Genomic DNA, 114,099 nt, shown 5'->3' with positions numbered 1-114,099 from the left:
TATTTTTCTTTTTCTTTTTTCCAAACAATTTAAAAATGTAAAAACCATTCTTAGCCCACAGGCCATACAAAAATGTGAAACTGGCCAGATTTGGCCTATGGGCTCTAGTTTACCATCCCTTTATCCACTTCAGCTGCTTAAGAGGTAAAAGCATAGAAGCCAATAAAGGGACTTCCCTGGTGGTCCAGTGGTCAAGACTCCATGCTTCCAATGTAGGGGGCCTGGGTTTGATCCCTGGTCAGGGAAGTAGATCCTGCACGTCACAACTAAAGATCCCATAAGCGGCAACGTAGATCCCTCATGCTGCAACTAAGACCTGGCACAGCCAAATAAATAAATAAATATTTAAAATAAAAATAGATTCTTTAAAAAAAAAAAGAAGAAGCCAATAAAACAAGGTTGCCTGCCTCCTTACTGTAGAATCTTCACTCTTCTGTGCTGATGTGGTATATGTATCAACAGAGACCTTTGAATGTACTTACAAGGTGTGCATTCCAAAAGAATAAAGCTGAATCTCTGGTAAAAAATATCCCCTAAATTCCTCGTGTAAATCTGGATTTTCAAACCAGTAATCAGCAATGATCATATACCCTCTACAGCTAGGGAAAGGTGACAGTTTTCAATATGTTGTATTCATGTCACCATCTAGTGGTAGAATTATGCTTTCAGTAAAATTATACAGTCTACTTTGAAATTTCTAATTCTGGAGTTTGTAGTACATTTGTGGTATATTCCTAGGTACTTGCGTGAAAACCAGTGTATATAAACAACTTTGGAAAATTAATATTGCCATGGAAATTATTTGCTCTTCTTAGCATTCTGATTGCAGCTAATTGAACATAGGATTTTTGTCTCTGGAGTTTGGGGTTAAAGCCTAGTGTACTATTAGAAGCCAGAGTTACTGCAGAATTTACTCTTCTCCCTCACACCTAGGCTCGTCATTGTTTTGTGAAACTTAGGGTCATTATTAGAAGGCAGGTATGCTGTTTTATTCTCTCCATAACACCACATTCATGCTTTGTACATAAACTCAGCAAATTACTGTTTGGTTCTTAAATTGCTATAATAAATTGGATTATATCACTTCCCTGCCTAAATCCCTTCAGCATTTTCTGTTACATTTAGAATACACTCTACTTGGGCCTTCCCCAACCTCTCCTGTTTTTAACATCACTGTTGTTACATTCCAGCCACACTTGTGTGCTTTCTAACAAAAGCTTTTCCTGCTCTGCGTCTTGGTGAATGTTGTTTCTTCCTAGCACATGCTCTCTAATTTTGAAATGGCTAACTTCCTACCCTCCAAGTTTCAACTTAAACATCATCTCAAAAAATAACTCCCAGGACTTCCCTGATGGTGCAGTGGTTGAGACTCTGACCTCCCAATGCAGGGGGCCTGGGTTCAATCCCTGGTCAGAGAACTAGATCCCACATGCATGCTGCAACTAAGAGCATGCCACAACTAAGAGCCAGTGCAACCAAATAAATTTTAAAAAATAAATATTCAAAAAAAGATTTATAAAAAAGAAGTGACTTGCCTTAAAAAAAAACAATCTCCCCTTCCTTCTAATATTTTATCACAGCACTCTATTTCCACTATACGTCTTTCTATAATTATTTATTTCTATGTTTATTTGTATCAGGGATGCAGTGGACTGCAAGTAAAAAATTTTTCAGTAAGAATGGCTTAAACAGGGACTTCCCTGGTGGCTCAGTGGTTAAGAATCCACCTGCCAATGCAGGGGACACAGGTTCGATCCCTGGTCCAGGAAGATTCCACATACCAGAGAGCAACTAAGCCCATGCGCCACAACTACTGAGCCTGCACTCCAGAGCCCAAGAGCCACAACTACTGAAGCCCACGTGCCTAGAGCCTGTGCTCTGCAACAAGAGAATCCACAGCAATGAGAAGCACGTGCACCGCAATGAAGAGTAGCCCCAGCTCACCCCAACTAGAGGAAGCCTGCGCACAGCAATGAAAACCCAACACAGCCAAAAATTAATTAATTAAATTAATTTTTTTGAAAATGGCTTAAACAAATAGGGCTTAATTTTGTCTTGTAACAGACAGACAGTAAACAGTCCAGGGCTGGTACAATGGCTCAAGGATATGAACCCAAGCTATTTGATTCTTTCTAGCCTCCACATATTGGCTTGTCATCTAGTTGTAAGATAGCCACCATAGCACCAACTTTACATGACAGCACCAACTGTCTGTTTCAAAGACAGGAAGAAGAAGGAAAGGTGGTGATGGCCTGTCTTGGGTTGGATTCCCCCCAAAGCAGGCCCTGAGACAAGGACACAAATGGAGATAGTTTATTTTGGTGTCGTCCCAAGAATCAAGGGTAGGATAGTGGAAAAGTGAGATAGGAAATTGGGGGGAGGTGCCAATCAGTAAAGGATTAATTAATCAGTAAATGACCTTTACTCCTGAGGGTAACTGGAGCCTGATCCCACTGGGAAACTACAAACCAGTATAAAACATGTTCCTTAAAATTCTCCTACCTGAGGGACAAAGAAGCTGAGTATTTATATCTTCTCCCTTTAGTCATTGATTGAGTGTTGCTACAGGGGAGGGGTGTAGGCAGCAAAACAGGCTTCGCTATGTTCAGGTAGCCAGAGAAAAGCCTCAGACATAGAAATGCAGGTGCTAGCAGTTGGAAGTTTGGCCACTGTGGATGAAGTGATAAGAACTAGGGAACATGGGCAGATCACTGACAGTATCTTATAAATCCCCACTTCCCTCTTCTGTCTGCCTTGAATACAGAGACGATATGTGGAGAAGCAGCAGCGATTTTGTTTTGGGGTTTTTCTTTTAATAAATTTATTTACTTATTTATTTTTGGCTGCATTGGGTCTTCGTTGTTGCACGTGGGCTTTCTCTAGTTGCAGCGAGCAGGGGCTACTCTTTGTTTCAGTGCGCGGGCTTCTCATTGCGGTGGCTTCTCTTGCTGCAGAGCACGGGCTCTAGGCACGTGGGTTTCAGTAGTTGTGGCACGTGGGCTCAGTAGTTGTGGCACGTGGGCTCAGTAGTTGTGGCACATGGGCTCAGTAGTTGTGGCTCACAGGCTCTAGAGTGCAGGCTCAGTAGTTGTGGTGCACGGGCTTAGTTGCTCTGCGGCATGTGGAATCTTCCCGGACCAGGGCTCGAACCCGTGTCCCCTGCACTGGCAGGTGGATTCTTAACCACTGCGCCACCAGGGAATTCCCACTTATTTTGAAACAATAAGTCTATAGGCAAAAACCAAACGCCAAGGCATTGAAGATGACAGAATAGAAAGAGAAAAGGTCTGGGTTCCTGGTGGCATTGTTGAGCAGCTGAATCAGTGCTAGCAACTGCCTACTTGTTGCTATATAAGATGTTTGGTTATGTAACAAAAAATAAAACCCTAAAGCACTACTGGAGTTTTTGTAGCGCAATGCAGTCATTAAAAATTGTGTGGTTGGACTTCCCTGGTGGCTCAGTGGTTAAGAATCCACCTGCCAATGCAGGGGACACGGGTTTGAGCCCTGGTCTGGGAAGATCCCACATGCCGCCGAGCAACTAAGCCTGTGCACCACAACTACTGAAGCCCATGCACCTAGAGCCCATGCTCCGCAACAAGAGAAGCCACCACAATGAGAAGCCCACGCACCACAACGAAGAGTAGCCCCCACTCGCCACACCTAGAGAAAGCCTGCACACAGCAACAAAGACCCAACGCAGCCAAAAAACAGAAAAAACAAAAAAAAAATGTGTGGTAGGCAGAATAATGTTCCCCACCCCCAAAGATGTCCATGTCCTATTCCTCAGAATGTGGTACCTTACATGGCAAAAGGGACTTTGCAGATAAGGATCTTAAGATGGGGAGATTATTTTAAATTACTCATGTGGGCTCAATTAATTACATGGGGCTTTAAAATTAGAGAATCTTCCCCAGCTTTGTTTAGAGGGAGCTGCGACTACACAAGAATGTCGGAGAGATGCAAACATGCTTGGCTTTGAAGATGGAGGAAGGGGGTGATGTGCCAAAAAAGGTGGGGCCTCCAGAAGCTGAAAAGGACAAGGTGACAGATTCTCTCCTTTAGTCTCCAGAAAGGAACACAGCCCTGCTGACACCTCGATTTAGCCCAATGAGACCCATGTGGGACCTCTGATTTACAGAACTATAAAATAATGTTTGTTTTATTACCAGAAATTTTGTGGTAATTTGTTACAGTAGAAATAGAAAATTAATATAAGCTGCATGCTGATCTAGGGAAAAGCACATGCAAAACCTCTGAGACATAAAATTCCATGGCTATTTCTAGGAACAGAAATAAAGCCAGTATGACTAGAACATGGTTAGGGGAGAAGGCCTGTGCCAGGCAGCAGAGCTCCGCAAATCATGCTAAGATTTTGGCCTAGATCCCAAAAGCAATGGAAAGCTTTTAAGTGTGGAAGCAACACAATCAGATTGTATTTTAAAATACTCTGACTAATCTGTAGAGAATAGAATGGAGATAGGGACAACTGAGGGTCATTAGCATTAATCCAGAGAGATGATGATAGCTTGGACTAGGGTAACAGGAAATAAAGGGAGGAGAGAAACACAAGACTGGTTGCTGGGTTTGGGGAGAGAAGATGGTATTAGAGCTGTCTCCAAATTTGTGATTTGCACAAGTGGGTAAATGGTGGTGCTGTGCCATTCACCAAGATAGGGATCATTTAAAGGAGGGCCAGAGGAAAATGTAGTCAATAGTGACAGGTACTATTTTAGAAATGCTCAGCTTGAGGTACCTGAGAGGTAACCAAAAGGAGTTGTTAATTAGGCAGTTGTTTGAATCTAAAGCACAGAAGAAAGTTCTGGACTGGAAATGTTAATATGAAAACAATCCTTAGTATGCTAGCTCTTTGCCTTATGGGGAAAAGATAACTGCTAAATGTTTAGCATTACAAGTTCCAGGAATGAAGAAGGAGGAAAGAACCAATTCCCTCAGCTGTCCTCTTATCAGGAAAGCAAAGACCTTCCAGAAATCCTAACTTTACATTTGGTCTCATTACCCCAAACTCTGTCACATGGCCTCCTTTAAGCCTCAAAGAAAGCTTGGAAATCCAGTATTTCACTTTACAGCCTCTATGGTGGAAGAAGAAAAAGCTAGCTGGCAGTGACTATTGAGTTTATTTACAGTATCTGCTGCAAATGGTAAATGAAGCCATGAGATCGTACAGGGAGAGGGAATACAGTGAAGAGAAAAGGACCAAAGAGAGAGCCTTGAAGAACTCTTAACATCTAAAATTTGGGTAGAGGAAGAGAGGATGCCCCCGAAGAGTTTAAAGAATATGGTGGCAGAAGGACGAGGGGTTTTGGTACCATTTAAGTCAAGGGAATAGAACTCAAAAAGGATGAAAATTATACTCGTTGAGTGCTGAGAAGTCAACTAAAATAAGATCTATCCAATATTCATTAGATTTAGTGCATGGAGGTCATGGGAGGAGGAATTCTGGATACAGAAGCCTCATTACAGTAGACAGAAGACCCTTTTTGTTTTGGTTTTGGTTTTTTGGTTTTGTTTTTTGTTTTGTTTTGTTTCATTTGGCCACGCCACGTGGCATGCGGGATCTTAGTTCCCTCCCCGAGCAGGGATAGTACCCGTGCCCTCTGCAGTGGAGTCCCAGCCACTGGACCTCCAGGGAAGTCCCCAACAGAAGACCGTTCATAATAGAAGCTTTTAAAATAGAAAACTCTTTTAAAATAGAAAACTATTTTGAGACTTTGGACTGTAAAGAGAAGGTGGGGTAACTAGATGAGGAAGAAGACTAATATATATAAATGCTAATAGAAACATGAAAATAATAGGTAACTTTCCCTGTATATGCTATGTAACAGACACTGTTTTCAGCACTCCTTTAATTCTCACAACCACCTTGTGTGGAATGTTCCATTGTTCTCCCTATTTCCTAAAAGAAAACAATAAGGCACAGGGAGGTTAAGTAACTTGTCCCAGAGACAGACAGTGATGATACTAGGACAGAAAAGTCAGAGTGGTTGCTATAAGTTTTCTAAGACGATGAGAGGAGACGGAATCAATATTATTGCACAGAGGGAAAGATTGACATTTGATAATAGGAAAGAAGGAAACGATGGGTACCCACGTGTGTCTGTCTGATGATCAGGAGTTGAGGGAGTTCCCATGAGATGACTTTTGGGCTTTTCCTGAAATAAAAGGCAAAATCATTTGTTTATTTCTGGAATTTTACACTTAACATTTTTGGACCAGAGTTGAATTCAGGTAACTGAAACTGCAGAAAGCGAAACTGTGGTTAAGGGGAGACTACTGTGTATGTTTGCATGTATCAAATTTTGGTATTGGACTTTGCAGACTATTAAGAATATATGTAAAAACCAGAGTTTTCATGGTCAAACTCTTCCTGTGTATTTAGTGAAACAGAAGTATATATTGCTAAATTCTGATTGACCCAGTAACTAGCAGATAGTTTTATTTTTTTGTTAATGGGAGTAGGAAATAAAGCATTTAACAAGATGAAATAAGACAAGAATTGACTATAATTTGAACAAAGATGTTACATGATTTGACAAATAAGTTGTAATTGCCTTCTTGATTTATTTCTACTTTACCTGAAAGAAATTCTATAAGATACTTTAACCTTGATTTTATTTATTGTATCCAATAATCCCCCCCCCAAATTAAAAGGAAACACCATCACCAGTAAATATACTGCTTCTGCTATTCAAATGTGATTTTCCTTCCAGCAAATGGTATGTCTTAGAAATAACTAATTGAATAGCTGAAAAAAAATTATTTACCTTTAAATATGGGATGGGGAGAAGCCATTTTTATGTGTTTGAGGCTTTCTTTGCTTACAAGGTCACCATCTCAAGAGCTATTCGTTCTTTGACAGTTGTTGGGAATGAAAGACACAAATCACTCTGACCAGCCCAATCGACATACAGGCATGCCTCAGTTCTATTGTGCCTCACAGAAACTGCCTTTTTTACGAATTGAAGGTTTGTGGCAACCCTGCATCAAGCAAGTCTATCGGCACCATTTTCCAATGCCAATTGCTCACTTCATGTCTCCCACACTTTGGTAATTCTAGCAATATTCCAGACTTTTTCGCTAGTATTATTATATTTGTTATGCTGATCTGTGATCAATGATCTTTGATGTTACTATTTTAATTGTTTTGGGGTGACACAAACTGCACCCACATAAGATGGCAGACTTAATTGTTGAAATGACAAAGGATTTAGAGTATTGAGAATACTAGAATATTATGTAAACTTAGTTGATAAAACAGTAGCCAGGTTTGAGAGGACTGACTCCAGTTTTTTTTGTTTTTGTTTTGTCTTTTTTGCGGTATGCGGGCCTCTCACTGTTGTAGCCTCTCCCGCTGCGGAGCACAGGCTCCGGACGCGCAGGCTCAGCGGCCATGGCTCACGGGCCCAGCCGCTCCGCGGCATGTGGGATCCTCGTGGACCGGGGCACGAACCCGTGTCCCCTGCATTGGCAGGCGGACTCCCAACCACTGTGCCACCAGGGAAGCTCCTGACTCCAGTTCTGAAAGAAGTTCTACTGTGGGGAAAATGCTGTCATACAGCATTGCATGCTACAGAGAAATCATTCCTGAAATGAAAAATCCATCCACGTGGCAAACTTCACTGGTGTCTTATATTAAGAAATTGCCACAGGCACCCCAACCTGGAGTAACCACCAGCATGACAGAGCAATCAGCATCCATCAACATCAAGGCAAGACTTTCACCAGAAAAAAGATTACCACTCGGGCTTCCCTGGTGGCGCAGTTTTATTAATTTATTTTATTAAGAACTCCAGGTAATTCTGATGCAGATGGTTCTTGTCTTACCCTATCTATTTGAAACACTATAGTCAGGTTTAATCCCATTTATTCATCATACTCCTGCCTATCTTTGAAAGCAGGAAGTCTGGTTTCCATTGTGACTGACTTTTCTTTGGCCCAGAATATCCAGAGCTCTTTTACCTCTTCCTCATGTAATATGGTTTCAGGTCTGTACATGATTCTGATTAAGAAAGTAAGCCTTGTCTAGAGAATAGAAATGTTTTCATAAAATATCGTATCTAGAAATATAGTCTGACAGCACAGAGTAGCATAAAATTATGATCTCTTTTGTTCTAGACCACATAGTCCAATTAATTTAGCGACAATATTTGGTGGCTCTAAACTACAGTTAATTAAAATATTTAGGTCTTTTTCACATTTCCTGCTGCCAAATCTCTCCCTATATTTGTGCAATTTTTTAAACTTACTTGCAATATTTTGCAATTATTTATTATTGTAACCTTTTTTCTCTTTGTAAAAGTAATATTACTCATTGTAAAAGCTACAGAAAATATGAAGAAACTAAATATTGACCATTATCTAATACCCAATCAGAGGCACTGTCAACATCTTAATACATTGCTTTTCATTCTTTAAATAGGCATGTAAATCTTTTTTATCAAAATGGGACTAAAATGTTTAAATGAGATAAGTATTTTTTTATTAACATGTATAGATACATAATGCTTTTATTGTCCTTAGTATAGCATTTCATTGTATAGATTCACCATAATTTCATTAAACTGGACCCAGCGGACGAACATTTAAATTGTCTCCAAGTTTCTCTTCTTACGCAACACCACAATAAACACCCTAATACATACATCTCTGTGTACTGTTTCTTTTATTTTCTTAGAATAAATTCTCACAAATGGAGTTATTGCGTATGACCATCTTCAAATAGACCCTTTGTGTCCTGGATGTTTGTTTTCTATTTCCTTTATTGGCTTCTTTTCATCTCTGAACACTGGAGTGCCCAGGTCTCGACCTCTTCTCATTTACTTTCTAGGAGATCACACCCAGCCCCATGTTTTTTTTTTCTTCTTATTATTTTTAATTAATTAATTTATATTTATTTATTTATGGCTGAGTTGGGTCTTCGGCTGCCCACAGGCTTTCTCTAGTTGTGGCGAGAAGGGGCTACTCTTCGTTGTGGTGCGTGGGCTTCTCATTGCAGTGACTTCTCTTGTTGCTGATCACCGGCTCTAGGCATGCGAGCTTCCGTAGTTGTGGCTCGCGGGCTCTAGAGCGCAGGCTCAGTAGCTGTGGCTCACCGGCTTAGTTGCTCCACGGCATGTGGGATCTTCCCAGACTAGGGCTCGAACCCGTGTCCCCTGCATTGGCAGGCGGATTCTTAACCCCTGCACCACCAGGAAAGTCCCAATAAAGACTCTAAAAATTGTCCACTTCAAGAAAAATCTTTTAAAAATTTTTTTAAAAATAAAAAGACTGGGAAAAAAATGGGTTAGCAATGGGTTAACAGTTAACATTTATTGGAGGGATTACAGGTAATATTTTCTTTTTGCTTATCTGGATTTGGCACATTTTCTACAGTGAAAGATATCCTACTATTACAATTTTAAAACAATAGAAGTTCTTGTTAATACACAAGTACACTAATAAAGAACATAGCTCTATCTGGGTTCAAGCTGGAATCCTTGTCTCTCATCACCTCTAATCAAGATGGCCTTCAGAGAGCAAGAGCTGTGGCCTCACTTCCACCACCTGAATCTCACCAAATTTTTTGGACATTTCCAACCAATAACCAAACATGTAAGGGTGATGGGCATTTTGAGAGTAAATTTTTGCAGTGTTGTCCTTGTAATATGTCAAAGGAAGATAACTTCTAATACTTATTAGAAATTCCTTAAAAAAGATTTAAAAAGAAAGAAAACTCCCTCTACTATATTCCAAAACAAAATTTTACAGCAAACATATTTTATTAATCTTCTTTGTGTTAATATTGTGAAAATCAGGTGCATACTGTAGGAATTCCATACAGCTCCATCTTTATGATTTGAGGCAAGTTATTCAATTTGTGTCAGTTTCCTTATCTGTAAAACGGGAATAATAATAGAATCCATCTCTTTCAGGAGTTGTGAGAATTAAGTGAGATAATACATGTAAAAAACTTAGCATGATAATTAGCATATTGTAAGTGCTCAACAAATGGCAGTTATTATGTTAGAAAATATACATATAATGAATGTGTGTAAATATAAATCATGGTTATATAGGAGATTTTACTGGATAGCATATTTTTTTTTTTACCACCTGGATAGCATTTTGATATGGAACTTCCTCTGCATTTAGGTCAATGGGATACTGCTAAGATCCCATAGGTGTGTGGAAAGAATGGTGCTTCAGATACCATCTAGGCCAGGATTTTTCATACTTTTTTAAAAATTGCAACCCATAGTAAAGTTACATCAAGACCTAGAACCAGGATGACCATATAATTTATTTTCCTAAACCAGGACATTTTTAGACTTAAAGGGAACACTACTGAAAATCACTCTGGGTTAACAGGCATAAACTGGGACTTTCCTAGACAAACCAGGACATGTGCTTACCCTCCCATACATCACACACAGACACACACACACACACACAAACAAACACGTACAGATTTTCCTCTACTTATGATGGGGTTACATCCCAATAAACCCACTGTAAGTTGAAAATATCATAAGTCAAATATGCATTTAATATACCTAACCTAGTGAACATCATAGCTTAGCTTAGCTCAGCCTACATTAAATGTGCTCAGAACACTTACATTAGCCTACAGTTGGGCGAATTCATCTTAACACAAAGCCTATTTTTTTTCTTTTTTCTTTTGGTTTTTTTTTTTTTTGGCTGCACCACACAGCTTGTGGGATCTTAGTTCCCCAACCAGGGATTGAACCCGTGCCCTCAGCAGTGAAAGCATGGAGTCCTAACCACTGGACCACCAGGGAATTCCCCACAAAGCCTATTTTATAATAAAGTGTTGAATAGCTCATGTAATTTATTTATTTATTTATTTTTTATTTTATTTTTCTTTGCGGTATGTGGGCCTCTCACTGTTGTGGCCTCTCCGGTTGCGGAGCACAGGCTCCAGACGCACAGGCTCAACGGCCATGGCCCACGGGGCCCAGCCGCTCCACGGCCTGCAGGACCCTCCCGGACCGGGGCACGAACCCGTGTCCCCTGCATCGGCAGGCGGACTCTCAACCACTGCGCCACCAGGGAGGCCCTCATGTAATTTATTGAATGCTGTGCTGAAAGTGAAAAACAGAATGGTTGTGTGGGTACAGGATGGTTGTAAATGTATTGATTGTTTACCCTCATGCTCATGTGGCTGACTGGGAGCTGTGGTTCGCTGCTGCTGCCCAGAACCATGAAAGAGAATCATAGCATATATCACTAACCTGAGAAAAGATCAAAATTTAAAATTCAGAGTCTGGTTGCTACTGAATACATATCACTTTCACACCACCACGAAGTTGAAAAATTGTAAATGGAGCCAATCGTAATTTGGGGGTCATCTGTATATAATCTATAAATGTATAAATGTATAAATCCTTACTACATGCAATTCAGCTGATATTTCTATTTTATTTTAAAAATTAGTCATTCATGGGAATAAAGACACAGACCTACTAGAGCATGGACTTGAGGATATGGGGAGGGGGAAGGGTAAGCTGTGACAAAGTGAGAGAGTGGCATGGACATATATATACACTACCAAACGTAAAACAGATAGCTAGTGGGAAGTACACGCATAGCAAAGGGAGATCAGCTAGGTGGTTTGTGACCACCTAGAGGGGTGGGATAGGGAGGGTGGGAGGGAGGGAGACGCAAGAGGGAAGAGATATGGGGACATGTGTATATGTATAACTGATTCACTTTGTTATAAAGCGGAAACTAACACACCATTGTAAAGCAATTATACTCCAATAAAGATGTTAAAAAAATTAGAAAAATAAAAAAAAATTAGTCATTAAAATGACACCAAAAGCGCAAACAACAAAAGAAAAATCAGCAAGTAGGATTACAAACTTAAAAGCTTCTACTCAGCAAGAGAAACAATCAACAAAAGAAAAGGCAACCTACAGAATGTGAGAAAATTTTTGGAAACCATATATTGGATAAGGGATTAATATCCAAAATATATAAAGAACTCATTCAACTCAATAACAAAAACATCCAATTTAAAAAATGGGCAGAGGAACTGAGCAGACATTCTTCCAAAGAAGACATCCAAACAGCCAACAGATAAACGAAGAGATGCTCAACATCACAAATCACCAGGGAAATGCAAATCAAAACCGCAATGAGGTAACGCATCACACCTCTTAGAACAGCTATCGCAAAAAGATAAGTGAGGGACTTCCCTGGTGGCACAGTGGTTAAGAATCCGCCTGCCAATGCAGGGGACACGGGTTTGAGCCCTGGTCTGGGAAGATTCCCACATGCCGTGGAGCAACTAAGCTCACGCGCCACAACTACTGAGCCTGTGCTCTAGAGCCCGCGAGCCACAACTGCTGAGCCCATGTGCACAATTACTGAAGCCCACACACCTAGAGCCTGCACTCTGCCACAAGAAAAGCCACTGCAATGAGAAGCCCGCGCACCACAATGAAGAGTAGCCCCCGCTCGCTGCAACTAGAGGAAAGCCCACGCGCAGCAACAAAGACCCAATGCAACCAAATAAATAAATAAATAAATTTATATATAAAAAAAAGAAGATAAGCGATAGCAAGTGTTGGTGAGGATGTGGAGAAAAAGGAACTTTGTACACTATTGGCGGGGACGTAAATCGGTCCACCCACTATGGAAAACAGATGGGATTCCTCAAAAAATTAAAAATAGATCTACTTATGATACTTCTGGGTATATACCCAAAGGAAATGAAAATAAGATGTCAAGGAGATATATGCACTCCCATATTTATCACAGCATTATTCATATACATGTATACACACACACACACATATACACAATGCTATATTATGGAGCCATGACTAAGAAGGAAATCATGCCATTTACAGCAACATGGACGGACCTTGAGGACATTATGCTACGTGAGATAAGTCAGAGAAAGACAGATACCATATGGTACTGCTTATATGTGTAATCTAAAAAAATCAACCTCATAAAAACAGAGATGGTGGTTATCAGGGCCTGGGAGATTGAGGAACAGGAGAGATTTGTTTAAGGGTACAAACTTGCAACTAGTAGTAAATAAGTCCTGGAGATCTAATGCACAGTATAGTGAACAAAGACAATGATATTGTATTATAATCATCTTGCTAAAAGACCAGATCTTAATTATTCCAACCACAGAAAATTGTGTGATATGATAAAGGTACTAACTATCACTAGAATGGCAATCATATTAAAATATACAAATGTAACAAATCAACATGGTGTACACCTTAAATTAACACTGTTATATGTCATGTAATAAAAAAATAAAAATTAGTCATTTAAAAAGATACTAAATTAGGGCTTCCCTGGTGGCGCAGTGGTTGAGAGTCCGCCTGCCGATGCAGGGGACATGGGTTCGTGCCCCGGTCCGGGAGGATCCCACATGCCGCGGAGCGGCTGGACCCGTGAGCCATGGCCGCTGAGCCTGCGCGTCCGGAGCCTGTGCTCCGCAACAGGAGAGGCCGCAACAGTGAGAGGCGCGCGTACTGCAAACAAACAAACAAACAAACAAAAACTAAATTGATTTAACCTTCTAATGGGTTACAAGCCAGTGTTTTGAAAAACACTAACAAACAACACCCTAACTTTTCAGGTAATTAAACTGCCATTTTCCCTGTTTTTCAAAAAATTTTGTAAAACATTGTGATAGACAATAACACAAACACCCATCTATCAACTATTCTGCTCTATTAAATCCTTTATCCATATTTGCCTTATTTTTCTTAAAGAAATAAAACGTCAACCTCCCTATTCCCAGTAGCCCTTTCATAACCCCCCCCCAAGTAATCATAATCTTTTATCTAAATTCGGCATTTTTCTTCACCTACATGTCTTTATTAATACATAGGACTACATGAACTAAAACATATAACACAACAATTTGGCATATTTTTCAAACTTTAAGTAGATGGTATACTATTTTGCAAATAGGGATTTTCACTCATTTTTGAAATTTATCTTAATACATTCATTATAACTATGCATGGTATCCCAATGTATGACTATATCACAGTTTGCACATTCTCCTGTTGGACATTTAGTTTAATTCCAGTTTTTGGTGTTAGAAACAATGGTGCAATAACCATTCTTGTATATCTCCTTGGATATGTGTGCAAAAGAATCTCAGAAATATATACCTAGAATGAGAATTGCTGGATTGAGGATATATACCTCTTTAACTTTTCTAGATATTGCTAAACTGCTCTCCACAGTGGATGTGCTAATTTATACTCTCAGCAGCAGGCATGAGATTTCCTGTTTCTTCACATCCTCACTAAACTTGGTCTTATCAGACCTTTTTAATCTTTGTGTGAAATGCTGTCTCATTGTTTTAAGTTGTACTTTCAAGATTACTACTGAGATTGAGCAATAAATCATCCTTAAATTCAGACAGAATTCTCCCTCTGACATCAAAGCATTATTTTAACATCGTATTTGTATTCCTGTTTGATGCTTACACATCCCTGTCCTCCTCCACGGGACTGCATTGTGCCTTCCTAACAATGGTAGAAAGAACACATGGAGCCAGGAGGCCTGGATTTGCATCCTAGCTGCTCCGTCATTCCTTAATTCTGTCACCAGGGGCAAGTGAAAACTTGACCTGCCCGGATTCCTTCATCTGGCATCCAACAAGTTTCTTGAGAGGATTAAATGTTACAGCAGCTTATTACAACGTATCCCTAACAGCCCCTATCTTTGTACATAGTAGGATTGCTAATGTGGGAGAGAAGAGCCACTCTCTGCCTCTAACTGTTCACTTAGCAGACACATCACATCACTCTACGCTTTGGGGCCATTCACTCTTGCTGTTTTCTCTGCTTCTTTTGCCCTTCCTGCCTTCTCCACGGAGCTGACTTTAAGGCTACTCAAAACAGTGGTTTTTTAAGGCTACTCAAAACAGTGTCCCTTGTCTTTCCCAACATGCCCAGTCAATTCTGGGTTAGGTACCCCTCTTTCATACCCTATCACAACTTGTGCACACTCCTTTTGTAGCACTCAGTACTTTAAATTTTTTTTCTGCATCTCTGGTGGAAGGTAGGGCCCTAGATATTTTATTCACCATTGCAACCGCAATATCTAACAGGACCTAGCACATGATAAGCAGACTTAGTATTTGTAGAACTGAAAAACATTCACTTGCCAAGCATTTACCTGAACTTTACCTCCAGGGGCTCATAATGTTGCTATGGTGGTCTGGCTACAACCACAAGACCACCAACCCACTTTTGGGTTGTAGAGAATGACAGGAACTTGCAGTCCATTAGAGAAGTTTAGAAGAAACAGCACATTGTGAATTCACTTTTGATGTGTGCACTCTATTTGATATTCAACTGATTAGAAAGACCCTTACCAAACTGAAATAATAGCAAAGAAGCATATGAAAGATGAAAATGCACTATTTGAAAAAAATTTATCTTTGCAACCAAGTCAACTGGAAAACGCTAAATGAAAGAAAAGTAATCTGTATTCTTTATCAGACTTACCTTCTGTCCTCGAAAATTCTCAAAACATTCCGGCCAACAAAACACTTTTTTAAAAAAAGAAACAGGAATTCTCATAAATTGCTTGTGAAGGAAAAAAAAGAAAAAAAAGCGATATTTACGAAAGTCAGGAATGATATTCAAAATTAATAAATTTAATTAAAACGTATTCCTTTTTACTCCCTAAATAAACTAAAACTACATATATTATAGACACTACCAAGTTAGGGCACAATCATGAAATTGTTCTTATAACTACCAAGTCTTTGGTTGATTTTTAGAAATTGTTGGTGTTATCTTTTATTTGATACAACTGTCACTTAGCTAACTAAATGCAGCCCTGCAGTGATTTAACAGAGGAAATCGTCAGACTCTTCCAATGACTTCCCCATTAAACTGAGAGTCAGTAGATGTATTCAAAAAGTTGAGAATTTATATCTCAGCTTCTGCTGAACTACACTAAAAATTACTTTGAAAAATTTCTGACTTTTATAATACTGAAATTTGTGTATGTTTAATATCTCTACTAACAACTAAATCATATATTTATTTATTGGAATCCCATAGTTAATTACCTAGCTTAATAATATTAATTTTTATTCAGCTTCAATCCACAGAACATCATAATTATAATCTGGCCAAGATTTAGGATTCAATGTTGAAAGAACTTGAAAGTTCATTGTATTTTTTAATTTCAGTTTAATGATCAAACAATAAACACATATTCATATATTTTCTTTGATAATTTAATTATTCTTTTAGAATCTAATCTTCATTTTGCCTTTTGCTTTTTTTAAATTTTATTTATTTATTTTTTGGCTGCATTGGGTTTTTGTTGCTGCACACAGGCTTTCTCTAGTTGTGGCGAGCTACACTTCGCTGGGGGTGCATGTGCTTCTTTCTCATTGTGGTGGCTTCTCTTGTGGAGCACGGGCTCTCGGCACATGGGCTTCAACAGTTGTGGCTCGCGGGCTCAAGAACACAGGCTCAGTAGTTGTGATGCACAGGCTTAGTTGCTCTGCAGCATGTGGGATCTTCCCAGACCAGGGCTCGAACCCATGACCCCTGCATTGGCAGGCGGATTCTTAACCATTGTGCCACCAGGGAAGTCCCCTTCATTTTGTTTTGTTTTATATTATATTTCATATTTCTTCATTTCTATATCTGTCACTTGTCTTTCATAGTTTCCTTACTTTAGTTTTATATATTTAATCATTTTAGTCAATTATGAATTAATCTATCATCTTCAATAACTGAAACTGGCTTCTTGTAAAGCCAAAAAATAAATGACATTTATTTTTTTAATAAATGACAAACAGTTAGAATACTGTTTATTAAAACCGAATCTTTAAAGAAAATTTTACTTTCCAAAGGCTTACTCAAGTTTCATAATTCCTTTTTTTGTTTTTTTGGCTGCACCACCCGGCTTGTGGGATTTTAGTTCCTGGACCAGGGATTGAACCAGAGCCCTCAGCAGTGAGAACTTGGAGTCCTAACCACTGGACCACCAGGGAATTCCCCGTAACTTCTGTAAAACTAAATATATGAGGCTTGATTCAATTTCTAACTGCTTTTTCAGCTCTTGCATCACAGGCTGCCCATGGAAATCCAAATATTCTTCCAATTTTTATTATTTTGATTCCCTACCTTTCATCCATATAATTTAGATTTTTTTTGATTTGTGATAGAAAAATCAAACTTACCCAACACCATTTAAAGTGATTTATTTGATTTACATTTTAAAATCACGTCATCCAGAGAGAGTTGAATACAGTCAATTAATGCTGAATTCAAATATCCAGAAAATTGCAAATCAAAACTGTAATGAGGTATCACCTCACACTGGTCAGAATGGCCATCATCAAAAAATCTACTAACTTTAAATGCTGGAGAGGGCGTGGAGAAAAGGGTACCCTCCTACACTGTTGATGGGAATGTAAATTGATTCAGCCACTATGTAGAACAGTATGGAGGTTCCTTAAAATACTAAAAATAGAATTACCATATGACCCAGCAATTCCACTCCTGGGCATATGCCGGAAGAAAACTGTAATTCCAAAAGATACATGCACTCCAATGTTCATTGCAGCACTATTTACAATAGCCAGGACATGGAAACCACCTAAATGTCCATCAACAGATGAATGGATAAAGAAGATGTGGTACATGTATACAATGGAATATTACTCAGCCATAAAAAAGAATGAAATAATGCCATTTGCAGCAACATGGATGGACCTAGAGACTGTCAAACTGAGTGAAGTAAGTCAGACACAGAAAGACAAATATCATACGATATCGCCTATATGTGGAATCTAAAAAAAAGGGTACAAATGAACTTACTTACCAAACAGAAGTAGAGTCATGGATGTAGAAAACAAGCTTATGGTTACCAGGGGATAAGGGGGGAGGGATAAATTGGGAGATTGGGATTGATATATACAGACTACTATACATAAAATAGATAACTAATAAGAACTTACTGTATAGCACAGGGAACTCTACTCAATAGTCTATAATGGCCTATATGGAAAAAGGAACTAAAAAAACAAAAAAGAGTGGATATATGTATAACTGATTCACTTTGCTGTACACCTAAAACATACACAACACTGTAAATCAATTATACTCCAATAAAAATTAAAAAAAATAATTTTAAATAATCTGGAAAATTTTCTAAACTTTTGGCTGAAAGTCCAGATTTTCTTTCTAACCTCACTCAGTCTGTACAAAATTCAATTTGAATTTTATGTAAGATTTCTTATTGAACTAACTTTTAATATACTACTAATAAATTTGATCTATTATTTCAGATGATTCTATCATCTCCATAAGATCAATAAAAACCACTAACTTATCTTTGGAGCTTTGAAGCTCAATAAATAAATAAAATTACTTTTCTCTATTTGTTTTAAGTAAATTATTACAATACTTTTATATAAAACACCTGAAATCTCATCAATAATGATGAAATTTTACCAGTTTCATGTATGTTTTCCTAAAAGTTTTCACATTTCAGTAGATATATGTTTTGCAAAAATCAGAACCATTCATCTAGATCATAATATTATATTATATAATGTGTGCTGCTTTTTGGAAGTCTTTTAAAATATTTTATATCTGAAACTGTTCAGTTTCAATTATTTTAACTATAGAGTTAAAATCAGTTGATGGTTATGTTATATATGTCTAAATATATTTTACATAACATATATGATATAAATATATACAATTTTTCTTGCTTTTATCAACATCTTGATTTTTAAAAACCTTGGGAATCATTTCTAATGGTTTATTGTACATACAGACTGCATGCTCAGAAACATGCTATTATATTTTAACTGCTATCATATTTTTAAATTAAGGTATAATTAACATAAAAAATATACATATTAGGTCTTCATTTTGATGAGTATTGAAAGATGTATAATACCCATATAATCATTTTCTATTATCTCACATTAGTTTTGTTTTTTCATGAATTTTATTAAAATGCAATTGTACGTATATACTCTTTTGTGTCTGGCTTCTTTCATCTACATGATGCTTTTGAGATGCATCCACTTTGTTGCATGTATAACTAGTATTTTTTCTTTTTTTATTGCTGAATAGTAACATGATATTATTTTAATTAAAAAAAATTTCCCCACTGATCATTGCAATTTTTAAAACTCATAAGCTATAAGAGAATTGTGATTTAGATGGAATATGTGGTTATTAGCACTTTCAACCTTTAATAATACTACATTTAACTATTTTAAATTGTATCTACATTTATGTAACCTGCAATAATAGGCCACCCAAATATATTGTTGAAATAATAAAGCTGTTTTTTCATTCTGGAAATATAACTAATTGCTTTATTATTGTATCAATTCTTCTACAGTATCAAAGGACATTCTGGACTGTTCTTATTTTATACAGTGTTTCAAGTTCAGGCTACAATTCATCACTAGAACTACCTCCCTTTTGTCCTCCAGCAGATTCAGCAGATTCAACTTTATATTTTAAAAGACTGTTAGGAAACTTTTCCAACTTTGCTGTCTTTTTATCCTGTGTGTTTGTTTTTAATATTTTGTTATAAAGTATCCAAGTATAAATATCAAAAACTGCAATAAAAATAAAACTAGAGTAAAAACTTTATTTACGAGTAGTAGCAACTACATAAAGGATAAGGATAAACAGAGATCCTTCTAAAGGGCAGGTTTCCTGTTGTGAAATGAACTGAACTGATAGAAATGCTGCAAATGTTTCTCAGATGTCACTATGTCAGGAGACACATTTATCAACGATCATCATGGTATCTTAGAATGACTAGCTTGAACTAATGCATTTTAGTAGAATTTAAATAATTAATTTTTTCACACAGCAGCAACAAAGGTCGTATTTTAGCTCATATCTATATCCATTAAAGTTACAAACAAACACATTGGTCCAGCTATTTTGCTGCTAGAAATTTATCATTTGTATATACTCACACATGTATAAGTTTCTTCAGAGTATTAGCAAGAAATTAGCACTTACTTCTGGATCAAACATTGTTCTGAATGCTTTATATATATTAACTCATTTAATCCTCATAACCTAATGTGGTTGGTATGATTCCCATTTTACAGATGGGTACTTTATGAGTAGGTATTATTCCCATTTTACAGATAAGGAAATTGAGGTTCGGAGAGGTCACACAGCTAGTAAGTGCTGGAGCTGGAATTCAAACCCAGGCAGTACAGCTCCAGACTCCTTTAATTTCTACATGATATTGTACTATGTTCATCATAGTACTATATGGTTAAATTAATTATGGTATATTCATCTAATGGAATATAATGTAGCCATAATAAAGAGGAAGCCCTTTACATACTGATATGGGACAACAGGCAAGATATGTGATTCACTAGGTGAGAAAGTCCAGTGTGCAATAAGCTACTGTTTGTGTAAAAACTATATCTAATTAGAGACCTGAAATTATATATAAAATTTGTAGTATACATGCAATTGTCTGAAATTTCATTACATTTCCCCCCAAAATGGTTAAGACTCTCCAGGTTAAGAAAGAACATTTAGGCTTAAAATAAATTGTATATACACTATGATTATATCTATGTATAAAAACATGAACAAGAAAAGACTGAAATAAATGCAGCAAAATAATAGCATCTTACATGAAAACACTAAAATTCCAGACAGGCCAACGATTTAAATGATTACAAACGTGGAATCTAAAAAGCAAAACAAACAAACAAGCATAAAACAGGAACAGTCTCATAGATACAGAGAACTCTGGGTGGTTGCCAGAGAGGAGGGGTTACTGGTGGGATGAAATAGGTGAAGGGGATTAAGAGATACAATCCTCCTGTTACAAAATAAATAAGCTACTAGGATGTAATATATAGCATAAGGAGTATGGTCAATAATATAATAACTTTGTATGGGGACAGATGGTTACTAGACTTATATGGTAATCATTTCATAATGTATGCAAATGTCAAATCAACATTTTGTGTAATTTATCTTTTTACTCTATTCTGGGGAGATTTCCTCAACTCATCCTTCAACTCAAAGAATAGCAGAAATAAACAACCTAACTTGCAAAAGTTCCTTTTCGTTTTCTAAATTTACCTTTAATATATTATCCTCTTCTTATTTCTTGGTTGCTATAGCTTCTCTTAACTTCTCTGAGGTTACTGGTGATAGTTTACTTTCCTTGCCTATGCATGGTCTGTGTTTTCTTCAAGTTTTTAATTTTTTTCTGTTCATTTTGTTTTTATCTTTCATATTGAGGCTGCCCTCAGATGCCTGATAATCCTTAGTTGTCCATTCATACTTAAAGTGTGAGAATAAAAAAATTAACTGGAAGGCTATGCCCATGAGTGGGGCTCGTCTACTGTGACCTTCATTGTAGAGAGGTCCAACTGGAACTTCTGCCAGTACCTTTGGTTCCTTCCTTCTTAGCTGGACAGATTCCCAGAGGAGATTCTTGCAGTCTCCTGGCAGAAGCCTGAGGGTCTAGCTACTAGTTTTCCTGGGAACCAAGAAGGGAAAGAAGGCTTGAGGAATCACAGCATCTAGGATGCACAGGTTCATTTAATTTTCCTGTTTTCAGAATAGTAACCCCATCCTCAAAGTAACTGTGGGACTAAAGGAAAACAAGTAAGTACAAAATGGTGCAAATAGGGGTGGATCTATCTTCTGTGTTATCCAAAAGCTTACACAATTAGGGGGGTTCGCTTCAAGAAAAATACAAAATTGCAAATATAAAATTATGTACAAAAATGAATACTTACTTAGAATGAGAACAGAAGTCGTAATAATCACAAATTTTAAAAACTGACAAATATTGCAAATGTCACACATAGCTAAAGGCTTTGGAAGGAGCTCTTGCAAGACAGGGGCCCTGAAGTCTAAACTTCACGAACTTCATGTTAAATTATCCTCTAAGTGCGAAGCAAACTTGAAAAGGTAACAGGTATGGCCTGAATCATGCTGGATGTTGAAGACCAGAAATCTTCACATTGGACTACTTGCTTCTTTTATGTACACAAATGTTTGTCAGGGGGTACTCTTTAAGTACCTTTAATGGAATCAACTTCAGTACGAACTTTGTCAACAGTGATTTGCCCCAAAATGTTTCAGCCATTTGCCAGTTTAACTCTTCACTTCCCTTTCAAATATCCTATCTCCCACTTTACAAATAAAAGTCATACCTCTCATTCATTTATTGCCTCACGATGTGCAAATTTCCAAGGGACAATTCCAGAAGGCATAGCTCCTAAGTTCCTTGTGAGCAAAGCAGAGTGTTTTGGAAGAGGGGGTCTGTACCTTTATGAGGCTGGTAACAAGCTCTTGGTAAGATTTTTCATCCTGTCATCTCTGTCTGTCTTTGTCTCTCTCTTCCCCTTCTTAGAACTCAAAAGTGAGAAGCAAGAAAGTTGTCAGAGGAATACATGTTTTTTTGAAATTTGAATGATTATTGGAATTTTTTTAAAAAGCCTTTTTCTAAAAATCAGTGAGGAGAAATAGTATTTTTCAAACATAGCTTTCAGCTTCTATTTTAGAAGTTTCATGAAAAATATGCTTTCACAGAACCACAGCTGGACTATGCTGTGTTTGAATGCATACTTTTCAAGATTATTCTGAAACTCTTATCTCCAAAATTCCATGGATATTCTGAAACGAGTCACCTTAATGGAGTAGATGACCAGCAACCCAGACACATTCTCAAATTTATTTTGCAAAGGCAGCCTGAGGAATTTATAGCATAGTCAGACTTGCCAAAATCTATGAATCTTTCCTGAGGTTGTGACTTTACATCTATTAAGTATCTCTGTAGCTATTCAAAGGTTATGATTCCATTGAAACCAGGAAAATTCATTAGTATTAACCATCTACATATTTTGTGATGACTGAATTCAGAAAAATTCTGGAAGCTTTTTTTTTTTTTTTTGCGGTACGCGGGCCTCTCACTGCTGTGGCCTCTCCCGTTGCGGAGCACAGGCTCCGGACGCGCAGGCTCAGCGGCCATGGCTCACGGGCCCAGCCGCTCCGTGGCATGTGGGATCTTCCCGGACTGGGGCACAAACCCGTGTCTCCTGCATCGGCAGACGGACTCTCAACCACTGCGCCACCAGGGAAGCCCTGGAAGCTCTTTTAACTAATAGAAGCTTCACACAGCTGCTTCATGGAGACAAAATGACAAAACAAAACGGCATTAGAGGTCACCCTGAAGAACTAAGGTCGAAGCAAATATAACAAATTAGTGCATTAGTTTACAACTTAGGTGAATATTAACAGGTACAATTTATGAATTAACAGTATTTCCTACCCTAGATACGTATTATAACTTCATACAGTTATATAAACAAAATTTATTTTAAATTAATACAAATTTTGGAGTTAGAACTTGAATTGCTGAGAGGTAAAAAATGATGCCTGTCTTTTTAAAATTGTTTCTAAAAGAGTCCTCTCTTCTTTACCTTGGCGGTCAGAAAGCACAGAGATTTTAAATTAAGAGACAAGCAGAACCTAGTCCAGCACAAGAAATTTCACTAGTCAGCTAAGACTCTATGGAGCACAAAATGTGTAAATATTATGGGGAAGTGTAATTTATCGCACATCACCTCATGGAACAAAGATTACTGACCAAAAAGGGGGAGCAATCTAGCTTACTAAAATCAGAATGACTTTTTAAAAAAATATTTGGCTGCAGCAGGTCAGCACACAGATCTTCATTGCTGCATGAGGGATCCTCCTTGCAGCATGCAGAATCTTAGTTGCGGCATGTGGGATCTAGTTCCCTGACCAGGGATTGAACCTGGGCCCCCTGCATTGGGAGCATGGAGTCTTAGCAACTGGACCACCAGGGAAGTCCCATACAGGAAGATTTTTTGTGTGTGGCTATGCATGGATGAATCTAAGCAATTGTTATGAGGTCTTTTCTATTTTTAACACTGTAGCCTCCTGACAGCTCACTTGTGAATTAGCTGCAATCACCTTCAGAAGCAGAAAATTTTCTTCCTATAGACTAACTGGTTAATTATTTCTGCCAGTTAACAAACTATTTGTAACGCTTAAGGCAACCTAAAGTGCAAATACATCAACTTCAAAGCTCAGGACATTGGTTCTACCTTTTTATTTATTTTTATTTATTTTTGGCTGTGTTGGGTCTTCGCTGCTGCACGCGGGCTTTCTCTAGTTGTGGTGCGCAGGCTTCTCTTTGCGGTGGCTTCTCTTATCAAGCACTGGCTCTAGGTGCACAGGCATCAGTAGTTGTGGCTCCCGGGCTTAGTTGCTCCGCGGCATGTGGGATATTCCCGGACCAGGGATCCAACCCGTGTCCCCTGCAGTGGCAGGCGGATTCTTAACCATTGCGCCACCAGGGAAGTCCCGGTTCTACCTTTTTAAATGTCTCTGAAGACCCAGATTTGAGGTGGACTCAGGAATAAAAGGATTTCTTGTGGACCATTACCAATAGTCTGAACAAGGTGGAAAGTACATCACTACTTTCTGTGCCTAAGAGTCTGATGAATCATAAAAAAGGTAAAATAAACTTAAGAATAGTTTGCTCTTACCTGATGGGGCATGTTGAATAAGCCTGATCTCATTTTGAATGGCTGATCTCAGGACTCTGAGATCAAAGTGTGGTAGGCCTGGAGTTTCTTTTCTTGTTATAGTTGTAGGAAAAGGACATTCTGGATTAGGAACTTCAGTTAGGGTAGCAAGTACAGAGAATTAATGTTCAGGCTGGATCTCTTACGCATGTCTTGCTGGAGCACAAAAAAGTGTATCCCACCTTGAAACTCTGGTCTTATCCTAACAGACTAAGAGAAGAGAGATGTAAAAAATTAAATGCAAGTTAATCTATAATAGTCTCCAAAGAAATACAGGGTGAGCGGATAAAGGAAGATTTCTGAAAATGGAGAAGGTACTTCCATGTCAGGAAAGAAAAGGTCTAGTCAGCAAACTTTGGGGAAAAGACATAATTTCCTCAGGTGTCTTGACAGTGGGGAGAGCAGTGATAGCTCACTTAGGAGTAGATCAAGAAAAGGACTCTGTAAGTTTAGATACCCATTTGTCCAAAAGACCTTTTTCACAAAGGAAACAGGTTTCCCACACATAAACTTTCCCAGCTCTTAGACATGGCCTTTCCCCCTCAAATTCTGTATGCTTCCTCTCCTTTAGGTTTTAAAGTCTTCCTCTTGTAATGTCAGGATGTTAGTTTCAGTAGTTTCTTTTTATCTTGAAAATTGATACCACACAGCAATTAGTAACAAGACAAGGAGTAAATGGTTTTGTCTGCCACCCTGTACAGATGGGTATTTTTTTGAATTGTGTACAGTGAATGACAAAGACAGCTGCCACTGTAAGAAGAGCAATTTCTTTGGCATTTTCAGTACCTCAATGCTTAGAGAAGATTTTACTTTTCAGAGTCAGCTGCCTTGTCCTTTACTTTCACTTAAATTTTGCTGAACTTGTGGTTAAGACTGCTATTTTCAATTCACTCTCCCCCTTCCTCATTGATCGAATGCCAATTCTACTCAGAGCAGCAACACATCCAGCTTTAAGATTGTATAGATTGTATTTCTCAGCTTCTTATGGGGTGGGGCTATGGAGATCTATTCAAAAGTGTTCTGCAACTTGTTCTGAGTCTTAAAAGGGGAAGCTTTTATCTTCCCTGCTGCCTAGAATGCAGGTATAATAGCTGAAATTCCCACAGCCATATTTGACCTTGGGGTATAATCCAAGTGCTGTGGATAGAAAAAAATTCCTAAATTGCCAGAACCTTATATCATAAAGCAGCACTTCCCAAATTCTGTATTGGTTCTCTGGACGTCGCTGATAAAAGCACAACAAAATAAACTATAATAAGTCACTGTTACTACCTTTCTTGTTACATGAGCAAAAAACAAAAAAAACCTTAAAATGTTCATTTACAAAAATATTCTTAAATACATAACCACTTTGCAAGCTAGTAAGACTTTACTCCCTAGGGCATCTAGAATAAATCTGTAAATAAAATTGTTAAGTGGACTCTAAAGGCAGGGGGTAGGGTACGGAGGAGGGCTTTTGTCAATCGGGACAACAGACAATATAGAATATAAACTATGCTTAGATAAACATGAAAAAAAGAGAATATACTTTAAAAAACAGGTTCGCATAGTAACCAAATATTTTTCAAGTAAACAACGATCACTGAAATTAAAAACTACAAATGCAAAAAGCATGAATCTGAATTGGATACCTATTTGGAAAAACATAAGCTATGAAAAACAATTCTTAGGAACTGCTGGGGAAATCTAAACATGGACTACATATATTATGGAATTACAGTTAATTTTTTAAGTTTACCCAGAATGTATCAGAGACGAAAAGCACAAAAAGCGGTAAGAAACTTTACAACAGTACTTACTGTTAACTTTACAACAGTACTTAAGTTCCAAAGTACTACTTATTAATATACTTTTATGTAACTTAATAATCCATTTTGTTCTTGAGCTTCTAATCACAACACCAGAATCGGTTGACTATGTGACTTACAACTTTTTGAACCTCTTTTCCATAGACCTAAGTCTTCACACGTTACAGACTAATTCTGCTGGAAACTTTCTAGGAGGAAAATCCAATACATACACCAGCAAACCAGACCAATTAATTTCTCAGTATTCTAATACTGTATTTCTTCCAACTCCATCCTTGCATGTCTGTTGGCATCAAATCATGAAACATCTGCACCCGAGTCAGTCTTTCATAGATTTGACTCAATGTGGAGTTGACAGCCTGTGAAGACTGAACTCACACTTTACTTTCTGCTGTATTTCAATTCTAAGATATCAGTTGCAAGATGTACCAGTAATTTTATGTACCATTGAGAACAAGAAAACAATTTCAACTATGACAGTATGATAGTCCTTACTACAAAATACACGAACTGGCTACAGCAGACTTTTTGAAATTTCAAAGTTTCGTATGAATAAAATTGCACTGCTTGGCATTTGGTGGACAATTCTTTGCATTATAACTTATGGGCAGCTCCCTTGCTTAGGCCCCGCAAAAAACCTGGTTGCCACTTTGCAAGATAATATGGAAGTGTGACTATCCTTCCAACAATGAGTATTTCCTCCCTTTATTATCTAGTTTATATCCTGCTTCCTCTGCCATTTTGCATATAAGTAACATTTTATTTTGTTGCTCAGCAATCCTTTGTAACACACTTTTAAATAGCAATTAAATAAATGCTTACAAACCATTATAACTAAGTTCACACAGGGACAAGCAAGGAAATATGCCAGGGGTATTGCCTCGCCACTGTAATTTTCAGGTGCCATGGATTGTAAAATACACCCTGATTTCCAGACATGCTAAAATGTGAAGAAAAAAATGCATCCTACTGTTGAGATATTCTCACAACTGACTCAGGAATTAGCTTTGTGATCCCATCTTCAAAGTTCAAATGACTTGCCCAAGATTCTAACGGGTGCCTAGACCAGGATTCAGACCCACTTATGAGACAATTCTAGTTCTCTTTCACAATTTGTAACTGAGACATTGCCTTGTTCCAAGAGTTAAACAGCACTAAACCAAACATCTCGAATGGCCAGTTTATCAGTGGGCTTTGCTGTCAAATACCTTTGAAGCTGGCCTGATATGATTAACTTTCAATTAAGCAAGAAATGCCCATCCTAGATTTAATTTGCTATAGCTATCAGTCTCATTTTGGCCAAAGCCTGGTTTCTTAAACATCCAGAACATATCAAGGTAGGCAATGGGGCTATAGGATAAGAAAATTACACGGAATGGAAATGGAAATGGTGACAGCTGTTCTAAACCAAACATGAACTTACAGCTGATTTCAAATACAGCAAACGATTTGGACTTGAGGTCTTGACTGATCCAAGAAAACCTCTTATTTTCAGGCCAATACCAGTGATCAAATCAAGCTTTTAACAAAGCTGAAGTTTTAAACAAAGCCCTTCAATATTCCTCTTTGAACACATTTAAAAATCTTACCATCTGTTCTAAAAAATGACTATTTTATGTATGATTACATTCTACTAAAATGATGCTAGTTTTTGCCAAAGACCTATAAAGTTAGGAGTACAGCAATTATACCAAGCTGCTGATTCTCCACGAACATGAGGCACTTCAAATGCTTAGGTTTTAGTCTAGGTTTATAGAAGGCTAATTTAATCCTCTGGAAACAGGTTCACCCAAGTTGGTTTCGTTTTTCTACTCCCTTTTCATATTTCGTAGGCACTCTTACACATTTTTTCCTCTCTTCCCACCTTTCCCAAAGGGACTACACTACTTCCAAGGGTTGTTTTACAAGAGTAGAATTAATCAAGAATATGTGCAGTAGCTTTCTGCCCCTTGGTTCTCATTAAGACTAATTTTAAGCTTTGTTACCCCTAGCCCCTAACCAGAATAAAGAAGATGCTTTTTAACCGCAAGTAAAGGTAAAATGTGCGCCAAGCTGTCACAGGAAGGACTTGTTTCTTGGGAACAGAAGGTATTTCAGGAGCATGTTCATTTTATACAAGTGCTGCCTTTACTTAATAACCTTAGAAATAATATTTAGAAGTCAACAGGTATCAAACTTCATTTAAAAATATTACCTAATACCTAAACACAAATAACCACTCTCATTAATACAGGAATAAGTTTGAGCCAATAAAGGGAAAATAAATGTAAACCAAGTTTATTTTGCTTTTTAAGTAGTGTTCTTAAAGCACTACAGCTTGGTAAACAATGTAAATTAGTATAAGTCATCTCAAAAGCCAGAGTTTTGTTTTGTTTTTTAATGAGTTGTTAAAAAGATGCAGCCTATTCTAACAGGATAAATATTTTTAACCATTTCACTTCGAGTTAATGAAGGCTCACAAATGAGCAACACTCCTCATTGAGGAAAACAAAAAGCTGTTGTCGACAAGCGACAGCACACACACACACAAACAAAAAGAACTGTGTAAAAATAACTAACTGTGTTCCCATATTTTTTGAAGTTGCTTTACAATGGGATGATATGCACATGATCTTGCTGCAAACTTGCCAAACAGACTTGTAATACATGTAGCCTAGACAAACAATTCAGTCCAAGAGGTGCTAATTTCAGACAATGCAGCACTATAATAATCCTTTTAACAACGCAATTTGTCTTACTCATTATCTTTTCTTCTAGACTGAAATACAGGCTAGAAAGAAAATGCTCCCTAATTAAAAATTGGTATTGTTTACAGGAAAAATTGTATAATTTTGCATTAGAATTTACAAGTATATGTTCAAATTGAATTTGCCTCCTCCCCCCATCCCAGCCACAAAATGGGCATGAAGTAAAATTTTAAAAAATGCCTTAATTTCCAACTTCATGCAAACTAAATAAAGATGACCAAAACAAAAGCTTAAACAATGGAAGGATATTTCACAGAAAATTTCTTATACAAAAAACACATAAGAAAAAGGGCCACTAGGTGACATTTTAATTTACAAATTGGCATCATTTTGGTCGACAAATATCCAGATGCTGTTTTCATCTGCTAACAGAGTTGCAGAAAAAAGAAAAAAAAAAAAAAACCAGAAAAAGAAAAAAAAAAAAACAAAAAAAAACAACAACAACCCAGCATGACTTCTGACTTTAATCACACATTTCTTCTGGAATTTCATGTGGATTAAGGATGCCAGGGACAGACATTTGAAGTTTATGTTTCTCTTCCTGAGCCTGTCGAAGGGCTGTTTCTCTTTCTTCCAAAAAGAGATCCGATGTATCTTCACCTGCAAACTCCTGTGGGAACAGATAGTTGAAACGTCAACATACTTTAGTAAACTTCAATTCGCAAAATGACTTGCCTTTGGGAAAAAAGAAGTGTAGATAAGCACCTCCCAGTTTACACAAGCAATATAATTTATCCATCAATTACTGAGTTTAAATTATGGTATATTATTTTTATAATTCTACACAACTGAATTAAAAACCAAAGGTGTTAGTTGGGGGGAAAAAAAGATTTCAAAAGAGGGATAGTGTAATGCCATATACAAAATATACTCCACAAGCAATGATACCAAGAAAGACTAACGATCAAGTTTCTATAATTGTCCTCATAGCTGTGTTTCAGACAATTTTCATCCTTTATACACTCTCAACTTTATGAATTAGTTTTTTTTTTTTTACTAATTTTATATTTACAGTAAAAAAAAAACACAAAAAACAAAACCCAACAACAAAACCTTTGTATTTTGGAGGGGAAAAAACCTGCATATCTTATGTGACCAATTCTTTAATAGACATAGATAACATCAACTACTTATGAGTTTCATGGTACTTTTTGTATTTCTTTAAAGCATGATGATACAAGAAAAATCCCTCTTCCCATAAGTAAATGGAGCATTTTAACAGCAGTAAAAATAGGGTGGTATCTGCTAATTATGTTCCCCCTAAAATGAATTCCTTACTAACAAAATGGAAAATCCCAAAAGGAACTACCAATGTGTTTCTTTCACCCATTCCACTCCTTTAAAAATACCCATGGGATTCAATCACAATGTTGCAACAGATATTCTAAAATGAATTATATTAATAAAAAGTTCCCCCGAACATTTCAAACCATTTCAAACCTATCTCCTCTTCCTGGCCTTGACTTTGAAAGTGTTTCCTTCTGTAATCAGTCTCAAAAGAGTAAGACTACACATATTTTAAAAGCCCACTCATTTTGCATTACAAAAAGTGGTCAATTCTGGATGCAAGAATTCAATCAGTATTTAGTCAATACTTCTGCAACTGCAAATAAAATACATACCTTTATCTGTACCAGGAAATCCCTAAGATGTTCCTTGAATGCAGGAATATCCTGATTTAAGCTGAAAAGTCCTGTCACAAAGAGCTTTACTTGAGCACTGCAAGTCAAAACACAATGATTAATTGCTTAAAAAAAAAAAAAAACTTAAAAATTTAAGTTTATTAAAAAGTCTATTTATACTTACTCCTGAAGATGAGGGAATGCAGACTTAAGAAGATTAGCCACATATTCCTGAATAAACATTTGGTTGTTAACTGGATTTCCAGGATTTAATGGTGTACTTATTTTTCCTTCTTCAACCAAATTAAACATATATGCAAGGATAGATGCATGCATTGTCAAACCTGTTAAGAAGGACATCATTAACTTCAAGATATAAGAGCAACCGGAACACATACTTTTATGGCTTTAAATTCTTACCAGCAGTATGTGAGGTGTCTGTCACGACAGAAAAGATATGCTGAAGAATATCACAAAAATAAGTTTGATAGAAACTCTGAGCTGCAGCTTCTTCTTGTGCAACATTTTGTAAGAGTGTAAAAAGTATCTGTAAGCCTAAAATACATATAATGCCAACAACGTTATTACATACTGACAACATTCATGATGGTGTTTCAGCTATTAAACAATTCATTCGAAGTCCATTCGCCCCTCTTTTTTTGCTAATGACAATTATTTGCCTAAATTATCTTGACTCAGTAATGGAGTTAAACTGGAATCAATGTCTGCTAACTTACAGGCTATAATCTAATCATTACCACCTTTCCAGTATTTCTGAAGGTTTAGTTGATTCTCTCTACCTCCACTCCAAAAGCAGTGCAACTGAGTAGATTTTTCTATTACATAAAACAGTTATTATTTAAAAGGAAAACAAATCCTCCAACTATAAACAGTTTTTTTGTTTTATCCTTAGTTAACCCTCAGTGCCACAGAGGAAAAGCATATGGGGAAAAGGAAACACTGGTGAGGATATGGGTGAGTGATGTTCTCCCTGCCTTGAATCTTATGCCCATCTCCCTCTAACTCAATTCTGTCTATGAACTCACTCTGGATCTGATTAAACTGTTTATAGGACTTACTCAGACCTATCTATGGAATTGATGCATTCAAGCAAAACCATGAGAAGTGAAGTGATACCTACCTGTCTACCACTATACACCTACCTGTAAGTGTCTGTACATGGATTGTGGGTTGGTAAGCAAATGAATAAAGAACATCGTTTCTGTGTATTTACCTGTATCTGCTACATTCCTCATAGTATGTTTGAAAGCCCAAATGATGGAATCCAAAACAAGTTTAAATTGTGCAGGTGGAATAGCCAGGAATGCTGGGAAACAATGAGAATTGACAGCCTGAAGTAGTAAGAAAAAGTTCGTTCTGTGCTCAGGATATTCTTCAAAGTCCTAAAAACAAACAGTGGGAACAAAATAAAGTTTCAATGCCTGAATTATGTTAAATGGAAGGGGGAAAGCAAGCCCTAATTCAGTATAAATGTTTGGAGTTGTTAGTGGACCCCGTTAAGATGTGAAAGTCAAACTCAAAAGCTAATAGAATTCACCTGTCAGGGAAGACAAAATTACTATTTATTAGACAAATGAATTACCAAACTGAAAGAATACAAGTTCACCTTATTATAAAGAGAACTCAACAAAACCCACATAAAGACCGTCATATTTTCTAGTAACTCTGAGACTGTTACTACCACTTTTAAGTGACTTTGAGATCACTAATACAGATTAGAAAAATTGTTGTCTACTGTGTAGATGTGTACACTTACATGTACATTTTTTTTCTTCTTGATTAATACATTTTCCCATTCCTTATAAGCACAGACTACACTTTAAAATGGCAGTGACTAAAATGCAGCAAGTATTCAACAAATGCAAGCTGCTATTTGAATAAACAATCTATCAAATTTACTTCTGTAAATTTAAGAAGTATTTTTCTTTTCTAGAAGTTCAAATATTTAATATCAGAGGCTAAAGTTTATGGTGTACTCATAGACAGCCATTATTTATCCTTTTAAAAGTGATAAGGACATACTGCAGAACCTCTCATTATGTAACTGAAATGCAAATCACATACCTTATTTATCATATTCAATGTGCATTCAAAAACAGCATCAAATATTTGAGGTATTTCAGCTGTTATATGTCCTCCTAACTTGTTGACAATAATAGCCATAGTACTAAGCACTTCTGGTTCTCTAGCAGCTGGGACATTTCTCTGATAATCAATGAGAACTGCATCCAACAGAGGAGGAACAAAATTTTCAGCTACCTGTTTAAAAAAAACAAAACAAAAAAACCCACAACTTTTCAATTTTAGTGTAGGCACTTGCTAACTCTTATTAAGCAGCTAGGTCAATGTCATCTGTAAGATTTAATCTAGGTTGATCATCTGCTGAAAACTGGAAACTCCTGTGCTTTAAAAGTTTTTGTATATTAAAACCTTACCAAGAGAAAGCGAGAAATCACAATAGGCTGAGAAGGGCCATGGACACTGCATAGTTTAAATCTGTAATTATTAAAGGAAACTGGGGCCTGACACTCTAAGTATTGTGGCAGGACCAGGATTCTAGGAATACTGTGTGTATGGGATTGGTAACCTCAAAGTAGAGTCCTCCTCACCAATACTGTACCAAGGTACTCATATCTAACCAAAAGCAGACACCCACTCAATGATTTTTTTAATTTAATGAATGCTAGTTGATATTTTAATAATCAGAAATAATAACCATCACTTACTCTCAAAAAAGGAACTGGACTATGCCAGAAAGACTGTGTGTGAGTTTCCAAGATTCTCAATAAATACAGTCTTAGTAAGGCGTAACTTCTATGCTTTTAACAGGTTCTCCATTAAGATGTGCACAATAAATATAACCATCTTTCATTTAACTGAAGATTACTAGTTAGTACGTCCCACCATACAACAAAACAAGTCTAGTTAAGATTTGAAGGATAAGCACAAAATTATTTTTCCTTTTACCTACTTGGTTCCTCTTAACTAGAACTGATTCTCACTTCTTTTTCTTCAAGTTTTATTGAGACATGATTAATGTATAGCACTAAGTTTACTTACATACATGAAATGATTATAAGTTTAGTGAACATCATCATATAGATACAAATAGAATAAAAAACTGTGATGAAAACGTTTAGGATTTACTCTTAAACTTTCTTATATAACATAAGAGCAGTGTTAATTGCATTTATCATGTTTGTACATTACATTCTTAGTACTTATTTATGTTAAAACTAAACGTTACATCTTTTGACTGCCTTCATCCAATTTCCCCTCCCCTCATTCTCCCACCTCTGATAAACACAAATCTGGTATCTTTTTCTATGAGTTCGTTGTATGTTTGTTGATCTACAACACGATGTAACTTCCTGTTACACAGCATAGTGAGTGATTTGGTATTTTTATACATTTCAAATGATCACCACATTAAGTCTAGTTATGATCTGTCACCATAAAAAGTTATGAGTTATTGACTATATTCCCCACGTTATACATTTCATACCCATGACTCATTTATTCTTTCCTCCCCCACCCTGACATTTCTACTCTTAACACTGAAATAATTTATTTTCCTACATACTGGATCTGAAGTGTTTGACTATCTTTGAATTCACAGCCCCAAACCTCAACATAAACCTTAGTTGTAAAACATAATGAGACCCTTCTTATTATCATCACTGATACTCCTGAAATTATTGCCTAAGTTGTTGTAAATTATGAACTTCTCAATTCCTTCAATTCATCCTACTTTTTACTTTCCAATTTTAAATACAGTTCTGATCTCATACATAAACATGTTTAAAACCTTTTGGTATTTAAGCTTGATACCTTGAGAATTTCCCGAAAAAAATTTCCGTATCAATAGGAACAATACTGAAAGTTTAAAATTATGAAAGTAAGTTGCACGGTTGTCAGTGCTACTTCCACACAATAGTGATAAACAGGATAAGATTTTTGGTAATGTTCCCAGGATCAAGAAAATGAAAGGTATACAATAACTAAACATAAATCTCATTTTCCCCAAGTTGAGGCATATGGAGCTGGTTTAGTTTCTGAAAACCATTTAAAACTAACAGGAATAAGAGCGCAAAAGAGACTTTCAAACCTTCAACTAGGAAAGTGCTTACTCCTCCCCACCCACTGAAAAGGCAAACTAATGACAGCTTTGCAAATTGCTCTCAAAGCCATGAGGAAAACAAAAATTTCATCTGAACTCTATCCAAAGAAAAATAAAAACGACCCAATCATCTCAGCTATCTTGTTACATCACCAACCCCCCCACCACTAACAGCAATTTCTTTCGAAGATGGTATATATCTTATTATTTTAATGTACTCAGGGATTCCACTAAATAGAATGTTATAAAATAATGCCAGATGTAAACATCTAAATTACCTTTAAAATAGCTAAACGCATACAGAATATATGCACGTTCCAGAGAATGCAGCATCAACTTTAGAAACAAAAAGCACATCTCACTTACCATCTGTGGATCATTGGACCGGCTCACCCAACCAGATATTAACTTTAAAGTTTCCCTTTTTACTGTTCGCATACTTCTAATCAATGGTTGCTTTGTAACCATCTCACCTAAAAAATACAATCAGGTGGAATCCAACTTAACAACTAAAATTCTACACTGGCAGTTACAGGTACTTCAGATACTATTAGTTCCCATTTACCATTAGAAAACTTAAAAGACAAGAGTACACAGATGAATTTCCTGAGAAAATAAACTAAGACTAATTTTATAGGGGAAAGGGGCCTGTGAGTGGTTAAAAAAATTGTCTAGGATCGCCTGAAACATGGGACGGATTAATTTAAATCTGTGAGAAGTGCTGAATGCTTACGCCAAGGCAGTGAATGCAGAACTGACTTATTAACACATCATTCCATAAGAATTCAGAATCGCTTACCATTAGCTTGAATAGCTGCAGAAATATTTTCACTGAGGCACTTGTATACATTAAGCATATCTAAATAAATTCTCCCAAGCTGAATCACAAACGGGTGTCCAACCGCTTTGCAGGCTCTCACATTTGTTTTCAATATGCTACCAAGTTGCTTGACTGTTTCAGGATCTTTAAGTATATCCACATTCTGCGAAGGACAAAAAACAACTCCATTTAACATATGAGAATTATTCTTGTAGCTAAAGCAAAAAACATTACCCACACTACTCCAAAGCACCATCACATTTATAATGTTAAATGGTGAAACTAATGCAAAAGTCTTCATTACTAAAAACAGAGCAAAATATTCCCAATTTTGCATCAAAACAGAATAAAAATACTACAATTTTTTCAATGTGCAAAAGTACACATAAAAGCACTTATGGGGCTTCCCTGGTGGCGCAGTGGTTGAGAGTCCGCCTGCCGATGCAGGGGACACGGGTTCGTGCCCCGGTCCGGGAAGATCCCACATGCCACGGAGCAGCTAAGCCCGTAAGCCATGGCCGCTGAGCCTTCGCGTCCGGAGCTTGTGCTCCGCAACAGGAGAGGCCACAACAGTGAGAGGCCCGCGTACCACCAAAAAAAAAAAAAGCACTTATGGATCAGATATACATGTCAAAGGTACTAAATTTATTACTTCTGTAAATATAATTTTCTCAATTTCCATTAGAACTTTTACAAAAAGTAATAAAACTTACTTTGGTTGCTTGCTGGATTATGCTATCCCAAACCTGATTAGGAAGTAGCATGTATTTTTCTATCAAATGTTCCTGTACTGTTTGGTCTGTTTGTGCACCAATCATGTACCCCACAGCTTCATAAAATGTATGGACCTATGTTAAAAGGCAGACATTTTACTTGCATGCATCATAATAAGGAAAACCACACACAAACAATCCACATATACACTTAAAACTAATTTTGTTAAAGTGTCAGAAATAATTTATATTAAGTATGAAAACAGCCTAACAAACTTTTGGTTGAATTTCTGCCTCACTATAAAAACCTAACCACAGAAACACTTGAACTGAATTCAAGAGTGGCTTTCTTTCTATTCCCATTAATAAATTCTCATTAAAACAGTAGTTATTTTCTAAGAAAAATATGCTTGCTGATCCACATACCTGTTGAGGCTGAAGATCACAAATTATAGTGTTAATGTTGTTCAAAATCTCATCAATAAATGGCATTACTTCTCCAACCTGAACCTGAACGAAATGCCTGCGGCACTTTTGAGCTATTTTAATGAAAGTATCACAAGCCATGTCTTGGACTCCATCATGGGTCTCTAACAACACAAAAACAATTATCAAAAAAATTTTCAAAAAAAATTTCCATTTTTTATTCAGCAAAACTAAATAAAATATATTAAGCAAATAGGATTTACCATGCATGAATTCAAAGAGCTTGTTAACTACAGTCTTCAAGAATTTCCAGTGAGCTCTTAAAAACCGTGGATATTGACCTACTATGTACATGATATTTGATGCAATAATAGCTTTATTATCTTTGCCTCTTTTCTGTTCACATAATCCTAGTAGATCCTGTAAAATAAGACAAATTTCAGTCATTTGTAATAAAATACACTTAGCTAAAGTTCCAGTTCATACCTATCTCTTACATACCTTTATAACAGTAACAAGAAATCGTTTTTCATCCTCTTCATGCATTGCTCCACTAATGGAGCCTATCGCCCAACACAATGTATTCAAATTTTTCCATGACCACTCTGTACCATTCACTTGATTGTGAAGCTTCTCAGTCATTATTCTTTCTGTATCTACATAATCCAGATGAGTAAGATAAACTACAAGGAAAAAAATTCCAAATGTTTCAAATTGCAAAACTTAATGAGCAAAAAGATTTTTACTAAGACTAATAGCACATTAATAAGGATGGCTATTAACAGATTGAGAACCTAAGCATGCCATATTTCCTAAAAAAGTATTTCCACCCCAAACTGAATTACAAAGATGAAGATTAAATTAACAGTATTTATTAACTTACCTAATGTTTCTCTCATATTCTTATACAAATTTATGGAATCTGTATCCTTCATGAATTCTCTTACAACTTCTCCCTGATCATTTTCTACAACTAATACTTCCTCTGGTTTAGCCATTCGACTAACCATCAGTAAACGGACCTATTCAACAATAAACAAGAGAAACAAATCTGTTAGATCTTTGAAATCAGTTACATCAAATGTAACCCCCACTCCCACTTAACACCAACATACCAAACAAAATTATTCCCACAATATAAAAGAATAAATAACATGGATAAAAATCAATTGTTGGGCTTCCCTGGTGGCGTAGCGGTTGAGAGTCCGCCTGCTGATGCAGGGGACACGGGTTCGTGCCCCGGTCCGGGAGGATCCCACATGCCGCAGAGCGGCTGGGCCCGTGAGCCTGCGCGCTCCGCAACGGGAGAGGCCCCAACAGTGAGAGGCCCGCATACCGCAAAATAAAATAAAATAAAATAATCAATTGTTAACTTTCTTGCATCTCATTTTCATTCCTAAGAAACTCACAGGTGGTGCTTGGATAGATTTAGCCAAAAAATAAAAGCCAGTATTTGCATCCGGTCCCCCAAATCACAGGAAGCACATTCAATCACCCACTACTGTTACCTTGGACAACACAGGCAAATACAGCTGCCTCCTGGGAGGAACATCAAAATGTTGACTTCCAGATAGCAATGGAGAGGCAGATGTTGAGAATGGGCTCTCTCTATAGAGTTCAGCTGCCAGATGGTTCCAGTACTCAAGACAAATCTTAAAGATTTCGGTTTCCTCTACTTCGGATACCAACAACATATAATGAAGGGCCTACATAGGAGACCAAAACTATTAAAACAATCCTTAGACGTTACTAACCAACCTCAAACTGCTTTCCATTTGCTACGTTAACGGGAAATAAAAACTCATGTTGCATTCTGTACAACTCTGACATTTCATTATTCATCAAACAGACAACAGAAATTCTCTAGGAACAACTGTGCTTTCTTCTGACATGTCCTAGGACGTGTCAAGAAACTTACGTGATTGTAAAAAGGTATGGACATTAAAAGACATTTGGTAATAGCAAAAAGGTAGAAATAATCCAAATGTTCAACAGATGAACGGACACAAAACTTGACGTTTATCCATACAAAGTATTATTCAGCCATGAAAGGGATTAAGTACTAATACATGCTGTAACATAGTAACATGCTAAGTGAAAGAAACCAATGACAAAAATCAGTATGTTATGATTCCATTTATGTGAAAGGTTCAGAATAGTTAAATCCATTGAGATGTAAAGCAAATTACTGGTTGCTAGGGACTGGAGGGTAGAGCGGATTGAGGGAGTGACTGTTTCAATGGGTACATCATCCTTTGTGGGTGATGAAAATGTTTTGGAATAGGTAATGGTCGACAACACTGTGAATGTACTAAATGCCACTGAATCAAACAATTTACAATGGATAGTTTTATGTTATGTAAATTACATCTCAATTTTAAAATAAGGTCTTTAGACTTTTCATCTTAGAAATGACAAATCTGCACACGCTTTAGGAATTTTCATTATAAATTATTGATCTGGTATTGAGTAGAACACAAAAATCGTGACACTTGGCTTTTAACAACTATAATTCAGAATTGGCAACATATATTTATATTACACAGACAAGTAACAGGTAAGATACGTTAAAAGGTACAGGAATTTTTAGGACAAAGTTGTACTTTAAGTTTTTATTATTAATTTCAGAAGCCAAAGGCTCCATAAAGCCTACCTCCATGAGTGTTTCCCTGAGATTTAATCTTTTTTCTATAAGTTGACCATGTTCTTTAAGAAAGGTGCAGAGAAACAAACTGAGATTTTGAATAAAGTTCTGTTCATCATCCTTTCCATTCGAGTATGCAAGTCGAATATTGGTATTTAAAGGAAGCATCTGCGAGGTTAAATATGGATCATAAGCCCTTCATTTTAAAAACAAAGATACTACATTTAAGTTCTAAATTTCCACCACCCTTTTACTAATTTTAAAATATACGGAGTGGGACTTCCCTGGTGGCACAGTGGATAAGACTCCAAGTTCCCAATGCAGGGGGCCCAGGTTCGATCCTTGGTCAGGGAACTAGACATGTATGCCACAATAAAGAGTTCACATGCCACAACTAAGGAGCCCGCCTGCCATAACTAAGACCCAGTGCAACCAAATAAATTTTTTTTAAAATACAACAAAAAAACCATATGGAGTTAAACAGCTTATTCTCCCCTAGAATGCCTTGGTCTATTATATCCATTTTTGTAACTTGCTGTCCTAGCTTTTGATTTTTTTTTTAAAGTTGCAAGTAGTAAAATTTCCTCAAAGATTATGCTTTGACATATTCCCTACATCAGAGTTTTCCCACCTAGGGTCATTAAAAATGTAAAAATAGTTGATTCAGATCACTAACATATATAGTAATATAGTTTTGTGATTAACCTTCTAGATAATTTCATATACACCTAGTCAGACTAACACTTGGCTAATCCCTTCATTTAAGAGATAAAAGGTCAAAGGCAGAACTGATATTAAACCCCAGGTTACTAAGCCTCTAAATTCTGTAGAAATAAATTACCATGACACTCCCAGAGAATTTACTTCAAGGAATTTTCAAAATGTTCATAAAAATTTCTAGCTTACCCTTCATTTTATATAATAAATATACAATCACATTACAGCTCATCTATTTATGGTAAGCTGTGCTGAAATGGTTCAACTCAAACCCAACATTTTCTAAGGCACTAAAATTGTTTAGTCAGTTTTTAAGGGTGTTGTATTACCTGTTTTAGCTGCATCATTGTCAGCGTAAATAGCGTTACAAATTGTTCCTCATACTGGCTTACACTCACACCAGCAATCTCAGTGAGGCACTTCAGAGAGACATTTCGAAACATTGGAACATTCAGGAACTATTTTAATTTAAAAAAAGGGGGTGGGGTGGGGGGGAAGGAAGCATAAAATTAAACGGCCTGAAGCACTTTACTTAAAATTAACAATTAAAAAAATAACAAAGGATTTAAAAATCAGGAACACAGAGGAAAAATATCAGGCAAATAGGTGGTGATAGGGTTTTTTGGCACATATATTTTAAGAAAATTTCATTATCCATCCAATAGACAGTAAATGCTTTAGTAGTATACTGTGCTTTCTTTTGATGTGTCCTCAGACACCTGGAAAACACAAAGTTGCTTAGAAACTTTCCCCACAGTCTATTACATGACTTTTAAAGACATCATGTTTTCTGTATAATCTAAAAAGACTTTAATTGTTTAGGATTCTAAGAGATGGGCAATACACCTAGGATTAATAACGTGTGGAAAAATTGGCTCTTTCATATTTAACTGTTGAGAAGGTATAAAAATAGCCTCCCATTGGGTGTGGCAATTTGGTAAGCGTCAGAAGCCTTAAAAATGGACATACCTATTGATCCAATACTTACATGTATTAAAATTTATACCAAATATTTGGACAAGTGCATAAATGTCCAGTATTTCCTGCACTACTGTTGACAATGGCAAACAATTTAAAATAAACTGTCTATGGATAAAATGGTGGCTCTAACATAGTAAATTCAGATTAGAACATGACCATATCAAGCCCTCAACTACAAAGCCCCAAACGTAAGTTATAATAGTCTGCTTTTATAAGGTCTTAATTAAATACATAATTTATTCATTATATCTGATTAGAAAACATCTGGAAATACAACCAGTTGGTAACTATATCTGGATGAACAATTATAAGACTTTACATAGGTATTACATCCTACTGCAACTAAAAGGAAACCAAATTCATTATTTTTCACATACAATTTGGGAGACTGCCTGGTATGAGTGGCAGAATCATAAAATTCTGACACGGTTTTTAAGAATTAGTAGTTGAAACTACAGAAAAGTTCTTCTGAGCAATTTCCTCATCTTGGAAACAAAGCTGATTATGGCTGTGAATGTGGAATGGTTTTAATATTCAAAAGAGCATTACAAATTAAGAAAATACACACCACTATCCAGTGATAAATATAACTGAAATGTATTCACTATACCTTATAAATTAACGTGCTGATTAACTTGGTCTCAAAAATATATCCAAGTGGAATCCAGTTAAGAAATCTGAGCAACGTTTCCAAAGTTGCATGTACAAGTGGAGCATTTTGGGAATTTTCCTACAACAAAAACATGATTGTAAATTATCTTCCTATATAATTAATTAGTTTTTAAAATGAAATTAAAAGCACTTACCATCACAAACTGACAAAGCTGAAAAATTTGTGAGAATTCATTGCACATGCTAAAAAAATAAAAAATTGATCAGTTTAGAACACACATAGAAATGAACACTGTAATTATTTACATACTAACATTTCAGCAGCCACTGAAAACTTGAGTTACTTCTATTTATAAACACAGATATCAATAACTTCATCGAAAGTTACAAAGCTATTAAAACTATGTGTAAATATCTCTTAAAACTCACCTATAAATAGCACTTAATTTCATTTCTTGAAGGTTTGGTTTTCATGTCATCTTTACTCTATTAGAATAATTTCAATCACATCACATCTTTTATTTATGTTTTTGTTTTTTGTTTTGCAGTACGTGGGCCTCTCACTGTTGTGGCCTCTCCCGTTGCGGAGCACAGGCTCCGGACGCGCAGGCTCAGCAGCCATGGCTCACGGGCCCAGCCGCTCCGCGGCATGTGGGATCTTCCCGGACCGGGGCACGAACCCGTGTCCCCTGCATTGGCAGGCTGACTCTCAGCCACTGCGCCACCAGGGAAGCCCCTTTTGTTTATTTTTTTAAAATTCGGCCACACTGCCTGGCATGTGGGATCTTAGTTCCCCAAGCAGGTATCGAACCCACGCCCCCTGCAGTGGAAGCGCGGTGTCTTAACCACTGGACGGCCAGGGAAGTCCCTCAACCTAGTCTTTTAAATCAAGACAGTCAAAACAGAACTCTCCAAAATGAGAGAAGTGGTGTTCGATATATCCTCAAACCTAAAATGTGCTTATACACCTAAAATGTGCTTATACACCAAACCAGAGAAAAAATCCTAAATTCTGAAGCTAGTCTGAATACATAAAGGTAAAAAACATTTCTGTTCCCTAATGACTAAACACATTTTTATTACTATGTTGAAGAAAATAAAATCTGGCATGTTCCTGGTGTTAACTATAGGGAAACTGATAAAATGTAGGAATATTAAGAATAAAGTAGACATCTGGACACAAGTCATATCCTTGGACCTATGATTAACTAGACATCATATGAATCAGATTCCAAAGAGTTTTTTGGGAATTCTTAACCTATATTCCTTCCACATGACATGCATGAAGTTAATTTTGCTATAACGTCATACATATTTTTCAAGCCTCCATATTTAGATTAGGCCACTTTAGCACTATTTAAATTTGTAGTAGAAAAGAATTAGGTGTATTAACTTTTAATAATCATAGTTCTTAAAAATTTACAATCTATCTCCAAATTCCTTGAAATTGCTAGATAAATTACTTAAAAATTCCAAAACAATTACTTGCCTGTCTTTTAAATGCTTAGCTTTCACTTGGGTTATCTGCCCACTAGAGAAATCAAATACTTCTTCACTCAAGAGTTTCAGAATCACCATATTATTCTGACAGAGACTTTCACTGGTCCTACTTGCTCCAACAATGTCACTGATAAAAGTTGGCCAATGTTTTGGCCATTCTTGTTTCAGTATCTAAAATAAGATAGGAAATGTTAATTTCATTTCACTTGTCAATGGTAAAGAAAACAAACTTCATAGAAATTGCGTGATACCAAAAGCAGGAGCAAATATCAACCACCTTTCATTTTCTTCCCCTTTATTAAGACAGGAAATGTGCTGCTCTCTATAGAATGTACAGAGTAGAAACTACAACACAAAGTTCTGTGTCTCAAATGCCCTGTTCCTCCTCTCAATAATCCTGATTCGTCTAATCTAGCTCTAATGTGTATGCATATCAATATTTGCCAGATATGTGCAAATTATCCTAAGAGACTATAAGATCTAACTCTAAATGATAAAAAGGTGATGGGCAGGGAAAGATATTTTCTTTGGCTGGAATCTGGGCCTTGAAATATAGGTAGGGCTTGGAGATAAGAAATTTGGAAGAAAAGCAGCATTATCGTTGGGGACAGAATCATCTTTGACCAAAAGCCTAATGGACTTATTCAATTTTAAGGTCTGTACTGTTGATTCTGTATGCTAGGGATTTCCCAACAATATTCTGTAATAGCACCTGTTAAGTAAGAGGTAAGTAACTTAACCTCTTTGGACTCCTCCCTCTTCCCATTCAGAGATACGCTAACAACAAGAAGTTCTCAATAAAAGCTAGTTTAACTTAGTGAAAATCCAAGTGTTTAGGAAAACCCAATGTTTCTATAACTTATTAAATTAAAAAAAATCTGTTTTTCCCTCACATACTAATTAATGTTCTCAAGAAATTTTTTGGACATATTATTAAAGGTAGGTAAACTTAAAATTTCTGACTTTAGAAATATAGAAAGATTAAAAAACAGGCTAAGTATAGAGATCAATTAAAGGGATGCTTGAATTCAAAGGCAATTTTTTCAATGAATTAATAAGACTGAGATAGTGGACATGGAAAGGAAACATGCACAGTATGAGACAGATGAGAAAAATTTTTTTTTATTTTAATAGATCTTTATTGGAGTATAATTGCTTCACAATACTGTGTTAGTTTCTGTTGTACAGCAAAGTGAATCGGCCATATGTATACATATGTCCCCATATCCCCTCCCGCTTTAGCCTCCCAATCCCACCCCCTCTAGGTCACTGCAAACCACCGAGCCAATCTCCCTATGCTATGCTGCTGCTTCCCACTAGCTAACTATTTTACATTCGGTAGTGTATATATGTCGATGCTACTCTCACTTCGCCCCAGCTTCCCCCTCCCACCCTGTGCCAAGTCCATTCCCTATGTCTACATCTTTATTCCTGCCCTACAACTAGGTTCATCAGTACCACTTTTTTTTTTAAAGATTCCATATATATTCATTAGCATACAGTATTTGTCTTTCTCTTTCTGACTTAAGTATGACAGACTCTAGGTCTGGCTGGACTCACTGCAAATAACTGAATTTCGTTTCTTTTTATGGCTGAGTAATATTCTATTGTATATATGTGCCACATCTTCTTTATCCATTCATCTGTTGATGGACATTTAGGTTGGTTCCATGTTCTGGCTATTGTAAATAGTGCTGCAATGAACATTGTGGTACATGTATCTTTTTGAGTTATGGTTTTCTCTGGGTATATGCCCAGTAGTGGGATTGCTGGGTCATATGGTAGTTCTATTTCTGGTTTTTTAAGGAACCTCCATACCGTTTTCTATAGTGGTTGTAATAATTTACATTCCCACCAACAGGGTAGGAGGGTTCCCTTTTCACCACACCCTTTCCAGCATGTATTGTTTCTAGATTTTTTGATAATGGCCATTCTGACCAGTGTGAGGTGATACCTCATTGTAGTTTACATTTGCATTAGATGAGAAATTTTTTAATGAGTTCAATCCATATTGGAGCCAAAGAAGTGAAGGTTTTACAGTACCATATCTGATGTTTCCTACCACAGCATATTAACAATTTTAAATGCTAGACAGCAGGCTATTGTAATTACTGTGAAGATTACTATCACTACTCTGCAAGATGTTAGTTTAGTTATTCGATAAAAGTAGGTTAGACTATTTGTTCAACCACTCAGCCTGAAGTGAAGCACTTAATCCTTCTCAGGGAAACAGTGTGTCAACTAAAAACTTACCTGAACAAGAATCATATTTAATTTCCCGATATATACCTTTTCCTTCTAAGAAAAGAAAAAATTTTAGATTAAATGAGGACTTAAAATAGATACATAAATAACAAATGTAGGCAACCCACACCCCCACAGAGAGAAAAAAAAAAGACTGCAGATCTATTGTAAATGATTGTGCATATATGTGTCTGTATGTCTGTGACAGAAGTGGGTTTAAGTTGAAGACCCAATATTTAAATGATTTTATACTCTCACAATAATCTGCAAAAAAGCTCTTACCTCTACACAAGTTGGGTCAGATGACGTCTTGATAATGAGGCCAACAACATATTTTTTTATCCCTATTAAAAAAAAATTATTCAACACTTTCATAGCATGCTAATACATCTTCAGGAACCAAAAAAACCGGGGGTGGGGGAGGGCAGAGTAAAGTCAGATGATACACCTGAATCCCATCTCCAATTATGGCATTTTTGAAAAATGCCAATTAGTTTAGTGTACTATTCCTTTAATTTTTAGTTTTTGTTAAACTTTACAAAATATTGGTTTAACAATTAGGAACTACTGTATTCTAAGATATTCTTTAATGTTAGACAGTCAAGTATACCAAGCTGTGATTTTTAAATTAAAAACAAACCAAAACAAAAAACCCCATAAAGGACTAAGGTATTGTTCATTTAAATAAACACATTATTTTTGTGGGTTAAAACTACAAAAACCTTTAAGACATAACTTTGTGAGCACTATAAATAAGTTTATGTAAAATTTATAAATCAAGGTCAGATGTTAATCTTTTTCAGATTTATTTTAATTATAGCATTAAGCTAATCCTATAAGTAATTTTAACTTGTTTGTCCTACAATGTAGGAAAAAACAGAGTTAAGGAGGAAGTTTGTTTTTGTTTTTTTTGCGATACGCGGGCCTCTCACTGTTGTGGTCTCTCCCGTTGCGGAGCACAGGCTCCGGACGCGCAGGCTCAGCAGCCATGGCTCACGGGCCCAGCCGCTCCGCTGCATGTGGGATCTTCCCGGACTGGGGCACGAACCCGTGTCCCCTGCATCGGCAGGCGGACTCTCAACCACTGCGCCACCAGGGAAGCCCAAGGAGGAAGTTTTTATTTGTAGTAGTCTTTACTTAAGGGTACCTTAATAGTATAATCTGTTCTTAACAGTTAAGACTTCATGCCTTTTATTCTTTCAACAGTTGACTTCATGCCTTTGATTTTAATTTGCATCATTCAGAATTTACTTGGCATCTACTACAGCTCCCCTCAAAATTTAAAGTAATGTGGTACACTTACATTAACATATCCAAAGGGTCTGAAACAGATTCCCTAATCCAACAAATTATTATTTCCCACTACAAAGAATAAAGACTATTCTCACAACTGTTTAATAATTTAGGTTTTGCCACCAAATGACTTATGAAGATTTTCGAATTTTCAAAGCTATCTGAACTTCAAAAATACAGATAAAGGTTTTACTAAACTGTGTGTACCAAGTCTCATCTAACAAATCTACAACACTGGACTCAATATCCACTGAGAAGGAATATGCTAAGAAATTTACCCATAAGGGGTTAGCCAGAAATTTAGTCAACTTGAAGGCAACAAAGTGCTTATTTGATTGTAAAACTACCTTAATATAGTAATCTTCATAAGCTAAAACAACCTTCAAAAAATCATTAATAAATAATTTCCTAATTGCAGAAAAATTTCATAAGTACAATAAAGCCACAAAGTAAGGATTATTCATCAACTGAAAATGTAATGTTAAGTATTAAAAATGTTCACAATATAAGAATCATTTAAAAAACCTGCCTGCCACGTGCCAAAAACTTAACTGTTATATACAAACACATACAATCTGCTGAAAACTACGTTATTGACATTTTAAAAATTTCTACATTAGGCAAAGACCACAGTACTAATTGTTGCAGACAATATCCACCAATGAATGAATGCTAGAACAAATGGGCAACACTTTCAGGAGAAATTCATTATCTGCACACTGTCAAATTATCTTCCCAAGATATTTTTCACTTTCAAAGTGGAAAATAGTAAACCTGTAAATAGAAAACCAGTGGGCACCAACATAACTGATAAAGATTAATAATAAATGAATAATTAAACATATTGACATCATGTACCCCCGGTTTGGTGGACTGAGGACACATCACCTGTGTGGTATTCTTGCTCCAAAATCTTGAACCCCAGTCTAATCATGAGAAAACAACAGACAAAACTAAATTCAAATACACTACAAAATAACTGACCAGAACTCATCAGTGTCAAAGACATATCAAGCAGAAATTAAGAACTGTCACAGATTAAGGAGACTAGAGACACAACTAAATAAATTGTAGACTAGGAAAAGGACAAGAGAGACAACTTGTGAAATTTGAATTAAGGTCCATAATTCAGTTAATAGTACTGAACCAATGTTAAATGTTTGGTTGTGATAATTTTATTATGGTTGTCTAAGTTGTTAAAAGGATAAACTAAGAGGTGTAAGTACATTCTGTACTTTTTGGGTCAATGTTTCTATTGTCTAAAATTATTTTAAAAAAACGAGGCTTTGTGGACACACAAAATAAAATCAGATCTAGATTCAATAAGGTGATTAAAACAAAGAAACAAACCGACTAGGGGAACAAGTTTTATTTTAAAATGAGTGCTAAATCATACCATTTAGTTAGGTTAACCCACACAACAATCTCATGTCCTTAATATCCACTAGATCAAATCAAAACAATTCTGGGGCTTCCCTGGTGGTGTAGTGGTTGGGAATCCGCCTGCCAATGCAGGGGACACGGGTTTGATCCCTGATCCTGGAAGATCCCACATGCTGTGGAGCAACTAAGCCTGAGCTCTAGAGCCTGCGAGCCACAACCACTGAAGCCCGCGTGCCTAGAGCCCATGCTCCGCAGCAAGAGAAGCCACCACAATGAGAAGCCCGCGCACCGCAACGAAGAGTAGCCCCCGCTCACCGCAGCTAGAGAAAGCCCGTGTGTAGCAATGAAGACCCAACACAGCCAAAAAAAAAAAAAAAAGTGAACATTTTGGGCTTCCCTGGTGGCGCAGTGGTTGAGAGTCCACCTGCCAATGCAGGGGACACAGGTTCATGCCCTGGTCCGAGAAGATCCCACATGCCATGGAGCGGCTGGGCCCGTGAGCCATGGCCGCTAAGCCTGCGTGTCTGGAGCCTGTGCTCCGCGACAGCAGGGGCCACAACAGTGAGAGGCCCGCTTACCATCAAAAAAAAACACACAAAAAAAGCAATTCTGATATTGTTGACCCTCCTGTTCTTTACAGATGAATTACTGTCATTAAGACCCCTAAAAAGTTAAGGAACCAAGGGGGGGAAAGTGGCCAGGGGTGGGATGAATTGGGAGATTGGGATTGACATATGTATAAAATAGATAACATTAATAAGAACCTGATGTATAAAAAAATAGAATAAAATTCAAAAAAATTAAGGAAAAGGGCCATTATAAACAAATAAAAAAGCACCCCTCTGAAACCTCTAATATAGGCAAAAACGTGGTTTAAACAAAACCAAAAATACAGCCTACTCTCTTAGATTAAATGACTGACAATACCAAATAAGACATTCAGTAGTTTTCTTCTAAATCTGTCATAAGGAACAAGAGTAGAACTACAATTCCTGCCTCTGGTTGAAACATGTATGAGTTTTGAGGCTTTTCTCAGCCTCGGAGAATAAGAAAACAGGATCAAACTGATCCTTCACTCTTCTGTTATAAATTAAATCAATTAAATACCTTCTCCCCCTTTTTTTAGAGGCTTCTGAAATTCACCCGTAGATGGAGTGAAGAATAAAAGATGAAAGCAGGAAAAATGTGAAATAAGTAATTTAAAAAACCCAAAAAACTACAAGGATCTAAGAGACAATGAAGTCTCTGAGACTTTAAAAAGACTTTAAAGTCTCTTAATTTAACGTCACTCTATAATGATCAGTACTTCCATCCATCCAAAGCATTGAAACTATACGTAAACAACACCTTTTTGATCAAGTACTGCTGCATACAACTGTCTGTTTAGAATCTCCTACTGCTATGTAGCTTATCTGATTAAGTACCATAACTCCTTTCCCCAAATTCCGTCCCATGGTTTACCCAGAATTAAAAAAATAAAAGCAGTTCAATTAAGAAAAAGTTTACAATTGTAAACTGAACCTATATAAAGAAATGGTGGGAGTTCCCTGGTGGCCTAGTGGTTAGGATTCTGGGCTTTCATTGCATGGCGTGGGTTCAATCCCTGGTTGGGGAACTAAGATTCCACAAGTCACACGGCACGGCCAAAAAAAAAAAAAGGTGTCACACATACCAAGGGAGAAAAGTCAAATGTTTACAAGTAGCAGAGAAAGCTCAGCTTCTGAGATTTAACAGAAAATACTTCAATCCCAGTGTCTATTTATTCTTTGTGCCAAAAGAATTAGTCGTCTGCCAGTTGCAAAAGTGACATTTATGTAAAACAAATTTCTTAAAACAAGAACTACCTTTACAAGATTTCATATCCAATAAAAACCATACTAATCAGAAATTATCTGTTTCCAATTAGTCAGAAAGTGTATGTGAAGAGACTAGGATATTCCTTCCAGCAGCCTTCTAAGCTCTTCCTTGGGAATAAGGAAAACTTGAAATATATATATATTAAAAACACAAACTGAAGAACATTTCAGGGAAGAGTTCTCTTACAATAGTTTGTATGCCTTTGACAAACACAATTATGCTCTTATATGGTTACTAAGTTTTTCAAAGGACTCCTACAATGATCTAGCATACTTATATCCATAGCCCCCCATCCCGTTCTTCTAAATATGAACAAAAAAATTCACTTCCAAAGTTATTGAAGTCCTTTGAATTATTTATTGAAAAGGAATACTTTTTTTTAAAAAGGACCAGTCACGTATAATTTCTTCAAAACAAGGTACACTAGTATAAAAATGCCTAACTACTCACCGGAAGGCAGCTTATGGCACATGAATGCTCCTTATCCAAGAGTTTATGCATGCATCTTTTATAATCCAACTCTATTTTCTCAAAGTCAAGAAAAATTTCTTTGACAGTCCCATTTCAAATAAAAACAAAGCAATACCAAATAGCCTACACAATCCTGTAAGTTGATAGTATCAACATTAGCTAGCTAAAAAGCTGAGATTTAAGTAACTCCCATCCTGACTTAGAAGTTATATATCATCTTGCAAGTTAGTTACACAGCAATATTAACAACCTTATCCCTCAGGAACATATTGCAAATATTAGATCTTAATGATAGGGTAAAAGAAATGCATCACAGAATTTGATTCACTAAAACCCTTTAAAATGAGAACCTACTGACTGCAACATACTGATGGTGCAAACTAAAATATGAGTTAAAAAGTTGCAGTCTCCGGGGCTTCCCTGGTGGCGCAGCGGTTGAGAATCCGCCTGTCAATGCAAGGGATACAGGTTCAATCCCTGGTCCAGGAAGATCCCACATGCCACGGAGCAACTAAGCCTGTGCGCCACAACTGCTGAGCCTGCGCTCTGGAGCCTGTGCACCTAGAGCTCGTGCTCCACACAAGAGAAGCCACCGCAATAAGAAGCCCACACACCGCAACAAAGACCCAAAGCAGCCAAAAGAAAAAAAAAAGTTGCAGACTCCTATCTCTTGCTTTCATAGTGGCTAATTTTCATACAACACAGAAAATAGAAAGCCTTGATACACTCTTACAAAAGTAAAGCTACAATCAGACAAAACTGAGTTAAATCCAGTCCCAACCATTGTGCAATACTATCAGATGAAATTCACTTTAAATATTTGTTTACTCTGTAATCACATCCTTCCATCAAAGCCATGTATAACTGAAACTTCTTTTCTTTCACATTTTAAAATATTTTACAATGTTGTGTTAGTTTCAGGTGTACAGCAAGTGATTCGGTTATATACAAATAATATACACATTCTTTTTCAGATTCTTTCCATTATACCTTATTATGAGACACTGATATTCAGTACAGCACAATATATGTGCTATACAGTAGGTCCTTGTTTACTTTGTATATATAGTAGTGTATGTTAATCTCATACTCCCAATTTATCCCTCCCTCCCCTCCTTCGGTAACCATAAACTTGTTTTCTATGTCTGAGTATTTCTGTTTTTTAAATATGTTCATTTGTATCAATCTTAAAGATTCCACATGTGATATCATGATACTTGTCCTTCTCTGACTGACTTCACTATGATAATCTGTAGGTCCATCCATGTTGCTGCAAGTGGCATTACTTCATTCTTTTTATGGCTAAGTGATGTATTTCATTCTGTGTGTGTGCATGTGTGTGTATATACACACACCCACACCCACCCTCCACATCTTCTTTATCCATTCATCTGCTGATGGGTGTTTAGGTTGCTTCTATGTCTTGGCTATTGTAAATACTGCTACTATGATCACTGGGCTTCATGTATCTTTTTGAATTAGAGTTTTCCTCTTTCCTGGATATATGCCCTGGAGTGGAATTGCTGGATCATATGGTTAACTCTATTTTTAGTTTTTTAGGAACCTTCATACTGTTCTCCATAGTGGATTACCAATTCACGTTCCCACCAATAGTGTAGGAGGGTTCCTTTTTTTCCACACCCTCTCCAGCATTTATTATTTGTAGACATTTTTGAGGATGGCCATTTTGACTGGTGTGAAGTAATACCTCATTGTAGCTTTGATTTTCATTTATCTAATAATTAGTGATACTGAGCACCTTTTCACATGCCTGTTGGCAAGAAAGAAAGGCTCTTTTCCCATGTCATACTGTTATTACAAACATCTGTCCATTTAAACCACCAGCAATGATCATCAGAAAGACATCACTAAAATACAGCTCTGTCCTCTTTACTTTATTGTCCAAAGGAATCCAGAATAACGTTCCTACTCCTCACTCAATAAAATACTCATGAGAATAAACAGCAAAACAAGAAATGAATAGCTAAAAAACCCTCAAAAGCAGGGTTTCTTAACCTAGGGTTCCCATAGATAGGCTAGAATTAGACTATAACTTATTGCCTATATGTTTAGTAGTTTAAAGAGGAATGGATATTTATTCTTTACTCTTAAAAGGGTTTACGGCCTCAAACAGATACTAAACTCTAAAATATATACGGCAATTAAAATTTTAGTAAATTCATAGCATCACTATTTACAATAGACAAAATGTGGAAACAACCCACGGATGCATAAACAAAGTGGTATATACGTATAATGGAATATTAATCAGCCTTAAAAAGGAATGAAATTGTTACATACTGCAACATGGATGAACCCTGGGAACATGCTACTGAAATAAACCAGACACAAAATAGTGTATGATTATACGCATATAAGTTACCTAATACAGGCAAATTCATAGAGACAAAAAGCATAAAATAATGGTTAACAGGGCCTGGGGAGAGAGTGTAATGGAGAGTTAATGTTTAATCGGTAGTTTCAACTGGGATGATGAAAAATTTCTGGAGATGAATAGTAATGATGGTTGCACAATACTATGTATTTACTTACTGACAATAAACTATACACTTAAAATGGTAAATATTACGTATATTTAATCACAACAGAACAAGTTTTTATTTTATTAAAAATTCAACAATTTTTCCTATAACAAAAGAACAATCATAATAAAATCCACACCCCTTTAATAAAATCTATAGGTGGTTCCTGTCTCCTGCATGGATGTAAGGTAAGGATTAGGAATTGTTACATCTCAAGTAAAGACCTCTTACGGAAGTTCCACAGAACTAGGAAACTTTGGGGGGATCAAATGGTTACCTTAACTTCAAGTGGTGGGAAAATACTTTGTCAATTATGTATGATGCTGAAATGCAAAAGAACATCTTGAAAAATACTGCCTTGTTTTATTAGATAAAATGTAAATTTAATCATTATCTTTGCTTTATTATCCCATCATGTTATAAAACTGGCAAAAATACACGAATAGGAGTGCCTGTCACATCTGCCATTAGACTGATATTTCAAACATTACATTCTATGAGGGGAAAAAAGGAGTTTCTCATGGTTTTGCTTCAGAGCCAAGGGCTTGAAGAGCCCCAACACTTAAATTTTCTTTTCAAAATGACCAACAAACAACTTTCTCTGTTCAACAGGGAGTATAACACTATCAACTTAAAATAAGTAAACATACACACAGAGATGTTAAGGATGCTCAACAGCAGAAGTCACAGTGAGAAGCAATTATATATGTACCATAGTGGCTACAATTAAAAACACTGACAATATCAAGCTTTGGTGAGGATGGGAAGCATACTGCTACTGAGAATGTAAAGTGATACAACCATTTTGGAAAACAGTTGGGCAGCCAGCTAAAAACATAAACCTACCATATGATCTATCCATTCTACACCTAGCTAATCAAATGAGTGACAGAAAGCAGATTGGGGGCTGGGGAGGTAAAGGAGAGGGCAATCACAAAGAAGAAGGTCTTGATTACAGTGGTGTTTTCACGGGTATATGCATGAGTCAAAACATATCAAATTGTATACTTTAACATGGTCTATTGTATATGTTAAATCTACCTTAACAAAACTTAAAAAAGCAGTTTTTAAAAGCCAGTATTGCTTAAAGGCAACAAGTTAAACATGTGATATTCAGTACAATGAGAGACTTTAAGCATGCGAGTGACCTGACTTAGTTCTGTTTTTTAAAGTAGCATGCTAAATCCTTTGTTGTGAATATATTACAAGGGACACACATAAATGGTTGTTAAGGAGCCCAGTTAGGATGCTATTGCAGAAATCGCAAGGCAACCTGAGACTAGTATATGATTACTTGGTGAAATGGAGAGAAGTGGGAGAATTTTCATGGAAAAAGGCTGGCAACATACACATTGTGTTTATCCATAGTCAGCACCTGGATATGCAGAGGGCTTTACACACATTACCTCTTATATCACATCCCAATAACCATGCAACAAGACAATCAAGATAGTATGGCTTTATCACTTTGAACTTCTTCTTCATAAATTCACCACTCCCCTTTTCAATATCAGCAAGTTTGTATATATTTCATGAAATGTAATGATCTGTAAACCATATGCCTTAACAGATTAAAACATAATCCTTTGGTTTAATTTAAAATAATAGAGATTCCTTAACAAAGATTTTTTTCACGAGAGACAAAGGAGGCCTCCCCCCACTTCTTTATGGTTTGAACCTTCTAAACCAAGCACCAAAATTATTTTTAAAAAGGAACGAAGGTTATAATGAAAGCTGATGTGTATTGCAGACAAGAAAGAACCAACACCACTGACACACCTTCGCTTCAATGACTAGTAACCATTCCCTATTTGGAAATTATTCCACTTTACGTATTAAAATTTCTTCTTTTTCTTGAGTCAAAAATATTGTCTTAAATAAAACCAAACAAATGGAACCTAATTAAACTTCAAAGCTTTTACACAGCAAAGGAAACCATAAACAAAACAAAAAGACAACCTACAGAATGGGAGAAAATACTTGCCGAATGATGCTACTGACAAGGGATCAACCTCCAAAATATACAAACAGTTCACACAGCTTACAAACAAAACGAAACAAAAAAACCCCAAACAACGCAATCAAAAAATAGGCATAAGACCTAAAATGACATTTTCTCCAAAGAAGACATACAGATGGCCAAAAGGCACATGACAAGACACTCAACATCGCTAATTATTACAGAAAAGAAAATCAAAACTACAATAAGGTATCACCTCACACCAGCTAGTATAGCCACCATCAAAAAGTCTACAAATAATAAATTCTGGAGAGCGTGTAGAGAAAAAGCAACCCTCCTGCACTGTTGGTAGGAATGTAAATATGTACAGCCACTATGGAGAACAGTATGGAGGTTGCTTAAAAACTATGGAAGCAACCTAAATGTCCATCGACAGAAGACTGGATAAAGATGTCACACACACAAATATTACTCAGGCATAAAAAAGAATGAAACACTGCCATTTGCAGCAACATGAATGGACCTAGGGATTATCATACTAAGTAAAGCAGACAAAGACGAATATCATATGATATTGCTTATATGTGTAATCTTTAAAAATGATACAAATGAACTTACTTACAAAACAGAAATACAGTCACAGACATAGAAAAAAACCTTATGGTTACCAAAGGGGAAAAGGGATTGGGGGAGGGATAAATTAGGAGTTTGGGATTAAAATATACACACTACTATATACAAAATAAACAACAAAGACCTACTGTATAGCACAGAAACTACACTCAATATCTTAAAATGAAAAATTGTCTTGACTTACTTAAAAATGTAAAAGCAAAAATACTGGGAAAGTCATTAGGGTCTTAAATAGATGAATGAATCCCAAATAGGGAGTGGTGCTAGTCACTGAAGTACTTCAATAATAAGTAATTCATTAATTGAATAATTATATACTGAACACCTACATACCAAGCAGTAAGAATGCAATAAAGACATTCTCTGATCCCTGATACCATTAAGCTTATTTTTGGGAGGGTAAGATAAAGAGTGAGAAAAACAGTGATAGCTAAGTGGGATAAAGGTTATAGTGGGTGAGGATGGGGGTGACCAAAAAAACCATTTTCCTGACCTAAAGCAAAATGATAAAAATCAGAGCAATGTAGTTAGCTTTGTATTACATAAATCTAAATTCATTAAAATGATTATGAAGGTTATATCTCCCTTGCTCTATTTTTATTAAAATATCTTTTAATTAAATGTTTTTTAACATGTCCTTACTCGGCTATTATCTGTCTTTTGCTCATTAAAATTTTACTCATTTGTGATCCGCTGGTACAGGACACACTAAGGGAACACAGAGCAAGAGACATCTAACTTACTCCAGAACTGTCAGGTATTTTCCTGGCAAACTGTTTTAGATAATGCCCTAAACTGAAAATGCCATTCCACTAAACGAACATGTGAAAATTAACGTACGCTTATGGACAAGAACCTGAAAGCTGATAAAATATATGCTGGATTGGAAAAAATGTACAAAACTTATCTTGGGGGCTTCCCTGGTGGTGCAGCCTCGGTCCGAGAAGATCCCACATGCCGTGGAGTGGCTAGGCCCCGTGAGCCATGGCCGCTGAGCCTGCGAGCGTCCCAAGGGCAAGTGAGAGGCCCGCAAACCCAAAACAAACAAACAAACAAACAAACAAAACTTATCTTGGCTTGCTGTTTGATAGGTTTGATAACCAAACCTATCATTCCTTTAAAATACATCAAGCATTGCCATTTTCATGAATGAGCTTGTCCAAAGGGGCCAACCTGATTTTTCCCCTTTTACCATGTGTTAGCACTTATTACATATACGCCTAATTTAATGATATTTTTAAAAAAATGATATCATTTTTAACATGTTTTATCTTCCTACCTGTAATACTCTGACGTAGGGAATATATTTGTATAGTCTTAATACCTAATGGTACTAAAATGGACAAAGACTAGCTAAAGTGGAGACAACAGCTTAAAAGATATGACAATTATAAACAAAAGGAATGTACAATATTTTGGGGGTTATACTAATTTATTTCCAATATCGAAGTTACTTAAGATGAAGGAAAATTCACATTCAGAAATTTAGTATACTTCGCGAGATACAAAATTTTAGGATTGTAAAAGCCTCCTAAGATTGACAAAGTTGGAAAGAATTATAAATGTAGTGAATAAATTTATTTCCCAATGCTTTATAAATGAGATCAATTACCTTAAAAACACACATCATTAAATGCATCATGCAAAGTTGCTGCTGTATATCTAAAGTTAGACAGAGTTCACTAACATTCTCTGGGAGCCATTTTACATGCTCTTCTAATATTGAGCCTCTGAAAGACCCTAAAAATTACATCACACTTTCCCCATGTAATGACTTCACTGACAGTGAAAACCATACATGTGGTGATAGGAACGTCACGTACTTTTAAAGAAGTCTACATCCCACTCAATCTTATCACTAGTGTTAAGGGGAAATGCAAGGGGAAAGGTGATTCTAATTGATGTTTTTTATAAGTACTGCTTGCAGAGAAATGAAGTATCTCACTAATACAGAATAGGAACACATGAATAAAATAGAATTCTCTTGACTCAGGAAGAATAATCACCACCCCGCCTCTACCAGTTTTTGCCAAACAAGATGGTAAGACTTTCAAAATTAAAATTATATACATATTCCAGGGCATATATTAAATATACATATGCCCTGGAATATGTATATATTTTGATACTTACATAGAAATATATGGAAGCTTTTGACTTTATGATAAAAACCAAAAGATGCCACTCCCATTCATGCAGAAAGCAAAAACTGTCAAGTCCTCAGGGAGAACTTTTAGCCTCTAATTTTTTCAGTAACAAATACAACCATGACTGATAAGCTAGTATAATTTTAAATTATTTAATTTTATACCTGGAAAATAATTTGGGAGGATCATCTAGCACAATCCTTATATAATAAGAAGCAGAGGTCTATGTGTTTAGAAATTAAAGAGGAACTTATTACAGTAAAATGGCACTGAAGTAAAATATTACACACTTTTTTGTTGGTATGGTAAGCCATACCCAAAGTTAAATTTGAGGCTCAAACCACAAGTATAAAACAACAGTAGTAAAGGAACCAGGACCGCACCTAAGGTCCCTAAAAGCAGTGATGAAGTACAAAAGATCTATTTGGGCCTGAGTCAAACTGTACTTACTAATTTCTGAGAAAGTCACAGAATGTGATCTAAAATGGTTTCAAACCAAAATAAAAACATTTAAAGAAAGAGGAACCTCTTTGGGGGGGCACTATTTCCTCCCATACTATCATTCTTAATTCAGTTTATGGTGTATTACGGATACTGCCGTTAAAAATTGTCCCAGTGACCTCTAAAAGTGCTAGAAAGGTGTCAAGATTTAAGTCAGACTGAGTAAATCCAGGTCGCTATTCCACCATAAAGATGACATGAGAAAGCAGGTAAAGACAAATCTTAAAGAGCAACAAAGAAAGGGAACATAATTTAATAGGAAAAAATGCCACCAGAAGTAGTATAACCCCATTTTAAAATCCAGACTTCTCTCTTTATTTTTCAGAGATTAAACAAGTAACAAAGTAGATAATAAGGCAGTATGTGAAAACTGGAAGGAACTGCATTAAAGAATTCCAAGAGACTAACTTTGCCCCATGTTTCTTAAACCATGACTACTTTTACTGAGGTAGTGACAAAGGAAAAAGTAAAAATATTAATACCAGGCATCACCACATCTTCATTTTTGATCTTTCCTTATTTTAGAAGCCAACCTCTTATAAGGTATGCCCAGAATGTCAAAAGCTAAAGTCTTGATTTTTAAAACTTGTTTCTTCCTTTGCTGTTATATTTATGTTATTCCTTGTATTACAGTACTCATTACTTGCTACTGTGTGATGAATTTAAAACAATACATAAGAGCGCATATTCAAATTTCATTCATTTCAAACATGGTCTAGATTAACTATATAAGTTGATACAAACTTTTCACCACAATATTTACTGTAGAAAGTTTCACCAGTCTGGTTTCTGCTTTCCCCCAAAAATAACCTATTCTTCCCCTGACCCCAAATATAAACAGAACCTGCCTTGCAACATGATGAAAGCAGTAATCCATTAGAGCATAATAAACTACTAAAGATTCAACACATTCCTCCTCTCCAATACTCAACTATAATAAAAATGCCAGGAATAATAAAATTCTGAATCTACAATTCTTTAAAACACTTTCCTACCTTCACATTGGTTCCTTGGAAGAATCTTCCACCTTGTTTTTATCACATTTTCCAAAATTTGTAGTCCATAATACTGAAAATTGGAGAATAGAAGCATGTGAATATATTGCTGTAAGACTGGCAATTTCCAGGATTCACAAATGGACAGACATTCACACATTTACATCTAAATTTTCAAAAACATTATGCTACCAAGTTTAATTACATATATTAAACAAGGATCTATTTGCCCATATACTGAGTTTTCATGCATTTTCCTCACTTTATTGTTTACTACTCTATTTAACGTCCTGCTGTTTATACATGCTCACACCAGGAGGAAGAACCAAATAAAAAGCCCTTAGCAGCCAAATGGGCTTAGTCTGTAGAAGGAAAAGTAGCAGCCAGATACGAATTCACAGCATAAATGACTGCTTATAGGCTCACGTACTTTAACACGACCAGGCTCCTAAGAATTTAGCAGCTTGGATGCTCTCAAGCTTCCTACCATCTTCTAGGAGTTGTAAGCTCTTGGCCAAGTATTAAAGTATTGTCACAGATACTTTCTACAGAAAGTGTTTACAAACATCACTGGTGTGTTACTTAAGGAGCAGCAAGACAGCCCACGGGTTTAATTTTAAATTTTAACCCCACCCTTAGAGTTGCTATTTCTACTAATTTAAAGATAAACTTTTGTGCACAGTCAAAATAATACACAAATGAATGTTGCAATCTGTATCTACCTTTCAGGTATTCCTTCCAACTATAAAAATGATAACTAAAAATGTAAGAACGTTAATAAATACAAATACCACTTTCAAGCCATTTTGTCCCTCCTGTTGATTACTCACTCTAAATAGTCAACAATATTTATAACAATTTACAAGACTACAGGAGTTACTACCCAAAATCATTACCATGACCAATTAGTGTGGATAGACAGGAGGAAGAAAAGGGTCAAAACTGTTGTGGTATGCTTCAACTGGTTGAATTAGGGAAGAATCAGCCATAATACCTGAAAGGTAAACTCATTCATATATAGACATTTAACCTCAGATTGCAAGTTTTGGCTGAGAATAAGAGTTCATCTTTAAAATGGTTAGTCATCACACAATAAAATAGGAGCATTAGTATTTCAACCAAAGGGATCATGTGAATGCACACTTTATCCAAAGCACAATATAGACTGTCCCAAACTACATTGTGCTCAAACAGTGTTTTTGCTGTTTTCTTTCATTTTTAACATTTCATACTTTTTAGGAAAAATTTGCCATTTCAACCCAAATCCTACATTTGCAGAACATTCCTTAAAAAGACTTCAAAAATAAAAACAAGGCCAAAGCAAAATTCTGAAATTACAAATTATAAATTTGATGCCATGCCAAAAAAGTTTCATAATCAGCAGTAAATGGTGAAGCTTTCTTTCCTGTTCATTTACCTCTCTTTATAGATCTAAGTTTCAGACAAATGTAAATAAACAAAAAAGGTAAGTTTCTCATTGACTAAAATTCTAAATTAACTTTTAAAAACATACTACCCTAAACTTGCTTTAAATTAATTCTAAAGGCATGAAATCAGAGTGTCAAAAGTTTTACTAAGTCAAAACAAATGCACTTCTTACTACATGGAATATATACCCTCTTGCTAATTCTCAACCAATTACAAAGATCTTTAAGAAACTAAGACACAAAACCTGCCATAAATACACCAGTTAAGAAGTACTAATCTTAATGATAACTTAACCATATTTAGCCAATGTATTTTCAGCCTACCTTTTTTAACTGAAGGATATCCCCCCCTTCATTGTTGCATTTATTTACTTCTGCCTTTATATCTGATACTGTTACCTGAATTACCTATTTACTAACCTCTAGTCCTTTCTCCAACTGTAAAAAAGTAGCACAAGCTTGCTGAAGATACAATTCATCTTTTCATCTTTCCGCAAACAGGTCTGAGGCAGGAAGCCCAATAAAAGCTTTTCACTACTTAGTTCAAAGGAATACATAGATCACCAACATAGTACCCTAAAACCCAATCTCTCCTAGACATTAAGACTCTACACATGATGAGAATTCACATTTCTTTGAAAAGGAGTATTTTGATTAAAAAATCTGAAGTGATAGCCAAATCTGAGGGCCAATGATAAATAACTACTTTGGAAATATACATAAATAATCCAAATATCATTCTGAAGTATTAAGTTTCTGCTTTACACCTCAGGACTTGAGAAATCCACTGCTGAGTTATGAAGATGAGGGACAGAGAACAGCAAAGACTAAATGAAAAAAATAAATGCATGAAATGATCCCTATGGTAGAAATTTCTACTGAGCCCTTAGAAATACTTATTTTACGCATTGAATTCCCCTTTCCCCTCCCACCGCCCATGAAACAAAAACAATTGATGAACAGAATTCAGTTAAAGGGAATCAAAAGGGTAGACCTTGTGGAGGCCTGCCGTCAAAGCCTAGCTGTGTCAGTTGCACAGGAAGACACCCCTTTTCTTCCTATTACAAGCAATCAACATAATGGAACATTATGATTAATATCAGGTAGTGTTAACATCTTTAAAGAAAAAAAAATGATTGCATAAAAGCCAAATGTCATAGTGCATAAATTTAGCACCAAATCATTTGTAATTTATGTAAATGGAAGAATTCTTTACCTGTTGCTTTCTTTCTGTTCCTCTAATCATCTCATTTTTCACAAGACAAATTTGAGTTTTTAAAAATACTGTTGATAAATCAACTTAAACATTAGTAATGTCTGTCAGTATAAAAAGCAAAATTTACCAGGCAAGCAAACAGGCAAACACTGTTATGTTACTTAAGGTTAGCACTTTGAGGAAGTTCTGGACTGTATTTTTGCCCTAAAATTTATAAGATGTCAAAACTAGTTAATATTTTAAAACTGTTAATTAACACAGTCTGATTTCAGAAACAGAGGTGAACATGGCTACTTTCTGTTTTAACACAATGTATACCAAGTGGAAACCTTGTGTGTATTTAAACAGAATGCCATGCATGGTATTTTACTACTTTAAGGCAGTTTAAAGAGAAGTGTGAATCATCAAGCCTAAACAGTCAAAACACATTTTGATCAACCCTTCTGTTCAAACTTAAGAAAAAAGGACCCAAATGATAACATTTTCAATTGCAAATAAAAACTGAGTGCTGTCCCATTAAAAGCATTGGTACCATGGAGTAGGGTTTTACGCTGCCCACACAACTTGGTTTTGGAGGTGCCTAGCCTGTGTTATATTGATTACTTGCCCAAAATAATTCCTCTGATGTTATGTTTCATCTCTGAATAACATTCAGAATTTATGCCGAGATCTGTACACATATTCTAAAAAGAAAAAAAAAAAAACCAAACCAAAAAAAACCCCCAAACAACAACAAAAAAAAGCCACCTTGCATACTAGTCCCAATTTCAAAACTCCATTTATAATTCTTAGGACTATTTGCAAGAATTCATTCTATGTTTAAGGCTAAATTTTGAAATAAGTTAACATTATTAAATGATTTGAGATAACAAATCCTAATACTAAAAATGAGATACCTTCCTCAAAGTTTATGACTGGAAGAAAAGAAGAAATAATGGATTTAAAAAACCACCACTTGCTTACTTTCGTGTTCATATTCTGTGAAAATTCCAAAATTGTGTCGACTCTTGTCCATGCATCAGGATGCTCCTTTAAATGTGTCAGTACTTCTTGAGCCATTCTTTGCTAAAATAGTATACAAAAAGAATTTTAAGCTAACTTGTTCTTTCGAATGGTATTGAGCAAGGCACAAATTCTAATAGAACAGTGATTTTATCAACTTTCAGAAATACTCAAGAAACTAGTCCTTATAGAAATAAAAATGTGTCCATTATCAACTTTAATTAAGAATGGGTACAGGGCTTCCCTGGTGGCGCAGTGGTTAAGAATCCGCCTGCCAATGCAGGGGACACGAGTTCGAGCCCTGGTCGGGGAAGATCCCACATGCCGCGGAGCAGCTAAGCCTGTGTGCCACAACTACTGAGCCTGCACACCACAACTACTGAAGCCCATGTGCCTAGAGCCCGTGCTCCACAACAAGAGAAGCCACTGCAATGAGAAGCACACACACCGCAACTAGATAAAGCCTGCGCGCAGCAACGAAGACCCAATGCAGCCAAAAATAAATTAATGAATTTAAAAAATTAATTAAAAAAAAGAATGGGTATATTCTTTTTAAACAGAAAAGTGTTTTCTTCCCCTAATCTGCTTTATTTGGTATTCTCAAAACTGAACTTAAATTCAATCAATTATCTACTCCAACATAAACGGGTTCTCAGCACACAATCAACCAAAAGCAACATATAAAAATTCACATCTACTTAGATATGTAATGGCACACTCTGGTTTATAAGAGTCACCAAGATATCTTTAACAAACTTTATCTGTAAAACTATATTTCAGGGGAGACAGATAAAAGCTAAGTCTAAGTAAGTCTACAACTCTCTAATACCTGTTGATACACATAAAACATTAAGATCCTTTTAAAGCAGTATTTTCAGTTTATTGTAAACACACCTTTGTCTCCGAAAATCCTTTAATTTCACATATTAAATCCTTGCTTATTTTGAAAATTTTCTTTTTTTGCTTTTGTATTTCTAAAATGCAAACCCAGAATATTTAAACCTATGAAACCATCATCTAGAATTAACAAATGTTAAGATTTTGCTGCACTTGTCTGTTTTTCTTTTAAACATAAGATCTAAAACTTATGGAACTTTGTACCTTTCTTCAGCGCCATTTCCTTCCTTTGTTCCTTCTTTAGAGATAATCATTTTCATGACTTTGGTGTCTTTTCCTGTCTGTATTTTCACAGCATGTGTATGAATTTCATATAGTTGTGTGGTTACTAAATTTTATATAAATAGTATATTGTAGAAATCCTTCTGCAGTTCGCTCTTTCCATTTGACATAGTTTCTTTCCCTCGGCTTCACTGAGATATGATTGACAATTGAGAGTTTTAAAGATCTAGCCATGTTGACATTATCCAGTTTCTTCATTTTAACTGTTAGTTTTTCACACAATATGAACACTACATTTTATCAAAGGCTGATAAGTCTACTAATTTTTTTCAGGAAGCAACCGCTTAATCTTTTTCACCTTTATAGGCTGTTTTGTAGCTCAACTGGATCCTCCCTAATTAACTTTTACCTATTTCTATCACATGTTGTAACCAAAGAGTAAACTTTTATGGTTTTAAAATTTGGCAATTATCCTTCTGTTAGATCATTTACTTGATCAAGGGTTTGATTCTATGGGTTAAACAACGAAGCATCAAAAGGAGGGGAGAAAAGCATTCTTATTTAAACCATCTCTGACACAGACACCTCATAATCTTTAAGTTGGCTTTTATTCCAATTTACAAATAAATAATTTTCTCTTGTGGCTTTTTTTTTTTTTTTTGTGGTACGCGGGCCTCTCACTGTTGTGGCCTCTCCCATTGCGGAGCACAGGCTCCGGACACGCAGCCTCAGCGGCCATGGCTCATGGGCCTAGCTGCTCTGCGGCATGTGGGATCTTCCCAGACTGGGGCATGAACCCGCATCCCCTGCATCTGCAGGCAGACTCTCAACCACCGCCACCACGGAAGCCCCTCTTTTGGCTTTTATACACTGCTTATTGTTTAAAACGTTGACAAATACACACCCACTAAATTAGGTAATGGTTCTGTATCCTGACAATAAGACCAGAAATACTTTGGAACTTGAAAGAAAAATAAGGTGCCTGGGTTCCACCCTAAGGGTCTGGGATTAGAGCAAGTGTGTGAAGTCTTGAAATACAACTATACATTTTTTATTTGATTTATTTAAAGGGTTGTAATTGTATCATATAATAAGCAACCAACAAAAGGTAGAAAGAATGGTGATGTGAACTATTTATGGCCAAAGCCCATTTTAGCAGTGTTTTGATTCTCTTCCTGAGAATATCTAACTGGATAGACTTGCATATAAAACAGTAACAAATATTAAGAGGATAAGGTACATCAAAGATCCATGCCTAGTAAGTTATTTGGTCAAGATACAACTTTATCAGATTTTTTGAAGTGATGAGCATTCTACACATAAATGAATAGTTCCCACACTATCACCATTCATTTCCATCTCCCCATAAATCACGTTCCTTCCTTTTCAGTCATCCTTTTTGTTGTAATTTTACTCTCTAAAGTTATTGCTAGTATTTGCATCCTTTTTTTAATTTGTCTTAATCCCACTGTCCTTACATAATATATCCTTTTCTTCTTTTAAAAAATATATTCCTTTATTAACTTAAAACCCCAGGAGGGGTTAAAAAAGGCACAAAGGGAAACGGAGGAGAGAGAAAATCTGGCATCTCCCTGTGTTACTAACTGAATGGTGAAAGTATTTTAGTTGCTAAGCAATAGATAAAAGAGTTCAAGACACTTAACACAGTACTGGAGAAAACACCCAACTCCAACATTTTTGTTTCCCTGGCGTCCTACTTGGCTAAAAATAGAAAAATGTTTATAACAGAAGGTAGTCCTAATATTACAGTGCTAATTATTCTACTATACTACCCATCTAGGCAAAAGTTCTATCTACAGATTAAAGGCCACCCTTCTAATAATTCCTTCCTCTCCAAAGTTACGAAATCCTTTTCAAAAAAGTTAGGCTACATACAGGTGAGTTTAAAGCTTAATTAGCATAATTTCTACTTGCTATTTTAAGTACATATTTTATGACAGACCAAAGCCAAACAAAAACTCCCCACCAAACCATATTTTAAAACAATGAGTTTGGGCTTCCATGGTGGCGCAGTGGTTAAGCGTCCGCCTGCCGATGCAGGGGACACAGGTTCGCCCCGGTCCAGGAGGATCCCACATGCCGCGGAGCGGCTGGGCCCGTGAGCCATGGCCGCTGAGCCTGCGCTCCGCAATGGGGGAGGCCACAACAGTGAGAGGCCCGCGTACCGCCAAAAAAAAAAAAAAAAACCACCCCAAACAATGAGTTTACATCACGTATGTGAAATCATCTTCATTATACTTTCAAAGTCCCCTTTAAACAGAATGGCTCCTAAATAGCAGTCACCGCTAACAGGTGCTTTACAAAACCTCATCACTAATCCTCCAGTCTCTTGCAAGGTAGGTAACTTTGTAGATGAGACTCTAGAGGAATGACTAGAAATCTTACTGGAATAAATTTAAGACATTTAACACTAAAAACATGTTTTCCGGGCTTCCCTGGTGGCGCAGTGGTTGAGAGTCTGCCTGCCGATGCAGGGGACACGGGTTCGTATCCCGGTCCGGGAAGATCCCACATGCCGCGGAGAGGCTGGGCCCGTGAGCCATGGCCGCTGAGCCTGCACGTCCGGAGCCTGTGCTCCGCAACGGGAGAGGCCACAACAGTGAGAGGCCCGCGTACCGCAAAAGAAAAAAACAAAACATGTTTTCCACTGCAACCTTCAACTTTTTATTCAAAATAAAACCCCCAAGAAGTGGTATATAAAAAAATTGAACAAGGAAGTTTAAAGATATCACTTTCAGAAAAGGGGTTCTTAACTGCCTTTAAGCTCTAAGCCTGTTCCCTTATCCACAACAAATACCAACTTACTGATTATTCTTTATGCAACTGACTTGTCCCATGAGAAATCTAACCAGACATAAAATTCTTACTTTTGGTAAAGTTAATTTTGTCTTCATAAATGGAAATATCTGTAAACACTTTTCTAAATCTAGTCTTTATTCAAAAGTCAAATTTAAAACAAATCATTAAATCTCGACACTGTGAAACATTACTAAAGCAGTATTACAACATAGTCTTCATAATTACTTCTGTTATAAGCCTCGAACACTGGTCTATTTAGTCATCATACTTCTAGATGCTGTGAACCAGGTTAAAAAAGAACGAAGACTAAAGAGCAGTGGCAGCTTAATGATGTGATAAAATTAAATGCCTATCTTCCTAATGGCTTATAGACTTATGCTTCTAATATAGTCAAAGTTGAGCCCAACCTTACTTCATGTATTTCAACCTTACTGTCATACTTTCTTCCAAAAGCAGCTGCTTTCCATACATCCATGCTGGGATGAAATGGAGCTTAAAGCTCCATGTTGAATGTATGGTATGTGTAGTAAATACGGATACTTTTTCAGGAATGCTTTTGGAGACAAGAACACTGATCGAAAGCGCCTAGGAGTATAAAACTGCACTAACAAGCTTACAAAATCACTGTAATTTTTTCCACTCATACAACTTTCATGGCCCTTTTTCCCTTTAAATTTTTTCTTTATTATAGTGAAACCAATGTTAGATTTCAGAAGGGAACAGAAATACTTATGCACTTGCTAATATTTATACATCATGTTTTTTGGACTATCTATAAAAGATACTACTATATCCACCTTTCAGAGGTTTCTAAAAAGTATCAAACTAGCCAGGGTTTAACTATGCAAATATAAATTAATGGCTTGACGATACATTATCTACCAGAAATGCACTTTTTGGCAACAAAATTTTACTAATAAGATATCTGTCATGTCACCTTATAAGATTTTTTTAATCCAGGAACAGAAACTTTTACTCGTTTAAAACTTTATTAGGTCCACAGGGTGCAGATTGAAGATTGTCCAGTTTCTTGTACCATAAAAAAATTTTTAAATTTACAAACATGCCTGTTTTTTTTTAAAAAAAAACCCAAACCTTAAACTGATCAAAACATAGATTAAGTGTAAGATAATTTCCTATTTTAACAGTTAGCACTTTTACAAGTGCTAAAATTCAAACAATGTAAAGATACCTGGTATTGTGGGATATTTAAAACAAGTTTTATCTGTGAAGTACTTCTGCAATTTAAATGTTTCAAAAACAGAAGACTCATATTAACTCCAAATACATTAAATATATAAGGGACATACAACCTCTAATATCTACAAAACATTTAATACATTGGGCTATATCTTTTATTAAATGGGGTAAAGGTTGCTGAAGAACAGAACAAGTATAATAAAAATATTCCAAAACTTCCCACTCTAAACCATTTCAAAATGTAATGCAATTTCTTTCTCCAGACCACCTCTCAGAATATATAATTCCAATTTAATACAAACTATGGGATATTTTTAAAAAGGTGGTAATTTAAAATTTTATTCTAAACTCAACAACTTTATTACTCTGCAATAATGTTTTGATCAGCTACTTTACCTGGGCTCCTTCTCCGTGGTATAAGCAATTCACCACGTTGTCTAAAAGGTTGATATCCAGTTTTTGGCTGAAATCAAGCAGCTGGCGAGCTGCATGGTCTGCTAACATTGTCATAATTGCTGGCATAGATTACTGAAAATAAAGAGAAAGAATTTAAGGCGCCTATGAAGTTTTGATATTGTCAAAAAGTTTCTACTCAAGTTATTTTACTTCAACCATGTTCTTACAAATATTTTACTTTGTATTTCAGAGATTTTACCTAAACAACTGACATAGTAAAAGCAGATAAATGCTGAAGTTACTTAGGTACTCCACAACTGCATTCATCATTACGGTTCACTTTATTTTTACACCCCAGAAAAATCATACTGTTCTTTCTACTAACATGTATATAAAGTTACCCTAACCCGTTTTAAAAATGATTATTAAAGAATTTATGGTCCTAAAACCTGATACAATTTAAAATCTTGATCTCGAAAATTTTAAATACAGATGAAGTTCAAATGGATCCCCGCCCCCCGCCCCAAGTAAGGTCTTCTAGTTCAGTAAAAGCTCACTTTCCCTCATTTCATGTTACCTTAATTTTTAAGATATATTGAAGACGCTAAAAATTAAATGTGGTATAAAGATTTTCCTATATATAGCAATGATTAGCTAACAAGTCTAACAAATCTGGTGTCCTTAACCTCTATAGAACTTAAGCTTTTGCACTCAATTAAACCATTTATATTTGTTTCTTTCATCCATGAATTTGTGGAGATTTAAATTACAAGCGTACAAGCTCCTTCAATATATGTTCTAGGAAAAAAAACTATGGTTAATATGTCAAACAAGATTTTTTTTAATTTCCAAGTACTGACTGGCAAAACAAAAAGCTGTAAAATCTTGCTATTTTCTAAATAAGACTAAATTCTACCATAACAGAAAAATGAGCTTCTTCACCTCAAGTAACGTACTGGCTAAAACCTACTGGTTCATATGCAATGGTACCCCTTTAAGAGGATTCTACTCCAAGATGCTGGCACACATGCACATTCTTGTTGCCCAGCCTTATAAAAATCTTTCCTTTTGCTTTTTCTTCAAAGCCAGTGCCACTTAAGTCTGACTGGCTAAATCAGCACTCCTCAAACTTTTTGGGGTTAAGATGCCTCACAATCAGAGGAACAGGATAGCTGTTGCCAAATTTAAAAAATTCACAACTTGTATACAATTACAGACGATTCAGGACACCATGAAAGCCATGCATGAAACCTTGAGCTAAGTACCCCTGGTTTACTGTACTTAGACCCAACAAGGTCAGATGGTCATCTCTACTTCTCCCTCTCTTAACCTTCCAAGATCAGGAAATGGGTGGCTAACTTAATTACATTATGTTTGGACAAAGCAGCTTGTTAGGAAAAAGGCGTTATTTCTTGTCTATTTTATAACAGGTAAAAAAACGTTAACAATGGCAGCAATTTTAAGTCAAATGTTTTATTTAACGATAATATCAGTTACAACAAAGTAGAAGTCTGAAGGATCAGTTAGGTTAGATATAATGTAAAAACTGAGAAATTATGAGTTCGAGGAATTTTATTCCTCTTAAGTCCTTCCATCCACTGTTGACAGTAAAAACTGGTGAGATTTCAAAAATTTCTACAACAGTTATTAAATGTATTTTTAATGCAAAATACCTGACATACACAACCTTTGATCTAAATACTAATAGGAAAAAGAAAATATATATTTCACAAACGGAAGTGTAAATTTACCCCATTGAAGTGCCATACAATTTCAAAGGATCAGACAATCTTAAAAATTGAGGCTGAAAAGCAATGTCCACAAAACCAAGATCTATATACATCAAATGTTTTCGATTGGGGGGGTTAAAAATTGAACGAACTTTTATCCTATTTCATCCTATCATAATTTAATAGCCAAAACGAGAAAGAATAAAGTGACTCTAAAAAGTTTCATTTTCAAGCACATTGTCCTTACAAAAATGAGACAAATTCCTGTGAAAAAAAATCAGGTTTAGAATAGAAGCTTGTGTTAAATACAGCAGGGTATGCCACCCTAAAAACTAGCGGCTATCTTCGAAATGACCTACCTATTCTCGAACCGTACGTAGTACAGAAATGGCGGCTTTCTAGTCAATGCCAAGCACATTTAGTCTCCCAAATCAAACAGCTTCCAAAACATTCTTTCCACTAACAGCAGTGTCCCACGCGCTTAAGATACACAATCAGGCAGACAGCAAACAGCCATAGCGGGAGAGGTGAAAGAAACCACAAAACCTTTTCCTTCTCCCTGGGACACTCAATCCTAAATTCCACTCACTGTATAGCAAATATAAGGTATTATCCAGCCACGTGGTGACTCTACAAGTGACTACCAAAATACCTTCACTGCCACTTCAAACTGAATAGGCAGGCAACTACACACTGCCAGCTCCCATCCAAAACCCAAAAAATCATAACCGTTAATGATAACTACATAGTAGGTCAAAAAACAAGTCGCTGCAAGGAGAAAGACTGCTACTTTAGATTGTGTGGGCAATTGCCTGCTTCATTGAGTAGAAACACACCTCACTAAGGCCCGCCCTCCCCTCTCTTCCCACCCGAACCGATGTGCAGCACTTCTAACTATAGCATACTGGAGCACGCACTCACCCCGCCCATACTCGGGAGAAGGCATTTAGACCAGGCGCCTGAAGTTCACCGCCCCATTCTCTATGCAGCATGGCCTCTGCGTGGTCAGAGGAGGTCCGGACTGGGCAAATCTCTCATGCTTCCCCCAGTACACCACTTTCTCCCACCCACCCCAAACTCAGACACGGGAATGAAAGAGAATCAGGGTATTATCCACTGTACAATGCCAGCAGTAAATGAGTCGATCACTTTACACACGCAAGTCCCCCCAAACAAACTACAGCACAGAACCTCATCTGCACTTCCCTGAAAAATCAACTAACCTTTCCTACTTCTAATTCTACTCCGTAAAAAACCAGAGATTCTGAGTTTCCCTGCAGGAGGAGCAAGGACTTAAGAGCCCCTCCCTCCCGCGATCCCAAGCTCTCCACCGAGGGGCCACGTGATGCAGGCGGACGTTTCAATGCTGCTGCACTAAATATTTCTGGAAACTTCCACTCCTAATAATTTACAGAAATGTTCCTGAAATCACCCCAACTTCTCCCCAACCCAAGGGGCTGGGTAAGCCCTTCCACCCCCGCGCCGGGCCCCACTTCACTACCACGCTCCTTGCCTTCCTCCACCGCTACCCGCACACGCGAATGACCCAGCAAGCGCTCCCCTCCCGCGGCAGCCTCCCCGCCTCCATCCCCCAGCGGCAGAAGCGGCTCCATTCAATCGCAGGCTCTGCTGTGGGCCCGCCGCCGCCTCCCCGGTTCGCCTCCCCGGTTCGCCTCCCGCGGCCGCCGCCGCGCCCCACGCCAGCCTTCTCCCGCCCTGCCGCCCGACCCTCGACCCCGAAGACACAGTCGACTTACCCAGAGATTGAACCAACTGCTTCTTCCTTCCTTGTCGGGGGATTAGGGCGAGGGAGGATGGGGGAGGGAGAGGGGAGGAAATCAAGGTGGGTTTCACAGTTTTCCCACCTTAAAAAAGGAAATTAAAAAAACGAAGAGGATAAGAGCAAAAAAAGCTCAACAATATTTACTATTTCAGGGACACCTCCCCCCGATACACACACCCGCCACCCCCCCAAAAAAGGAGAATTAATCTGTGGAATAAATGCTCCCGCCTGGCTAGGGAGTGAGGGAAGGGGGAGGGGAACGGGGTCAAGTCCCAAAGATTCTGCCCCAGGGAGACCCTCCAGCTACAGGCGGCAGCAGGAGCGGCAGGAGTAGGGGCTGTAGAGTCCACACGGCCGGGGGACGCTCTGCTGCCAGTTGCAGTCCGACTCCCCCCTACCAAAATACGGCTCCCTCACGCGGCTCCGGCGCTGGGCCCCCCCCACCCAGGCTCGCCTAAACTTTCCCCCCTTCTCCTGCTCCTCAGCGACTGGTGGTTCCCCCCTCCCCCTCTGGGTGGTTGCACGGACTGCAGCAGCAAAGACTGGAACAGGCACCACCGCCGGGGCTGTAGCTACTGTTGCTCTTGCTGATGCTGTAGCTCCCGCTGCTCCTGCCGCGGCCGCTGCAGCCGCTTCTCCCCCTCCTCCTAGTGCCTCAAACTCGGAACCGGTTGAAACCGGTTCAGACTGGGAGATTCCATCTCGGTTGAGTTTTCAGCCCATGGCGCCGCGGAGCGTTTGGAACCTGGGCCTCCGCCCCCAGCCCGCCCGCCCATTGGCCGGTTCCAGCCACAGCCGCGCCATCAGCCTACCTCCTACTGGCCAGCTCGCCCGTCAATCCCACCTCAAGGCTCCACACAAGCCCGCCGCTTCGTCCCCCGCCTCTTTCCAGCAGCGATTTGCCCGCAGAGTGGGGGAGGGGAAGAGGGGCGGGTCGCAAAGGAGCTAGGAGGAGGGTGGAGGAGGAGGAGGTGGGACGAAGAGCTGAGCCCTGCAGAGAGGAGAGCGAAGAGAAGCCGCGCGGAGGATTGGTTCGAGCGAGCTGTCAATCAAACGTAGCCCGCCCTCGACTTCCCGCCCCCTCCCGCCGCTCCCCCTCCCAATGCTTAGCCCGCAGGCCCGGCCTTTCCGGCTCGCTCATTGGCTGGGCGCCTTTGGTGACGAAGAGGGTGGGGCGCAGCTCCTGAGCTGGTGGTGGCGCGAGTTTGAGCGCGCCGCGCGGTAGCCCGCTTTCGCTCGGCTTCTCCCGGACCCGCGCTGGCCCGCCCCCGCCGGCTCCCGCCAACATGCGGGGCCTGAGCCTGTCGGGATCGGGACCCGCCCCTCTGATGGGGGCTGCGCTACTAAAAGGGAGGGCACAGCGAATTGTTTTTTTAATCGGGGAAGGGTGGGGTGGAAAAAAGGAGCGAAAAGAACACAACGGAGGCCAACTAATTGTAGGCCCCGGACCTCTAATCCATTTTAAAGGCCTGGGTTTGGGGCCAAGATGTTGAGAGGTTGGGGTGAGGTGTGGGGTGCGCACTCTTGGCGCCTCGTGGTTTTCTCGGAGACATGGGAAAGATACTTAGTTCTTGGGCAAGTCTCCTTCAAATTGTAACTCGGTTTCTCCCTAGGCTGGAATTTGGCTTCTTTAACAACCGATCCTTCCTAAAAATTAAGATGCTGTAATCCCTGTAATTGGTTTAACATCGTCTGTTTTTTCTGGGTGAGCTTACATGCCAACTGCCCTTGATCTTCCCCTACCCTCGGTTTTTCCTTTCAGCATAGCTGCCCTTCGCATACTTCATGATCACCAAATAGTATTTTCTTTGAAAGTCGCACGCATTTGGCCCTTCATATGGTTGCCTCTCTTGTCCCCAAGTGCCCCTCCAAGTAAGCTTTATTGATTGTTCTTTGCTGAAGAAACACCAAGCAGCCCACCAAAGTTTAGAAGGCCCATTGTGCCACCAAGAGGTTGATAAATGATTTATTAAATCAACACTCTTTTCTCCAGCAAATCCTCACTCACAGTGGACAAAGGCTTACACCAAAGCATAACTCCCTCACCCTCCAATAGATTTACCAAAATGATATTGGATTACTTTCAGACCTGAGATTTTTATTCATTGCCTAACCGAACAATATCAAGCCAAAATATATAATATATATTATACATACACTGATCATATGGAATACCTACATTCTATTACCGGAAAAGTGGGGCTGTCCTGTTTTTTAAAAAGTTTTTCCCTCCGCATTTTCAGCTTTTGGAACAGGCCACTGTTTTTTTTAGATGGCAGAATAATACGAATACAAACGGCATAAGACCTGACTCTGCTCAGAATGTGACCTTGGGCAAGTCATTTCACTTCTTTGGGCCTCAGTTTCCTTCTCACCCATTAATGAGGCTGATATCACCCATGCCTGTCTCATCCATGTAAGGGTGAAGCAGATGTGAAGGAGCAGTGCGACTCATAAAGCACTTTGTGGATTGTAAAGTCCGAATTGTCCCAGTTTGCTGACCCCTTCTTTGGTGCTTTTCATGTGATCTTTAAATCATATCCCTTAGGAGGTCTTATCTGTCAGACCATAGTGAATCAGATATAAATATTTAGCCCATTGTTTTTGCCTAGAGTTAGCCAAAAAGGGCAAAAAGAAGTGACAGGAGCAGATAATTATGTTTGATCACTGTATTTTCAGAATCAAATTCAGAACACAGGTTTGACATATTTCTAATCATTTTCTCATTGCCTTCATTTGTTGGAGTCAAACAGACTTCAAACCTTGGAGTGGGATATGAATAAGGAAATGTAAGTAAACTGTATTGAGTGCCTGCCTGCTATCTAGCAGGCTGTTACAGACCTTTCTGTACAGTATTTCACTGAATTCTTATAGCAACCCTGTGAGGTAGTTACTCTTTTCCTGGTCCTACTCTTGCTTCCCCGCACCCTCTATCACACATACTTACACATACGCACAGGTACACACCACCCCACAGGAGCTGAGTCAACTTAGAACCCATGTTTGTGTTCTTTTTACTAGTTCACATTGTCTCACAAAACAACATTCATCAGAAAAAAGAGAAACAAACTCATAAATTCCTTTTTACTACTTGTTACTTATTTCTATTAATTTTTTTAATTTAAAAAGTAATACATGATCATGATTAACAACTCAAACAATAGAGAATGAAGTATCTATGGTAAAAAATAAAAGTCCTCTTCGTATGTCCTCCCCCTCAGTCCCCAGTTCTTTTTTCTGCTCTGGGATAATCATCATTAAGGGTGTGATATGTATATTTTGAGATATCTTCTATGCATTTACAAATATACTTGCTTTATGTTTTGTTCAGCATATATGACATACTATACATATTATTTGGTGGCTTGTTTTTTACTTAACAGGTCAGAATGTATAACTCCACTTCATCCTTATTGACAGCTCCATTGTCTTCCCCATCTTCTCAGTACTATAAATTACTCATCCAGTCCCCTATTGAGGACAGTTAGGCTATTTCTCATTTTCTCTCTTAAAAATAATGCTTCAGTGAATATCCCTGTACATTTATCTTTGAGCACAAATGTGAATATATCTCTAGGTTCATATCCTAAAAGTGGAACTAGTGTGTCAAAGGCCATGTACATTTGTTATTGTGATAGGAACTGCCCAAGTGTCCCCTAAAATGATTGTGTCAATTTTCACACCCACCACAACATGTGAACAGTACCTGTTTATTCCCTATCAAACCATAGATATTTGCTATTAAGGTCACACCAGAGTCAAATCTTTGCATTTTAATTTGATCTTTTGCCTCTGAAGACAGTCTCTACTGACTGTGAGCTCTTCAAGGAATACATAAATTATAAGATTAAATACCCATATAATGTAGTAAAAAATATTTGAAGTAAGATATGAATTGATTATATTATCTTAATAATGGAATTGGTCACTTCACTCTTTTTGAGAAAATTGATATCACTTTGACCTCAGAGATATAACAATGACCTTCCAATATGCACTTCTTCCTACCAGTCATAAGAAACGGGCACTTAGGCTGAAAATACCATGAGTCTGACTCACTGGGTGTATTCATCTATTGGGCACAAATTCACAATTCCATGGGATTGTTCTTCCCATGAATCTTTAGGGCACGTTTGTGACTTTGCAAGACCTGAAAGGAAGCACTGGGAGAAATATTTCTTTGTAAATATCTTATAAGGAAATTGTTTCTCTATTTGCTTTTAAGAATACTTCATAAAACAGTACATCACATCACATCACATCCTTGGATTTCAAAAACATTACTAGTGTAACTTGGACAATAGTACAATTGTGTATGGTGGTGAAGCATGGAGGTGGGAGAGAAGGGATACTCTTTTCAAGAAAAAATTGCCCTGGGGGCATAGTCCAGTTTGCAACCCTATTCCTATCAAACCCAATTTACAGTGTTGAGAATATTTATGGAAAATTATGAATATTCTGTCTGTGGAGCTAAACTCCCTATGTGTCTGAGACCTCAGTGAATAATCTATATGGAGTCTGTGACACCTCATATCATTCAGAAGCAGAATTAGCAGTTGTCTGAAAGTGAGCTGCTGCCTTTTGGGGAACATAGCAAAAAAGCATCTGAGAAGGCTGCTAAGTCTAGGAGTTATAGTTTGACAGTCTGAGAAATTTATACAGTTCTATAAGGTAATTTTCAACAATGGGTCCCAGACTCTCTTACATAGAAGTGAGATATGAAATATCATTTCACTAGGATCATTCTCAGGCAGGACAAGGGAAGCCACAGAGTTGTTTTTGCTGAAGTATTTCTAAGCCAAAAATAAAATAATGAGCTGGTGTTTGGGGTCTGCATAAATAAGAAGTAAAAAAAATAAATAAAGAACCAGGGAAGGTAAGATGCCTTTTCTTTGGAAAGATGTGGGTTGGAAAGATGCCATTTCTTTCACATATAACATACCATTAACTATTAGGCAATTAGAATCAGAACAGGAAGTAAAATAAAGGAAATGAAGAGGTGATGCTGATCCATTCATTCAACAAATATTTTATTGAGAGCCCAGTAATTGTTGGTCACAGATCTAAGTGCTAGGATTTGAGAGGGCGCAAATCCGACAAAAATCTCTACTTTTATTGAGCTTTGAGTCTAATGGAGGACACTGGGAGTAAATAACAAGTGAGAGAAATGGTATGTTGTATAGTGATAAGTGCTAAGGTTAAAAATGAATCTGGATGTTGGAATAGGGAATCGGGATGGTACAATTTTAGATACAGTGGCTGAGGAAGGTAATACCTAGAATGTAATATTCAATAAAAGACCTGAAAGAAATGAAGGAGGGAGTCCTTGCAAGCATTTGGGAGAAGTGCTTTCCAGGCAGATGAAGAAATAAAGGCCCTGAGGCAGGTGCATGTTTGGTGCTCTAACACTGTTAGAGCCAGTTCAACTGACTCCTGGGAGCCAACTGTTAACTTTTCAAGAATTTTGTAAGCTGGTTGTCAAACACAGCCATTGTTAAAAAATTAAATTATATAAACTTACTATTAAGTAAATAAATTATATTAAAACAAAAGTAATAAATACTCAAAATCTATCACTTCCTAATTAAGTTATTTCATTTTACTATTATCTATGCTCTTGAGATTATTTACATCAGTGGTATTTGCATGATGGAAATACCATATAATGATGTGCTACTGCAAATACCTTCACAACTCCACGATTTGTGACATCACATTGGTGGCTTGAAATTGGCCATAAAGGGAGTATTTATACCATGGAAGTCAGTTGAAGCAACAAAGGGGACAGATGATGTAGGGCCTTACTCTAGGCTGTTGTAAATGCTTTGACTTGTTTTCTCAGTGAGACTGGGAGCCAACCAGGTGTTGGAATACAGATGTGATGACTTGACCTGACTTCAAATTTTAACAGGATCAATCTAGATGCTATGATAAGATTAGGCTGGGGAGCAAGAGTAGAAAAAGGGAGATCTATTAGGAGACTCTGCATTCATCCAGGGATAGATTGGGGCTTGGACCAGAGTGGTAGTCATGGAAGTATTCAAAGTCAAAATATATTTTGAAAGTAGTGTCAAAAGAACTTCCGCTGGATGGGATGTGTGAACGAGAGGATTTGAGGATGACTCCATGGATTTTGGCTTCAGTGACTGGAAAGGTGTAGTTTCCATTTTCTGAGGTGGGCTTCAGCAGACACAGATCGAGGGGAATCGGGCTGAATTAGGATCTCAATTTCCTATCATCTATCTTTAAAGGCAGGGGCTTTGTGCCAAATTCTTAGTTGTGCTTAAGAAATATTTGTTGAGGGCTTCCTTGGTGGCGCAGTGGTTGAGAATCTGCCTGCCAATGCAGGGGACATGGGTTCAAACCCTGGTCTGGGAAGATCCCACATGCCGCGGAGCAACTAGGCCCGTGAGCCACAACTACTGAGCCTGCGCGTCTGGAGCTTGTGCTCTGCAACAAGAGAGGCCGCAACAGTGAGAGGCCCGCGCACCGCAATGAAGAGTGGCACCCGCTCGCTGCAACTAGAGATAGCCCTCGTACAGAAACGAACACCCAACACAGCCAAAAAATAATAATAATAAATAGCGTTCCCTTTAAAAAAAAAAAAGAAAAAGAAATATTTGTTGAATTCATGAATTAATCTCTTTTGGCTTTTGTAATCGAAGTCCTGGAAATTAATGTTGATGAGAAGATGTTACCAGACGTGAAATTCTGTGACTCTAAGACTCTGAACAAAAGGAGAAAAGCTACTAGATGCCACTCCAAACTAGGTCCACTTTCCTTCCTTTAATTCTCACCACTTAGTAGGTCTATCTGACACTTTGCTCTGCATCTTTCTGCCTGCCTGGTGCTTTAGTTGTCTGATCAGAAGCAGAAAACTTAAAAAACAGATAAGAATAGTAATATATTATCAAATTTTGATAATATTTTATCAAAAGTAAGTTTAAAAACTTATTGGCCTATAATAAGCTGAAAATAGATTCTAAAAACAGTAAAAAATGATCTATCACATACTCTGACTTTAAAAGGAAAGAAGAACATAGCAAAGTTAGTGGATCTATTTCTATGGTTCTCAATGCGGGCAATTTAATCCCCAAGGAGACATTTAGCAATCAAACATTGACTCACCAGAAAAACATTGTTAGCCAATGTCAGAACCAAACAGAGCATATTATAAGTCCAGGTAGAGCAGAAGGTGTAGGTAATAGTAATAATAATAGCATGAAGGCGTTGTTGCTTGTTGGGGAGCTACTAGCATCTAGTGGGTGGCGGCCAGGGAGGCTGCTAAACATCCTGCAATGCACGGGACAGATCCCCACAACAAAGAATTATTCAGCCCCAAATATCAACAGTCAAGAGGTTGAGAAACTGTGATCTAGTTATAAAATATTTGAAGTTATCCTGGCCTAATAAAGGAAAAAAAAAAAGCTGAACCTCAACTACATCAGTCTTTCTCAAACTTCACTGTATACATGAATCGCCTGCGGTGCCTTTTGAAATACAGATTATGATTCAGTAGGTCTGGGCCAGGTCTGAAACTCCTTTTCTAACAAACTTCCTGGAGATGCTGATGCTGAGTCCCTGGTTTGAGTAACAAGGCACTGGATTATGCCACTGTACTGTCTTTTGGAGTGGGATGGGGACAGGGATTCCTTAAGAATTTGTACTGAGAAGTCCCAAAAAATAATGTCTGGGGCATGGTATTTGCAAGTTTTTACTCAGCTCATAAAAAATACGTTATTTTTGGGTACTCTGTATTTTGCGATTCTTTCCCCCGGTCAAATCTTTAAAGTGTATTTCTAGAGCAGAAGAAATTCTTCTCTGAGGAGATCAAATTAGTCTCATAAATGTTCGTAGAAAAATCTCAGTACCTCAAGTGTGAGGTGGTACTATTTTTAAACCATTTCAAGCTGATTTCTATATACTTGAGAATGTCAGAATTAAACAGCTGAGAGATCATAAACCCAAATAGATCAGAAGGGGAAAGTAATAATAAGAACAGCAAGTATAACCTCATATGGTCAGAATGGCTATCATTGAAAATTCTACAAATAATAAATGCTGGAGAGGGTGTGGAGAAATGGGAACCCTCCTGTAATGTTGATGGGAATGTGACTTGGAGCAGCCCCTATGGAGAACAGTATGGAGGTTCCTTAAAAAACTAAAAATAGAGTTGCCGTATGATCCTGCAATCTCACTCCTGGGCATATATCTGGAAAAGACAAAAACTCTAATTCGAAAAGATATATGCACCCCAATGTTCATAGCAGCACTATTTACAATAACTGCTAATAAGACATGGAAGCAACCTAAGTGTCCATCGACAGATGAATGAATAAAGAAGATGTGGTACATATATACAATGGAATACTACTCAGCCATAAAACGGAATGAAATATTGTCTTTTTCAGCAACATGGATGGACCTAGAGATTATCACACTAAGTGAAGTAAGTCAGACAAAGACAAATATTATATGACCACTTATACATGGAATCTTAAAAAAAGTACAAATGAACTTCTTTACAAAACAGAAACAGACTCACAGACATAGAAAACAAACTCATCGTTACCAAAGGGGAAAAGGGGTGGTGAGAGATAAATTAGGAGTATGGGGTTAACGGATACATACTACTATATATAAAATAGATAAACAGCAAGGATTTACTGTATAGCACAGGGAACTATATTCGATACCTTGTAATAACCTATAATGGAAAAAAGTCTGAAAAATATATATATAACTGAATCCCTTTGCTATACACCTGAAACTAACACAATATTGTAAATCATGGCCTTCCCCTGGCAGTCCAGTGGTTTAAACTTTGTGCTTCCACTGCAGGGGGCATGGGTTTGATCCCTGGTCGGGGAACTAAGATCCAGCATGCCACGTGGTTTGGCCAAAAAAAAAAAAAAAAATTGTAAATCAACTACACATAAAAACAAAACCAAAAAAACAGCAGGTATGATAATGGCTAACATCTATTGAGCACTCACTATGTCCAGGAACTTTACTAAGCACTTCATGATATTTATTCATTTAATTTTCACAATAACCCAGTGAGGTAGGAACTATTACTATTGCCATTTTAAGATGGGAAAGTGAACACAGAAAGTTAAGGTATTTGAAAATAAAGTGAAAAGTATACAAGGATACCCTGATTTTAAAAAAAATGAGTGAAAGAAGTATGAAATGTCTTCTTATTTCCTAGAAGAATAAGAACCAAAAGAGGTTCTTATTCCTTTCCATTTGGATGTAAATTTCAAACCTTGTAAGAAAGAAAAGAAAGAGAAATACTATTACCTGGAAGGACTGGAACATGTAGATGTAATGGGATCTTAAAAAAAACAGGGACTTCCCTGGTGGCGCGGTGGTTAAGAATCCGCCTGCCAATGCAGGGGACACGGGTTCGAGCCCTGGTCCAGGAAGATCCCACATGCCACGGAGCAATTAAGCCTGTGCGCCACAACTACTGAGCCTGCACTCTAGAGCCCGCGAGCAACAACTACTGAGCCCACATGCCACAACTCTTGAAGCCTGCATGCCTAGAGCCTGTGCTCCGCAACAGGAGAAGCCACCTCAATGAGAAACCCGTGCACCACAACGAAGGGTAGCCCTGGCTCACTGCAACTAGAGAAAGCCCACACACAGCAACAAAGACCCAACACAGCCAAAAATAAAATAAATTGATTAATTTAAAAAAAATTTTTTCTTTAAAAAAACAAAACAAACAAAAAAAACTTGATTCTAATTTGACTTAGAAACTTTCAAATTCTCTTAAAATTTATTTTAGATCTATGGTCAAATTCCCATAGAAAAAAAGTTGGTATAAATCCTACACAACATTGTAAATCAATTATACTTCAATAAAATTTTTAAAAATCCTGTAAGTTATTTATTTACTTATTTAACCATTCTAAATTTATTTCAATAACAGGTACATTTGCTCAGGCATTTTGAAAATTGTCACAATTCATGGAATCTTTTCTTAAGAACAGTCTAGCATGATTTGCCAATACAACTCTTTATTTGTAATGTAGCTAGAATCTGAAGATTTTCAAATGAATAATATTTGAACCACTTTTCACATGGAAAATGAAGTGAAAAATGTTACAGAACTATATGGGCCATTATAGTCATAATTTCAGTAATTCTAATCCTCTATAGATGAGGCTTATGCCATTTATCTAAGAAATGTGGAAAACGATATATATGTATAAGCATGAGATCATAATATCCTTCTCTACAAGTTCCTTTTATACTAATTGTTGTATTGCACGGAAATATAAAGTATATTTTGTTTGCATATACAGACATTCATTCCTCCTCTCCCTCATTCTTTACACTTTGAGAAAATTGGAGAGAAAAAAAGGAAAAGGGGGAGGGGATTCATGGAATGGAAAATGTCCAGTGAAAATTCTCTTCTCACTCAAAACAATTTAAAAAAAAAAAAAAAACCTCCATAATACATTTGGGGCTTCAGTACAATGCTCTGACACTTGGACACTTAACTGTTTTTTCTTTTTTTTTTCTTAATGCATCAATTTGTTTACTGAGAGTCAGCTATATATTAGACACACTTACTATTTTTTCTAGTTGGATAAAGTAATTTACTGGAAATCAAATAGTAGTAGTTGTTTATAAGAAAATTCCCTGGTAGGACCCTCCTACACTATTGGCAGGAATGTAAATTGGTGCAGCCACTATGGAAAACAGTATGGAGGTTCCTTAAAAAGCTAAAAACAGAGTTACCCTATGATCCAGCAATCCCACTCCTGGGCATATATCCGGAGAAAACTCTAATTTGAAAAGATACCTCAATGTTCATAGCAGCACTATTTACAATAGCCAAGACATGGAAGCAACCTAAATGTCCATCAACAGATGAATGGGTAAAGAAGATGTGGTACATTTATACAATGGCATATTAATCAGCCATAAAAAAGAATGAAATAACGCCATTTGTAGCAACAAAGATGGACCTAGAGATCATCATACTAAGGCAAGTAAGAGGGAGAAAGACAAATATCATGTGATATCATTTATATGTGGAATCTACAAAAATTATACAAATGAACTTATTTACAAAACAGAGACAGACTCGCAGACATAGAAAACAAACTTATGTTTACCAAAGGTGGGGAGGGGAGGAATAAATTAGGATTTGGGGATTAGCAGATACAAACTACTATATAAAATAGATAAACAACAGGATTTAGTGGATAGCACAGGGAACTATATTCAATATCTTATAATAAACTATAATGGAAAAGAATCTGAAAAAGAATATATATATATACAAAATTGAACCACTTTGCTGTACACCAGAAACTAACTCAACATTGTAAATCAACTATACTTCAATTAAAAAAAAAAGAGAAAGGAAATTCCTTGGTAAATTGACAATTTTTCCGTATCTGCTATTTGTCAGTTGCTTTGTATATGTAGACAGTCATAAATGTTAGAAATAAGACCAAAGTAAATTCAAATTTCTAAATGTTTGAATGTTTAAGAAAATAAAAAGCAAAATTTAAAAATCTTTATATACAGTGAAATTTGGGTTGTGCCATAACACCATGAACACAGAAAATGTACCACAGTATAACTTCAAACTAAAATAATTTTTTCTTGATTTATCCAGATAATTATTTCACACTTCTTTTTTGCCTGTAGAGATCCAGCCTACTGAACACACTCTGTAAAAAATATTTTAATGTGTTTTAATATTTAAAAGTTTTTAACCTATTCTGAGCTCCATGAAAACTGAAGTATTTGAAAATATTTGTCTTTCCTACATAAGTCAAATTATATTATACCAAAGGACACATTGAAAGTAGTTTGCCTGATAATTCATCTATAGGTTTTGTGTAGAACCTAAATATAATTTCTGTGCTCGGGACTTCCCTGTTGGTCCAGTGGCTTAGACTCCGCGCTCCCAATGCGGGTGGCCCGGGTTCACTCCCTGCTCAGGGAACTAGATCCCACATGTCGCAACTAAGAGTTCACATGCTGCAACTAAAGATCCCGCATGAGGCAACGAAGATCCCACGTGCTGCAACTAAGACCCAGCGCAGCCACAAAAAAAAAAAAAAAAAAAATTCTGTGCTCATCACTAATGCACAACGAAAGCTTTTCTTTCCAGATTGTGTTTGCACCATCACAAGCAACACTTCTTTCTTTACTGGGTAACAATTGGATTCCCCAACAAGGGTTTTGCCGTGGATTGGGGAAGACAAGGCGAGCACAGGGTGAACAAATAAAATGAACAAAGGTGCATGAAGCGGAGGCTGAAGCAGGGTGGCAAAGCTGGAACAAGGGGACCACCGCAGCAGCTGGCGGAGTTGTTAGGGGTGTGCAGTCGAAGGCTGGGAGGTGCAGGCTTAGCAGGAACCTTATGCCATCCAGGAGGCTGAGTCAAAACAAGCCCCCAGCCTCGCCAGACTGAGGAAATAGAAAAGAGTGCCGGGTTGGCCTTCAGAAGCAATGAGGTAGGAGACAGTAAAGATCACAGACTTAATTACCCAGGTGGCAGAAGCATCTTCTTGATAATAAACCAAGAGACTCAACCCAAGGAAACTATGGAGAAGGAAGAGAGGGACTTATGAATGACATGGGTGTAAACAGTTTTAGCTGCTTTTTTTTTTTTTTTTTTGGCTGTGCTGCCTGGCTTGCAGGATCCTAGTTCCCCGACCAGGGCGGAGTCCTAACCGCTGGACCACCAGAGAATTCCCAGTTCTAGCTGCTTCTTATATCACTAGGATACAACTTCCTATTTCATGCAAAGGTTTCAGTTTTCTGATCAGAAAGAGAGTGGGCCAGGAGACCAAGAAATTTGTGCTATACCAGATTAGTCAGGGTTTTGGACAGCCCCTAAGGCCCTGCACCTATTATAGCATTTTCAAAATCCACGGTGGTCCACAAGGGCCTCAGTTTTCTGAGGAGTCCATGCTTCCACTGGTACAGCTAGAAAAAACTAGAGGCAAGTCAATGGAGCTTGTCACTCAGTTGTTTCAGGAGAATTTGTCCAGTCTTGTCTTACAGTAGCGTCAGCTCCAGTGCTAAATACAATGCCAATACAAAAACAAAACCAAGTCCTTGAACTAAGTAAGCCTATGAGAGAAAAACAAGGGGCCGTTGGAAGTTCACACAGCTCCTGATCATCTTTCCATCAGGAGCTAACCTCTGCCCTACACCCTACTGACAATGTGGACTATAGCCTGTTTTGCTCCCAGCCTCCTACTATTCCTGTTAAGAAGCTGGATCACCTGGGCCCTCTGGCTGCACCCTCAAGGCAGGAGATGCGAATGCTCTTCCATAGACAGGGACTAAGAGGAGAAGACAGGCCTTTCCTTCCCTTTCCACCGAGTCCTTTCCAGAGAGGACCCAAAGGACTGCAGGCAGCCCGAAGGCCATCGGGGGGCTCCTAGAAGAATTGTCTTCTGGTTCCTGCCTTTAGAAACGTAGAACTGGCAGGTGTTATTTCTCCCTTCTAGTTTTTCTCACAAATGAATGGTGCAGGGTGGGGAGAGTGGGGAGAGTGGTTTCAGGCATTTAAGCTTTAGTGGGAGTGAGAGATCTGCAAACATAGTTCTTATAAGATCAGGGTGACGAAGGGAAGAAAAGAGGACCACCAAGGGGACCTAAAGGGACCGAAAGGGGACCCAATGAGGGAGGACAGAGTAAATGGGGCTTCATCCTGGAATCTAGAGAGGGAAGGAGAATCACATGCAGATCTGAGAAGGCAAATGGCAAAATGTCATCATGAAATTCTTGGTAGGAGGGCATGAGAGAATTTGCTTCTATTTGCTCCAGCGAACATGAAATCCCCGAGGTCTTGTGTACAACATAAACTTCCTTGGTTGTTGAAGACTGTAGCCCAACAATTTATACTGTGGAAATAACTGGCATAGAGGAAAACATATGAGGTTTACTTGAGGGACAAAAACAACTTCATCTATAAATTCCACATCTATATTGCAAATTCTGCTCCTGCAGGAGATATGTAGCTTTCTAGTAGCTGCAATGGAGAGAGATAGGTTTGAGCGGCACCAAAAAAGTGAGATTCACAGGATCAATCAATAGTTTTATAAATGTTGCCACACTTTTAAAAATTGGATCTGCAAAATGGGACAGTGAAAAATGTCTAGAATCAGGAGAGCTGAATTCTCCTCCCCATTCTACCCATAATGGACAGGCAGAGCTCTTCACCATATGTGAAGTATTCCAACTGCTAAAAGGTCCCTAAAGTCCTTTCTGGCCTAAAGACAATCCCTAACTTCTGTGTGTTCCTTTCTTCTTAGAGATTAAACCTGATAAAGAGCAGGGCAGAAAAAAAAAGTTTATTAGGGATTTTATGAATATATGTGTTTTAAGGAAGCATCCCCTATACTTGTTCAGACATTCATTCATTTGGCTAATTTTTGTGTGTGTGTGTGGTACACGGGCCTCTCACTGTTGTGGCCTCTCCTCCTGCAGAGCACAGGCTCCAGACGCGCAGGCTCAGCGGCCATGGCTCACGGGCCCAGCCGCTCCGCAGCATGTGGGATCTTCCCGGACCAAGGCACGAACCCATGTTCCCTAGCATCAGCAGGTGGACTCTCAACCACTGCGCCACCAGGGAAGCCCCATTTAGCTAATATTTTGAGTCCCTGTCGTGAGATACATACTGTGCTGGGGCTGGGAGTACAATGATGAGAAAAACCTTTCACTTCCCTGGACACAAAAAGACCTAATGATGAAAATGTTTTCTTCAGATGTGATTTTTCCTATAATTGGGTCTACAATAGACTCTATGTAATCACACATCGTTTCATAAATTTGAACAAATTATCCTTAACAAGTAGGGGTTAATTTAGTTGCGTGGTTGGCTTTTTTTTTTTAATACCAGGGAGCTATTTTCATTGAATGATCTTAGAGAAAGTCTTTGAAGACATTTCAGAGTCACTTGGCCAGAAGTATTTATTGATAATTTACTGCATGGTAGATTTGCTATAGGTGGTGAGGATATGGTAAAAACAGCCCTGCCCTCAAAGACTCATAACCTTGCGTCTATTAAAGTATGAGAAATTTAAACTAGTTTCCACTCATGCAATTTAAACTTTGTTATGCTAGTCAATTGCCCCAGCTTCATAAGGTGGCCCTGAAATTTTTCAGGTGATTTTTTTTTTTTTTCAATTCAGGACTGTTTGCTTATTTAGACAATTTGTGACAAACTGTCACTTTTTCAAGCAATGCTGCCAGCGTGTTGATTTTAAAAAATAAATGTGACCATGCCACTCTTCCTTCTCCTCTCTAGCTCCCCTCCCTTCCAATTTAAAGAAAGTCCTTCAGGGACTTCCCTGGTGGTCCAGTGGTTAAGAATCTGCCTTCCAATGCAGGGGACACGGGTTCAATCCCTGGTCTGGGAACTAAGATCCCACATGCCGCAGGGCAACTAAGTCTGGGCTCCGCAACTACTCACCCCATGCACCGCAATTAAGACCCTACACAGCCAACTAAATAAATATTTTTAAAAATAATAAAAAAAATTTTTTAAATCCTGCAGTGTCTACCCTTTACCTCAGAGGAAAAGAAACCCCAACTCCCTAGCACATCAGGCAAGGCCCTTGGTGACTGGACCTTGCCTCCCCCAGTCCTGCTTGTGCTCTGAGGCTTGCACTCGGTCCACTCTGGCCACACTGATTGCCATTTCGCAGAACAACAGTCTCTCAACTCTGGGCCTTTACTCATGCTGCTCCCTAAGTCTAGATGGCTCTTAACCCGCTTCCTCCTTCTGGTGACTTCACTTATTCCCTGGACTTGGGTTCATCCACGACCCCCACAGTTCCTGTGCCTACATCCATCCTGGGACTCACCTAGTACAGTACAATGGCCCACTGACACATCCATCTCCTGACCATAATGGGAAATTTCAGGATGGTGTACAGGGCTGAACACGTAGACACCCATAATGAAAGTTTTGAATGAATATGAATAAATGAGCACACATCTACAGATGACATTCCTAGCAGAAAAACATGAGGGAAGACAAGCATGGTGCATTAGGGACTCTGGAAGGAATTCAGAATGTTTGGAAAATGTAGTTGAAGAAGATGAATGGCTAGAGGTGGGACAAAAGAGAGAAGCAAGGACAGACACAGCCAGTTTGACAATTTGGACTTCATCCTGAGGACAACAGTGAGTCATTAAGGGGTTTTAGGAAAAGGAGTAATTAGATTAGCGTTTTAGAAAGAACCTTGTAGAGAACAGATTTGAAGGAAGCAAGACTGGGGATGAGGAGATGTGTTAGAGTGACTATTGCAGAAGACCAAGGAAGAGCTGGTGATGGCCTGAACTAATCTAGCAGCCTTGAGGATAGCAGGAAGTGGAAAGATCCAAGAAATGTTAAGGGGGTAGAACTGGCAGAACTTGGTGGTTCATTGGTTGTGCATCTTCCCTCCCCAACCAAGTGCTAAACTTCTGAAGAGCAGGAACTCTGCAATATATGGCTTTGTATTCCACTAAGTTACCTATGGTGCCTACCTATAGATTAAGTGTTCAATAAATATTTGTTGAATTAATAGATGAATGAGTGAATGAAACTATAGCTACACACAAGCTCAAGCTGATACATTCTTACTCTTCAAAACAAAACAAACATACAACTCACAAAACTTAGTTTTACAAAAGACTGAAAGACAACAGGAAAGGCTAGCTCGGGGACCTTCCTGGTGGTGCAGTGGTTAAGAATCCGCCTGCCAATGCAGGAGACACAGGTTTGAGCCCTGGTCCGGGAAGATCCCACATGTCGCGGAGCAACTAAGCCCGTGTGCCACAAATACTGAGCCTACGCTCTAGAGCCCGTGTGCCACAACTACTGCAGCCTGCGTGCTTAGAGCCTGTGGTCCACAACAAAAAGAAGCCACCGCAATGATAAGCCCGCACACTGCAACAAAGAGTAGCCCCCGCTCGCCACAACTAGAGAAAGCCCGCGCACAGCATCGAAGACCGAACACAGCCAATAAATAAATTTATTTTTAAAAAAAGCCTAGCTCGGTGGAGTGTTCCTATTGTCAAAAAAAGACAAATATAATCAATTTATAAAAACCCCTATTATTCCTCGAAGGAAGGAGACTTATTCTAAAGCAAATGCTTAAAAGGATCTCATTTTACTCAATTTATACAAACAGAAAAGTCTGTGCAACTAGCCACTTAGAATCATATTACATAGAGATCCCTTGTCCAATCAATGTGAAAGTATATTGCATGCTATTATATGCTACGTCTGTTTGGAGAAATCTTGTCACTTAGATATGTCAGAAATGTCAGAAAAAATGTTCTGTGCTTTCCATACAGAAAAATCCTGAATTTCATATTCGCTCCAGAAATATTCTTGTAACTCATAAAATATTGAACTATGATTCCAGAAGTTATAGGGCAAACCAGCTCACAAAAAGATGTGTCGGGGCTTCCCTGGTGGCGCAGTGGTTGAGAGTCCGCCTGCCGATGCAGGGGACACGGGTTGGTGCCCCGGTCCGGGAAGACCCCACATGCCTCGGAGCGGCTGGGCCCGTGAGCCATGGCCGCTGAGCCATGGCTGCTGAGCCTGCACGTCCGGAGCCTGTGCTCCGCAACGGGAGAGGCCACAACAGTGAGAGGCCCGCGTACCGCAAAAAAAAAAAAAAAAAAAAAGATGTGTCTAAGGTGATGGAGGATGTCATTACAGTTAATCAATAGCCCATTACTGGAAATCAGCAACGATCTTAACAGTTAACATAATAAACGCATTTAGCCTACAAAATGAATGCTTTGATTCATTCTTCAACCTTACTTAATTATTTCCACAATCAAAGAAATGATGACAAATTTTCTTTCCAAGTTCAATATCCTGTTAAAAACATTTTCAAGCAAGGTCACAACTAGTCATACACACAAATAAGAAACAAAGTCACAAAGACTAATTCATCTTTTGCATTTGCATACTCTTGGTGATAAACTGCGAAAGGAGCTTAGATTATTTTTTAAAATGTAAAAGTGTCAAATGCAAAAGTACATCACAATACCTGATTATCACAGATACGAACCTAACAGAATCAGTTTTCCAAAAAGGGAAAATATCAGTTATCTTATTTTACCTGCATAATTAAACCTAACTACACATCAGTCCAGCTCTACTTGCTTGAAAATATTCAAAAGCATAAAAAGGATCAAAGATGAGGATAGTTTGAACTACGATATTCACATTTTAATTTTAATTGAAAGATAGATGCTTCACCATATGAGATCTCAAATTATTAATTTTATTGCCTTAAATTTTTTCTTCTAGGTTTTTAAAAACTTTTAGTTGGTCAAGTTTTTAAATGATAGATAAAATTTAAGTGATCTTTCTCAAATTTTTTTACAGTTTATAACTATTTAGTAAAGAGAACTTAAGAGACTAGTTAATTCAATGCTTTTGATTTGATAATTAAAAAAACAAAACAAAACACCATCAACTATGTTTCAGGTTAGTGGGCTTGCAAAAAATTTTTTTTACCTCAACCCACAGTAAGAAATACATTTTACATTATGACCTAATCCACATGACTGCACATAAAGGACTGAAACAGGACAGTAGTTCTATGAAACATTACTGTGATGTACTCTGGTATTTTCTGTTCTATTCTAATTATGTTTTAAAGACTCGCTAAAGTGGTGGGCTACGGCCTGCTGCTTGAAAACCTCAGCTTTAGTCACCACATATTTTAGAAACAGCATAATGATTAAAGACTCTTGGGGCAGATGACTGATTTCGAATCCCAGCTCCACTACCTTTTAGCTCTGTGATTTTGTGCAAGTTCCCCATCCTCTTTTGACCCAGCCTCCCCATCTGTAAAATGAGGATAACAACAGGATCTACTTCATTGTGAGAAATGGTTTTCAATACACGTGATACTTGTAAGCTTGAATAAAACTGCCTCCCATTTGGTAAACATTTCAATTCTACCCCTTATTATTATTATTATTATTAATTACTTATCAGTCACCAGGGGTTTTCTAAAAGTCCATGTATAATCCATGATACCAGGCATTCCAAAGACACACTGTTCTCATGACTCATCTTTTTTTTTTTTTTTTTTTTTTTTTTTTTTTTTACTGAAAAGGAGAGCCTTCTTTCTTTTTTTCTTAAATAAGACGGGAAATTGCATCTTTTCTTTGCTGCAGCGGTAGCAGACTCGCTGTAAAACATGATTTCTGTCATACAGTTTGTTGATAAGGTTGCTCAATCATGGGAGGACAAACATGAGGTTGACTGTTAATGTTAGAACTAGGTCTTTTCACAAAGCCTCTAATAGGTGCTATTTTCACGCCGGTTTTACAGAGGAACCCGCAACACCAAAAGGTGCTTCTGTTAAAGCTTCTGAAATATTGCAATGGTGTGATTGACAGGTATTTTTTGGGCTTATATCTTTCTTGTACATGTAAACTCTGTTGGAAAAACTGGAGATAAAAGGATGAGTGAGAGTTTGGTTTACAGCCACAAAGTTCCCAACACCAGCCACAGGTGCCTCCGCCCTATTTCACTGCACATTCTTTTCTGAGAAACACATTCAATCGCTGAGTTTTAAAGTACTGTGGTTGAAAAAAATGATCCGCTCACCACCATCCACTCTCCCTCTTCCTCCATGTGAATCTCACAGTAGCAGAGGCTGAAGACAGGAAGGTTGTCTCTGTTCCCTCTGACCAGGGGAATTACTTGGTGACCTGGTGAATGGCATGAGCAAGGTAGCCCACATTGCCCGAGGTGACCCCTGCCACAGAGATACGGCCATCCTTTGTCATGTAGATGGAGAACTCCTTGGTCAGCCGCTCCACCTGTTCAGGCTTTAGGCCTGTGAAACAAAACATGCCAATCTGGTCAACGATGTGCTGCCAGTTGTGGGAGGAGCCCTCCTTCTTGAGGTTGGAGACCAGCTGAGTCCGCATGCTAATGATGCGGTCGGCCATGCCCTTTACTTCTTGTAACCATTGTTTCCGCAGATCCGGGCTGGTCAGAATGGTGGAGGCAATCCGGGCACCATTGAGAGGAGGGTTGGAATACATGGGACGGATCAGGATCTTCAACTGTGATTCTACCCTCTTGGCTTCATCAGCATCTTTGCAGACCACAGTGAAGGCTCCAACACGCTCACCGTATAAGCCCATGTTCTTGGCATAGGACTGGCAGAGACAGACATTAATGCCCTGTTCGATGAAATAGCGCACAGCCCAAGCATCCTTGTTACCATCGCCACTGGCAAACCCTTGGTAGGCCATGTCAAAGAATGCAAAAAGATTGTTTTTCTTCACCACTGCAGCCATCTCCTTCCACTGTTCAGGACGAGGGTCCACTCCCGTGGGGTTGTGGGCACAGGCGTGCAGGAGAATAACACTCTCTGCTGGTATTTTTGAAATGTCCTCAATAGCGCCTGTGAAGTCAAAGCCACACGTCTTGGGGTCGTAGTATCGATAACTATGTAGCTGCATGCCAGCGTCCCTGAAGATGGGCGTATGATTTCCCCAGGTTGGTTTGGGCAGAAAGACATCTCGGCTGAACTTAAAAAATCTTTGCAGAAAATTGGCTCCAATCCTTAAGGCCCCGGTTCCAGAAATGGTCTGCACGGTGATATACCGGCCACTTTTCAACACTTCGTTGCTCTCACCCAGGGCTAGTTCTGCAGATGCCTTACAAAATTCAGCCAGTCCCCCAATGGGCAGGTATTCTTTGTCCAAATTTCTTGCAGCAATCTGGGCCTCTGCCTTCCGGACACTGGGGAGCACGTAAGGCTTTCCGTTATCATCCCGGTAGGCACCAACTCCCAGATTCATCTTTTTGCTGTTGGTGTCTCTCTTAAAGGCTTCTGTGACTCCCAGGATGGGATCTGGGGGCCCCATCTCCACATGAGCCCACCAGGAGCTGGCTCTGGCAGAAGCCGCGGCAGCGACGCCTGGGTGGAAGGCGGCGGCGATTCCGGACAGGACGCGGCCGGAGTGCAGCAGGGCCATGGTGGGCGGCGACAGGGCAGTGGGTAGCTGGAGGACGGAGCGGAGATGCCAGCGGGCACGGACACGGAGGCGCAGGGTCCTGCTGAAGGTAAGGACAGCGACTTCCCCCTCATGACTCATCTTTGACTGATAAATTCTAATCATGACAAATTGGCTTTTAAGTATTAGTGAGATACAGTACTTGTCACTTCATCAAAATACCGTGTTTCCCCTGGTTTAAAAACAAAAAATTCGGGCTTCCCTGGTGGTGCCCTGGTTGAGAGTCCGCCTGCCGATACAGGGGACACGGGCTCGTGCCCCGGTCCGGGAAGATCCCACATGCTGCGGAGCGGCGGGGCCCATGAGCCATGGCCGCTGAGCCTGCGCGTCTGGAGCCTGTGCTCCGCAGCAGGAGAGGCCACAACAGTGAGAGGCCCGCGTACCACAAAAAAAAAAAAAATTCAAGTTCTATATAATTAACAAATAACTACCCCTCAGAACCAAAGAATAATTTTGTCACACAGGGTGCTTATCAACCTCATCAAGTCTCTCTGAAAGGAAAGTCCAGTGTTTGAAATTCATTTTCAGATGGCGTTTACAGCCTCTCCCTCTGGTGAGGAAATGTGTTGTAATAAGACATTTAAAATCTTTTTTTTCATAGACTTTTAAAAATATATATTTATTTTATTTTTGGCTGCATTGGGTCTTCGTTGCTGAGTGCGGGCTTTCTCTAGTTGTGGTGAGCAGGAGCTACTCTTCGTTGTGGTGCGTGGGCTTCTCATTGCAGTGGCTTCTCTTGTTGCGGAGCATGGCCTCTAGGCGCGCTGGCTTCAGTATTTGTGGCACACAGGCGCAGTAGTTGTGGCTCGCGGGCTCTAGAGCACAGGCTCAGTAGTTGTGGCACATGGACTTAGTTGCTCCGCGGCATGTGGGATCATCCCAGACCAGGGCTCGAACCCGCGTCCCCTGCATGGGCAGGTGGATTCTTAACCACTGAGCCAGCAGGGAAGTCCAAGACATTTAAAATCTTGATCGCTGTCCATAGAAATTTCACTCCTTCAGATTAACACAGCTTGAAGCACCACAATTGATATCTACACCATTTATTATATTATAAAAGAATGGCTTTTTCCTTTTTTAGAATGTCACAAGAAGAAAAAAATATGTATTTGCTCCCTAAAGTCATAACCTTCTAAACAGACATTCAGAACTTTATTACTTAGCATCTATATTAGCAATAATATCAAATTCTTTACAAGATGAATAACAGAATAAAAGTAGTTCCAGAGTTTAAAATTGTGTATTAGTATTATTTTTTTTATTTTGATAAGACAAACAGGGTCTTTTGTTACATCATTTTAATTCTATTAACTTTGGCCAAGTGTACTAGATAGCTACTGTTAAACTAGAAACTCCCTAATGATATTGTAATTCTGAATACCACTTCCTGAACTGTTACCCAAATTGATTTCTAGATGCTTAAGGCAGCCTAAGAGTTATTGTAAAAATCACACCAATTAAGAGGGAAACTGGCTTTACTCTGCTATTCCTTAGTTTCCATATTTGCTTTTGCTTCTCTGCCAGAACTATACACTTGCTTATTTTTCTTGTGAAGTTATTTGAGGCTTCTCCTAAGTAGAGTAACTGTGTGATGTGTTAGCAGGGGGAGGTGTTGGGGTAGAGTAGAATGAGGACTGTCTGGCCTACCCACATGTGAGCAGAAGGAGAGGTCTCCTTGGAGTTTCACGATTTGATTATCCTCTACAGCAAACTTATATCAACAGGTAATAGAATCTATCTATAGAAGTAACCACTTTAGAAATGGTTAATAATCTGTAGGTCAAAGAGATCTGTGAATTCCTAGATCTAGAGAGTGTACGGTCTCAGTGAAATATAAAAGAATGTGCAAACCAAGTAAATTTGTATTATAGTCTATTTGAATATAATTGGCAATGAATTATTGTTTGGGGTTCATTTATTCATTCATTTACACACTTAGTTGCCATCATTATCGTCAACAGTTATAAAAGCTGTCTGATCTTTTTAGAGCAGCCAGAAAGATTTGAAGAAATGCATATCTAATCAATTCTTTCTCTTGCCTAAAACCCTCAATGGAAACCCATTGTTCTTAGTATCAAGGACACCAGTGTTAACAAGTCTTATCAAGTCTACCTCCAGAGCCACTGCAGATGCTTCTCTCCTCCTCACTCCCTAAGGGTCAGCTGGCCTTTTGGTTTCCCAGTGGCATAAAACCCTTTTCTTTGAGAAGGCAGTTCCCTCTCCTGCAACATTCTGTAATCTTGGCTAAAGTAATTCCATTTATCTTCAATTCTTACTTTAAATGCCAGTTTCTAAGGGAGACTCTCCATGATCAGCCCCTCCCTTCAGGGTCTCCTTATACTTTAGGTACTAACCCTTCTTCTCACTCACCCCACTTTAATCCAGTATCCGTTTCATGTCTGTCTCCTCTGCTAGACTGTCAACAGGACCACAGGTCTCTTCAGTGCTCAGCAGCAAGCAGAGTACCTCGCCAAATAGTAGGTGCTCAACAGATTTTGTTGAAAGAAGGAACACATTTATTACACGCTCACTACAGCCTACTACCTGCCAGGCGATGTGTTGGGCACTGCAGGAACAGAGCTGAGTAAAACAGGGTGTCTGCCTTCAATGGATCAGACTTGCAAGCCACTGTTACCACAGAGCACAAGCGTTTTTAAGGGATGTGGGTAACAGGTGCCTTGGGTGGAGGGAGGGGCAAACACCAACACTCAGAAAACATGAAAACAAACATTTCCACTTAGTACATGCTGGGCTCTGAACTAGAACCTGTACAACATTATCTCCCTCAGTCAATTCTCATGACAACCCCGTGTGGTGGTTCAGGAGCTTGCCTAAGGCCACAGCCAGTATTTGAATCCAGCTTATCCAGGTCTTCTAACTTCAAAGCAGAAAGCTACACATAGATATACAACAGCTGACATAGTGAGTCCCTGGGAATATGTCCAGTCACTTCACCATACCCTGTTAACAATTTAAAAGGGAGCCATAATAGCCAATTTAAAATTTGATTTAAATTTTTAAAATGTTGAATATGCAATACATTCACATGTTTTTTCCACATGTTTTTCTGAATAGACAATGCATTCTCACAGTTCAAACATTTCAAAAAATAAGCAGGTTCAGTTAAAAGTTTCCCACTCCATGTAAGTTGGTACAGCCACTATGAAAAACAGTATGGAGGTTCCTCAAAAAACTAAAAACAGAGGTGCCATATGACCCAGCAGTCCCACTCCTCGGCACATATCCAGAAAAAACTATAATTCAAAAACATACATGCACCCCTATGTTCATAGCAGCACTAGTCACATTAGCCAAGACATGGAAACAACCTAAATGTCCATCGACAGATGAATGGATAAAGAAGATGTGGTACGTATATACAATGCAATACTAACCAGCCATAAAAAAGAATAAAATAATGCCATTTGCAGCAACATGGATGCAACTAGAGATTATCATACTAAGCAAAGTAAGCCAGAAAGAAAAAGACAAATACCATATGATATCACTTATATGTGGAATCTAAAATATGACACACATGAACCTATCTATGAAACAGACACAGACTCACAGACATAGAGAACAGACCTGTGGTTGCCAATGGGGAGGAGGGTTGGGGGAGGGATGGACTGGGAGTTTGGGATTAGCAGATGCAAATTATTATATATAGAATGGATAAACAACAAGATCCTACTGTATAGCACAGGGAAATATATTCAATATCCTGTGATAAACCATAATGGGAAAAGAATGTATATACATGTATAACTGAATCACTTTGCTGTACAGCAGAAATTAACACAACATTGTAAATCAACTATACTTTAATTAAAAAAAAAGGTTTCCTACTCCTGTCTCCCATTAGCTCAAACCCAGACCATAGCTAATCCCAATTATAAGTACTGTATGCATTATTCCAGAATTTCTTTATGAATAAACAAATAAAAATATATACTCTTATTTTGCCTTTAAAATTTTTAGAACTTTATTTTATTTATTTATTTACTTAAAAAAAAATTTTTTTTGGCCACATCATGCAGCATGTGGGATCTTAGTTCCCCAACCAGAGATCAAACCCGTGCCCCCTGCAGTGCAAGTGCAGCATCCTAACCACTGGACTGCCAGAAATTCCCTAAATTTTTTTTCTAATTTTTAGAAATTAAAATATAGTTAATGTACGGTATTATATAAGTTATAGTGTACAATATAGTGATTCACAATTTTTAAAGGTTATATTTCATTTATAGTTATTATAAAATATTTGTCCCTTTTTTTCCTCACAAAAGGTAGCATACCATACACACTGTTCCACACCTTGTTTTTTTCAGTTAGTGATATATATTTTGGAGATCTTTCTGTATCATCACCACATCATTCTTTCTTGACAGCATAGTATTCCATTTCAGGGATATATTACAATTTATTTGACTGATTCCTTATTGATAGACATTTGGATTGTTTCCAGTGTTTTCCTATTACAAACAATGCTGCAATGAATAACCTTGTACATAGGTCAATTAGCACATGTGCAAGTATACCTGCAGGATAAATTCCTAGGAGTGGTACTGCTGGGTCAAAGGGCATGTGTAATTTTGACAGATATTGCCAAACTGCCCTCTGTAGGGATTAAATCAATTTGCATTCCCACCAGCAGTGGGTGAGGGCACCTGTTTTCCCACAGCCTCTCAAAACAAAGTTCTGGTTATTTGCCAGTCTAATGGGTAAAAAATGGCACCATTTTTGGGCATTTTTCTCATTATAAGTGAAGTTGAGCTTTTTTTTTTTTTTTTAATGTTAAGAGCTTATATTTCCTCCTTTCTGAACTGTCTATTCACATCCTTTATCTGCTTCTCTTTTGTTGGTCTTTTTCTCTGGGTCAGAAGCTTTTTCTGTATAAGGGAGATTAGTTTCTGCCTATGATGTAAGGTGTAGCCACAATATTTTGTGTTAAAAGTTCTGACCGACGCAAAAGAACATGTATTAAATATGATGTAAAAATATTCAAAAGGAGAAGGCACTATACCATTATTTGAACATGATTATATAGCTAGATAACTTTAAATATTGATTCAAATTAATACAATTATTTGATTACCTCCTGATACAGGAAATTGAAAATAGTGCTGGATCCAATGGGAAGCTATAACAGAATATACACACATTAATACCATTCCTATATGCTAAGAATAATAAAAATATGATGGAAAAGAGACAATTCACAGTAACTACAAAAAATTAAAAGTACCTAGAAGTAATTTTGGCAAAGAAGGAGTATGACCTATATGAAGAAAAATATAAAATTTTATTTGTCTTCTTTATTAAAAGAAGACTTGAATAAATGAAAACACAGACTAAGTTATTGGATGAGGAAATTACATATTTGAAAGAGGTCACTTAATTATCTTATAGGTTTAATACCATTAAAGCAAAACTAAACTAAATAATTTTGAGAAAGTGTTTTCATGTAAAAAATGAAAAATAAATATATACATGTTTTAATTCTGAAAAGGGGAGTCATGATGTTAACATATATTATAACAGATGTTAACATATATTATACAGCAATAATAATTAAAGCAGTGTGGTATAAGGGCAAGATTAAACAGATGAATCAGTAGTCCAAAAATGTATCCAACTGTAAATAGGAAGATGATACACAGTCGTCCTTCAGTATCCTCAGGGGGATTAATGGTTTCAGGACCCATATCAAAACCCACAGATGCTTAAGTCCCTTATATAAAATGGCAAATCCACAGATGGAGAACGCACAGATACAGAGGGCCGACAGCATAATAACAAGAGGCACACAACATAATTGGGAAAGAAAAATTATAATTCTAAGAAGAATTAATGCTTAGGTAGTGTATACTTTCTGCCTGGCATTCTTCTAAATTCCTCATGTATATCAATTCACTTAATCCTTGTTTCAGTCCTATGAGATAGATGCTACTTAACTGATGAGGAAACTGAGGCACAAGGAGGGTCAGTCACTTTTTCAAGGTCATAGATACAGCTAGAAAGTGGCAGGGCAGGGCTTAAATCCAGACAATTGGCTTCAGAGTCTGTGGTCTTAACCATTTGTAATTAGGATAACTAATTATCAATTTATTAAAAGTGAAAAGTAAGAATACAGGCAAAAATACTTTAATAATGCATATTTGAAAATCTGGGACTTCCCCGGTGGTACAGTGGTTAAGAATCCGCCTGCCAATGCAGGGGACACGGGTTCGAGCCGTGGTCCGGGAAGATCCCATATGCCGCGGAGCAATTATCCTGTGCGCCACAATAACTGAGCCTGCGCTCTAGAGCCCGCAAGCCACAACTACTGAGCCTGCATGCCGCAACTACTGAAGCCCACGTGCCTAGATCCCGGGCTCCGCAACAAGAGAAGCCACGGCAATGAGAAGCCCACGCACCGCAACGAAGAGTAGCCGCGGCTCGCCACAACTAGAGAAAGCCTGCATAGCAACGAAGAGCCAACGCAGCCAAAAATAAGTATAATTAATTAATTAATTAAAAAAATTAAAAGCTCAAATTTAAAAAAAGAAAGAAAATCTGCTATAGAACGTCATACAGCTTCTCTAATGTAATTCTTTTGCTTTGCTTTTACATTTCTGTATTGTTTGAAGTCTTTTGCAATTATAAACCCTTTCATAATTTAAATTTTAAAAAATGGGATATTTTGAATTTTAAAAAATCTTTGACTATGCATGAATTATTTCCCACCTGTTTATCCAGTTGAAATAATATATTATCTATTTTTTCTCCTTTCAGGATTGATGATCTATCTTCCTTAAAAACATATTTATTAATTTCCTACGGTTTGCCCTGAGTGAAAACGGACAAGATAAATGCTGTAAATTAGGAGAATTTGGGACAGTGTGGATGTAGATTCTCAGACATATGAAAGTTATTAAAAACAGCAGGCTGTTTGGACAACAGAATTAAATAAAGTTCGTCAAAAAAGGAAAAGTGAAATGAGCAAAAAAACTTTTTTTGTAAACCATATATATGTAAATTATTTTAGTAAACAAAGTCTGTGTATCAGCAATTTTCATTTTTTTTTAAATTTCTACACATATTCCTCACACACCCCTGCCACTATACCTTTCCCACAAGAATATGCAGCAAGGCATTTACAAAGCTGAAAAGTAATTCCAACCCATCACTAACATACTCAAAGTATGTTAAGGACCTCAGGTGTGGGTTGGGACATTAGTTAAAATATAAAATAAAAAAGATACTCAGTACTTTTATTCAGCTGTGGGATAGAATTTTCAATAAATAAGGAAATATTTAGGAACATCAAAATTTATGTTTTTTATATTTTTTAATATTAATTAATTAATTAATTATGGCTGTGCCATGCCATAATTCCTTGGTGATCCCATCAAAGTCCCATGCTAATGAATGCTAGGCTCTATATGATCTCCTCCTACATATTTCTCTAATTTAATCTCCGGCTGTATTTCTCTCCCACTCACTCAGTCAGTTCTGGCCCCACTGCCTACCTCAGGGCCTTTGCACTTGCTTTGTCCTCCTTCCACAGTTCCTCCCTTACTTCACTCAAGTCTCTGCTCAAATGTTATCTCCTTAGAGAGTCCTTCTCTTCACCATCTTATTTAAAATGGCCCATACCAGACTTCCCTGGTGGCACAGTGGTTAAGAATCTGCCTGCCAATACAGGAGACATGGGTTCAAGCCCTGGTCCGGGAAGATCCCACATGCCATGGAGCAACTAAGCCCATGTGCCACGACTACTGAGCCTGCGCTCTAGAGCCCATGAGCCACAACTATTGAGCTCACGTGCCGCAACTACTGAAGCCTGCACACCTAGAGCCTGTGCTCCGCAACAAGAGAAGCCACCGCAATGAGAAGCCCACGCACCGAAACGAAGAGTAGCCCCCACTCACCGCAACTACAGAAAGCCCGCATGCAGTAATGAAGACCCAACACAGTCAAAAATTAATTAATTAATTAATTTTAAAAAACAGTCTCATACCACCCTAGACCCTCTCTCATCCTCCATCCTTTTTGTCATTTATACATTTATTTGTGTACTTGTCTATTATCAGTCCCCCCAGGAGGGCACAGAATTGACTCTCTGTTCACTGCTCCATCTCCAGAGTCCACGGACCGGCACACAGTAAGCCCTGTAACTGTTGGAATGAATGAATGCTGCTTCCTCTGACTGGAATGCCATTCATCTGCCTAACTTCTACTCATCTGTAAAGAGCACCCTAAATATTACCTCCCTTGAGTAGTCTTTCCTTATTGACCAAGCTGGTTTACCTTCTCCACCTCTGTGTGTTTATAATGCTTTCCTAGTTTAGGTTAAATCCAGTTGTTTGTTTACTTGTCTGCTCCCCCACCTCTCTGCTGCTTCTTTTGTTGTTCTAATTCAAGGGCAAAACAAATATCTTGCTGGGAATGAAATTGTGCAACTTTTCTATAGATTTGATCATTTTTATCTATCTATTTATTTATTTATTAATTTTAAAAGTGATTTTTAAAATTAATTTATTATTTATTTATTTAATTTTGGCTGCATGGGGTCTTCATTTCTGCGCACAGGCTTTCTCTAGTTGTGGCGAGCGGGGTTACTCTTTGTTGCATTGCGGGGGCTTCTCATTGCAGTGGCTTCTCTTGTTGTGGAGCACGGGTTCTAGATGTGCAGGCTTCAGTAGTTGCGGCACACAGGCTCAGTAGTTGTGGCTCACGGGCTTAGTTGCTCCACGGCATGTGGGATCTTCCCGGACTAGGGAGCAAACCCATGTCCCCTGCATTGGCAGGCAGATTCTTAACCACTGCGTCACCAGGGAAGTCCCTTGATCATTTTTAAAATAAAAAAATTAGAAGATAAAATACATATATCTTTGTATTTAATATTATTAATTAAAATTTTTTATAGGTATTGATAGAATATTGTTCAAAAATGCTGTCATATGGGTTGCAAATATTTTTAGCAGGATTTTGATTATGGCTTTTGGACTTTTTCATTATTGCTATTGTTCATCCTTTTCTGTAGTCACATATATCTGTCTTTTTCTTTTCGGGCTTCTGATTTTCCTGAGTTGTTTAGGCCTTTCTGGCCATAAGTTTATATAAATTATTGTTCACATTTTTTTTCTAATTATATATTGTAACTTTTCATGTTTAATTCTTTAATCTATGTGAAAAATATTTTAGCATTTGGAGTATAGGAGGTAGAGGACTAGTCTTAGTCTCTAAAAAATGTTAAATAAGGAGATAGTTCAGACAGAAAACTTACTTTCGGCCTAATAGTACAGAAAACTAGCTCTAGCTGCTTCTTTCCCACAGCTGGGGAGGAATTTTTCCACAGCTGGGGAGGATTTCCCAAATGCTAACTCTTTTGGTGGGTCTTGATGCATTATCAAATCCAGAATCCATTTCTGACTCCAGTTAGGATGAACTCTAAGTGTAATACATGTTCACTGTGGAAAATATTGAAACGTGCTCTGAGATGATATCATGACTTTGACAGTAAATAGGTGACCCAGCATCCTATCAAGAACAAAACCAGAATTGTGTTCATTTTCTTTTTTTTAAATTTATTTATTTTTGGCTGCGTTGGGTCTTTGCTGCTGTGCGTGGGCTTTCTCTAGTTGCGGCGAGCGGGGGCTACTCTTTGTTGCGGTGCGCGGGCTTCTCACTGCTGTAGCTTCTCTTGTTGCAAAGCACGGGCTCTAGGCGTGCGGGCTTCAGTAGTTGTGGCACGCGGGCTCAGTAGTTGTGGCGCACGGGCTCTAGAGCACAGGCTCAGTAGCTGTGGTGCATGGGCTTATTTGCTCCGTGGCATATGGTATCTTCCAGACCAGGTCTCGAACCTGTGTCCCGGGCATTGGCAGGCGGATTCTTAACCACTGCGCCACCAGGGAAGCCCCAGAATTGTGTTCATTTGATATAAACTTTTTCAGCCTCAAAACTTGAATAGCAGTGATATTTAAACCATGTTCTGAGGAGTCCGGGGGGACAACGAAAGCGCCCCAGGGGCTGCTGCGGGGCTGCTGGCAGAGGGTACGTGGGCTCTAGATCACCCACTCTGGATCCAGCCAAGTGGGTCTGTATAAAATTTCATTAAAAAAAAAAGGGCTTCCCTGGTGGCGCAGTGGTTGAGAGTTTGCCTGCTGATGCAGGGGACACGGGTTTGTGCTCCGGTCCGGGAAGATCCCACATGTCGCGGAGCGGCTGGGCCCGTGAGCCATGGCCGCTGAGCCTGCGCGTCCGGAGACTGTGCTCCGCAACGGGAGAGGCCACGACAGTGAGAGGCCCGCGTACCGCAAAAAAAAAAAAAAAAAAAAAAAAGTTTGAAAACCGCAATCCACAAGTAAGACCAATGTTCAAATGCAGGATTACAAAATTGCAGTGTATTGAATTTTGTTTCAATATGATACTGTTTCTTACACTTAAAGTAATAATGATGATTTGGACCCCATTCTTGGACCAAAGCCTTTCCCCTACCCTGCCCTTCTGTTTCTCCTCAGACCTGGGTCCTTGACCTCCTCTCCTCTCTCCCTCCCTCCCTTTGGGCCCAGTTCTTTCTGCCTTCATTCCTTCCTTTTCCAGTCTGTAGCTCTTGGTCCTTCACTTTGACCACCAGTTCCTTTGCCTTCTTCTGGTTCCACCTGCAAAGGGACCCTCAGGGCAGCCAGGCTAGGCAGGATTTCCCATTATCCACAGCAGCCTTTTCAAACGTCCACAGATCTTTGACCCTCCCACCTCACCCTCCAAGAATGACCTCACCTCCTATTTAGCGAAAACAGAAAGCTTTAGAAGGAACTCCCCCGACTTCCTGCCTCCAAAATAACACCCCTCCTTTCCACCTATTAAAGCTATTTTTTCCACCTATGTTGTGGATCACACACCCCACCCCCATTCTCTTGGGCTTTGCACTATTAATCATCCTCTCCCTCTGAATCTTGCATCCCTCCGGCTCACTAGTCTTTCACTTGGTCAGTTATAACTCAACAATTCAATTGAGTCACCATGAAAGCTCTTGTCTCTCTATTTGTGGGCACTTCTGTGATGCTCCTGTGCCCAGGGACCCAAGGCTTCTTTTAGTTATGCTGGCTCTTTTGTCAAGAAGCTTAAGTTTACCAAAGAAGCAGTGACAAATAGCTAGAAGAAATCTCTATGCATATAGTCCTTTTTGAGCTTTTTTTTTTTTAAATCATCATGGAATTGATGGTTTGGGTCATATTTGTGGAATGGAATCAAGAGAAGGTTCTTTTGAGAGTTTTTTAACTGATGTTTTTGGTTACACAGAGAAAGGTGGGGAGGGAAAAGGTGGAAAGACTTAACCAAGTTACTGAAAATAATACTGGAATAATTGTCAAGTATTATACCAGGATAACAGTGAAGAGGATGATCCAACTTCTGGATCTGTTGATGAGTCAGATGTATCTCTCTTGAAGCTAGTAAGACAGTTTGGCAGGAATTAACAATTTTCAGAGACCCAAGGATCCAATAACCTACCAAATGACTGGTCTCAGAAACTGAACTTGCTGTTATCTACATTTCATAGACCAAGAAGAGATGACACATAATCCACAATAAGGGAATAGATGTCCTTAATGTTTTTGAGAAGGCATTAGAACCAGAAGTCATGAAAACAAACTTAGCACAGGGTGCCCAGTAATTTTTTTCTCTCTATTCTCAACTCCTTTGTCTAAAGTTTAAAAAATAAGTGAAAATATTTGAGGCTAGTTTGGCTTTTAAGTTTCCCTAGGTTTCATTCCCTGGATTGTAAGTATCAGCAAATCATTCCCATTTATTTGCTCGGCCCCCTCCATTACAGTGCACTTATGATTTGTCTTTGTAAATATTCCTTGACACCCTTGTATTAAGTAATGTCAAAAAGCAAGATACGTTGTTGATATTGAAATAGTTTCCTGCCAAGGGCCCTTGCTAAATTAAGATTTAATCTTATGCTCTTAGCTTCTATAGAAAAGTGATTATATGGAATGTCCTTTCAAAGAAATATTTCCTGTATCTTTTGTAAAGTCAAATCCAAGACATCCATTTATTCATTCATTTAACAAATATTTATTGAATCCTGATTACATGGCAGGCTGGGGATACAAACATGAATGAAACCCAGTGCCTGCCTTGAAGGAGAACACAACCTGGTGAGGTACAGACACATAAATAAATCATAATATAGTGTTGGAGTGTCTGTAATTAGAAGCATGAATAAAGTGCTATGGGAGCAGAAGGAGAAGGAATAATTCAGTCTCCAGGTAAATGAGGCCAACAGAAGTTGGATATTGAAGGTTGAGAAGGGCTACCCTGACCAAGAGGGGGAAGAGAAAGGCTTTCCAGAGCCAAGAGCTGAATAAAGTTGAACAAGTATTAATTTGCTTCCTAAATTCAGAGAACAGTCATTAGGATAGAAAAGGGACACTAGGAAGTATCCAGAGATGAGGCCAGAAAAGTAGGTTAGGCTCCGATTTTAAAGAGACTTGAAGTATTATAATGGATAACATTTAGGCCCTGGAGTCAGATTACCCTGTGTAACTAATTTACCATTTGCTAGCTATGAAATCTTGGATGACTCAACATCCTAAGCCTCAGTCTCATTTCCCCATCTGTAAAAGAAGAATGCATTCATTCAACAGTATTTATTGATCACCCACTATGGGCCAAGCACATAATAATAATACCTGCCTAACAGGGTTGTTTTGAGGACAAGTTAATAAATGTAAAGCATTTTGAATGGTGCTTGACCCATAGTAAGTGCTGACTAAATGTTAGTTATTAGTATTAATGATTGTAATGTTGCAATGCCTTCTTCAATGACAAAGGGTATGCTTTTTATCCTGAAAACAACAGGGAGCTGTTTAAGATTTCTAGGGGAGGAACAAGATTGGATTTCATTTTAGAAGAATTATTGGCCGAAGAGGATAGAGGGGAAGATTGGAGAGAGAGATAAGAGATGGGAAGAAAAAGAGAAGGTGATTCCAGTAGTCTGAGATTGAGCACATAACATATATTAGTGGTGATGAGGTTGTATGAAGGCAGAGGTCTGAGAAATGTCTAGATGAGAGAAGTTGATCACTAATGTTGTAGGTGAGGTAGGGATGAGGAATTTTAAATGACCTTCACATTTTTGGTGTGGGTGATAGGATTAATGGCATCCTTAACTGAGATGGTAACACAAGAAACTGACATGATATTGGCAGAGGTTGAATGACCAAGTGTCCAGCTTGGGACAACAGGAAAGGGATATAGATTGGTAAGTGAGGATAATAACTTTAATATTGTACATGTTGCCTTTGACAGTGAAGATAGGAAGAAGTAAAAAAGAAAAACAAGCAAAAACCAAACGGATCTGGATTTCAACAGAAAGGTGCTATAGAGTCAGAGATTTGGGAGTCATTCAACCTAAGAGCTGAATTGTGGAGTGAATGAGATCTTGCCAAGACAACCTTGAGGAAAACTGACATTTCAGCAGTGGGCTGAGAAACAGAAATCAATCATTGTCAATATTTGAAACTCCCCATGGTGCCCAACCTCAGTTTTGTCCTTCTCCTTATCTCAATATAATCATTACCCTGATTTTTGTACTTATCACTCTTATTTTCCTTCAGTTTTATGACACATATATACGTTCTTAAATACTTCATGTTTTCATTGTGTTTTCCATGCTTCATATTCCCCAACATTGTTTGTGCGATTCATCCATACTAACATAAGTGACTATAGTACTTAATTTTCACTGTTATATAATATTCCATCACATCAAGATAAAACTACCTATCCATTCTAGTATAAATGAGCATTTGGTTTGTTTCCATTTTTTGCTCTTATGAGCAACGATACCATGAGCTTCTTAGTGCATGTCTACTGGTATATAGTACAAGAACTCTAGGATTTCCAGCTATGATTTGAATCACTAGACGGTTGGTTATCCATATTCTTCAGCTTTTTCAAGTAATGCCCAATTGTTTCCAAAGTAATTGTACGAACTTAAATTCCACGAGTAGTGTATAACAAACATAGCCTCACTAGCATGTGCTATTATATATATATTTTTTCTTTTTACCAACCTGAAGGTTATAAAGTGGTGTTTCATTGTGGTTTGAATTTTCAGTTCTCTGATTACTAATGAGGTTGTTCATCTTTTCAAATATTTATTTGCCTTTCAAGATTTCCCTTCTATGAAACTCTCCTTTGTATCTTTTGTCTTGCTTGGTTATGTATCTTTTGGTTAGGTTATCTTGTAAGTACTAGATATGAGGCTAAGGGTTTTCACATAGGTTATCTCATTAATCCTCACAACTTACTGCCTTGAATCTTTTCTGGGATCAAGGGATTTATATATGTTAATAAGTCTTTGCCTCTGTATAAAGTGTCTATCTATATATTGAAAGAAAAAGGCACACACTTGTAAGTTTCCTAACCTATTAGCAAAATGTTAGGCATCCAGACCCAACACATTTATTTTAGGAATGACTTTAATTCTGGCTTTATTTCACAAATACTATCAGAAAGCAGCATTAGTTTTATCAGTTAAAGCTTTAGCTATTTTTCATCAAAAATAGCTTGCATTTGAAATAGAGGATTATGAAAGACGGTGAGAGACTAGTGGTTTAGCCCCCTGCTTCTTTAAATTTATTTTTTTAGTATTTATTTATTTATTTGGCTGCATTGGGTCTTCATTGCTGCACGTGGGCTTTCTCTAGTTGCGGAGACCAGGGGTTACCCTATGTTGTGTTGTGCGGGCTTCTCATCGTGGTGGCTTCTCTTGTTGTGGAGCACAGGCTTTAGGTGCGTGGGCTCAGTAGTTGTGGCTCACGGGCTTAGTTGCTCCATGGCATGTGGGATCTTCCTGGACCAGGGATCAAACCCGTGTCCCTGCATTGGCAGGTGGATTCTTAACCAGTGCACCACGAGGGAAGTCCCTAGTCACTTGCTTCTCCAAGTGTGAAACACAGACCAGCAGCATCAGAATCACCTCGGAGCTTGTTAGAAATGCATGAGCCTCTCTCCAGACCTACTGAATCAGAATCTGCATTTTAAAAGGTCCCCAGATGACTCTTTAGGCACTTTATAAAGTAAGAGAGAAGCTGGTTCGCTAAATGGTGGTAGACACTATGTGTGAGGTCTAGTTAGCACTGAGTTTGAAAGAACATCTTTGTTTTTCCAGCACTTACAGAGCAAAACTATGACTGGCATTTTTAGCTATGAGTATTTGAATCTCTGAGGGGCCCACCTAGGTGAAATTGAGCTGAAAAGAAGCCAGTTGTCTTGATCCATCAGGTAGGATTCTGGTCTCACAGCCCCAGAAAAGTAAAACAGAATAAACAATTTGGCCTGAAATATATCTAATTGAGGTCCAATTTACTTTTCATTTTTTTCCAGAATGATCCATACAATTGATCCAACTCTCCATTTCATTTTGAGTATATGATTCAGTCTGACAGTCTTACATTAACTAGATGGGTTCAACTAATAGATTTTCAAGCCCATAGGATGATAGAAATCATTTGTACCAACAGTCTCATTTTACAGATGAGACAAATGAAGCATTAAGCAATTAAGTGAAAGATCACAGAGAGGTTAGTGAAGACCTGAGTCCCAGTCTCGGGCTTTTCCCATTAAACCAGAGGCCCAGATTAGGAATTTCCCAACCCTCTAGATATATTTCCTGGCCTGAATGGGGTAAAATTCAGTAACTTTGTTTTTCTTACAATCAGGAGAATAAATTAATATTTTGGAAAAAAAGCCTGATAATACAAAAATGACACAGAAAGCAACTTTCTTAATGAAAGGATTCTATAATGCCCATTTGTTTTTAATCCCTGTTACAATTGTAAGCAGCAAAATAACTTAAGTGGCACCATCTTCCATGCCCCTTTCTAACTCCAGTGCAGTGTTTGGACCTAAAGAAGCATCTGACACTCAGACCTTCCCACTCTTCTCATCATATTCTATCTTAGAATTCAAAGTAATGACTTAATATTTTAACCCTGGTGACTTTCTAATCCCTAAATTACGTTAAATAGGCTGACTCCATACGGACTGCAGTGGCCCCACCTCCAGAAGGGCAGAGGTGGAGTGACCCTATTGTTCTGGATTTCCTCTCTTTGTCCACTCCCAGCCTCTGGCCAGTCACCTTAAGCCATCCCTGTCCAGCTCTCAGAGATCTAAAAAAGGCCTGGGGTTTTCCCTGCTGCTGGACTGGTTTATGACAAACACTGTCGCTCCCCTATTTTAAAACTTCCCTTTCCCCATAATGAGTATTTCTGTGGTCACTGGGGAGTTTTACAACTAATAATAAACACAGAGATTCAAGTAGCTCAAAGGGATTTACATATGCTTTTTAAAATCATAAAAGAAGGATACAAATAAACTGCCAGCAGAGGTGATCTCCTGGGAAGGGGGTGGGACTGGGTGGAGCGAGGTCAAGAGCACTTCTACTATGTCTGAACTATTAGAATATTTTGCAAAGAAAATATATTCTTTTATGACTTAAATAATTAAAGTCAGTAATCATGGAAAAACCAGAAGAACTACTTTCTCATATTAAAATTTTAATCAATCCTGAGGAAAAAGAACAAAGCTGGAGGCATAACCCTTCCAGGCTTCAAACAATACTGCAAAGCTTCAGTAATCAAAACAGCATGGTATTGGCACAAAAACAGACATATGGATCAATGGAACAGAATAGAGAGCTCAGAAATAAAGTGGCGGGGGTGGTGGTGTTGTGATGAATTGGGAGATTGGGATTGACATATATACACTAATATGTATAAAAGGATAACTAATAAGAACCCGCTGTATAAAAAAATAAATAAAATTAAATTAAAAAAAAAGTAAACCCACACACCTACAGTCAATTAATCTTTGACAAATAATATACAATGGGAAAGAGACAGTCTCTTCAGCAAGTGGTGTTGGAAAAGTTGGACAGCCATATGTAAATCAATGAAGTTAGAACACACCCTCAAACCATACACAAAAATAAACTCAAAATGGCTTAAAGACTAAAATACATAACATAAGAAGACATAACACCATAAAACTAGAAGAGAACATAGGCAAAACATTCTCTGACATAAATCGTTCCAATGTTTTCTTAGGTCAGTCTCCCAAAACAATAGAAATGAAAGCAAAAATAAACAGATGGGACCTAATCAAACTTATAAGCTTTTGTACAGCAAAGGAAACCATAAACAAAACAAAAAGACACCCTATGGAATGGGAGAAAATATTTGCAAATGATGCGACCAACAAGGGCTTAATTTCCAAAATATACAAACAGCTCATACAACTCAACAACAAAGAAACAACAGCCCAATCGAAAAATGGGCAGAAGACCTAAATAAACATTTTGCCAAAGAAGACATACAGATGGTCAACAGGCACATGAAAAGATGCTCGGACTTCCCTGGTGGCACAGTGGTTAAGAATCTGCCTGCCAATGCGGGAGATACAGGTTTGAGCCCTGGTCTGGGAAGATCCCACATGCCATGGAGCAACTAAGCCCGTGAGCCACAACTGCTGAGCCTGCATGCCACAACTACTGAAGACCACCTAGAGCATGTGCTCCACAACAAAAAGAATCAACTGCAATGAGAAGTGCATGCACTGCAAGGAAGCGTAGCCCCCACTAGCTGCAACTAGAGAAAGCCCATGGGCAGCAACGAAGACTCAACGCAGCCAAAAATAAATAAATAAATTTAAAGAAAAGAAAAAAGATGCTCAACATCACTAGTTATTAGAGAAATGCAAATCAAAACCACAGTGAGGTACCGCCTCACACCGGTCAGAATGCCCATCATTAAAAAGTCTACAAATGACAAATGCTGGAGAGGGTGTGGAGAAAAGGGAACCCTTCTACACTGTTGGTGGGAATGTAAGTTGGTTCAGCCACTACGGAAAACAGTATGGAGACTCCTCAAAAAACTAAGAATAGGACTTCCCTGGTGGCGCAGTGGTTAAAAATTCACCTGCCAACGCATGGGACACGAGTTCAAGCCCTGGTCCGGGAAGATTCCACATGCCATGGAGCAACTAAGCCCATGCGTCACAACTACTGAGCCTGTACTCTAGAGCCCGCAAGCCACAACTACTGAGCCCACATGCCACAACTACTGAAGTCCATGCTCCACAACAAGAGAAGCCACCACAATGAGAAGCCCATGCATCGCAACAAAGAGTAGCTCCCGCTCGCCGCAACTAGAGAAAGTCCGCGTGCAGCAATGAAGACTCAACAGAGCCAAAAACATAAATAAATAAAAATAAATTAATTAAACAAACAAAAAACTAAGAATAGAACTACCATATGATTCAGCAATCCCACTCCTGGGCATATATCCAGACAAAACTATAATTCAAAAAGGTACATGCACCCCTATTTCATAGCAGCACTATTCACAATAGCCAAGACATGGAAACAACCTAAATGTCCATAAACAGATGAATGGATGAGGATGTGGTACATATATACAATGGAGTACTAACCAGCCATAAAAAAGACTGAAATAATGCCATTTGCAGCAACATGGATGCAACTAGAGATTATCATACTAAGTGAAATAAGTCAGAAAGAGAAAGACAAATATCATATGATGTCATTTATATGTGGAATCTAAAATATGACACAAATGAACCTATCTACAAAACAGAAACAGACTCACAGACATAGAGAACAGACCTATGGTTACTGGTGGGGTGGGGGGAGGGTGGACTGGGAGTTTGGGGTTAGTAGATGCAAACTATTACATATAGAATGGATAAACAACAAGGTCCTACTGTATAGCACAAGGAACTATATCCAATATCCTGGGATAAACCATAATGGAAAAGAACATAAAAGAGAATGTATAAAAAAGAATCACTTTGCTGAACAGCAGAAATTAATACAACATTGTAAATCAACTATACTTCAATTAAAAAATAAAGAAGAGGAAGATGAACCAAGAACTATTTTAAATAGGAATAGATCCTGGTGGAAAAAGATAGAATAGTAGGCTATATTTATGCCACAGGATTGGTCTTTGAGATGTTAATTTATTAATTGTAGCAATGTGTTCTGCTCACTGTATTATTTCTCAGTCTACACACAACCCCACCCCACCCCGCTCTACACAGGTCCTTTGTGTCTAGGTCTTTTGTAATTTCATTCCTGGGAATTTTTGCAAAAGGGAAAGACAAAAGCAGTTTAGAGCCAATGGCTCTTCAGGTTTTTTTGTAAAAGTGTAAACCCAGTGAAGATGGAAGAAAGAGAGGGGCACCTGCCTGCAAGAGTAATGAAATGGGGGTGCACAAGACGGGAGATACTCCCAGACAGAGAAAGGTCCTGGAGTTCCAGGGATTTCATTACTACTTTGGGGGCCCAGGGAGGGGTGAAGACCCCAGAGTGGATTTCGGTATCAGGATAACTAGACCCCGAGGTGTCCTGCTTGGGCAGAAATGCCCACATCCCATGGAGCAGAGTGCCATTGTATATCAGGAGACTGAGACTTTTGTGGCATTATAGGCACCACATAAAGTGCCCTCAACAATGATTGTTAATTTCTCATCACCTTAATCTGATGGGAGCGAAAATTTAGGAATAAAAGTAACATTTCCTTATTTTATATATGTGTTAAGAGTCATACCTAATATATTAATTTCACACGAATATCTTTTTGGAAATTTGATTGTAGTAGGCAGAATAATGGTCTCCCAAATATGTCCATGTCCTAATCCCCAAAATATGTTAATTTATATGGCAAAGAGACATTGCAGATGTGATTAAGAACCTTGAGATGGGGAAATTATCCTGGATTATTTGGGTGAGTCCAATGTAATCACAAGAGGTTTTCAAAGTGGGATAGGGAGGTGGAAGAGGAGCTCAGTGACCTGACATTTCTAGCTTAGAAGATGGAGGAAGGGAGCCATGAGCCAAGGGATGTGGGCACTTCTAGAAGCCAGGAAACTCAAAGAAACATTCTCCCTTAGGGTCTCCATAAAGAATAGAGCCTTGCTGACATCTTGATTTTAGTCCAGTGAGACCCATGTCAGACTTCAAATCTACAGAACTATATGATAGTAAATTTATGTTGCTGTTAGCCACTAATTTTGTGGTAATTTGTTATAGCAGCAATAGAACACTAATACATGGTTATAGAGCCAATTCCCTTTTTTCCCCTTGCCTCTGCTTACTAGGAACTTTCTCATCTGTAACTTGGTTTTCATCAGAAGGAAAAGAGCCTATACAAATGGCTACTGTCATTGCAAAATAAGTTGATACTCTGGCTTATAAATCATCTTTGGGCTCTTTTGCTCAGCATGATTCAGTCTCCTAGAGTTTGAGCGTGGCATTACTTCTGGAAATTGTTAAGATGACTCTTGGGTTATGAGGATGTACATAACTGAATTTCTCTACCTTCTTGATGGTGCATCGACCCACCTTGTGAAAATCAGTTTGCTGGTTTGTTCCACCTTCCATGATGACATTGTCTACTTGGGAAGACCAAATGAACACACATAAAGGATATTAAGAAGTATAAGCCAGAAAAATGGTAAGGGCCAATGAAAAATGCAAAGAGTAAATGCTATTCAGAGACATTTGGAGAGATCCAAAACTCTCTTCTGATAGGGGAGAACTGAGGAATTTACATAGAAACTAGGGCTTGAATTAGGCATTTCTATAAGTAAAATACCAGAGGCAAATTCAGTTACAGCAGAAGAGATTAGTGAAAGATAAGACTGCAAGGGCAGATTGGAATCAGCTGCTGTAGCCACCTTCTGGGCTGAGGAATTTGGATTAGGCAACCAAGAACCACTGAGAGCTTTAGGGAAGGATCGTGGTGAAGACATAGTCTTGAGAGAGATTTACAAGGATTTGTGGAGTTATAGTTCTTGAGCTAGGCTAACACTTAAATACAGTCTGAATTCAAATATAAAATGCAGAGACAACAGGGATTATCTGGCAGAATGAAAATATATGCTTTTGGTCTTTACTGGTCAAA

General features: G+C 38.0%; 2 protein-coding genes across 4 annotated transcripts; both read right to left on the bottom strand.

Moving 5' to 3' along the window:
• Nucleotides 1–28,691: 28,691 nt before the first annotated feature.
• On the bottom strand, nucleotides 28,692–72,775 carry XPO1 (exportin 1). Of its 3 annotated transcripts, XM_019942884.3 has the most exons (25): nucleotides 72,048–72,775; nucleotides 68,561–68,692; nucleotides 62,987–63,088; nucleotides 59,381–59,453; nucleotides 45,880–45,941; nucleotides 45,607–45,651; nucleotides 43,343–43,524; nucleotides 42,048–42,096; nucleotides 41,852–41,971; nucleotides 40,590–40,718; nucleotides 39,553–39,711; nucleotides 38,408–38,605; nucleotides 37,783–37,921; nucleotides 37,401–37,582; nucleotides 37,163–37,319; nucleotides 36,900–37,063; nucleotides 36,474–36,608; nucleotides 35,740–35,923; nucleotides 35,307–35,413; nucleotides 32,885–33,079; nucleotides 32,034–32,202; nucleotides 31,220–31,354; nucleotides 30,984–31,143; nucleotides 30,800–30,896; nucleotides 28,692–29,787 (listed from the first exon to the last, which is right to left on the bottom strand). In XM_019942884.3, exons 2-25 carry the CDS (start codon nucleotides 68,684–68,686, stop codon nucleotides 29,641–29,643), a joined length of 3,216 nt encoding a protein of 1,071 aa, XP_019798443.1. In that variant the 5' UTR covers nucleotides 68,687–68,692; nucleotides 72,048–72,775; the 3' UTR covers nucleotides 28,692–29,640. The 3 variants fall into 3 exon arrangements, with proteins under 3 accessions (XP_019798443.1, XP_033694372.1, XP_019798445.1); XM_033838481.2 differs by lacking the exons at nucleotides 68,561–68,692; nucleotides 72,048–72,775 and adding an exon at nucleotides 64,127–64,260; XM_019942886.3 differs by lacking the exons at nucleotides 68,561–68,692; nucleotides 72,048–72,775 and adding an exon at nucleotides 61,802–61,865 and having other exon boundaries at nucleotides 62,987–63,080.
• Nucleotides 72,776–91,152: 18,377 nt separating this feature from the next.
• On the bottom strand, nucleotides 91,153–93,211 carry LOC117307885 (aspartate aminotransferase, mitochondrial). The gene has a single exon (XM_033838480.2). It carries the CDS (start codon nucleotides 93,194–93,196, stop codon nucleotides 91,784–91,786), a length of 1,413 nt encoding a protein of 470 aa, XP_033694371.1. The 5' UTR covers nucleotides 93,197–93,211; the 3' UTR covers nucleotides 91,153–91,783.
• Between the last annotated feature and the right edge of the window lie 20,888 nt (nucleotides 93,212–114,099).

The sequence above is a fragment of the Tursiops truncatus genome, chromosome 14 (assembly GCF_011762595.2).
Source record: "Tursiops truncatus isolate mTurTru1 chromosome 14, mTurTru1.mat.Y, whole genome shotgun sequence".
Classification (NCBI taxonomy): Eukaryota; Metazoa; Chordata; class Mammalia; order Artiodactyla; family Delphinidae; genus Tursiops; species Tursiops truncatus.
This window is presented reverse-complemented; position numbering and strand designations above follow the sequence as displayed.

Coding starts and splice junctions, on each gene's coding strand:
- XPO1 (XM_019942884.3), bottom strand. CDS start 68,686: ATGCCAGCAATTATGACAATGTTAGCAGACCATGCAGCTCGCCAGCTG. Junction 33,080..35,306: donor GGTCCAATGATCCACAGATG/GTAAGTGAGATG, acceptor TTTTTTAAACAG/GTAGCTGAAAATTTTGTTCC. Junction 31,144..31,219: donor AGACACCTCACATACTGCTG/GTAAGAATTTAA, acceptor CCTTCTTAACAG/GTTTGACAATGCATGCATCT.
- LOC117307885 (XM_033838480.2), bottom strand. CDS start 93,196: ATGAGTCATGAGGGGGAAGTCGCTGTCCTTACCTTCAGCAGGACCCTG.